At 39.9% G+C, this 111,010-nt stretch overlaps 11 protein-coding genes and 2 long non-coding RNA genes across 14 annotated transcripts; 7 read left to right on the top strand and 6 right to left on the bottom strand.

The window, feature by feature from the left end:
* Nucleotides 1–11,644: 11,644 nt before the first annotated feature.
* LOC122781824 lies at nt 11,645–14,352 on the bottom strand. The gene is made up of 2 exons (XR_006361861.1): nt 14,101–14,352; nt 11,645–12,109 (listed from the first exon to the last, which is right to left on the bottom strand). It is a non-coding gene; the product is annotated as an uncharacterized LOC122781824 (long non-coding RNA).
* A 5,002-nt stretch (nt 14,353–19,354) lies between these two features.
* On the bottom strand, nt 19,355–26,338 carry cxcl12a (chemokine (C-X-C motif) ligand 12a (stromal cell-derived factor 1)). Its single transcript, XM_044045861.1, has 4 exons — nt 26,197–26,338; nt 24,782–24,899; nt 23,818–23,901; nt 19,355–21,601 (listed from the first exon to the last, which is right to left on the bottom strand). The coding sequence occupies exons 1-4, from the start codon at nt 26,261–26,263 to the stop codon at nt 21,574–21,576; spliced, it is 297 nt and encodes a 98-aa protein (XP_043901796.1). The 5' UTR covers nt 26,264–26,338; the 3' UTR covers nt 19,355–21,573.
* A 7,652-nt stretch (nt 26,339–33,990) lies between these two features.
* On the top strand, nt 33,991–55,127 carry tmem72 (transmembrane protein 72). 2 transcript variants are annotated; one of them, XM_044045858.1, is made up of 5 exons: nt 33,991–34,368; nt 52,936–53,002; nt 53,756–53,827; nt 54,118–54,257; nt 54,386–55,127. In XM_044045858.1, the coding sequence occupies exons 1-5, from the start codon at nt 34,233–34,235 to the stop codon at nt 54,817–54,819; spliced, it is 849 nt and encodes a 282-aa protein (XP_043901793.1). In that variant the 5' UTR covers nt 33,991–34,232; the 3' UTR covers nt 54,820–55,127. The 2 variants fall into 2 exon arrangements, with proteins under 2 accessions (XP_043901793.1, XP_043901794.1); XM_044045859.1 differs by lacking the exon at nt 33,991–34,368 and adding an exon at nt 49,974–50,349.
* Nucleotides 55,128–57,035: 1,908 nt separating this feature from the next.
* rassf4a (Ras association domain family member 4a) lies at nt 57,036–76,159 on the top strand. Its single transcript, XM_044045856.1, has 10 exons — nt 57,036–57,214; nt 62,839–62,907; nt 63,047–63,122; nt 69,831–69,937; nt 70,661–70,725; nt 71,534–71,712; nt 72,839–72,992; nt 73,090–73,211; nt 74,081–74,178; nt 74,619–76,159. Exons 2-10 carry the CDS (start codon nt 62,855–62,857, stop codon nt 74,686–74,688), a joined length of 924 nt encoding a protein of 307 aa, XP_043901791.1. The 5' UTR covers nt 57,036–57,214; nt 62,839–62,854; the 3' UTR covers nt 74,689–76,159.
* On the bottom strand, nt 60,245–61,746 carry LOC122781821 (C-X-C motif chemokine 9-like). The gene is made up of 4 exons (XM_044045860.1): nt 61,636–61,746; nt 61,336–61,465; nt 61,146–61,226; nt 60,245–60,814 (listed from the first exon to the last, which is right to left on the bottom strand). The coding sequence occupies exons 1-4, from the start codon at nt 61,700–61,702 to the stop codon at nt 60,682–60,684; spliced, it is 411 nt and encodes a 136-aa protein (XP_043901795.1). The 5' UTR covers nt 61,703–61,746; the 3' UTR covers nt 60,245–60,681.
* On the bottom strand, nt 69,346–71,535 carry LOC122781823. The gene is made up of 2 exons (XR_006361860.1): nt 71,478–71,535; nt 69,346–70,473 (listed from the first exon to the last, which is right to left on the bottom strand). It is a non-coding gene; the product is annotated as an uncharacterized LOC122781823 (long non-coding RNA).
* Nucleotides 76,160–76,571: 412 nt separating the features above from the next.
* Nucleotides 76,572–80,626, top strand: LOC122782093 (peroxisomal N(1)-acetyl-spermine/spermidine oxidase-like). Its single transcript, XM_044046295.1, has 8 exons — nt 76,572–76,577; nt 77,184–77,365; nt 78,143–78,324; nt 78,429–78,598; nt 79,343–79,428; nt 79,551–79,663; nt 79,808–79,962; nt 80,270–80,626. The coding sequence occupies exons 1-8, from the start codon at nt 76,572–76,574 to the stop codon at nt 80,411–80,413; spliced, it is 1,038 nt and encodes a 345-aa protein (XP_043902230.1). The 3' UTR covers nt 80,414–80,626.
* Nucleotides 80,627–81,360: 734 nt separating this feature from the next.
* On the top strand, nt 81,361–86,746 carry LOC122781818 (peroxisomal N(1)-acetyl-spermine/spermidine oxidase-like). The gene is made up of 10 exons (XM_044045855.1): nt 81,361–81,611; nt 82,287–82,463; nt 83,282–83,412; nt 83,675–83,862; nt 84,120–84,301; nt 84,460–84,629; nt 84,872–84,957; nt 85,072–85,184; nt 85,646–85,800; nt 85,877–86,746. The coding sequence occupies exons 1-10, from the start codon at nt 81,455–81,457 to the stop codon at nt 86,027–86,029; spliced, it is 1,512 nt and encodes a 503-aa protein (XP_043901790.1). The 5' UTR covers nt 81,361–81,454; the 3' UTR covers nt 86,030–86,746.
* A 320-nt stretch (nt 86,747–87,066) lies between these two features.
* mtg1 (mitochondrial ribosome-associated GTPase 1) lies at nt 87,067–90,550 on the top strand. The gene is made up of 11 exons (XM_044046145.1): nt 87,067–87,308; nt 87,385–87,449; nt 88,333–88,437; nt 88,518–88,604; nt 88,701–88,757; nt 88,988–89,078; nt 89,156–89,217; nt 89,314–89,410; nt 89,643–89,724; nt 89,823–89,935; nt 90,280–90,550. Exons 1-11 carry the CDS (start codon nt 87,206–87,208, stop codon nt 90,375–90,377), a joined length of 960 nt encoding a protein of 319 aa, XP_043902080.1. The 5' UTR covers nt 87,067–87,205; the 3' UTR covers nt 90,378–90,550.
* A 72-nt stretch (nt 90,551–90,622) lies between these two features.
* Nucleotides 90,623–93,966, bottom strand: sprn (shadow of prion protein). Its single transcript, XM_044046147.1, has 2 exons — nt 93,915–93,966; nt 90,623–92,055 (listed from the first exon to the last, which is right to left on the bottom strand). The coding sequence occupies exon 2, from the start codon at nt 92,036–92,038 to the stop codon at nt 91,571–91,573; it is 468 nt and encodes a 155-aa protein (XP_043902082.1). The 5' UTR covers nt 92,039–92,055; nt 93,915–93,966; the 3' UTR covers nt 90,623–91,570.
* A 22-nt stretch (nt 93,967–93,988) lies between these two features.
* echs1 (enoyl CoA hydratase, short chain, 1, mitochondrial) lies at nt 93,989–97,913 on the top strand. Its single transcript, XM_044046146.1, has 8 exons — nt 93,989–94,160; nt 95,284–95,481; nt 95,584–95,711; nt 95,916–96,015; nt 96,135–96,239; nt 96,406–96,525; nt 96,616–96,683; nt 97,469–97,913. Exons 1-8 carry the CDS (start codon nt 94,067–94,069, stop codon nt 97,532–97,534), a joined length of 879 nt encoding a protein of 292 aa, XP_043902081.1. The 5' UTR covers nt 93,989–94,066; the 3' UTR covers nt 97,535–97,913.
* Nucleotides 97,914–101,877: 3,964 nt separating this feature from the next.
* On the top strand, nt 101,878–105,081 carry fuom (fucose mutarotase). The gene is made up of 6 exons (XM_044045045.1): nt 101,878–102,003; nt 102,172–102,240; nt 103,315–103,385; nt 103,481–103,579; nt 103,688–103,761; nt 104,814–105,081. Exons 1-6 carry the CDS (start codon nt 101,919–101,921, stop codon nt 104,878–104,880), a joined length of 465 nt encoding a protein of 154 aa, XP_043900980.1. The 5' UTR covers nt 101,878–101,918; the 3' UTR covers nt 104,881–105,081.
* Nucleotides 105,082–105,568: 487 nt separating this feature from the next.
* Nucleotides 105,569–107,287, bottom strand: si:ch211-217g15.3 (uncharacterized protein LOC368914 homolog). The gene is made up of 4 exons (XM_044045044.1): nt 106,990–107,287; nt 106,826–106,880; nt 106,642–106,673; nt 105,569–106,561 (listed from the first exon to the last, which is right to left on the bottom strand). Exons 1-4 carry the CDS (start codon nt 106,995–106,997, stop codon nt 105,865–105,867), a joined length of 792 nt encoding a protein of 263 aa, XP_043900979.1. The 5' UTR covers nt 106,998–107,287; the 3' UTR covers nt 105,569–105,864.
* Between the last annotated feature and the right edge of the window lie 3,723 nt (nt 107,288–111,010).

The raw sequence follows: 111,010 nt of genomic DNA, 5'->3' as shown, positions 1-111,010 counted from the left end.
CTGTCTCGATTAGTTCATGTCTGTGTCTGATAGTAATTACAGAGGTGGGCAGGGCTCTCGTCCGGGTGCATCAGACCGCTGCCATGTTACAGTAGATGTCTAATGCATCTGCGTGTGGTTCCACTCAGCGGCAGGTGTGTGATTATGTGCGCACATAACCACAGAGCAACTACACACTACTGTGCCCCAATAAACCTCTTAATGGAAATTAGTTTCGGAGGGGGAACTGTCCAAAAGTGTTAAAGGAGTTTTAATCTCTCTCTCCCTACAAAAAAAGTTTTACGGCGATCCCACGAATGCAAAGGAAACCACCTGCATGTGAAGTGGTTCTGACCAGGACGGCACATATATTAACATGCTGTATGTCGACCTCTTCTGGGTCAATACACCGCACCGTGAGTTCACATAGAACTGTGTACTAAGCAGACCTCAAACACAGCTGGAGCAAACCTCACCGGGAAAAAACCAGGGCAGGGTTTGTGTGGTACAAGAGAGATCACATGAAACAGCCAGGACCACAACGTGAGCTCAGTTAACAGTATGTCTACGTGCATGTTTACGTATGTGTGGGTGTGGGTGTTTCAGTGTGTGAGGCCTAACTCGGGGTGTGCATTGCTCTGCAGTGATAAATGCAGCCCTTTTTTTGGATGTGGCTCCGAGGACGCCAGCCTGCGATAGCTGAACCCCACAACAATAGTGTCTGGACTGTTTTGGCGATACACAGTGGCAGCCGTGCCCTGACTCAGAGCCTGGGCTGAAACACAAACTGACACAAGCGGAGAGAACACAGTGAAATAGCCAGACTGGTGATTAAACATACCACACCTCATTTTTCATGGGGCCCGTTCTTACAAATTATAAAAACATACATATCCAGTTGCCAAACAAAAGAAGAGGATCTCTGCAGTCTTGAAGACAGAGCGACGACAAGGAGGTTTTATAGGAGAGAAGATACATTATTATCTAGTAAATATAACAATCAGGAAATCTTTCAGATTTAAGCTGTTGTGACTCTACTTTGTCTTGGTAATATCAGCTTTTGTTTCTATTTGTATTGTTTAAAATGGACCCCAGACACTCCCCCCGTTCCGTGTGAATGGATTTGCATTTGTGTGTATATACATAATTCACTCAGCCACCTCCTGACAGACATTTGCAAACACAACAAAGTACCATAAAGTGAACCTCACCCACCTCCCTCTCTCTGTGATGTCTTAATTCATCCATTCATCTTCTACCGCTTTATCCTGCACATGAAGGTCGCGGGGGGCGCTGGTGCCAATCCCAGCTGACATAGTGCGAAAGGCGGGGCAGTTTGCCAGTCCATCACAGGGCCACATAGAGACAAACAACCATTCACTCTCACACTCAGACGGTCATTGTAGATCAGAAGACATCTGATTTGTGATGTCTTCGTTCTTTTTGTAAATTGTAACAGCGCCGGTGGGGTCTTTCTTAAACCACACATGAATCAAGACACACGGTAAATTAATTCTGACACTTTCCATCACTTGTGGTGTAGCGCTAAATCTTCTCTGACTGATTTGACTGTGGGCGGTGATTTTTCATGCCTTTCAAAACTAGCAGTCTGTCAAATTCTTCCACATTTCTCTGTGCCGCTGCCATGTGGTGCCGGATAGGTCTGATGCTATTTTGCCCACATGGGATACAGCAGTAGTGAATATTCGAATGGCTACATTGCTTGTTGTGTATTTGTTCCCTCCGTCTAATCAGAAACACGTGTAGCATCGTCAGAAATGTGTGCTGAACACACTGAACTTTAACAGGCAGACCACTGCACACCAGGGATGTCGCCCACCGGGTAATTAGCTTCTTGGGCATAAAAAACAGATTTGCAGTAAACTCAAGTGGTGATGATGTGCGGAACCAAGTAGTACACTGCTGAAGTAATCATACTGAGGTGCATTGTGGGACAAATAATAATGAGCAGGCGTGAGGGGGATGAAGTTGTTATTTAAAATTCTGCTGTGTCCAACTTCAGGGAAATGGATAAAAAGATTATGATTTATTGTCTATCAACATGGAATCAAAGTTGGGACAAGAGAGCCAAGGTCGAAAGGATCATCGAGTGAGAAACAAAGGTCATGTCACGCTCCAAGTTCAAGACTCTCTCTTCCTGTCAGCATATTAAGATACTCTGGATGTTCTGGGAACAGGAAACTACTTTTTTTGTCAACGTTACACTTTCATTGTGTGTGGTAGATTAAGTTTAATGACAGGGATTTGCTATTTAACTATTAATATCCTGTAAGAAATCCTCTACTAAATATGTTCTTTATTATAGTTAGGAAACTTTTGCATTGTTCAATTACAGATGGTATTAATTATTCATGTTGCATAAAATAAAAATATAAAAACCCAGTGATACATGTTTTGGGAATCACAAAGGCAGGTCATCAGTTTTTTTTTGTTGTTGTCCAAAAACAAATATCATGCACACAATAACAACAGAACTGTATATGTTTATTTGGCAGACAAATTAAAGGTACAGTGTGTAACATTTAGCAACATTCATTGGTGAAGTTGCAGCAGAACATCCCTTGCTCCCTTCCGAGATAGCATTTAAAATCTGATGACCTGAAAGGCTTATTCTGAGGTAATGAAAAACAACAACAATTCATACAATCAGCTGATTTATTGTATCTCCAATTTCTTCCTAATGAAAACATTGGTTGTTTATTACTCAAAGACAACTTGACATTCTGTGAGAACAAGAGGATTTTGTGGACAAACAATCCACTATTCCAATACAAATATCTGTTTTTGTAGGTGTAAGCTCAGCGAGAAGAGTAGCAGATGGTTATTAGACATCAATAATCTCAGGGAGTCCAACAGAAAGTGGAATTTTAATCTGTGGACTCCTGTGTCAGCCAGCGTGACTTTTGTTAAAAAAAATTAAACAAAAACCAGAGACAGAGCGCTCTGCGTCTCCGACGACCATGGCCTCAAGGGAGCCCTTTACACATCACTCCCTTATTTACGCCAGGACTATAAAGTGTAGCAGACACGATAGGCAGCCTGGGCAGCTCTCGGTCTGTCAGGGTTTTGAGTGGTTGATTTACTCCAGGGTAAGATCACAAGGTGTTGAGCCCAAGGAGCTGGGACCAGCCCCCCGTCATAAATTAGGCCGAAAGCTTTGTTAGATGCTTTCTTCTCATTCTTACCCCTCCGCCACACTTGCCCTTTATCGTCACCCGATTTGGCCTCTGTCCTCACTTTGCATGATTAGAGGTACACCCGACACTGTGGAGCCCGGAGCAAACAGAGGCGCAGGGAATGTCGCAGTACGGTAAGAGGGAGGCCTAAATGAGTAACTGCATCCATTTTTACACTCGTGGCATGCTGCCTGTTCTGATTTGCAAACAGAGATTTATTCAGAGTTTAATAATACATTTCAGCTACTTTTTTTTTTACATATATAAATCTCTTACACATATGTAATGACCTTTTTTTCTGTGATTTTATGATCTGAAAAACTGACAGGGGAAACAAAATGCACACGGGTTATCTTTTTCTTTAGTGGACCAAAGCAAAGATGCTGACGTCTTCTGAGGCTCAAATTTAAACCACAGACTTAGAAGCATTTCCAGCTGCACAAAGACATCATGGGAGGCAAGGAGCATTCTTAAAAAAAATCATCAGAGGGATATATGAAGTGTTGCACCAAATTACTTTTAAAGATATTGATCAAATTACCTGTCACTTTCTTATTAAGCCCCATTTCTTCCAGAATGTTCTGGTTTCACGATTCCGCTGACCACCAGGCTTTGATTAGAAATGTTTTTTGTTTCCATCAATGGATAAAACATATCTTGAATTAAGTGAGTTAGCACATTTAGTATCAAGTGAAACTGAGGTTTTGACCATCATGTGACCCTTCTACTACTACATATCTCTTGCCAGCAGATTTCTATCTGTTCACGATAGACACACACAGACAAATGAGGAGTATCACTGAGAAAGTGAAAAGTCTGCCCTGGAGCAGATAAAATGCCATGTCTGAGAGCCAAGAGTGTATTAACTGCTATGCAACCAAATTTGATATCAGCTCTGGGCCAGAGAATCAGCAAAGGAGTCATGTCGGTGAGGGAAAAAATGCTTTCTCTGCTTCTATAGGTCAGAAGGGAGCATTCAGACCAGGAGAGAAAGGGAATGAACAAATATAGAAATCGTAAAATGCCTGCTTTTCATCTCCATCTTATTGTCTTTGTGCATCCTCGTTCCTCCATCACATCCTTTGTATTGCTAATTCACACTTTTGTACAAGGGAGGCAACCATGGAAAACACATGTCCCCTTCCTCTCTTTACCCAAATGTCATTACCTTCCTCCTCCTCACTCAGCGCTGGCTTCCTGTATCAAAGGACAGTTAATACATGATGGGAGGACCTCCTCTGGTTACAGTGAAGGTGGAATTTGCAATTCACAGTTGTCAGCCACATTGTGGAATATGTTAATCTGAAAAATTTAATTGTCCTTAATATCCTTCCTAAAATAATGGCCTACGTCATTTTTTGACAATGTGTATTTTGCCTCAAAAGACAACGTGAATTAGGCAATTTTTCACAAGCTTTCCAAAATGGAAGCTGCTTCAAAAAGAACTAAATTCTACACAGACACTGGAGTTATTTCCATTTTTCAGGGCTCGTCCCCTATTTGTAAGTGATGAGGTTTACTATAATATAGGTTAGGCTATACATATTGCTACTACTACTTTTATTTCTTTGTTATTTCCGTACTATACTATTTTGTCCATACACACAGTTCAATACTTTTATACCATGGCATTAGCAGTTGTAACACACTGTTTATTTATTCAGTATATACCACTTATCCTTGGAGGGTTGTAGAGGAAACAGGAGCCAATCCCATAGGTGACATTGGGCAAAAGGTGGAATATACCCTCGACAAGTCACCAGTGCATCACAGGGCCAACATACAGAGGGAAAAACAACCACAAACATGGTTACAATCACACCTACAGTCAATTTAGAGTCTCATTTAACCTGACCTTTGGACTGTGGATGGAACCTGGCGTTACCAGAGAGAACTCCACAAAGAAAGGCACTTGGTAAGACTGGTGACCTTGCTGTGCAACGACAATACTAACCACCACTCCACTGTTTATATATCATGATAATTCATAAAAAAACATATGTTTTATGTTATTATGTACTTTTTTCATTAGCATTAAATCACAAATGTGGATGAACGACAATAAAAGTTGACTTGGCCATAGGAAGTCCCAGGTCTGCTGTTTTTATTGTTGCGTAAGAATTATTGGTCCTCAGTTCAAAAATGTTGATGTTTTCAGCTTCTTTTGGCCGTCTTGTTTATCTTTTCAATTTCAGTTTTGCGAGCACTGAACTTTTGCATTTTAGACCTTATGACTCTATTCACAATCTGCTTACAGTCTAAGATTAGCAGCCAGTTTTTTTGAAGGCTGTGCCTTTTTATTGTCACCTCTCAGTACAGGCATTTGAGCTTCCTGTGTCAGGGAGGAATTCTTTATTGTCCAAGTTTTTCCCCGCTATTAAATATCCTGAAGGGAGCCATGACACTGGTTAACGGGGGGTCTTGTTATCTTGCCACATGTTTGCGATGACCCAGGGTCTGTTCAGAGTGGACATGAGGGGAAAGTCCACTCTTAGAACTGTGATACATGGTGTACGGGAAAAACAGGAAAACTGGGAGCAACTGAACGCATCACCTCTTCACAGCGTGTAAACAAGGAGATTCTCAGGGAAATATGGCTGCATATAAAAATAGGTCTATGTAATTATATTTATTTTGTATTATTTTGTTCAGATTTTGGTAGAAACATATGCAACTACTTTGGAGATGTTACATTGACAGAGTGTCAGAGGGGTTTTGGCGATGTTTGACGAGACCATACAGTGTATTGTGTTATAATGGCTCGTGTTTTACTGTGACTAATATTTCTGTCATCATAGATACAAACATATAGTATAAAGAGTATATGCCACGTGGATGATCTATAGTGTGTTTATTTATAACAGTATGCTACAGCTGCTGCAGTTTAAGTGCAATCATGCGGGTGACACTGACGAGAGGAAACTTTCCGGGCATTTCCATTCAGCAAGGTCAGCACATTTCATCACAAATACATGTTCTGATGTCATCCGACTCTTCCCTTGGCATTGCAGCATGATCAGATGGTTCAAAATGAGAGGTTTCCACAGAAGGAAACAGAGGAACAAGTTCATTCAGAGAGTTGCCTATAGTTTTAGAGATGAAATACAAATGAACACTTATATTAATAATTTGGCTGTTATTCTTAAATAACAGCAATCAAAATTTGACATTCGTCAGTAATAATTAATATAATCTATATGTAATGTATATAATAATCTACTGGTTTAATGTGGGTATTCTGGCATGGGATGCAAATCGCAAACATTTCTTGGATGAATTCAACATATCTTATACTTTTAAAATAGGAAGAGTTAAAGGGGCTGCCCAACAAAGGTTTATGACTCCAGACAAATCTACAGTCATCATCTTCATCGTTCAGATTGCTTCAGAGAGGATGACACAGTGTAATTGTGGTTTCCAGGTCTTTGTTTATGCGTCAAAGCTTTCACATGAACTGTGAGCAAGCATGAAAAATTAAAAGGCAATCCATCCCATGAAAGTCTGTGCTCACACAGAAATCTGTAACTTCATTTATTGTTGCTGCGAAACATTTGCACTACATTAACACCACTGTGGGAGGTCTCACCTGCTCGCTCTGATGCTCTGTTTCACATGGAAATGCCTTTGACTGACAATTACCAGTAAAAAAAGCAGCTGATTTAACACTTGTAGCATCTGTTGTTTGGATGCAAAATATTTTTACAAAACTAACAATGTCCTGGCTCTCGGAGAAATGAAACACAGATGTTTCTTTTTATGTCCCTGTCCAGCGTGATCTAATGCATCCCTCGCAATGTGTTTATCATGCAGAGAGTTGAAGCAGTTCTCTATGAATGTTGGCATCATCATATTCTCATTGTCTCCTGACGTTGACGCAAAATGGGCATGATGGCATCCAAGTCTCTGTGAGCTTTTGTTGATTACCTCCCTCCCTCCAGGGTAGTACTTTCAATCTGGCTGCTCTATGCCAATGGAAAAAAAATACATGACGCACTGATGGCGATTCAGTGGCAGATCAAATATAGCGGACATTTGCCACATGAGCTGCAGCAACTGCAGATGAGAGAATAGGCTAAACATTCTTAATTGAGAACATTTTTCAGTGAAACTTATCTTGAATAGAACTGAAACAAACATTCAAAATGGTTCTAGGGCACAGATATTTACAGATATGATAAGAAGACTGAGGCTACAGCGAGCTGTTTATGACTGGATACATCTGGTTAGAAACCCTAGTAGCACTTCTAAATCTTAAAACAGACAACTTTTTAGCACATTTTATGCAAATTAAACACACAAGTCCTTTGACCTAGATCATAATTTGGGGTAGAAACTACAGCACATAAAAATTACACAATTGTTCGCTCATCAATAGCTATTTTACATGCAAATATATGTCAAATTAGAAGCTCATACAACACCTAAAGTGTCAGTGTTATCTGTGATAAGAAGGAATTTTCTAATTTGAGACTCAACAACCTCTGCTTACTCATCTCCCGTGGATTCTGATTTCCCGTGGTAATGTTGTTGATTCAGCTGGGTTCAGTCGAGTGCTATGGTTAGGAAGGACCTCTCATTTGTCCTGCTGTTATTCACCATCAGCTCCTAAACCCTCTTAAGCCCTTCTTTATTATCCTTAACACTTACCAAAGGCCACACTCTGCCTTCCTGTCCCACTCTCTCCATCTCCATCTCCACCTCCATGCCCACTCCCTCTGGCTCCCACTGCCTCTCCTTCTCAGCTTGCCTCCGTCTCTTTTTCTCTGTTTTAATGTATTCAAGTATATGTTGAAAAGAGTGAGTGTCCATGTTTTCAGAGCCCCTTTGAGAGTTTTTGAGGTCAGTGGGGTTTCAGGGTCCTGCATTGCCAGGTTCCCCTGAAGGGTTTGGGATTCCTGAGACTAAACATCCAAACATCCTCTCAAATGCCAAGCAGCTTGGATCAGCCTCAAGGTCCAAGTGTTTGCTGTGTTTGTGTACATTTCTAACAAGTCTCCTCCAGCATCATGCCGCCAAAAGTGCAAGGCTATCACTGACAACACTCAAGCCAAATATCCAACACATGTGGCAGGAGGTTACTAAAATACCATACCATGCAGATACTAAATCCAACGTTTCCCTTTTCTTTGACATGATGAGCTGTCATCGCTGCAGACAAATGTAATAAGTGGACGTGACGTGAATCTTTCACAGTTTCCTTTAGAAGGATGTTGATGTTTGTTGTCACATTTGCAGAATGAACAAACTAATTCTTAAGAAACCAATTTGGCCAAATGTTATTGTTGACTGTGACTAGCCGCCATCTACATGACAATGTTTTATTGGATTATGGTGAAAGTTGGTGGCAAAAAAAAAAAAAAGCTGCTGGTGATTCCTCCGGACTTAAACTTAAACTGACTGATAACAGCTTTTGTCAGTAAGAAAGACAAATAAACATCCACACCCCCCCCGCAGCACATCTGAAAACAGATCCTCTCTCCCTCCTGGAGCTAAGATAACAAACTCAATATCTGTTTTAACAGACACCGTGCTTCCCCAGAGAGCTCATCCTGGTGAGCGCTGCTCCTGTGTTCCCCGCCGCCGTGAGTGACTGCAAATATCATAGACTACACAAGGAGCTGGCACAATACAGCACATATGGTCATGTGGCTTGTAATGTTGCTTTGAACAGGTGACAGACAGCATGCTACACTTTGAAGTTATACAGGTTCATTTGCTAAACATTAGTGTGAATGTTTCGCCAACATGTCAGAGCTCATTAAGGTACATGATTGGATTTGTTTTGACTGTTAGTGTCAGGTTTTAACTTGCAGCTGGAACATTATATGCAGTGTTATATTATAATAGTGAGTAACGTACACATTATTCATTGTCTTTGGATCCAGATCACTAAAAACAGTGATTTGATATATGCAGTTGACAAAATATAATGTTTTGCCAACAATATACATTTCACATAATAATGATACAGATATGTACTGATAATCTATACAAACAATGTCATTTACTGAAAATAAAAAAAACTTTTTTGGATGTAAGAACATTTTCCCAGAATATGGGAAACCTGAGTTCTTATCCTTTTCTTTGGAGGTCAGCCTCTGCTTTTTGCTTGCTTGTGTTTTCCCCGCTGTGGCTTATTACTCACTGCTTGTGGTGGCAGGTTTGAATAGAGGCGGGTGCATCATTGTGAAGCATCTTTGCAAGACCAAACAGTGAAGTGTTTCCAGATCTCAGGGTCTGTGGTCGTCTGTCGAGAGAGAGGCTGATCAGTGCTCTCTCTCTTTTTCTCTCTCTGCTTTCTGTTTTGGGTATTTCCAGAAAAGAACAAAACAAGAACAATGTGGATCAATTTGCCAACTTTGTATTCCTTACAAGTTTCACAATATTATTTTAATTTAGTGTCATTCTGAAACCATTCTCTTGTTCAAGACTGAGAGAGACTTGCAATATTTTGCAATCGAATCATCACAAGCAGAAGACGAGGAGTGAGAGTGATAAAGAAATTTTCCAGAGAACAAATTAAGCCATGTGTGTTTGCGTAAACAGATCCGATTATGTGCTACAGTAGTGCACTGTGATGAAACACTTTCAATTCTCATTTCCTTTGCTTATTCATACATGTTCCTTTTGTTTGGTAGAATCCTAATATTTATCCTTGAATGATGAACTGAGGGGACTTTTCGTCATGTCTCCATGGTGATGTTGTTGTGTAGTAGAGGGATTGTCATGAAAGGTTCATGCTGCATGACAAGTGATCCAGTGATTTTTCATCTATTGTGCTACCACGAGGGTGACGCGTGGCTTTAAGTAAAACCCCTTTAAGATGGATCATAACAACCTTAAGTCAAATTTGAATCCTTTTATAGAACCTAGATTTTGACAAAACTAATACAATTCAAATTGATTTATTCTGGCATATAATCATCCTAGCACAGAATGTGGTTTGTATAGAAACCATGACAACAAACCTGCCTTAAAATGATGTTCACACATATCTAAACTGCATTCTCACCCCAAATCATTTACACTTAAGACTTTTTAATGTTTAAAACTAACTGTGCCACAAATATGGAAAAAAGGGTGATGATAACATTTACCTATTTATTAATGGGTGTTTTTCTACTGTCAGTATCCTCTCCATTAAACATCAGCTTAAAAAAAACCCACAGTGGCTATCCTCATACCAGTGACGGTAGCATTGTTTGTTCTCACACTGGAACCAAATTTTGGTGTGCTGCCTGCTTGACGTCCTTCCTCTTGCTCACTTAATGCCACCACAGAGGCCTTCATCTCCTGCTGAGAATTAGGTCAGATACATTTGTCAAAAACAAAAAAACATTTATTACCAAAACTTATTTGAAAATGCAGCTTGGTTGTCTGACTGTTGTTAGTATGTATCATGCTGAAGTTAGTTAAAAGTTAGAACATCTTGCATCTGCACAGAGCAGCTGGAGTAGAATCGAGTTCAAACTTCAACATGCTAATTATTGTGCATTTTTATCATTGGATCAACAGCAAGCACTTCTCAAGAGGAGCCTGAGAACGCTGATGACTTTCTCTGAACTGTGGGAGATGTCATGCTTTACTGGACACAGTGCTGGGAAAATCCACAACAGTTTCATTTGGACAACAAATTCCACCCTGGATTTCGCATGAGTGTATTGAAATGCATTTTTTCATAACTAAAATGATTTATGGGGAAAAAGAATCTGGAGATGGTCCATCTTACCGGAGGAATCGTATAAAATTGGCTCGGCTGTTTAATGTTTCTGCTGTTTATGCATCATTTAGATTCTGTTTCACATTCAAAAGAACTATATAAACCAAGTCCCAAAGTAATGAGTTTGTAGGAAATAGCAAAGAGGGCAATTTTCAGGTGCTTCCCAGGGGCAAGACAGCTATGATAACATGGATGTAACTTTAAGCATTTTCTGGACCGCAGTGTAATTACTAAACAGGACTGCAATAACCGCCTCAATCTCTGGAGTGAAATTAACAGGCCGGAGAAGGTGTGAGATGCTCTTTCACCTCAGAGGAAATTATACACAATGCAGCCACTCATCTCTCTCTTGCACACGTGCACTCGGGCGCACAAATACACACCTTTCATTGTTTTTCATATAACAGGAAGGGATTTTTCTTCCTCTCTGTAAGTATCTCTAAGTGTTTGGTTTGCATTGGTTTATTCTGTCTTTTCATATCTGCTGAAAAGAAGAACAGATGCCCATCGTCCTCCTCACATTTGTCTTCCTTACGTCACGTAATTGTTGCCAAAAGTCATCTGTTTTTATCACCAACAATGATGTAGTTTGCCATTGTGTTTCGGACCAAAAATTCAATCCTCTGTTATATTAGTCAAATCTGTTGGAAGCGATCATCGTGACTTGCCCCGCTCAACGCTGTCAGACGTCTCGTCTTTTCTGAACCTTTAACTGTGATAATGATGATGACAAAGATATGCAATAAAATCAGGCAGATCATTTGTTAAGGACATAAAAACCTTTCCGACAGTTGTGTTTCTTTTGTTCTGACAAATGTTAACCACAGCTTTCAGTTGCGTGTCACTTTTATTGTGTCTGAAATTTCATTCAAGAAATATTGACAACAGTCATTTCCATATTAATTCCTGATGGTTGGATGCGAGTGATGAAAAAAAAAACCCGCCAGTGGGGAGTCGGCGGCTGGAATGAACAAATGTGTGTCGAGCTCGCCATCAAAAGGCAAGTGTAGGAATCAATGTCACAGCAGCCTGGTGAGACTCAGGCCGCTGAGTGAGAAGAACAGACAGATTTGTCTGCAACTGTGAAAATTAGAGATGGGAGGGGTCCTCTATGGGAGGGGTCGCCTTTGTCAATGAAGAAGGCCGACTCTGTTTGCATAAGTAGCTTTAAAAAGCAGGGAATGCAGTGCATGGCGGGCTGCTTGGTGGTTGTCTGAAAGGGACACAAAAGAAGACCAGTTCATCACACGGGAGTACATCTCTACACTACTCTGTTTTCATTTAAAGTACATAAGTACATAATACAAATTCTGCTCCAGAACCACCTGCACCACCTGCAGTCTACACCACCCCAGTGTTTTAATCGATGCACAATGTGAAACTGTGAACACATACTTTTACTCGCAGTTGCACCACGTCATGATAAATCACCATAGCTGTTTTTGGTTCGAAGCACTGTCTGAAACTAATTCGAGAATCAAATTGGTTCCAAATGTATGCACAGGTCATTACATCGGTCATGTGATATACATTTTAGCCATGTTTGCATGGATGTAGATAACTTCTGATATTCCAACTGGCTTAGTAATGTCAATCTTCCACCTCAGCCACAGGCTATTGTGTCAAAATGTTCCTTTAAATGACAATCACGAATGCCGTTGGCGCTGTGTGATCAGCACAGTCTTGTGGTGCTGTCGTTACGTTTACTCCAGACGAGCTTTGCTCAGGTTCAAAGACCTCAAATTAGGTCCTCTAATCAGTGAAGTCCACTAAAGAAAGGACAACGTAGCTCAATTTAAATCCATATGACAGTTGAGGTTTAGGATGAAATCATTGAGCCACATGCTGCAGGTGGGGAGACGTCTTCAGTGAGTGAGTGTGTTTACGTTTTCATCAAAGGAAAATGAAGGGTGTGTGTGTTTGTGTGTGTATATACTGCATGTGATGAGGAGGATTCTGCAGCATGAACAATGCAGCGATATTTGAACTCAGCATTTAAATAGTTTCTAGGTCATCTTCAATCTGCACCTTCTCACTACTTTGGGTATACATTTTCTTTTTCCGTGATGGTGCTGTCACACAGATAATCCTCAGAAAGTGTTTTTTTGTGCTCAAATGTGTCCAAACTAATTTGCTTGGTTAGATCTGTTGTGTGCTTTACTATCTGGAGCAGTGACACTAATCTAGACAACATGTGAGATAAGAACGTGAACCACAAAGCAACCTACAGACAAGTATAAAAGACTATTTTAAATGTAAAGAAGCTACGACAGCGTTATTTCTGTTAGTATCTGAATTATAGCACTGGTCATATCAGCATAATTAGTCTCGTAACTGATCATCCTCCAGGGTCAAGGCTCTATAGGTCTGAATGTGTCATGTATGTGTACCTTGTTAACGTTCCAGCTGCAGAATGTTAAATGTCACAGTTTCTGAAAAATGTTTCATGGATTTTTTTCTTCGCATTTAGGGTTTCGTTTGGTGTCCGTGCCAATTCACACATACTTTAAACATGGAGAAGAAATGGAAATATTTATTTTTGAGGGTTGAGTGTTATACTGTGTGCATTATAAGATCAACGCCTTATAAAATGTGAAAAACTGCTTCCTGATTTGTGAACTTCCACAAAGAGGCCAGGGGAAGGAAAAACACTCCCCTGCAGCTTCTCCCAGACAAAAGTCATGCCAGATCTGTCTCTGTCGCGTCCAACTTTTTTTCTGTTATATCTGGCTTGCACAGCAGTGTTTTAATACTAAAGTTCAACGCTTATACTCTTAACTCAGCTTAAATACCACTAAAATACACATGCTCCAAAAACATCTAGTGATGGGATAAATTTAGGATTTGATGGTTATAAAAAAAAGTACAGTATTTTATTCCTTTAAATACCTCCTGATATTAGCTGGCAGTAGCTTAACACTCTGCACTTTGGAAATTAATAAACAGCCAACGTACAATACTTCTTCTGTGTACAATTCATTCCAGATTGATATGGAATTCCTTTCAGTCTGGGTATTAGTAGAAAGCCTTTGTTCTCACGTCTTTTGATGTGTTTTATATAAACTGCAGCAGACAACTGGTTGTGTTTTCCTTTAACAATAGACGTGATTCCAGGAAAACCTTGTTAAGCCGGACAGATGTCGTAGACAGGTGGATTTTTTTTTTTTGGATAATATACTTCTATGCATCTCATGGAACCACTACCTTCACTTCCATGGTGTGGATACGTTTCCCAGGAGCCGATTGTACGAAACCAGCGAGACATCGTGGGACATCAGAGAGAAGCAGCTGGAATCTGTGTGGCATGAGATCATGTTTAGTTTGGATGCTGCACTTCTGGTCCTTCAGTCAGACAGAGAGGGAAATAAGGATTCCCCTTATGAATAATGATTCCTGGTGGAGGCTACACTGTGTAACACTCACAAACAAATTCAGAAATTTGTTCAAGAAATTAGAGCCATTCTTTTCTGATCAGTATTTAAAATTGGATTAACTGCCTTCTCATAGCAACCATATATTATATAAGCACTGCCTTTATCTCATTTCTAATTGCTTAGAGATAAAAACAATTGTGCTTTGGGCTGTACAGTTGTGATTTGAACTAAATGATCGTATCAGCACACTCACAATTACTTTGTTTCACATATTAGTGCTGACTTATTGTGAGTGAACACTAAGAAGAGCTGAGACTTGTGAAAATCAGTTGAGTATCTTATCAGTCAGGGTGTTGGAGGACATAAATGATGACCTGATTTAATGTATAATTCACAGGATCATCAAAGTCATTCATTGCAGTTTATGAGATACTTAAAACACAACAACAAATCTAGTATAGCTTTTGTCTGGGCCAGAGGAGAGGACTCACTATTTGCCATGATTTACCTAATCAAATGATGTTATACATGAATGAACAATTACACTTGTCATATTCACTTATATATATGATAAACATCACAAAAAAGATTGTATCACATAAATCTAGGTTTAATTCAAACTTGACTGAGTCTTATTAGAGGACACTTTATTTTATTAAATTAGAATTACATTACATTGTTTCATTTATGCTAAATGTACTTCTGATGTGGCTAAGTTCTCTAATATCATATCATCTTTTAAACTTGAAGACTGTTCAAAGCAACACAACAATCTAACAAATGAAATAAGACAATCCCAAGTTTTTCTTTTGGCTTATTACGTAGTTCTAAATACTATTCAGATGTACTGTCATTTTGAGAAAATGTAATTGCTTGAGGATGAACAATATTAGTGGATGGCATTAGGCATCAGACCTCCCTGACTGTTGCATCTGGACAGCGTGCTGCGACACTGAGTCACATTGCAGCACAACCAGGGCTCTCTTGATGCACTTCATGAAAAAAATAACTTATTTTGTGGTGATAGAGATGAGTGGAGTACAGTATGTCAATTTCAACTCCAGATAATTGTTTCTTTCTTCTGGTGAGTCACATCCGCCATGGGTTTTTTTCACATGTCTCCATATGGGAACACATTTAACAGACCTTTTCATGACGCCATCATAGACAGATCAACCATGGGTTGTGGGTGATAATCCTGAAAGGAATGGAGATGAAGAGCAACTATAGTGTGTGATATGAAGGTAAATTGTAACGGTAGGGTATTATGGGTTCTCTAGGCCCCCACAGACCTCCTACTGTCCCCAGTGTGGGTGAAACTCCTTTGTGTTTCATCCATACCTAACATCCAGGGATCGCTGTGGTTCCCCTGGACTTGAAAACAGAATCACACTGAAGGAATGTGTTATTGTGTGGAGGGAAGGCCCCTTGTCCTGTGCAGCATGTGTGCTTGCCTCTCATTCAAAAATCTGTGCAAAGATGGATGGTATTGGGACTCATAACCTCTACAATATTAGCACATGAAAGGTAGCGAGACTGCAGGAGGGCTATTTTAACTGCTCATATGGGCCCCTCTATTAGCCTCCCATTCATTCTCACACAGACACACACAGGCCCCTGTTATTACACACTGCAAGTTGGTCACTCTCAACGCCCGTCAGAGCAACAAACTCTTTTGGAGACATTCAACTGAGTCATTTTGTCATAATGGTGATTAATGTTCTGGCGGGTCACTGGTAATGTTAGAGTAATTAACAGCACACAGCGCTTACACAATCAACAAGTCATTTACAAATCATTACATGGAACTTTCTGGAGCATGAGTGTGCACTGGCGAAAATGTACTGCAGGTCATCTGATACCAGAGCAAGCTATGAGTCTGCTAATGTTTCCCTTGAGGAGTGTGATTTTTGGTGCACCCGATGCCCCAGGGCAGTGGTGAGTAAATAACAACAGAAGTGGGAATAAGGAGGGGAATGTGGTTGGGAAGGAGCGGGTACTGTGGATACACACTTTCCAGATGCACATTAACGTCTCCGCGCTGTAGAAGGTTTCTTTGTAAGACATGATGTCTATAAGCGAGGTTTTCATCAATGTATTTAGTAAATTATTACCAAATTGTATTGTCCGATACCGATTTCACAAACTCAAGTATCTACCGATATTAGACCAACACGGTCATTTTAGACCATTTTATGAACTATGAAGCTGTTAACAAGACATTTGTGCTACGTCATTTCAAAGACATAATTCTCCAACTGTTTACATACAATTTTACATACAATGCTTCACTAGGCACATACTGTAAAAATGTAAATGAAGGTATAGGATAAATACATATATGATTTTTGGATTATGTCAGATTCTACATTTTTATCTGCCTGAAATCCGATCCAGTGATTTTGATCAGCATCGGACCGATACCGATACGATACTGACAGATAGTGATTCCCTTCTCTAAGTGAAATGCAGAAGCTGGAATGACACTTAAAACATGTGATTTCTAGGCATCATCCTTTGTTTGCTGAATTAGTTTGCATCACATTCATTTGTGTTCCCCTTTTATGGACTTTTTCACTCTCTGTTCCTATTTCCTTTTTTTCACGTGCAATCAAAAATGTGCATTAGAACAGATTGATGGAAACCTATCTGTAATATTTAGTTTATCTCCTTTGTCTTAGAGGATGGGTCTGCATATGTGCTCAGATTAGAAATGAGAGAAAGTTACAGTATGTGTCTGAGAAAAGAAAGAGGACTGCAGATAACTTCGTAAGCCAGGTAACAAAATACATAATGAACTACATCTGATATGCAAGTTCATCATCTACAGTACATGTTTTGCTTGAAGCTTCATATAAATCATCCCCTTATCTCTAACAGATCCAATGCTGACAGTGAGTTAGAGGAAGCTGCACCGTGGACAGGTCGTCAGTCCGTCACATGAAGACTGAGTGAAACGACCATTCACACTCACATTCACACCTTTGGGCAAAAATGAATCTTAACACCCATGTGCATGTCTTTGGACTGTGGGAAGAAGCAGAGGAAACCTGGTGAAAACAAAGTTGTATGCAAACTCCACACAGAAATAGGAAAGCAATATATATTTAAACCATGCAATCTTTCACATGAAGGTGTCTACTGGTTACAGCCTTCGGATTTTAAATGACGCAACTTAATGTTTTTTTTGTCTTGTCTGTGTTGAGTTTTAAAGATAACCTTTAAAACTGGAAGAATAACTCAAGAATCAATCAATCCCACATGATGGCCCAGTGTCTGCCCTGCAGACGTTGACCCTGTGCTCAGAGCTAATTGTTGTAGGGGTAAACAGCAAATGTCAATTTCCCCTTTGGGAGATCAAATGTTTTTTTTTCTATGATCTGTTATTAATCGGCTGAATAAATACCACAGAAACACACAGAGGATTCCAAATGCCCATTGGTGATGATGATTTTTATCATGTGTAATACAAGTGAGTGTGATTCAAATGGCGTGAAAACCAGAAAACATTTTACAGAGCAACAGGCCTGGTAGTTTTCATTTATCTTGAACAGATTAGTGTTGTGTTGTGCAACTTAACTCTTCTACGACTGACCAACCTACGACACTCTGCAGGTCATTTTCACGATCCCTTGATATTGAACCATTTAAGGGCCCTCACGTTGCTTTGTGCAGCTGTACGAATGGCTGCAGTTGAGCTAAAGCAAAGTTAATGGTCTTGGAGTAGAGATAGTAAGTGATATTGCACATGCACACGTACACATACTCACTGATCCACACATACAGACGCACACAAATATTAAAACTGACCCCAGCTCAACGTTGCCGACCTCCTTGTAGATTTTATTAAAAAACCCTTCTTGAAGTGGCTTTCTTTGACCCCTGTTGCCCTCTCATGCACACATGCACACAAATACACACACATATTAAAACTTGATTTTTTTTCATGATGAACAACCACTAAGTGGAGTTTCACTGGTTGCACATCTGGGAGCCCTTACACGTACAAAGACGGAGGGAACATGCACTGTAAGTTAAATGAGCACACTCACTCCGCCCTTCCCTTACTTCTCTGTCATTCACTGCTTTTCAGACGACAAATCCTTATTCATCTGTCAAGGTGTCAGTTTTTTTGTCTGACATTGTGGTTGAACTCTAAACCCCAGCAGAGTTTTGAAGGCACTGCTGAATATGAATATCATATGTCTCCTTATGTCTTGGTACATTCCTCTACTTTCAGGAAACCAGCGCAGCGCCGGCTGTTTGGATCACACCAAGGCATTGAGTGGCCTTCTGGTTTCATTCTTTTCCATACTAGTTTCACACCATTTCATAGTATTATTTAAAAACAAGTCTTGAATTTACTTCTAATCGTTGACAGATTTTAAAATGAGCTCTTTGTAAGATTTTATTTATCTCAAAACTGACAACTCATTATATGTGTGTACTCTTTTTGTTTCAGGTACAGCATGTGCAAAACTCACTGGGGTGAAAAGGTGCGGGACAAGTTTATGTAGGCTTGGCGCCCAGTTTGCCTCAAGTACCAACAAGACCAACAAGGAAGATCAGTTGCGTAAATCTGCCGATAATTTGTTTAATCATGTTTGTTCCACCTCAATAAACATGATGTGCAGATGCAGTATAGTGCTTTTCATCTAAAACAACATCTAACTTTCACCCTAAAGAGATAATACAGAAACTTTTTGTATGTTTACTTGTAACTTGTTTTTTCTCCCCCCAGGTTTTATATGAATGACCAAGCATTACTGGTTTTTCACAAAAAAAAATTTCCTCTTTTGCATTGGCAGGAAGATTTAATGTGCACATAAAATATCAAGTAAAACTTTTTACATCCCCTTTTTATTGCACATCAGTCTACATAGGTCCGGTCACGCCACCTGCATTACATAGTGGGTGTTGGCAGTGATCCCACTGACACAAAGACTTATGTACTATTATGTGCAATTACATACTGATTTACTTTAGTTTATGTTCCTGTGCACATGGACGTCTGTGATAACTATGCCTGTGGTAACATTAAATTATTGCTATTATATATGATAAAAGGCAAATGACGTGTAATCTCTGGTCTTATAAAGTTTAATTGAAATATTTTCAGTGATCACATTTTTAAATGCTTTACAATAGTACAAATAAACACTAAAAGATATGAAGCTCCATCCTCTCAGTCTTAACATGAGTAGAGAGGAAGGAACGTGTTGCTTGCTGCAGATCTCTGCAGTGATACTCACATTTAATACAGTTAAAAACAATCAGGGCAAACAGTGATTATACAGAATATGATTAATTTCCATTACAAAGTGGGGACACCGAAAGCTAAATCAATGACTTTATCTCCCACCGGCCTGTTCCAGAATCTACATTTTATCACACGTTAACTGGGCTTCAGAGGTGATCAGTCAACTGTGCAGTGGAGCCTCTTTTTTTTTTATCTCTCCATGATGTTTCAATCAGTGGACCACTCTCATCACATATACTACCGCGCTCCACCTCACATAATGCCCTCAGAGCAATGTTAAAAGTTCATCCCTTTTAGCACTAATGTTTTCCTAATGGCCGCTTGTTGAGTTAATAGTTAAATAACAGGCAGGATCATTGTCCTTGCCTTTCATTTGCCCTCGTGAGTAAAGCTAAACACATGTTCTCACATCAAAGCATCAAATTTAGCCTCTGACCCACGAGTGCAGCGATTAGCCCAGCTGTGAGGAGCTGGCTTTACACTTGATGTAAAGATGTTAGGAGTCTATTAACCAAATAAAAACATCCATTTGTGTTCATATCTATGATAAGGACTCATACTATATATATTATAAAGAGTAATCATAAGAAATCTTCCCTTACATACAATAAAACAATAACTAGATGGCTCAATTGTGTGAGTACAGTTCCTTCATTTAATGTTTGCACTGACTATATAAATGCATTAAAGTGTACAAAAATAAAACATTTTTTTGTATCATTAATAATTTTACATGTGACAAGAGGATTCAGATGAGTACATGGACATATTTTCCCACAAATGCAGCTGCACAATCATTGATCAAAAAGAACAGAAGAGGACAGAAGAGGACGAGCAAGACAGACGTGAAACAAACAAAAAAAAGACAAGACAGGATTTAATGATCAGACTTAGTGAGCGATAGTAAAAAAAAAAAGTGATGTTAAAATATCAATACATCAGCTATAAAGTGCATTGCTATTTGCATGACAGTTGTAGGTAGTTATATATATGTACATCTATTAGTTGTCAGTAACTGAACTATACTTTCTCACCCATAGCACTCGGAAGATGTCGCCCTTCTTTAAAGTGGATATCCACAGAGGTTATTTGAACTGAAATCCATCTTTTAACATTGGCTAATCTCTTCTTTATGCTGATTTAGTGATAAATGTCAACTCGGTAACATGGGATCACATTATGTGAGAGTGTGAGTGGATGGTTGTTTGTCTCTATGTGGCCCTGTGATGGACTGGCGATCTGTCCAGGGTTTACCCCGCCTATCGCCCTATGTTAGCTGAGATTGTAGAGGATAAAGCATTAGAAGATGGATGGATGGATCACATTATAATCATAGCCACAGAATAGCTCCGGAAATGCTCGAGCTCCTTTGGCATGTTAATTTCCATCACAAAAACATTGTAATTGCCATTTTTACTAGGGTCTTGTATACGTTTTAACGGTATATACATTCTGGGGGATTGCTGGCACTGCAGAAAATTCCACTAATTAGAGTGAAACATGGTATACAACTTGGCAAAGCCTGCAGCTGAGCCCATTCCTCAGTTTGTAGATGACAAACCAAACGCTTTGCTTTTTAGATAAATTGTGAGATTTTACATAACAGACGTTTGGGTTAGGATAAGTTTTAATGAATCTATTTTCTCCTGGCTCAGAAGGCTAAATGAGTCTTTTGCAAACTGACTTGTATATTTTGTGGAGAAAAAAAGACCCGATGAACTTAAACCCGACCTGTGGTCAGTTCTTTTTCCTAAATGAAGGGATGAGAAAGTCTCCAAAAATAGCTCTTTACATTATAGTGAGGAGAAAAAACATACACTCACAGATATAATTGCACTTCACACTGATAACATCTGTGACCTCTATAAGTAGTAAGAGTTGTGACCATGAAGACAGTGGCAGGGCTTCATTGTGTTGTAGATTCAATCCATGCAAAATGCCGCTGCAGCGTGGCAGCCTGGGTAAGTGCTGTACAACATACCAGATGATCATGTACAATGGTACAAATCCTCGGTGATGACTAATGAGGATCTCTGCAGGCTTTTAAATGTTCTGCTTGTTTTTCTTCATCCTGGAAGGAAAAAGGGAAATTTGTTTTGAGTTACAATGTAAGGAGCATGAATGAAACAGACGTGGCGACAGCAACATCAAAACCATATTTTGACTTTTCACATGGTTCTTTTCTAAGTGGAGAAGATGAGGAGAATAACTTTGTGGCAGAGAGACAAAATGAAAATCCGCATCATGCCCACTGGGAAAACCACTTGCAGTGAGCTTGTAACTAATAAACACCATACTGAAAATGTATTTCTATGGCCAAATACTACCTAGTTTACAAAGGGAAAGTGCCAAGAATGTGAAATAAAAGCAGCTGCTTAAGAGGGAAAATATTTTGATCTGTAAATATGGACATAAAATTGCTTATTTTGATCAATTCTGTTCTGCATTCCAATTCAATATGTCTCTTTGTTTAGGGTCCATACACACGGGAACAAGTTTAGGAGAATCTGCAAAAGTTTTGTGTCATATCGGCTTTTTATCAAATTGGAATTTTGGGAAACAAGTCCCAGAGAAGAACCACAGTTGTCAAACCAATACGCTCTAAGGGAAACCAATAACGTCATAGCTCAATTTTCTCTTGCTCTTCCATTGATTGTCACCATCTTCTTCTTCTTGTGTTTTAAGTTTGTTCACAGTGCGCAAGCTTAACGCACACACTGTTTTGGTGTGTTTCTGTGGCAGCGTTACAAACAGGCCTGACACATATATACTAGGCTTATAGAGTCAGGTTTTTTACAGGGAAAGTTCTGTTTCCGTGTGGATAAATAAGGCCTTGTTCACCCTCATCCACACTTAACAGTGGGTGAACAATTTTAAGGCGCCAATAAAATGACGGCCAGAGGTTTAGTAGTGTGCAGGAAATGACGCTGAAATTTGCTGCCAAAAATGAAGCAGGAATAGAAGAAATAAGCACGGTTTTGAAATTGGGGTTTAAGTTGAGTATTACTATGTTTAGTCCAGTGGTTACTATCAGGTTGTTTTTTTTTCTTCCAGGAGATTGTAATTTAGCAGAGTATTGCACGTTGCATGAGGTAAGTGTATAAATACTCCTCATCATGGGTGGGCAGTTTAAATACTGACCTTGGTTTAAATGTCAAGTCCCCATTTCACCTGGTTGTTTACCAGGCTTATGGGCTGGCATTGTGACCGTGTGCATCTTTACACATTGTAAATAAGTTTGTCACTAATTGGAGACCCATAAGGAGTGATCCATTGTAAATGACCACCATCGACTCTCTACACGAGCTGCTTTGTTATGCAGAGGATCGTTGACACCTTGAGAAGTCAAGGCTCTGCAATCATCCTTGAGACAGACAGACAGTCTGGCTGTGGCTCTGAAGGCGTGTCAAGTCTGTGGGCACATTATGTCAGAAGCCAGGGGCTTGAGTGATTGGAGGACACTCTGCATTCAGTTAGTTTTCTTCATACAGCAAATCCACTTGTCTTTATTCCAAAACGACTTTGCGCTTCCAAAACAAAGAGCATCATTTGTTTCTTCAGGATTCTGTGGGAGTGCTCCGGGCTGTGACACACTGTGATGCACAGATTTCAGGGTGGCAACTTGATCCCTTCAGTAAACTGTTATATAAATGGTGCCAAGTGTTTCTCAGAAAAGTGTCTCTGTCCTTAGGGCAGAAAGGAGATGTATGGCATTGGCTTTGACACTTTTGTCAAAGCCAATGCCGTTTAGCTGCTTAGCTGTTTAGCTGCTTTAATGTTACACTACATGACCAAGAGAGAGAGATAATACTATGAAGTTGCATGTTAATCAACTTTGCACCCTATATATTAAAAATGTGAAATCATTATATGTTCTACTAAAATGCATTTGCAGACCTGGGTCTTGCATTAGTGGCGATGATTTTATTATAATAATAATAATAATAATAATACTTCATATTTTATAACAGCATTTTATTATAAACGGACTCCAGTGTGGTGTTGTACCACATCAAACACAATGTTTGTGTGTGAAAGTGGAATCAGTCTCTATCCCCCTCTTGGTCATGTAGCAGCATGTTTCGAGTCTGAGCTTCTATATAAGTTGGACTCTCACAATGGTCCATTGACTGATGTCCAAATGCGCATTTCTTGCACTGGTTACTTTAAATTCGTATGGAGAGGAAGTGATTTCACGAAGAGGCCGGCAAATGACTAAAGACAACAGAGGCGTGTATCCAACGCAGCAAACGTTCAATCCACACAGTCTGATTCATGCACACTCACTTGTTGATAGCGTTCTTCAGGTACTGCTGCAGCCACCGGATCTCTGGGTTCACACACACCTCTTTGTTTGACTTCAGCTTGGCACTGTTGAGATAAAAAAAATACAAAATAAATAAGAGTTGAGTGTAAAACCCCATAATAAATCAGCTGAAGATTAAAGGGTAAAGTATCTTGACACATTATCAGGGAGACTGAATTCACACCACTGTGCCAATTTGACACATGTGGAGAGTGCTTTCACAAGAGTGTATTAAGTTTGATAATGACCGATGACCTTTGCCTATCCGTTTGTGAAGCTGTTGCATATATTCATCCATGTGCATTCAGAGATCAACCCTTGATTTGAGTAAACCTAATTAATATGCAAAGGAAATTTGACGACCCGCAACATATGGCTGCAGGCGACTCTAAATTCAGCATTCAGAGTGCTTATTTATAGAATGTATCATATGTCCTCGTGTTGAAGGCCCGTTTCACACTTAACCTTTTTGTGTTTATTGTTAATACTTTCTAGTTTTATTCTAGGAACATTTTCACTGTGCTGCTGCAAACTTTGATCTGTAAATTCACTCCACACAGGCCAAAGAAAATTGTAAATACACAGCGTATGAAATGAAAAATCCCAGTAAGAAAACCCACAATTGTTGCTTTTCTGATGAAAACAAAACTGTACCCAATTTCCACGTCCCTTTCACAGTCACTCAAGCTCAAACGGAGCACTTCCTGTGCATGGGACAGTTGGCATGTGGTAAAAATGTCTTGATTTCTGAGGACGAGTGACAGAGGGGCGTGCGTGGACACATGCATTCACAACTCCTTTCTCTGACCTGTCACCTCTTTGAGATTGATGGTGAGAAATGTCCAGCAAGGAGGAACCCCGTCTGATTTTTAAGTGCCAGGATGAAATAAACATGCGTTTGTGTGAGCGCCACACACTGAAGTCAGTCATAACAACAACACTCACATCACTTGGAAAGGGCAGTTTGGCGTGTGGATGAACCTAAGCTCTCGGATGTAGGACCGAGGGAGGCTGTTGACGCTGGAGCGGCAGTAGCATCTCTCCACCAGGCTGATGGGCTTTGCTAAGGAAAGCAGAGAAGCACATGGAATCAGTTAAATCACACTGTATTTACTGAAAGGCATGTTTTAGAGAATATGGATTACATGAAGGAGAGAATATAATATGGCAACAGGGAGATGTCTTAATGGCTTTTGTTGGAAGTGAGATTAAACATTGTTATTATTATTACAACAACCACAGCGGTTGAAAATGAAATGATGGAGCAAGTTAAAGCACACATGCAGAGCCACTACAAACACAGACATGATTTTACATATCATTTATATCTGGTTATCTATTTTGAGGTTCATTCTAAACTGTACGTTATTTTTTTCTCTTCTTTTCTGGCACATTTCAGAATCATAAACATTAAAGTTATTTCAGTCCTTCATGTGGTGATGATGGTGTAAAGTTTCCACTGTAACCTCTCAACTTTCACGTTTGCGCACAGAAATGTTCACAGTTGACTGATGTTGAAAAATGAATAGGACAACGTTTCCGTAATTTAAAAATCCTAATATTTACGCATGCATTTGGTGCCTAAGTGATGTTTTTTGAATAAACAGAGGACAAAAATGCTGATTTAAAGCGAAACTGATAAATCACAGTGGGTCACAAAAACCAGATGGTCACACAAGCACCGCCGTAGATTAAACCCTATGTTAATTTGTTTTACACCTGGTTTAAGTGCATTAGCACAATAAAAGCAGCGACACCTATAAGTTGTGAGAGTGATGTCGCCGTGAAGACTATTTGGTGCTTGGTCTTATTGCGGCCTCATTTGCGCGTAAAGAAAACAAAGAGCACAACAAATACACACATCGATGGTCGAAGGAACTTGTTACAACAAGACCAAAAAAAACACACGTTGACTTTATTTTTACACTATATACATTAATAAACTAACACAAATTGTTGTTATACTTATGTTAAAATGTACGTGATGATGAACATCATTACACGAGTTTAAATCAAATGTAATTTGAGTCAAATGTTGTTATAATGTAAATTGATATCAAATTACTGAATAAAATCAATCTGTGAATAACGCAGGGTTAGTTGCAAAATGTTTTATACGGTTTTACATTGAGAGAGCAAAATCTGGAGATATCAACATTTGACTCAACTTTACTTGTTTTTCCTGCACAACTAATATCCACGTGTTTATTTCCTAAACCAAAATCAGCCTTATAGCATAACCTGAACACCAATATAATAAACAATAAAAAACAATATAACATTGCATAACCCAGGGCTGCAAAAATGGCCTAAATAACCAAATTCAACAAGCAATAATAATAAGCAGAATATTGTCTTACCTTGTGATGGAGGCGCATATGTCACCACCGTGAGCGCAACGACCAGTGCCAGCAGTTTCACATCCATTCTGCGTTAATGCCACCGAGATTTGATCCTGCTGCGAGTTAAGTCCAGAGGAGATGTGACTGATGGGATCATCGTGGAGTGTTAAATTACGATCCAGAGTGTCAAGCTGCGCAGGAAAGCAGATACTGCTCGTGGACGTGCGCGACAAAATAAAAGCACCAAAAGCTACGACGCGCGCTTGGCTGAAGCGCGCGTCGTACGTATCCCAGTGATGATGAGAATGTGTTCATTTGCAAACAAACACAACAGATACGATTTGCATTTAAAAAAAAGTACAATTTATGCACTAAAGCGCGTGGTCGGTGACTTTGTTTTCACGCTGCTGGAGTTGTATGCTTTTACTTTGTGAAACGATGTCCCAGTTTCCTGTTTCACTGAAGCCACATTACGCACGGCGCTGAAAAGAAAGCGCGAGCACACACACACACACGAACACATTAGACAGTCGAATCAAAGTCGTATCCCTCACATTAACCATTAACCAGTTTAACCACAATTTAAATTTTAGCCATAAACGTAACTACTTCATCAGAAATGAGGTTCTGCCTTATTAAGACCAGGTTTTGGTCTCGATGAGGACAGAAAAAGGTCTAAACATACACACACACACACACTCACAACTATTGGCTGTATGCACTGGATTTTTGTTTTCATTGTTCAGCAAACTTCACTGGGACCTAATTTGATTTCATTTTATTTATTTGCTTTAAAAAAAACAAAAAAAACAAACCTAATCTAATTAGAAACACAATTTGCCCACCAGGCTCCTCAGCTCTACATGCTCCCTGTGGCTGTTTCTAAGGCTATGAAAAGAAACAAGAGACATTTTAGTGTGTGTGTGTTTATTTTTAGTCATGGTTTTGTCTTCTCATGGGGCTTCAATAACCTAAATTAATTAAAAGCCCAAAAAATGTAAGTCGAGATGACTCACATTCATTGACATTGATGGACCAACATTTGGACACAACAACACACACACACATTCACCTTGCAGCTTTTACTGGAAAGGATTAAAACTGTTTTCAGTTAAAAGTGAATCCCTGAACAGTTTCTTGTAGAACGCGCTGAACATGTCCAATCTGGTGCATACGCATGTGTGTGTGTGTGTGTGTGTGTTGGTGAGTGTGTGTGTACACGCATCCTTGTGTTTGGGGGTATTATTAGTGGATTTAACAGGATGCAGATGTGAAGTCAGTTTCCAGACATTTGGCTTTTCATGTTCCAGAGAAAACACCCCAGTGTACACGAGTGTGAGTGCTATGTGAGTAAATGTGTCGCTTTGTGCCGTGTGTGCATACATATCAACATGTTGTCCTTTCAGAACTTGGAAGAAAACCTAAATGGGCCGTGTTTGTTGCTTTAATACTTCTGAACATACATTAATGCAGTAACACAATGCAAATCTATCGGGAAGCCCCTTTTACTACAGATAATAAACGCTTGAAACTATGCAGAGTCAGAAAGTGCTTCGCTTGCCCAGAGTAATATTAATGACATGCATGAGTGCATGGTTCTGTATTTTCTGTTCTTTTCTTTATTGATTGGAGACACATTCTCTCATCACATAGCTGTGGGAAAACAAACCACCTGCTGACAGCACACTTTATCATGAGAATGGGTGAAAAATAGAAAAGGATATTTCAAAGAGAACAACAGAGATTTATTGCATGAAGGAACTTTTATATGTAAAAAAAAGTGGCCAAGATAGTCAAATGCATAATATGTCTCAGGAGGAGCGAGCATAAATATCCATTACGGAGTGCTTTCACAAGAGCACCAAGAACTGTGTGACGTGTGTTTATCATTTTGTGCCTGATGTTTTGCTCCAAATTGTGCAGACAGTTTCGGAGCCTTTTGGATCTCACTTGTTATAAATGATTCCATGGAGACCAGACAGACCAGAGGAGAGTCGTCTGACAGCTCAATGGACACATATTGACTTCTCTCACAGACCACAAAGGCTAACTTCAACAAGTGTGTGTATGTGAGAGAAGGAGATAGACTGAATGCAGAACAAGCAAAGATGTAAAGAGCGGAGCATAAAAGCCTGAGTATTTGAGTAAGGTTCTCTCAGCTGGGAGTGAAAGGCGACTTCAGAGGATTCACAACTGCTCCTCGACCCGCTCGCTCTCACACAGGATGCCTGCCGTGTCATCACAATACACACTTAACACTCACTTCTCCATCCTCTTTCCCCAACCTGTGTGAGTCTGCACAAACGACAAACGTGTGCAGCACGGTTTGCGCAAGCACCAACACAAATGGAAATAATTTATCTCGCACACACACACACACACACACACACACAGTGTGCGTAAGTGTGTAGGATGTAAATGAGGGCCATCCTGTGACATGACATCGGAGAGAAAGTCGGAGCACTTCCAAGTATTTCGACATTTCTGCCACAGTCAGTGGGATTTGCTCTGCTCTGAGGTGAGCGGACTGTTTGGTTGCATAAGCAGGTTTGGCAGCACATCATCTTGCCAAATTGTTTCATTCCTTCCGCCATTAAAAACTTCATGAGCCGCATCCTCCTACAGTAAAACACCCTCTTTTCCAGGAACTGATCTTTGAGTGTTTTATGCTTTTAATAATTATCTGTGTTTCCACAACGTTTTTGTTGATGCTGAGGAAAGTGATCTGAGCATGTTGCACACACACTGAACACACAGTGTACTGTATATATGCTACCTGTTGGCTCACACCTGTCCATTTTCTAGTATATTTGAGTTGTGGTGCAGTGTTCTGTAGCCCATCTGTCTGTTTGGGAGGTCTCGCTCCAGGGGTCCATCTCCTGCTCTGTGCGTGCGTAATTCCTGACTGTAGTCTCAGAGAACACGGTTAAGAGCTATTTGACTGCGATTGTAAATCACGTGTCGCGTTTTTCTCTGAAGCTCTGAAGGCAAAGCAGGTTTCTTCCACGCTTCCTTAGGACTTGGAAAACCTTGATAGTAATGTTTAAGAATGCCAGAGTTGATCAGCTCTCCTTTGTCTGATTTGATCTGTTTGTCTTGAAATGCTGTTTCAATTTGCTCTATTGGAATCGCATGTAAATACATTAGCGATGCTACGGTTTGAAGGCCAAAGAAAACAGTAGGTTCAAAACAGAGTCTCAACACAAAGTAAATAAAGTATGAACAAACTGATGCTGGGGTGTCTAAAACACATCGGTTTCATATCTACACACACATCAAATGTCATCATATTAATTCTTTTATAAAGCAGTTTTAAATCATGTACCAATCTGGATATTTTTTGTGTCATGTTATTTGATTTGACAGTGTGCAGTATGAACAAATAAAAAGCAGATTGAATTGCACTGGAAACGGTGATTTGCCATCCTAGTGGGGACTTTGTTTTGTTGGCTCTTGGTATTGTGTGTCCCGTGGTTGTACTTGTGAAAGTATCACCATCGACCTGCATAGAGACTACAGATGGATTGCAATCTGTGAAATTTACACATAAACGTCCATTCAGTCCCTAATTTTCAGAATACAATAAAAACAAAATTAAATACAACAGAATCTCTCCAGTCCAGACAAACCACAAAATTGTTGCATGCTAATTGATATGTTAAACATTCCTTAACTACTATTCACCGTAAAGAGAGACCACATGACCGAGGGGGGCAGCAGTATGGATGGTTGAACTTATTATGGTGGAGTGGCCATTTTCCACTGATCAGACTTTGGTTTGAGAAGGTACAGGCAACTGGTCCCAGTGGGGGATCTGCCACTGCTCCATTGAGGGCCTGTGAGTCTCGACTCTGCTAACTGAGCCTTTGTCTGGTTTCTCCTACATCCTCAAGAGAATCACGGGCCCCGTGCCTTCACACCCGCCATATGGACCACCTCAATGACCTGTCAACAAAGTCTTTAGCCATAGATGTTGAATCAAAAGAGAAACAATGCTTTGGACAATAGCCTTGCACTCATTCGTAGGTTTCAAGATCCTCTAAAATTCAGCAGCTGAAAAGAAATGTCCTGCCCTGTTTTATGTGTTCTCATTAAACTTCCAGGTCAAATGTTTCCTGGAAATGCTTTTTTTTTTTATTTTTCTTTCTCACGAACAGTGCTGTCTCCATATTTCTCTATTTAATTATGCCAAGTTTAGATCCTCTCTTTCCCTCCTACCATCACAGCCACATCATTTATACCAGTAAGTGGTTTTATAGTTGTGGGAGTTTTTTTACCTAGCAAATCCATGAAAATCCCTTATTGATAATTCAGACTAAATTCTTTTAAAACAGGACATTTACAGATGAGGCTAAATTTATAGTTAGGGCAAAGTGTTGTAAATATGTTGTTTATATCATTTTTGGCAAGAATCCATACCTAACTCGGGATCCTTTTTTGTACTTGCCGTGCCCTTTGTTGATAAAAAGGCTCTTTTCCCATGTTCCGTCTAAAAGATCCAGACACTTTTAAGTATAAAACTGAATTTAAACCAAATGCCAGTTGCGTTGGTTTTATGGTTTCAGCTGTGATTTTATGCCAGAGTGGGCCACATGAGCCACAGCTGGTGTGGAAGCTGCCGGTAGGGATGGCGGAAGATCCGTAGAGTTTGACACCTGGTGTCGCCCGGGCCACGGGAACAAAAACCTCTCAGCTGCTTCTGTGATGCTGCTCAGGAGGAGCCGAGAAACTGCCCACAGCCCCGCGAAGTAACACAAGTCATGGTTAGCACTGCTGATTTGTCTTTTTGAGGGGAGCACCGCTGATATACTGTTGTCAAGTTATCGCAAATGGAAGGAATGCTGCGGTAGTATATTATCATGAACACAATTTGAAGGCGGAACTGATGTTTGCTGCAAAGCTGTGCAGAAAATGATCCTGATCTGTGGCACATTTAACTTCACGTTTTCTATTTCAGTTTCTCAACCCTGCACACGCAGTGAACCGTAACCTCGTATGTACAGACGCGTTTATACACGTGGTTGTTACTGTGTTGCAACTGTTTACATGAACACACACTAAATACAAGGACAAATACATGTAATGCAAACACACTTTTTCTCCCAAGCAAGGACCTACTGTTGTTTATTTTGTCACTGAAACTACAAAACCACAACAGAAACACAATGCTCGCCCCTGCGCTTTTTCGTCTCGACCACATGTTTGATCACAGACAAAGACACTAACATTCTCTTTTTCCATTTATGCCCCCTTTTCTGCTTTCTCACTTTTTTCCTCCGCTTATTTTGAGCTTGCATTATTCAGAGCACAGCTACACATTTTACTTTTGTAAAAGACACATGGAGCCTATTAATATTTAATCATTCAGTCATTCCTCTGTGTCAAGTATCATCAGCTGCATTGATCCTGCTTGACATCAGGCTCTAATGTGGCCACATAATGTTCCTAGGCGCAGTGCGAGACACTGAAATGGGATTAGGAAGTGCCAGAGCATAAATCGCCACCTTGTGTTTCTCAGTTTTGTTTGAAATATGTACAAAATTTATCCAGAATATTTTTTGAGAAACTGCCCTTCAGTGTCAGCACTGTAGTAATAAGAGAATGTAAAAGATGCCGTCTGGAGCTGTTACATTTGTTCTGAGTTTTTACACCTGATAACAATATCATTTTATGACCGTATGAACAGTTGAAAGGGAATCCATAAGGCATCAGTTCTCCAAACACCTGTTTCTGGCCGTTCAGTGTAGCAGACCAGGGCAGCACTAAATATTCAATAATATAATGATAACAACACATGAACAATATTAGGTCTTTAAAAACATCCAGCTGTTTCAATTTAGATGCACTTTTACTTTACTGTGACAAGAACGTATTAGGCAATCTACATTTACATAATCATAGCCAGGCTTTTAGATAGATGCATTGATATTTTTGGAATTTGTATTATAAATCAATCAAAGTCTAATGAGAAGTCTAATAAATGTGACTTTAGCTGGAATAAGACAAAAAAAAGAAAAGATGGTTCTGCTTATGGGAACTGAAAATCCAGCCAAACCCACACACTGTCCAGATTGAGAATAATTACACTGAAAGGCTAATGTGCGAGCAAATATTATCCACTCTCTGGTGGTGCATGGATGTGCCAAGAGCAAAGAACATATCAGGTTCCCAAGACTAATCAGTTGTCAAGGAATTATGATTTTAGAGAAAGTAATTTCTCCCAATTTAGCTACATTGCTTTCCCTTCGCCACAACCCTCTAAGGAAAAACCCCCCAGGACTTTCTATTCTCAGTCGTCCGCTGAGCCGTTCCACCACAGCTGCTGTCTCTTTACTGCTGCTCAATGCTCAGGTCACTACATAAAACACTTAAAGAGCATTTAAACAGAGTTGGAGCTACAGCTGTCAATGGAGCAGCTCAAATGTGACTGTCACTTTTATCTGCCCTCTTTGAAAAAGTTGCAGGCTACAAGTCATGCAGCTCTTTGGTCACAGGTCCGAAGCCGCAATCAAAGGCCTATTAATCAGTGTGAGGAAACGGTACCTGCAGAGAAGTGAAGACAGAGTATCTTGTCCCTGTCTCACATGGACAAATACGAGATATTGTTACATGTGATTCACCCTGTGTGGCGCCTTTTGAAGTCATTTCCCTGCTGGGACACGAGAGGGTGAATTTTCATGAAGCAATAAATGAACATGAAGGGGACTATATACTGACACACAGTCACATACACGTGAATGCAAACACAAAGACACACGGACAAACAAGTGTGCATGTAAAAGCTGATTTCATGAGGAAGAACTGGGTTCAAGTTACTTGGGAAACAGGTGGAGGTGAGCTTTTACAATTACACAAATAACATAGTTTTATTTACTTAAACGGGATTAACAGGCTGAAAACAAATGTGAATGTCGGTGGTTATGAGCACTTCATCACTACAAGTGTAAAAAAAAAAAACAAGTTTAAATACAGGCCTAGAGGCTACTGTTATTTATTAAAAAGTGGTAAACTGCTACCTTGCCACATTCAAGAGGCTGCCATCACACTCTATCATCATGGACTTCAGGCCTGTCACTACAGCTTTTGTAAAAGTATTAAGTATGTATATTTTTTCAACTATATTGGCACAATTATTACTTTTGCAAAGGAGTTGTTCTGTTTTTTTGGCCATGCAGATTTTTAGGAAATCTTCTGGGATTGTTGGGAAAGAAATGATTTCTGTGGTGACAGGAAACTTTGGCGGAGGTTTGCACTGTATTAGTAGTTTCTCTAGCTATGTTATGTGTTATTTATTGCAGCACATTTATTATTATTATTACTTGTCGTGCACTATACTTGTTATTATAATTGTGGGCTGTTGTGCGTGCATCATTTTTTTGAATGAAGTAATAATGATAGTGGCCTGATATTGGATTTAGCAGTCGATAAATGACAGATTATAATTCTAGTGCTAAAGAAGAATCATGTGTCTGAATAGCAACATCCATGTGATTTGTCTGTTTGAAAATGCTTTAACTCTGCCCAGATACACCTACAGTACTATTCAAACTACGCTGGTAACAGACAGAAGTGGACTAAATACACAACCTTGATGGCGTAGTTACCTGCATTCACTCCCTGATTGGTTCTTTCCTCTGAGTCATGCTGTGAATTAAAAAGCGCAGTTAACTCTTACTTTCAGATTCACAATAAATGCCTTGTTCGTATTTATATAGTTGTAGTGCTTTCTGAAACCATGCTGCAGAGGACAAACCATGCTCAGTGTACCAGATTACTTTTGATACGGAGCTGAAACACTGGTGTTGAAGCAAATCATTTAATCTAAAAATGGCTTTATACTTGCAGCATGGTCGTATTGCTGTAGCTTGCTACACAGAGCTGAGGTAAGAGTGTTCCCTGTGTGTGTGTGTGTTGACATGGTGGCTGGTTGACCTGCAGTTATTTGGCTCTGCTCCTCTGCTGTTCTTAATGAGCTGTGTGATCCTTGAGGCTGCCTCTCGGCTTTCTGTCAGCAACATTCAAACGTCACAGATGTTCCCCGGAGAGCAGAAGGGATGACAAATGAACATGGGGCGCAAAGGAAAAGACTGGCAGAGGGGAGAGGAAAAACAGGAAGCGGAGTCAACGACAGGTACAGACAGAGAAGAGGAGAGGAACAGATGATGTCGAGGAAAGACAAAGTAACAAGAGGTGAGCAAGAGAAATGAGTGGCCTGGCGAAAGGTCTGTTTCCAGAGCTGGCTTTGATTAGCGACTGTAACCGAGCTCTGTTCCTCATTAACTCACCACACAGTGGAGGTGAGGGAGAGAGGGAGAGAGCTGACTTTCTTTTTCGGAGGTTAGGCTATACAGATTGAGTTCATCCCTGTCCTGCTCTACATTCATCCTCTGCATGTCACCGCTGCCCCAGTCCCTTCAAACTAAGGTTACCATAATTCAGCAAGCTCTTCTGATCTCACTGGCTTTTCCACTGAGGGATTCACGCCCTTTACTGGAGTAAAATGTGTGTTAGGCTAAAGCAATCTTCACTGGGATGCACTCCACCTCACTCTCTTCAAAATGTGTCTTCATTAATGATTCTGTAAGCTGCAGTGTGGGAACTTGTCTGTTTGGTCCACTGCAAAGACATAAATCCATGTTTTATTTGTCGTTCCCCACACGTTTCTAATGTAAAATGAGTCACTAGTCTTTAGTGCATTATTAGTATAATGTGATCCACTACTATGAAGCAGCCGAGCTGATCGACACACACAAGCAATCAGTGTCCTCACAGACACAAATGAGAGCTCATTTGTTCCTGTCACTGCAGGAATAGAAGCAGGATTAAGTGCATACTTTGAGGATCGTACACCGCCCTTGAATGGAAACAGAAATAAATAGTGGTGAAATAAGAACGATTCATCTTTCACTTCAGAGGACAAAGTTACAGCAGAAGAATAGAGAGATTTTTTGATTGTGACTTCCCAAACCAACAGTGGACTGATTCCAAAAAAGCTCTGATGTTTTTCATGTTCTGCTTGTGCTTTGCCAAAGTGCAGACACGGGCTGTTTTTCATGGCAGCAAGAGCGTGGGTGAACGTAGAGAGGATTATCACCTCAACGACAAGTTTTCCTCCTCTCCTCCGGACTTCACACACCTGTCGTATCCCTCTGAACACACAGAAATTAGGAATGGTTGCTCCTTGTTTTACAAAAATCCCCATCTTTAAAAGATTAATGTCTTGTGCGTGTGTATTTTCTGTCATGTTGAGGGGTCACATGAGTTTGAAAATGAAACTGAGAAAGCCCAAGTCATTCTTATATAATTCAGAGTAAATGTACGGGTTTAGAGTTCATGTTGAAATTAGGATTTGTTATACAAACTGTATAGCATTAATCAAGCCATTTTGGCCTCAGTGTGGTATTCCAAAAGTTAGTGCATGTGCTATAAAGCTTTACCCTGGCAGAGTTTGTCACAAAGTCAAATCCACTCAACTGTGGACCTCACCATTTGTTTGTGATAATGCTCCATCTCTGCATTTCCCAACCACTAATTAAAAGAAGAGGGAGCAGATAGCTCCAGCATTTCTCACATGTATTGGGTGTCTATGCATGGCAAATATTTAGAAAATTAAATCTGACAAGGCTACTGCGCATAAAAAAAAAAAAGCTAGACCACATTACTGGCCTGAAGTTTGACAACTGATGAGGGGCAGAGCTGAGTTCATGGAGGTGAATGTAGCCAAAAGCATTTTATTATTATGTTATTATTATATTAGACGTTAGAGTAAATAGCACAATCATGCCAATTAGAAAAAGTCAACCATCACATACAGACAGGAGTGGTAATTTGTCTGTGGATTTAAGCCTGATCAAGCATAATTCAGCCTGAATAATACAATTATACAATTAAGTTATTCTCATTACAGCATACAGGATAACAAAATCTATTTTAGATTATAAAGATTAAGAATAGTGTGCGTGTGAGTGAAGACACAGAGTCTCCCTCCGGTGTCCTCGTCTCTGGACCCTAACAGGTCTCTGTTAACCCCAGACTCTTCGGACAAAGACATCTTTGTGTCTGTAGAGCTGTATGTGCAGTGAAAAGGTTTCGGAGGTGAATGTGAAATAAGGTTCTCCCTTTTCTTCTTTTGCAACCATGTCTTTCACTTCCTCTCTTTACAAATGTATGGCTGCCATTAACGGGGGAATCAAGACCATTCAATGGGTGTATAATGGTGAAGAAGCTGTGATAATCTGCTTTTCAGATGTTGGCTGGCCACTGAAATCTGACCTGGATTTTGACTCAAATCTGACAGTCTGTGTGTGTCAGCTACTCAGCTACAAAGACTTCACCATTAAAGAGGAGACTAAATAAAAGTACAGAGACGTCTGTCTTTGCTTTTGGTCATATCTCTCAATCACAATACAATAATGAGCCAAAGCTATTCTGCATTTATTATGTGACAGTGGTAGAGAATTACAAAGCATCCTGTATCTGACTCACACTCAGATACAGGATGTACAGCGCTGAGTTACATGCACGTCACTCTAACAGTGTTTCTGTGGAATCCTTAACTGCACAGTTAAAAGTGTGGGTCAGAGACAATGTTGAGTTTACTACAACAAACCCTGGTGAGAACGTACTGGATAATCCACAACTGGACAAGTTGTGGATTATGTTGAAAGCCTGCACTTGCATCATTAACACCTTGTAATTTATGAGACTGAAGACTAGAATTTGCTACCCAGATAAACTATCTGTGTTAATCTGTCTCTTTGATGTAACTCTTCCTCTCCACATTCTACTGTTCCCTGCAGTTCCTTTTTACAGTCCCTCGCCCTCTCTCTCTTCCTCTGCTTATTGTGCATCACTGTTATCAGGTGAGGCTGCTTAGCAGGTCTGTGTCGCGCTGTGATTTTGATAAGAGACGTCTTGTTCCCAGGCCGACACAGGGCGATGCCCGGTGACCCTGTGTTGGCCGCCTGCTGTCGGAGCAGACATCAGGAACTACGGGAGGCTTCTGAGAAGTGTCTGAGCTTCAGTGCACTATCTCGAGCCTTGTAAAGCCTGATAACAGGAGGGAAAGGGCAGAGGAAGAGGGGGCATGAAACCGCTTTCATTTTAACACGTATAGTAGCTGTAAAACGGTTAAATGGAGATAAAAGGAATTGACTTTGCAGTGTGTAAAAGACTTAATCAGTGACCTTCTGTAATGAGAGGACACACACGGGAACCACGGCTGATGGCTGAATGGTTTGTTGGCTGTGCTGTGTGTTTTTTGTTTTGAATTATCTGCTGTTTGCTGGAGTCTGTCATGATTAACCAGACTCAATCAAATTGCTCAATTAAATATGAGCAGTGGATGACTTTTGATGATGTTGGTTGTTATTAATGTTATTATTCTTTATCTGTTCAGTGTTAGTGAACCGAAACATCCATCTTCGACCGCTTTATCCTCCACATGAGGTAAGCAGGGGGCGCTGGTGCCCATCCCAGTTGACATTGGGCGAAAGAACCCCAGGTCTCCAATCCATCACAGAGCCACATAGAGACAAACAGGCATCCACTCTCACACTCCAATTTGCCTAATCCATCCATCTTTTACCGCTTCATCCGCTGTTTTTGGACAATGTAATATTATTTGCATGCTGCGTCCTTCATCTGAAAACTGGCTTTGTCAAGCAAAACTATCAGCCCTAAGTGAGGGTGTGTTTATGTGTTTATATAAGAGGGTTTGTGCAGTAGAATTCACTTCTGAAACATCTCGTGGGTACTCGAGACCTGTTTGCAGTCGTCTCACTGTACTAGCACAATCCTCCATCTGTCTTGACACAAAACAAGTCACTTCCTGTGTGGAGTTCTGCCACTATAGTGAGTAATACAGAGAGTCATGTGGAGCTGATAGACTTCATCAGCATAGTGTTGTTTTCATTTAAAAGTGACTCACTACAGCTTTAAGAAATATGCTTATTCTCATTATTGCAAGGTGATAAGTGAAGATGAAGTTTAAGACTATCCTCATATTTGTAGCCTGACTATGAAGCAATGCCCAATGGTTAAAAAATACACATATTCAACGCGGTGTAAAATGAGCTCAGAGGGCAATACTTCTTTGCTTTATCAGTTGCTTTTCTTTAATTTATTCAGCTAAGCAGCTGAACTGCTGACTGTACCTATTATTTTTATCAGTCAGACATATTTAACAATCCATCTCTGTGGAAGTTTATTTAATGAAGCATCAAAATCGTTGATTTCCACTCAGGGATTTTCAATAAAGAAATACCACTCAGAGTGTTGAAGACACAAAAGCCTCATTGCCAGTTTTTACATCTCAGTTATCTCAGTCCAAAAACATCTCATCCCTCTGGAAAACATTAGCGAGCCTCCCTCCTACTGGTTGATGTATCTTCTATTGTTCTGATAAATTAAGTAACCCCCACCTACGTATTTTATTTCCAAGGGCTGAACTCTATCTTCCGCCGCTTGTCTGTCATAGGCCTCTTGTATAAAATGAAAGTTTATACTCCCGGTGGGTAAATCAATCATATTTGCACAGCTGGTCAAGGCGGCATGGAAAGACTCCGAAGTATTTGGACAACTAAACAACGTTAATTTGAAACCTATTAACATTCTGCTTTGCTCTGGGTTGTGAAATATAGTTTTCATGCTTAACAGGCAAAGAGAGCGGCAGCATTTGTTTTCTGTTGAGCAGACTTGCTTTACATTTTCATCCATGAAATCACCGTCACCATTCTGGACCCTTCATGGCTTTCAAGAGGAAAATTGGAATGAAAAACAGTCATTGAACTCCGGTTTGTTCTCTAGCGCTTAAATATTTGCCCACATGTCAAGCTGCGAGTGGTTAAGTGTAAGTGTGTGAGACAGTATTGCATTTTTGCTGCATTATGTTACTGTGGCACCGATAATTATTTCTACCTGTAATTACATCTATCTGTGGCTTAATGGTCTGATCCAGATGGATTAGGCTGGTTTCTTGTCAACCCCTGCCCCCGAAACTACACATACTCTGGTAAGCACTTCATTCAAGCAGTTATGACTTGTAAAGACAGCTGGAGGCCACTTTATCCAACCATAATCCAACTTGTCCTCTAAAACAAACACCGTCAGATGCAGCTTCCACACACGGGCAGCAGTTTGGGGGTTTCTGGGATCACACTCCGACCTCACGATCACAGCTTAAGGCAGGATGGAGATTAAATGGGCTTTTCCTGCTGTGTTGAAGCTGAATCCCCTAATGTATGATTGATATTGAGCTTCCTGCACGAAACCTAAGAGTCTCCTCAACTATGCAGTGCCACCTCGATTTCTTGGATACAACACTTTTGGAAATGAAATCCAAACAGCTTAAGAATGCAGATAACGTATATAATAGTATCATGATCAATGTATTATTCATCTTCATACACTTGAGATTTCAGTTAAACGAAATTAGTCAAAATGTTCAAAGTTTATGGCGAAAACCTTGGTTTTTACAAAACATTTGATCTTTTTTTTTCTTCAGTTTATTAATCCATGAGTTTCGTATACCAATGATCAGATGTGACTGGGTTTACTTTATCTGCCTGGCATTTGTTTAGACTTTGGTCAGGCTTGTTCCATGGCGTCTCCAGGGAAACAGCGCAAGCACAGATTCAATTTGTGAAATGTTTTACCTAAAAGAGAATTTGTTTTCTTTTGTTGTGTTTAGTCTTTGTCCAACTCAAGTTAGCATCAAGCCTTCAGGATTATAAAGGATTATAAAGACATCGTGGCTGCAAACTGTTGCCCAGTACATGAATCAATAAAGACTGAAATCCAATAAGCGACTCATACGACACAATAGAGCTCATTATCTGACAAATTATCTTTAACTTATCAGTCAGAAGTGACTTTCCAAAGACCAGTTAACTGTGCGCAACTATGACGTCTATTCATGAGAACATAAACATCCATTTTACCGTGAGATATTATATAAATTATGAGCCAATTTTTTAATTTGTTAGACAGAAAACGTAAACAGAAGCACAAATGAAGCCTGTTCACTAGTTCTCTGTCAAGCTTGCGTCATTTGTTTGTGTTTTGATAACTCCGATAACCTAAAGGTTTAAGTCAGAAACATTAACTATATAAAACCCTTCATATACAAACACTTACATGTGACAAATGGAAGAACACATACACTCATTAGCACACGTGTTTTTACAGGCAGAGCCATGACCTCTGCATCAGTTAGCACAGGTTCAGCACATATGGGCAAAATGTTAGTATAATGATACAGTGTGAAATCTGTTTTATTTCACTTTCATTTTCTTTTTATTTCTCCAATTATCATGAATTCCGAGTGTCGTGACTGTTTTACTTACTGCTCATGTGACGGTAGTTATGGAGTATGTGAGTGTAGATATATTTTGTGACGTTTGTGGTGCAATTTGAGGTATTTCTCTTGTACGGATACTCTGACGAGTGACGGCACTGAAGATGTGAAAGCTTGTGATGACTGTCAACAGGGAACCTCCCGCACTAATCTCCCCCCTTCATGTTCGGATCACCCATTCACAGGTTGTGTGTGGTTGCCAGAGGCCACAGAGTTAAAGGTCAGGGCTGTAAGGATATATCATAGTGCGACCTCCATCAAACAAAGTGTCCGTGAAATTTGGACAAGGTGCAGTGTCAGGCATCATTGGTCAGCTAATCCACAGGGTTTGTTTTTTTTTCTTTCTACGAATGCGGTATGCAGGGATTGAATTAAGCCAGCCTGGATTTTCCAAATGTTATTGGAAGTATGGCAAAGAAATGTTTGACATTTTGATTTAAGAGTTTGATTTGATCGTCATGCAGATCATTTTCTGTCCCGCATGCAGAGCTGGAAGAGGTATTCAAATCATTTACTTCTAAATGTATAGACTTTCAGGGAATCGATCAACTGAAATTGAAAACATCACCAACGACAGTTGAGTTTTCACTGCCTAAGTGTTAGTTATATCGTGGAGGCTTCATGGAACTTTGGTAGATGCCAAGAAATCTTAAATACTAACAATTGACACCATTCAAATACTAAAGTAAAAGTCTTGCAATGTTTTTTTTTAAAAAAAGGGCAACTACACTCAAAAACTATATAATATATAATTAACAAGTTTTATGAGTAAAACATCTGACAAAAAAAAAAGAAATAAAAAAACAGATTTAATCCAACTCTGTAATAGAATGTGAATTAAATAAAAACAGTAGCATCGTAATTGTTTTAGGTTTACTCTTCATTGACCAAGTGGGGAACAAAAATGGGTGAAACAGCCCTTTAAGTATCACACAGTATTTACAAATTAAGAATATAAAGATTAAGTAAAACTATTGCCTGGACTTACAAAAGCATATGGTCTTACTACTGTGAGAGGTATTTTAGCTATTTCCTTTCTTTGTTCAGGGTTGAGTTAATAATGCAGTAACTGCAACGACTGTTGTGACAGTAGAGATGATTTTGTGAAACTACTCAATCGTTTATCACTGAACTTCAGGAGGCAACAGCAGCATATTGGCATGTATAGGCCTTTTTATTTCTCTTGGCTTTTAAACAAACTGAAATGATCTGAAAAGCAAAAGCATACACACAGCTTTTCTGAAGTTTTTTTTCGTTTTGCTCATCACAGGTGGATTCTAGAGATAAGGAAAGTTCAAATTACAACAATGCTTTTACAAAACAAAGCATTACTTCTTTGTCTGGATCAGAACCAGAGCTGCTCTAACCAGAAACTGACATTTCAGACTTTAACTCTGAACAAATAATCATAGTTTCACTTTTGTCTGCAACTGAAACCACTTTTACTTTCAAGTAATGTCATCAGCCCCAGTGAACAACACTGCAAGTTCAATTCCCTACAAGGACCAAGTGAAACAATTACAGTCATTACTCTTGATGTTGTTTCTGTAACAGAATCATGGTCTGTCATATTTATGTAACCACATGTTAAATTCTTGTGTTTTGTCGCTGTGTTATGTTTAAAGCCCACATTTCATGCTTGACTTACTACAGTGCAACATGTCTCCATTCAGACAAATGACCCCGGCTGCAAAGAGACTCCAGGGAACTCGCACCTCATAGTCGCCACTTTAAACGAGCGCTGCCTTTTCATACTCAAGCACTTGGCTTTATGAAATTGTATTGACTTTGCCGTTTAACCCTTCCCCAATCATTAAAATGGATCCCTTCCTCTTCCACTTTTCCGTCTTCGATTTTTTAGCTTCGCATCATGCAATCTGCATATTTATTTCCCCGCAATACTCCAATAATTTGACCATTTAAACCGTTGCCCTCTGCCATGAACTTTAGCTTCCAATACCCATGATGTCAGAGTCACCGGGAGAATGTTGAGTCTTAGAACTCTCAAGCTGGAGCGGGAGAGAGGGTTAAAATGCGGCCATGACCCTGCTGATGGAGCGCTTCTGTGTGGTCAAACAGGGTCACAGGTTCACGCAGGAGCAGAGGTGAGGTCAGGAAGGAGTGACAGGAAACCTTCATACAGGCAAAACAATCCAAATTATTTTCATTTTACTGCGTTCACACACAGTTTCGGCTCGGTGGGTGCATCAAAACGCATGAAATGTCATTTTTGTGACGCTGAATCATTGAAAGGAAAAACAAAACAATTGACAGACTGTAGATTTGAAAGGTTTCACTATATCTCCACCTCTTTTTAGGTCATAAATCATAATGTTTTTCACTTCCATGGTTCATCTGTTGTCACTCATAGCTTGTTAGTGCATCCAGCTATGGACACACAAAGTAATTGGGGAGCATTCTTCCTGTGTGTCCTCCCTTACGTCTGACATGATTTATGTATGTGACAGGTGTTCACACACACACACGTATATGTATATGTATATGTATATATATATATATGTATATATATATATATATACATACATACATATATACATATATGTACACACACACACACACACACACATTCATGACATGCTAAAGCCATAAGTCAATGTCATGTTCTTAGCATGGCAAACGTTTGCATAAGTCTGTGGATGCCAGAATGAGCCACTTCTGTATTTCCAACGATCAAATCTCTCAGTTCTTCCATTGGATAATTTAATTTCATATTTTGGGAATTAAAGTGTTGACCTACGTTTACAGTGCCCTGAGTGGATTTGTTTGAAGCTACAGCCCATTGGATGCATGATGGATGCTTTACACGTGGTTATGGTGTTTGACTCCACTCGTTCTGCCTCAGAAATTGAACAAAAACATTTATGTTTGCTCCCTGGACGCTAATTGCGTTCCATAAAAACAAATGCATCCATTTGCACGCATGCATGAAGCATGTGCCGGCAAACCTGCAAATCGGACAGAGCAATCTTCTTGGCAGGCTGTCCTTGATCGAGACCTCATCCTCTTATTTGGGCAAACAGCTGCAGTTAGCAAGATTTGCCAGCATGGAAGCATTTACCCAGGCTGAAGAATGGCCCTCAGCCTGACCAACACTCATAAAACACAGCCATATGTTAAGGATTGCAGGGACGAATACTTCTCTTTTGATATTTAGTACGAGGGCAGTAGGTTTGACTAATGACATGGTGTTTATAATGTGGCATATAACAAGACATGATTCCACTCTCTTAACCCGGATCCTGAACTTAATCATCCAATTTATTAGCCGTCATTGGACTGAGCTGGCATTTATAAAAGTCGGGTCTGAGGATTAGGGATTGTGTTTTTGGAGGAGACAGTCCACGGGGCCCCAAGGATGTTTTCTAACTGCCTGAAGGACAAAGACCACAATTAAACACAGTCAATTTCTCCAGTTTCTAATCAAAGTCATTTTGTCTTCTGGAATACATTAGATTCCCAAACCATGCCTCCATCCAACTCCACGATGACCAGTGAAACGGGAGCGGCGTTTGCTCTGGTCTGGTTTTCCAGTGGCACAGAAATGTGAAACACAAAGCTGATCACCATCTGTTCGAGCCTCTGAGGCTGTTAAATTCATCCTTGGTTTGTGGCCTTGACACACACCAGAAAGACAAACTTACACAAATTCCTCATTATAAAATAACAGTCAGTGTGTTGGATGCCAGCTGGTTCTCATCGGTGTAAGTGATCTACACCCAGTCTATCCACTAATGACAATCTCCCCTCTTGGTCTTATCTTACACAATTTTCAAGACTGGTTTTATGATTCTTTTCGCGTTTTATTTCATTTAATTCGTCTTTCAATCAGTAGACCTGAGTCTTTGACATATGGCGGTGGTATTCTTACTGTATGTAGCACTGAACAGATATGACACTTAATGTTTAAATCCATACAGAATACAGAAAACAAATAGGGATTGTGTCTTACTCCCTCCCTGTGTATTGTAACTCCGAAATTTTACTTCAGCGAAGGTAAAATACAGTGGGGCCACTTTACATTTTAGTGTTATGTACCTAACCTCTGTCTTTAAATTGACCTTTTTTGGTAATACATAGAGTATGTGACCCTTTATACTGTGTTTTACTACTCCCAGATGGAGAATACAATAACGATATGACAATATCATTTACTCACTCTAATTCCAAACAGACCCTCAGTGCATTCTGGGTGAGCCACAATCCTGAAGGTAAACGCTGTCCATCATCGTTCATATACACACACACCACGCTATGATTAACTGTACAACAGTGTTTCCTGATGTGTAATGAAAAGTCAGTGATACTGTTGTGCTCTGACAGTCCATCGCCCTCAGTCGTGTACTTAAGCTTTAGCTTCTTTCCTCCCATGTTCTTTTAAGTAGGACTTGTGTCTCTAAAGGAATCTCCTCTGCCAGGCCGCATTACCGTGAAAGCTTTCCTTTCACTCCTGAGTTGGAACAAGGAAGAAATGAAGAGCAGATTTTTTATGACTACGGTTTGGATGCCTTTAAAAGAATGGATGGACTATATTTTGGAAAAAGGTTTTTCTGTTTACAATGAACCATCTCAGATACGATCGCGGGGAGATGACGCCGCGCAGCTAGGTTGGAGGTTCTTTCTGAATGTTTTATTCATGTGTATAAATCACTTTTCGATGCACGACCTTCTTTCTTGATGTAAATCGCGGCAGAAGGCATGTGTAGCAAAGCCAAAATGGGCCAACCAGACCATGAGAGACTCAGCCGTGACTCCAGAGGGAACGGTGGGGTCTGGGTTTGTGCTGCAACCTCTTAGTTACAGGGCAAATATTCCATCTTTAAGAACTTTGCACTCTAACCGCAGAATTGCTACTCATGAAACAGAAATGCCATTACATACAGAAATAAAATGAAGGAAAAATATCACAACCTCTCAGTTCCAAGGCCAGACTGTGATTGTTTGCAGGTGTCTTCTGTGTTTTATATCAGAGTGTGTGTACGTGTGTGAGTCTAATTGTGTGTTCACATGTGTGTGTTTATGTGAGCGATCGAGATTCTCGGAGACACATAAGGCTGATGCAACACTGTTCATGCTCAAGATAAAGACGTGGCATAACAAAACATGACAGTAGTTGAACAGGAGGCCTTCTGTCATCTCTCATTCGCTAAAAAGAAATTATTCACTCATCCGGACAGATCATTTGTAAAGTTAAGTAAAGCTGATTCTGTAAATGAGGCTTGTCCTTGTCTGTCGGCTGGCCAGAGCATGACAGATGAAAGACTACAGACTTCAGAGCTGTGTATGAAGGAGGAAACAGGTTATGATGCACAGAACGATACAAATTAGATTAAAACACCGCCTTGGCTCAGCGTAATACGCTGTCATTCACAGTGAAAGGACAGACAGAGAGTGATCTGTAAATGCTTAAACAGTCTGTGACCTCAGGACTACAGTACGACATGTGGGTGCAGATCAAAGTCGCGTTCTCTTACTGCAGAGGATGTCAACTTCCCCACTCTGCCAAAATCAAAACCTCCACAGGAGAGACGTGACAGCTTCAACATCAGCTTCGCAGGAGAGACTGAAGATAATTGTTTATTTGACAACGCATTAGTGAAGCATGGCCTCAGAGGTCAGAGGTTAACGCTCACAGTAGTACATGCACATATAGGCTCTATAGGGCATGTCGGTATGTGAGACTGCGTCTTGATAAATACAAAAAACGGACGTCTCCATGTTGTCGTAAGCCAAACTCATTTGCATCCTGTGTGAAAGGAAATCAAGACTTCTCACACCTCTGAGCCAAGTCACGCTCTGCCACTCAAAATTAAGCTCATGTGGTAAAACCGATTCCATTCTCATCTGTGTGTGCGCAGCCATTATGTTTGTATTGTTTAAAACAGCTAGACGCTATATTCTTAAGATTGGAGAAACCACATAGGGCTTTTGTAGAATAGAGTAGAATAGGATCCAGTATCTCTGATTCTCGGCCTTACTGCTACGTGTGTCAGGTGTACTGTATCCTTACATATGCAGCGAGGAAGAATATTTTATTGCAGAGGGATTAGTGATAAAGAGCCAAATGTTAAAGTTGACGTTAAGTGCTGTTTGGCTTTGTGTCTTTTGGAATACTTGACTTATATATCGCATTCAAAGTCAAATCAATTTCATAAAGTTTGGGAACCATACTTGAATTATGTGGATCCCAGTCTATTTTCCATTTAGGTACAGGGTTTCCCTGAAAGGTCATAAGCAGAGGCATATCACTGTAAACCTGTTTGTTTAGTATTTGTTGTTATTTGTATTCGCTTTGTAACAGGGCGGTTGTTAGGGACAGCGGTCGCGCTGTGGAGAGTTGGATGTCCGGGCAACGGGATGCCGCGGCGTTCGGGGTCGCCAACTGAACGTCGGGAGTGACTTTCGGTCTGAGAGAGGATTCGTGTGGGCCGATCGAACAAAAAAAACTCACCGGCGTGTAGCGTTGGTTCCGGGCCCCTGGCAAACGACCCGACGCAGAGCGTGACGAACTTTTAAAGGCGGGGCGCTGTGCGTCACAAAGAAGAGCAAGCCAAATGAAAAGGGCTGGAGGGGTGTTTGGGGAATGATGTCAGAATATAAAATAGTTATTGATGTTATTTTCGGTATTAAAGAGTAAAGAGTAGAATAGAATAAAATAGAATGCTGTGGTCAGGGGATATAAAAAAAATGCTATAAAACAATATGGAAAAAAAAATGTGAGACAACAATGGACAACAGGCACATGAACAGAGTGTGTTTCCACAGACTAAATTTATGCTCAATAACTAAATAAATAAATAAATATCAAAACAGTAAATCTACTTTTTGTCTATGCATTGCACAAGTGAGCGTTTGGTTTATCACTCATTGTTTTGGTTTTCTGACCTCTAGCTCAACTTTCACTGACAAAAAAAAAAAAAATCGGATTAAAGCACAACACATTCAAAGTGATTGGAGCATTCAGCAGCTGACGAGACCAATGTTTTTTCTTCTTCGTTTGGGGCCCGCGTGAACACCTCACCACCTTCTGTAATGATGTATATAATCTGCACTGACTGCTGGACACTAAGCAGACAGATGTTAAACATCTTTTCTATCTGCCCAAAAAACATATCGCCATGATTCATATCTATCTCACCACCACATACTTTTCCTGATAATTCCCACGTCTGCTCTCTGTCTCTCGGGTGATTCCTCTGACCTTTATTTTTATATATACACACACACATATATACATATATGTAAATGGCATTAGAAAAATAAATAAATATCGAAACTGATTCATACCGTATCACAAATTAAAGCAATTTATGACCATGAGGTCACTTCAGGGCTGCAGTGTACCAACACCTCTGAACCACTAGATGGCTCCCTGCAATTTAATAATAAAGCCCTGCTGTGAAGAGGGACCAGGTGACAGAAAAAGCACATACAAGAAACGGTGCACAAGTCACAGTGTGTCCAATGAGGCTTTTATCTTAATGTTGTAAGAAATATTAATGTATTCTGCCGAACATAATCAAGCACTGAGGGATCTTTCACAGCCCTCCTCCTGTTTTCTGATGAAATAGCCTGTAGGAGGTGATTATGGAGAGGTTGCAGTGGAGCAGGGTAATAAAGCTGCTGCTGTAATTACAATTAGAGCTGTTTTTACTGGTTCTGACAGGCACCAGACACCCACACTGGACTGAGAGGCTGCATAAGGAGGAGGGAGGGAGGAGGAGAACGCAAGAAAGACACGGGCTAATCTATAGTCCAATGCTCATGGGCACAGAGGAGTGAAAGGAGGGGTGTGAACGCTGTTAAAGCCGTGGTGATGATGATGATAGAGGTGAGGAGGCGTTAGCACAGACGATTACTTGGCAAGGGAAAGTGTGAGCAGGCGAGTGAAAGTTTGGGAGGACAGAGAGAGAGAGGTCAGATGGTCAGCTGAGTGTTGAGAGGAGATTCAGACATTTATAACGATACAGGTCGTGTCTCTGCACAAAGACCAAATGAAAACAGGAGGCTTTATTTATACTGTAACAGTAGATTTGCAGTCTTACAGTCTCACTGCGTGGTAATCAGTCAAAAAGTACTTCAGCCATTCAACCCTCTGGCATTCGTTGACAGTAGCCATAAAACTCAAAATGTACAGTTACTGTAAGCAATGATCACAATACTGTGACTCATTATTATGACATATTTTCATTAAAGCTTGTTCTCCTGTCATAATAGTTTGGTTTACGTGCAATGGTGTATTACATGTACGTGACTTCATTAAGAATTTGGACAATCTAAATTGTGAGTGTGAGAGTGGGTGGTTGTTTGTCTCTCTATGTGGTCCTGTGATGGACTGGTGATCTGTCCAGGGTGTGACCCCCTGCCTGTGCCAGCTGAGATTGGCACAGCGCCCCCCCCCCACGCCCCTCATGTGGAGGATAAAGCAGTAGAAGATGGATGGATGGATAGATGGACGGGTGTCGGTTGTTGTGTTTGTTCATGGCATTTATTTAACAGCATGTGATTCTGCTGTACAGATACATACAGAGCAAACTCTCAACTGACTGACATATAATAGCAATAGTTGTTGTGCAACCACTTATATAAACTCTATACCATAAATGCTCAAAATAATATGAACACTAATCCGTAAACAAGTGGAACGAGTTCAAAAACACAAGTGTCTTTGTTAGAGATTTAAGGAGATTTGCCCGGCTTACTTTGGCCCTTAGCAGGAGTCACTGAGTGTGTGTGTGTGTGTGTGTGTGTGCAAGTGTGCAAGTACTGTGACTCTGACTGCTCGCTCCAGTAAGTCTCTGCTGTGCCTGAACAAGATTACACCTCAGCCAAACTTAGGTCCACCCATGATGTGGGCTTGCGTTTAAGCACGTGTGTGTCAAAGCATCACTGTTTGTACTTGCATGGTTTTTGAGATGGCCTATTTCCTCTTGTTCACGACAACACTCAAATGCAACATCTGCATTGTATTGTACGGACACTGGACACTTAAGTCTCACGTCCACTGCATATTGTTAAACTGCTCTTTGTTCACTGACGCAGGCCACAGCTTAATTTGTCAGCACTCGCTCCAGTTGAAACAGGCTTCGTAGAAGTGAATTCAACACTGGAAGCATGTGTGGCCTGAAAATAACATGTTCAATCATTGGATTACACTAAATCAGCAAAATCCACACAGCAATGTGAAATCACACGGAGGAAAACAAGATAAAGTGAAGGGGGTTCTTTCTTTTAATCACGGCAACTGATCTCAGCTCGACAGCTCAAGGTTATCTACAAAGCACCAGTAATTTTGGAATTTATGTGTTTATACGCTTGTGCAAGTGCAATGTGTGTGTGTTAGGTTTGTGTAATTTTTAACCCGCCCTAATGACCAATGGGATATCAAGACTGACCCTGAGTTGAGCCATTTCACCTTGACGAGCACGGTGGAATGCTAAAGGAGCGGAGCTGAAAACGTGTATGTGTTTGTGTGCGTGCGTGTGTGCGCGTGTGATTAGCAGTTATTGGTGCAACAGGGGCACAAACATTTCTGTGGTAAACTCGTCCTGGACACGAGGCTCCACATCATGGATAACCTGACTTTAGCTTTTTTTTTTTACCACCAACCATTCATCCAGCTGACCATCAGCTATGAGTCTTAAGTACTATTTTACTGTTGCAGACGGTGAATGAAAAGTGTTGCATTCTTAAACACTGATGAGGCAAGGTATTTGAGGTCATGGGGAACTTGGAGAGTGTGTGGTGGATTGTAGTGGAGTGCGCCTGCCGGATCCTTGGTGTTTCAACAGCAACAGGTATGGTTTAAATACAAACACGAGAAATAGAATACGACAAAAGTTACGGTTTATACGTTTATACATCAATTTCCACCGCAAAAGATGGACTATAGGTGGAACAGACTCCAAATCACTTGCAGCTGGTCAGTCAGAGATGTTGTAAAACTATAAATAAGGACTTAAAAGTTGCAGAGGTAGAAATGTATTTCATTTACTAGATGGGGTGCTGCCACAGGATGGTAAAAACCTGATATCTGAGTCCCTCATATTTTTTCCCCCTGCAGTCTCCGACTCTCACCAGTCTCCAAAGTGTCATATTTTTCAGAAACATTGCAAGCTCTCCTGCGGGGGGAGGTTACATTTCATGAACCTGAAACATTACAGTGTCAGAATCCTGACTTCAGAGAAAACGAACCCATCTTTTGGCTCATATATAAAACGTAAAAGAACACACATGATCACACACAACCTTGTGATCATTGTCCCTTCTTCTCATGCACGCTGGGACAGATTGCATCCTGCTTTTTCTTTTTAGACACATTAAATGATAATCGGGGGAAATAACTCTCTGGTTGCTGCATCCTTTAAAAAAAATGTAGGACCCCCCTCCTCCGCTACTTAAAGCTAAACAGATGCAGCAACTGAGCATTTACTGAAACATGTGCCTCCCGTCGCACCAACACAATCTCTGTATCAAGCCGAGCTACATGCATTCACAACAACATGGATATTCTGTGCATTATTCTGTGTGTTTATGTGTGTTTATTGTTGCCAGTCTGCTCCTGTGTGTGTTCCATAATATAGCTTTATGGCCAGCATGTGCATATTCAGCTAATTATGCGCACTTGATATATATGGCTAAGTCTTCTCACACTCTATAAACTACCAGAAGCCATTTAGCTACTTTCCCTTGATTTCCCTCTGGTGCAGATTCTATCTCTGAATTTCTGGTAAGCAGGCCAGAGAAATTGCTTCCATGTGTTCAGTGGCGATCACCACTTAACCACGCTTACCTCTTACCTCATACCTTGCTACAAAAAAATAGGCTTTTATTTATAGTCTTTAATACGTTATTGTTATCTAATTTCAAGTCATTCCGTGTGTGCGTGTTCTACTTCTAGCAGCTGAGATTTCACAATAAAGGAATAGTATAGCGTTCTGGGTTTCATGCCGATTTAACTAGAGTTTGGATAACAGTCTTGATATCTGTTTGTCAAATAAACATCCATCGACTGCTTATCTTGGCCGAACATGAAGACTGCTAGCAGAGGGAAACAGTTAGAGGCTGCGTTTGTGCAAAGTTCAAACAGCCTTGCTCGGATGTTACAGACGCTACATCCACTTTAATGCATTTTGTTTTAAGATGCATAATTTCAGCTGTGTATATGTTTAGTTTTTCTTCTTAAACAGAACATTTTGGAAAGGCTACAGGCCACATAGAATTCTGTGGTTGTCATATTGTCTAGACAAACCTGTTAATACGATAATGCAGTCATCCACATTTGCTTCCTGATCGTTCCTGGTTCATATCAGACAGGACTCAACTACTTTGAATTTAGGAGTCCATTTACAATGGTCCAAGAAAATAAATCTCTGGTCTTTATTTTCACCGCTGTTCACATAGACAATCTGCTTGAATGATACAGAGATTCAGACAATGCTTTGTAGTATGGGTGTCCCATATAACCTGCAAAAAAAAAAAAAAAAGTAAATTAGTGAGTTTTACAGCAGGCAGATTTAGTTATTTTTGGACTTATTTTTCATCAACAAAGATATTTCTCAAAGTGCCAGACTCCTTCTTTAAAATATCAGTTATCAAATGAGGCAAAACCAGATCAATTCAGTAAACCCATTCCATTTTCTTAGATTCACCCACAGTTGTAAGGGTCAGAAGGTAAATACAGCTTTTGCAACACCGAAGCCAGGCCAACATAAACTGGAAACGTCCAACTGCAGCCGAGCAGAAGTGTGCTTTCAATTACATAGAGTGAGTTAAGGTAGACGAATAAAAGGAAAGGTGCTCAGTATCATTTATGTTCATCAAGCAAAAAAACAGCTATCAACATACACACATGACATTTAGTGGAAACTTCTCAGAATGTAATGATTGTGGTTCAGTGGCCGAAAGAGATGTGCAAAATGTCCACTCGGTGAAAATGAGCTCACCTGCAGACTTTAATACCATGATTGCAAACATGAGTAAGCTATTAGTAAAAAATGATTTGACCATGACAGAAACAATTGCTGCAATTACTAAAATAATGTGCTCTCAAATAATAACACGCCATCCTTTCAGTATGACCTGCTGGAGTATAAACCATAACTTGGGTCGGCTCAGTTCAGTCCACCTTTAGTTGATGGGGGGGGGTAAAAATGGCTTGCAACGCGTACTCACACACAATCAGCTCAAACAAAACAGCTTGGGAAAATGAAAGAAAAACTAACAAAGGAGCAACACAAGTGTCAGTAATAGAAAAGAAGCATCATGGAGAAATGTTAACAGTATTATAATAACTGCAGCCTGCCACCAAGGAGAAAATCATGAAGTTAGTCTGACATCTGGTGGACAAAATCTAAAAACAACTGCACCTGTTTCTATTCCAGTGTTGTGTGCCGTGGGAGTGGAGACCCTTCAACGGGGAGAATTCAACAGCCTCGGCATATACCTCCTGTAAGTTTTCTTATCTACCTCGTAAAATCAAAATCTATTCTAAGCCATTCCCGACTCTGACCTACTTGAGGCTGAACTGGCGGCACAAATAAGCCATCTGGATCTCAATATGGCAAAGAATGTGTGGCCTGTGGGCTTTGAGAAAACAGTGACAATATTATATTACCTCCATAATTGACCATATAGTGCTTCTACACAAACAAGACTTGCAAGGAAATGTCAGGGAAAGACTCAGAGGGATGAAGCCAGGTTGCAGAGTGCAAAGATGAGCACAGTCCTTCTGTACGGATTTGTATTATCTCTGCGGCTCAAAGCCAAACTCCCACAGAGGCACAGGAAAACATCTCCCATAGGAGACCAGGGATGCTCAATTGTTTATTGTCTTTACAAATTCAGATAAATGCTGCACACAGAGAGACGTGGAAACACAATAGAGCAAAAGTTATTCAAAAAAGATGTACAGTGATGTGAGGTGTGTATTTTCCTGCTTCACTTCATGGTTATTAGATTGTTACTAAGTTAGAGGGGAATTCACAGGTAGACACAGCTCTTAAATGCCAAAACACCTGCACACATTATATATGCTATCTCTTAGTAATGTTAGTTTGTCACAGGGCATGTGAAGTCTTGCCCAGTAAATTTTTGTAAAGCAATCTTCAGTGACACATTATAAGATCCATTTCACATATTTCTGAAGACGTGTTCCTGATTTTATCATGGAGACTGTATCACGTTCATTTGGCTTTCCTGCAGAGTGTCAGCGGTTGCCATCATGATCTTTGAGATGGCCTATTTTCTGGACGCTCTCCTGTTCATGTGTCTGCCGTGAGTACACAACACTCAAACGCAACACATTGTATGGATACTGTAACTTGAATGCAAATGAGGGGCCACATCATTTTGTCAGGTCATTGTTTTTTAGGTCACAGTGTCTTCCATATTACCATTATTATATTACCACCATACTATTCAGCTGATTGTTTGCCAGAAACATCTTTTTTTTTTAGAAATTGTATGAATTTTAATCCTAGCATAGAGATATTGTTTCTGCCTAGCTGTGTCCATGACAAAAGGACCTTCCTGCTTCCTCCCCTTCTTCCTCTTTATCTCTGTAGCTGTCCTCCAGACTGGCAGCTATTTGTGTTGTGGGGGAAGATGGCTCGCATTGGAGGCTTCCACAAGTTCCTCTATTACTCCATCATGTCAGTGGTCTGCTTCTTGCACCCTGTGTTAGTGTGGCATGCGGTTATCCCAGGTAACAAAGGAGGGATCACTGTAGTTTCCTTTAGTGATACAACCTCCATGAAACAAGGACCCTGAAAAATAATTTGGGATACTTATAAAAAGAGCCTATAAAAATGTAAATATATGTTCGACTTCCAGGTATAATGCTTCTGGTGACAGCTGTTTTCAACTTCATACTTAGCAAGAAAACAAAGAACAAGACACAGAAAAGGCCACAGGAGCGCTACAGCGAGCAAGGCCTGACCACTGTGTGTGTGCCGGAGACTGCAGGAGCAGACAGCAGCGCCTCCTCCCCAGGAAACAGAGTGGGACAAGTGGCCCTCACAAGTAGAGACAGATGCCTCAGCTTAGGCGAGAGAGGAGAGAGCGTCCAGGCCATGCTGCAGTTGGAGCAGACAGCATTGCCCAAAGACATAGACAGGGAGAGGAAGAGGAGGAGGTGGAAAGAGAGGAGGCTGATAAGCCTCAGAGGTAGGGAGGAGCCTGTGGAGCGGGAGATGGAGGAGATGGACAGCTACTGTGAGGCTGAGCCAGACACCACCTCAGACACGGCACCTATGATTACTGACTGAACGTCCCCCCGAGCTCAGACTAAGCTCTTTGCTGATATGACATGATGGAAAGCTTGAGTTGTGCTGACTGGGTGCAAATAGCAGGTGCTACATATTTAACTGGAAATACCCCCAATAAAATATCTGACCAGCCAAAATAAGACATAAACATAACATATAAAATTTTAAATGTAAAAATGACATTTTTATGTATTCTCTAAGGCTCTGTACAAATAAAAAAGTGTAATTGTTGTTTCTCTCATCTGTATATGCTTCATTTCAATTTCTATATTGAAGTATTTTTAATGAAAATAAATGAAGTAATTTGATTCCTCATTACATGTGGGTGGCTTTATGTCTGAAAGCTCGTTTGGGAGCAGACGTTTAAATGTGGAGCAATCCAATCCAGTTAGTGTCGCATACATTATTCATAAGCAAAATAAATTAGATCAACTGTTTCCCTTAATTCAGCTTCAGTGGAAAACGTTTGCAAATGTGACCAAGAGCAGACATTAGCGCTTGTGCAGGTGCACGTGTCAGTTGCACTCAAGTCTCCTCATTGTGTGTTTGTCTTGTGTGTTTGGTGGCCATGGAGACGGGGGCTCTCTGGGAGGAGTGAGGGTGTGATTATGGTGATGAGTGCTACAACATTTAATCCACAGGAGCACCGTGTTTCACCAAAACGTGCCACCATATACCAAACATAATCAGTGTATTTTATACATGAACAAAATGTCATAGCATGTGCATGGACGTGAAATTAACAAGGTGTCTGATCAGACACAAGCCCTATAAATACCCCTGAAATGATCAGATTTGTGATAGAACACAAGTGTGAAAAATCTGTATTTTTCAGGTCACAAATCAGTGCAGACACACACTCTCACACTCACACTCACTCACGCATGCACACATGCACAGCACACACACAGTTTCTCCTCCGTCCTTTGTATCTTTAACTGTAGGTACAGTGCTGCGTATGTCTCCTAAAGAGGCAATCTCTTTGCGGCATCAAAGCTAAGGAGAAAATCAATACAAGCAGAAAACCTCATTCATCACAAAACACCTCATCGAGAGATCTGCAGGGCTCAGACAGCAGACTTGTAAACACAGAAAAGGCCTGTGGGTGAAACAACTGGGTTAAAAACCCCGCAGCTACATGGTGTCATTCATTCTTCAAATCTCTTGAGAGTGTTTTTTTTTTCCACACATCATCAAAGCATGTGAGCAGTCAGCAGGGAGGAGGATGTTCTGGTGTTTTAACCGAGAACAGAGAGTCTTTGAGTTTGGTGAGGCCGCTCGCTGGGTCAGTATCACGGCTGCATTGTACCGCTTCACAAAGATATCTGGTCAATTAGCTAGAGTGACCCAGTGAGAAGCAGAGGGGAAGGAAATCATGTCAGTGTTTCCATAAATGCAACACCAACTTTGTGATTATGTGCATCCTGTAAAATGAGCTGTTCTCAGTGAGGAAGTTGTTGAACCACTGGAACAACTTACTTCCTCTGATGCATGTTCAATCATAAATCTTATTCAGACAGAAAGAGAGAGAGAGAGAGAGAGAGAGGGAGAGGCTGACTGACTTCCTACAGCCTTTGTTCCCACCCTATAGTTTCCTAGATGGCAGATCCAGGCACAAAAACAGGATGGGTGAACTAAATCATTGTGGGGACGTTTCCTTTACTGCTCAGCTAAAGAAAGAAAAATGAGGGGATGTGTGGCTTTGCAAGAGGGGATTTGACTTTATTACCACAGTATATATGATCAGAAAATCAAGGTACACTTGTTGTTGTTCCTTTTCAGTCCAAATTTCTGAAGTGATTTCAGTCTTATCATCATTTAAGTCTATTTTTACTTGACTGGGAAAGTCCCATGAGAGAAAAAAAACTCTTTTTTTTGAGGGATGACCTGCAAAAAAAAAGGCAGCAGCACAAACAAAACACCAAGCTGCAGACATGATCTTCAACAAAAATAATGCGAACTTAAACTTAAAGCCCTAATTTAAACAGTCTTAATATACTGTAAACTATTGTATCACAATATCAAAATTATATTCATCTCAAATATTGGTATGTTATTAAAAACAAAAATAATAATAATAAAATGACCACGATCATGTCTACAAAATGTTTCAAAGACCATCATTTCATTCACTGCTGTGGATGATGAGACTAAGTGAAGCATCTAAACGCACCTTGATCAGGAGGAGAGACGTGTGAAAGCCTGACTCCAGCAGCCCTCTGTCGATGCTGATTGGCTGAGTGGAGCCAGCGCGCGCTTTCCATTGGATGACCGTGTTGTCAGTTTTCTGCTCCGGCTCTGAATGCCGCACAGCCGGGGAGGCATGAAGATAACGAGTGATTAGCGGGATACGACGCTGGTACACGGAGGAAGACGAGGAACACACTCTGCTATGGTAAGACACCAACTCATTGTAAATCGTTCAGCGGGATATGTGTCTACAATGAGAGGAGAGAGGAAAACTTTACTTCACAAAGATGTGGTTTAACCCTTAAAACAAGACCATGCCCCGATGAGTAGAGGTGTTGAATCTGGATGCAGGTCACAAACCGTAACAGTTGCTTTGGATTTGTGATGGTTTTAAATAACCTTGTCTCTCAAGGTGTAGTCGGTTTATTATTTGTTGATGTTTATCACTGTTGTGGCTGCAGTAAAAAAAAAAAATCAGTCTCTCACCACCAAGTGATTGTTATTGTCGGTATTGCGCGACGCGCGTTATTTGGAGCTCTCCCGGATATTTTTACGCACAGGGATGGATCGTCTTTGGGCGCAGCTGGCAGCGAGTGAAGGTGCTATAATTGGATACGAATCTCGCGATGATGTAACCAATTAGCAGTCCTGCGATGATAGTTCTTTGTCCACCTATGGGAGCGCGTATAAACACAAAAGAAAAGAGAAGAGAAGAGGCTCCCTCTGCATCAACCCCCCATTTATGACACATATTTTCTTTGCACACTTCCAAGCAAGTGCTTGTGCAGCAACGTGGAGTTGATCCATAATTCATAATAATGGTGACAGTCTGGAATCCTTTATGTTATGGAATATTTATCCACCCATCCTTGGGTATAAATATGCATGAGGTTCTGTATAGACTGACCATTCCATTAAGCACCTGCTCTGTCAGCAGTTTCCTTGGATAGAAGTGGAGGTGAGAGCAGAGGTCATCAAAGAGGGTGCTGGTGGATGTAGCTACAGCACACTTTAGTTATCGATTTAATCATGTTAGATGTGTTTGGATTTACATGGATAAGAATGAGAGTAACAGAGGGACAACAGGGATTACACTTGCCTCCATATTTCATGCTCAGCGTTGAATGTTTTTGCTAAATGTGGGCATCAGTTCCCAGACATGACTTCCCAGTCAAACAGCTGTGTGCTCATTTCTGCAGTCTTGTTTCCTGGTTTTTGTGGTGACTACTGCTGCTCATGCAAGCACTTTTTTTGTCTCAAGTACGAGAAATTCAATTTTTTAATCATGTACTCAACCAGGAGCTCTACTATTAGCGTCTTGGAGTAAACAGAGCTGTCCAGTGTCCAGCAGTTCCTGTGAGCTACTTAAGAAAGTCAATCCAGTTTCTGCTACACTGGATTAAACAGTCAGTGAAGTTTGGTGTACATCAGGACCAGAGACTGGATCAGGATCCACAGATGGAGAATTTCTTTGGTTTCCAAAAAATTCCATTTACTTGAAATGTACTAAATAGTGCACACATAACATTAAGTTGCTATTCAAACATATAATGTATTAGACCACCACCCAGGCTTATGCCACAGCTGCTCTAAATTAACAGCATTAGTAATTATCAAAATCATTGTTTATGTTTCTGTAATGATTAATACACCAGTATGTAGAAGCTCTTTAACATTTTAAATGCTAAAATGTAATTATTTGTGCATGCATGAATTGTACCATTTTACAAAATAGTTATTTTCTTTCTATTCCTGAACAGAAAAATGTTTTAGTGGTTGTGCTTTTATGAATCATTTCTGACTTTTCAGAGAAGCCCAGCGAAATGTGGGTATACAAGACTCGTCAATTCAGTTTGTTATTTGCCTGCTAAATAACAAACTGAACATTTTTAGTTTTAAACAAGTTTTCTTGTTTTTATGACAGGTGGTCTAATACATTTTGTTAAGCACTGTATACATTGGCATTGACTGGTTTAACAATTTCAATATAATATTAGGTGTTTTCAGGAATGACATTAAAAATACAGTATACTAACTATATTTAGAAATATAAACTTTTGCTCAAATCTGTGAACTGAGTCCCAATTTGCTGCCCATATTGTGTTTGGGAACGCTGTCACACTTTGGGCACTAGATGGCACTATTGTCACACCACTGTTGTGGTTAAATTGCTCAAGTGATAAGGATTTTAGTATTTGGTTGTCAGCCTAAAATCCTTAGTATGGCCCTATACGTTTACACTGCATGTAGGCTGTGTTATAGTATGTTGTAGTTGGGCACAGTGTAAAGTTATACTGGATATAACAGGGAATGAATTTTAACAAGACATTGCAAGACTCACTATATAGTCCTTAGATTCAAGTCACATGATAAAATCTTAATAAACCTTGCATTACTAGTTAATACAATTACACCTCATTCACTAACCCACTACTAAAATGCCTCAATCATCCGTGGGCTTAATCCAGTGGGATTTTAAGGGGAGGTGTTGTTTGTGGTATGTTATTCTGCCATTAAACTGTTATCTCGGCAGCTGCCGACAGATCTTCTCTGTTTGAATTAGCAATGTGTCATGCTTGACTTGTGTTACCTGGCTCTGACCCTGACAAAGGCTGCCTTTGTGCCAGTTTACTTTCACTTTTTATTCTGTGTCCTCAGGAATTGAGTAATCACTCGTTTTACAACACATGTTGTCACAGGCCTTGTTGTTTGCTTTCAAATACCCATATTAATTGACCGGTGTATGTGTGTGTGTGTGTGCGTCACATGTTTTACATGAAATCTCAGCAGTGGTGTGAAGCACGACATAAGTGTAGGAGTCGCCATAAACACTCACTTTCAGCAGCCCACACCCTGATCACCTAGATACCTCCTGTGTCTTCCGTCTATTGCACAATACCAGACCATAGTTAATAATCAACAACCTGAGATAAACACAACAGTGACCCTGTGTTTAACAAAAAAGTGGTCACCTCCATAGTTTGTTTTACAGTAATTCACCTCCCAAGTAACTCCTGCTGAAACTGTGAAATGTTTGTGCAGATGTTTTGAGTGAGATGTGTTTTCTTTCTTTCTTTCTTTGTGCCTGCCACTGCTGACTCACATCCTGTCGTTTATTAACCAAAGCTGAGACTGTGGCTTAAGTGACCTCTCATATCCTGCCACAGTACGGGATCATCTTTCCCATCTTTCACTCCTAAAACTGTCACAAGCTAAACAGCACGCAAGGCCACACTTGAGTTCAAGTCGTTGTTTTAATCGTACAAATTATACAAATATTTCTTGTAAAAAAAAAAGTAATATAAAAATAAATAACCAACATATAGGGTTCAGTTATCTTTTCCAGCTGCCTACACAGAACTACATATAAACAATATATTTGCCATTTGATAGTGTTATAAAGACATTATTAGCATTTATGACAAGCCTCCAGGGCTTAGTTTTTAACATCACATCAGTCATTTGCACAGAAAAGCCCCCCTGCTGCTGGACTAGAAGAGGGGTTCAGTTTACAGCCCAGGCAGCAGTTCAGGGGAGCCTGATGTCTGAGCTGTGTGGAAGGAGAAATAGTGGTTCTTTTACTGCTGGTCTACAATTAAGGGTCCACTGATTGGCAACAATTGGCATGTGCACACTTCTCTCCATGCAGTGGATTGGTTTCAGGTTGGTTGACTACTGGGAATTTGAAGATGAGGTTTTCTTATTGTGGCCCCGGCTCCGCTGTCGAGAGCGCAGCCGCTTGCCTCCTCTCCCTCTCCTCCTCCTCCTCAGACACAGTTTCACATCACGACCCAATTTATGAGCTCTGAAAAAAAAACATGCACACAAGTTCAAACTATGGCTCAGTATTATTAGATTCTTTTAATATAGACTGGATAAGAGTGAAAATGCATTCATGTTTCCTCTGCTGTATTAGTAGCTGATATTATCAGAAAAGCAAACAGAAGTCACAAAAAGATACAAACATTAGCATCAGAGGCAAAACTAGGTGCTTTGTTACAACAAGAACTGGCTTGGCAGACGTGATGGCTGTGATTTATGGGAAACAGGAAGACTGATGGGAACATTACATATACATATACATCCAGCTAAAACCATAAATACAGTTGTTTTTATCGTAATTGTATCATTCTCACCTATTCCAGCAACGAACTAGCTGTTTACCCAGCGGTGCGTCTGGATTCAGACACACTTGGTTGTTATTCATCAGTGTCACTCTGAAAAAACAACAACACACCAATCCACACATTTAGTCACACTTATTTTTGGACATGTGTGTGCATGTTTCTTTTTTTTTTTTTATGTGATCTGGTGCAGTGTACTCACATGACTGTGACTTTACTGCAGCGGGGGCTTTTGTGGTAGACAGTGAGATCTTTCAGTTGCCCCCTGACACCTGGTTGCATCTGTTGACACATACATCTCCCCGGGACGAACGTGCTGTCTGACACTCTCACTGTGCACAACGGTAACAGGATTACAGGTTAATTCCATACAGGGTAGCATGGGCACAGAGGAAGTTGCTGCAGCTTCATATATTCAGACAATTGTGGCAAAAAAACAAAACAAATACACACTGTTTCAAGATTGAATCAAAAGAAAAGACAGATTTGCATGGATTCTTACCTGTGATGAGAACACAGCAGAGGCTCAGGAAGACGAGATGACAGACTGAGTCACAGTGAAGCTTCATGTTGGTAACCTGAGCGTTGACACTGAGCTCCTGAGCCACATGTTGCTGTTTTATACTTGTGCTCCTCCCCCGCACTCTCAGCGCTGGGCTTTCCAAACCAATTCCCTATGGAAATTCCCTAAGGCACTTTCTCTCCAAAGTATCAGGACACAGGAATCAGGATACAGGGATCAGGGACACGGCTGCTCCAGATTTGCCAGAGAAGACTTGACATTGTAAGCGGACACAGAGATTAATGTTTCCCCCGTGGAGTGCATTGAGCACACAGAAAGACAGACAGCCGTGATGCAGACTGGTTGTTTCTGTGGTCACTAAATAAAGTGACTAATAAACTGTGCACGGTTACATAGTTGTAAGAAGCTGTGCACAGGAGCAGACGTTGTCCTTGAATGAGACATGAAGACACAGAGTTGGTTTCCAGGCATTGTTAAGCTGTGCCAAAGCAATGCTAATTCTGTCAGTGTGTTTGTGGCTCTGTGTCAAAAAAAAGAAGAAAACACGTGATTTCTCCTCATTCCCTGTCTCTGCTTTCAACCCAGGGACAATTATTATATAACAGTTAGTAAGTGTCAGACAAAAAACTAACTTAAAATGATGCACAGTAGCACATTGGATATTTTATATTCACCTTAATTTGGGGATAAAATGTATTTGAATATTTATCATATTCAAATTTATCAGCATTGGTAATTATCAAAAATCACTTTTTATGTTTCTGTAATGGTTAAATACACTAGTATTAACCAAAATGATTATTTTTAGTGCAGCTTTTCCAAACCAACATTTATTATTGTTATTCATGAATTTTACACACAAAAAAATCGTAAAGCACGGTATTATTTCTTGATTAAGACGTCAAATTCTAGTTATTTACTTGTATTCCTGAATAGAAAAATGAAGTGACTGAATGTTATGCTTGATTATTTCTCAAAGAAGTTCATGGAGCCGGCTCAAATTTGGGTATAAAAAGGTGAATTCAGTTTTTTGTTTCAATTCAAGTTTTTGAAAGATTTCTAAAAATCTGATTTTTATGACAGGTGGCCTAATAAATGTATCCTTGTACATTTAGTGTTAATGAGATAATAGAGTCTGAATCTGTCATGTTTATGATTTCCTGTGTCATCTTTCTTCTGCAGCTTCACTCCTGACAGGATGGGTGAGCACCAGATCTTTGTGAAGCTCAGTGACGAGAAACATATTCCAAAGTAAGTCCCTTCAGTGCCATCACTGCACACTAATCTCATGCAATCAAGTAATAAATCCCAGTGGCTGCATACATGAAATTCAGTCTTTGCTCCCTTGTATTCAGCGAAAGCTAATCTTTTCTTTGTGGTTTAAATTCAGGGCTGACATCTTGTCTCTACTGAGGACCTACAACTGCTACCACGAAGGGAAAAACTTCCAGCTGCGGATGCGTGAGGTGAGAAAAGCTGAGCCGCAGACAGATCACCTGACAGGATGATGGTGCTGCCACCAAAACAAGACAAAAGGGGAGGGTTATTGAAAATACTGCACGTGTGTGTGGGTGTTAACGCTCATAATACAACTGGAACTCATTTAATTCTCATGCAGAAATTGGGAATATAAAATGCTGCAGTTATGTGTTCAGTTTAAATGTGCAACCCCTGACTTCTTTTCCAACAGACCGTGTGGCTGGCAACCCACAAGATCCCCCTTTCCCTCAATAAGACAAATGAAAATTGAAGGAGGGGGAGGGAGTTACATATTTCAGTCAAATGCACTCACTTGCTTGGCGAAGCATTTCCACAGTAAACGGCTGCTCTTGTGGTTTCTGAAGCTGTTTGTAAGAGTGTGGTTATTTGTTTGATAATTATTTCTTTTTTTATGATCTGGACTTCCCCTTTGTGTTCTCTACTGGGTTTTTGAGGAAGGGACATTGTATGTGTGTGTGTGTGTGTGTGTGTGTATTCATATAGTTGTTAGGTCCAAAAAAATGTAAAAACCTATCTTTGTGGAGACATTTTGTCTGGGTCCCACAACTTTAAGGGGCTTTTTTTTGGTTATAGGTTAAGGGTAAGGGTTAGGCATATAGATGTGGTGGTTAAGGTTAGGGTAAGGGGCTAGAGAATGCCTTAAAGGCATTCTTGAGTAAAAATATCTTACCAGAAAATGACTTTGGTAGAAGTTAACGTCACTATTCATAATATTACTTAAGTAAAAAGGACGTTTACTTTAAATTAAAAAAAGAAGAAGTAATTTTCTGATATAAAATGTACTTAAGTTTCAGAAGTAAAAGTTAGGATGGTAGCTCAGTGGTAGGGTGAGTTGTCTTTCAACTGGAAGGTTGTGGTTTCAATTACTGGCTCTGCTTGTGTCTTTGAGCAAGACAGTTAACCCCATGTTGAAGTGTGTGAATGGGTGAATAGCAAAACTATAGTGTAAAGCAGCTCATCAAGACTAGAAAAGCACTTCATAAATACAGACCATAATACCAGCTTTTCTTCTTCTGATTTTATTTGGTAGTTACAAGTAACAAAGATAGTTAGGGGAAATGTAGCATGAGTAAATGCTGCTAGAAATACAAATAATGTACAGAAAGTAATGTACATATTTGTGAATTTTGTACTTTGGTACAGTATCAAAGTATTTGTACTTAGTTACGTTGCAACACTGGGAATGCAATATGTCAATGATGTGTCCTCACTAAGATACAAACAAGTGTGTGTGTGTGTGCGTGTGTGTGTGTGTGTGTGTGTGTGTGGGTGGGTTGTGCAGACCAGGGTGGTCATGAGCCGTCCCTGTTTTCTGTCCCCCCAGCCACACTCACTATGTCGTCTCATTCTGGGAAAATCCCCCACAGTCACAGACCATGGTGTGAGTTCACACAGTACATATACATGTATATGTATATATATATATATCTAGTATGGTATGATATAGATGAATCAGACATATTATAATGCTGACTTAATATTGGCCAAAAACAAGGAAACAATATCTTGAATCTCAATAAATGATTAATTTAAGGATCAGATATTAGACAAAACATTTTTTGTATGCCATATTATAAAGAGTAAATCAACACATTGCTTTAGAGCACGGCTTTGTACTGTTTGTCATTTTTCAAGTTTGGTTAAAAAAAAAAACAAAGTTGTTATGTTGCTTCCTGTGTTATTGTTTAGACTGCAAGGTTCCAGTTTGGAGAGAAATGTAGAAAGCAAAGAAATGAGGAGCCAGAACAGACTCAATCAAATAAACCCACTGTATATGACATACAGCATATAGCAAAAACAATAAAAGGCACATGGCAGTGTCATAGCTGTGTTTTTGACATACATAATAGACAAAGCAGATGTGGGCAGTCTAAAATGCTGCTCTTGTCGGCAAAAAGAAATGTACGATGTACACATTCTATTTGTTGTATTGTTCAGAGTGTGCTGGAAATGTGTGCACACTATAAAACAAAGTGTACAAGCAGCACATGACTTGCTTACTCGTTTGTGGTATACAAGTAATAAGCGGCGCTAAAGGATATCATTAAATTATTGGCTGTTCGTCACCTCAAAGTTTATTCAGTAGTTGTTGCGGGTTCAGTAGATGAAAATGTATTGTTGTCTAATTACTAAGTATGAAAAACTCATGAAACTCATCAAAATCAGATTTGTGGAGGAGAAAATGGTATTTCCCCAAACTGGACCATTGTAGTATGTTGACAACTACCTTATTATGTAGTCTTTCCCTAGCATAGCTTATACATGACTTAACCTCTGGAAGCAGATGAAGCGACACCGACAGTTAGTCAGTCATGACTCAGTAGATATTTTGAGGTCAGCAGAGGCATTTCATACTTGGAGACTGGCCAATGGACAACTTTTGGAAACTTATCCATGTGAATTCCCACAATCTGATGGGATGATTATTCCAAAAACAAAGCTTTACAGAGATCACCTGATGACGTGTCTTGTTTCTTTTTCATTAATGTGTTTGAAGAAGTGGTGGGAAAAAGACAGTTGGAAATGTATGATTTCTTTTGAGGATTGTTTCCTAAATGACATCACGGTCACACTTTGCAGGTGAAGTCAGGTGGAGTGTGTGTGTTAGTCATGTCATGGGAGGACATGTCAGGTGGTTCAGCACCATAAGAACAAGCTCGAACACGCGCCCACTGAGAGTTCAGCTGCTGTATCTGTAATACTGAAGATTATTGTGATTGCTGGAGGCCTTTGATCCGTTCACTGCTCGCACAGCTGAGCCAGTATGGTCAGTCTTTCTTGAGAGCATGTCATTGTGATGGACTTGCGCTGAAAGCACTGTGAACTTTTGTTCTTCTTTCATTTTGTCCATGACATTAATGTGACTGTCAAAACAAGTCAGTCAAACATAGGAGTGACTCCATGTGTTTGCCTGGACTTGCCTGCTGTGGTTATTAATCATTCATTCAGTCAGATTTGCCTGCAGCTCGCCCTGGTGGCTTTATTAGGGACTTCACGGTGCACCTCTGCAGTGCCATCATCACCACTAGATGTCAGTATCGTGTTTTATTTTTCTCACTGTCTAAAAAATACTGCTATGGTTGCTGTGAATTGTTAGATTAAGTAGCAAATCAACACCAAATTACGTCAAAAGCTAATGCCACTGACACTTTATTTATATAATGATCATTAAATGTTGATCGGTGTGTTTACCAAACCTGGAAATGATGATGAAGAATGTCATTTTGTTGTTTTGTCCACAAACCAAAATAATTGAGTTTTTATGATTTCTTTGTTATATGGAGCAAAGAAACCAGAAAATGTTCACATTTAAGGAGCTGAAAAATCACACAGCTTATTTTAATTATTGAAAAAAACACTCAAGCCAATTAATAGTTGACGTCCAGTGTCTTCAAACTCTGGGACCCACTGTTTGTACTATATATAATCATTATAATAATAATGACATTGTTGTTATTTTATTCACTGTCATTATTTTTTTAATTATTACATTACATTAATTAGACATTACAGTATCATGATGGTTATTATTAATACCATTAGTATTACTGTTATGCGGTAAGTCATATTTACTATACACTGCTGGTGTTTTGTTGGTGTTTACAAGTATTGCATCAAACATTGGTATGAATATAGCAGCGGAGGTTAAATTATTGAATTCAGGTTTATTTCTATAAACTGTATATATGGATTGAATGAGGTTGTCACTGTCATTTGGACAGCTGAAACCAGACTTTACTTTATTAATCATTTGAAGGTTTATTGACATATGAAATGATCTTCAGCTCTATTGTGGTGTAATTGTAGACACAGCAAATCATTTGTAGACACAGCAACATTTCCATATTTAATTTAATATTTTATTACAAACAGTACACAAATATAAAATAGTAAACAAATATAAAACATGAAACCAATGTAAACATGTAGACCTGACTTCCTCAGTGCATAAAAATAAAAAAAACATTTTTATTATTCAAGCGCCTCTGTGATTTTGTCCTTGTTCAGCTGTAATAATAAGTCCCATAATACATTTAATCTCCATGAACAAATCAGGAGCATCCAGCGTGGCTCAATTATGAGTCCTACAGGACTTAAGACGACAGCAAGGTCTCAAGTCTTCAAGTCCTTATCTGTCCAAACAGCCAGTCCATGGGGTCTTTGCCTTTACTGTCCCGCTCCCTTCCCATTTTGAGAGAAAAGTCCTCCGTGGTGTTTAGACTCAGACCGGAAGATCTAGAAGTCCTTAGTGTGCGGGGAGACCCGCGAGGAAGTGAGGCAGAGACAGAGAGCTTCATCTGAGGCTTTGAGAACTGCCTGAGCCTGGGGGACCGCTGGAGTCTGACAGGACCACAGCTCGGGGCTTCAGTAGAGCAGGCAAGAGCCTGGATGCTGGTCATATAATCCTCAAGAGACTGAGAGCTCTGGGTACACTGGGAGGATGAGGGGTGCACACAAGTGTCTTCCAGCATCTCAGTAATGGTGGGCAGGTGAGGCAGGGAAAGCAACAACAGCCTGCGTTTCATGCTAGAATGGAAGAAGAAGAAAAAATGTCATACTGTGGCTCTTTGTCTATAAATAATGAAGAACAAACCATGATTTTAATCTGCCAGCTTTTTAGGAAACTACCATTTATGCCACTCTTCTATATTCTATTATTTGTGTGAATTACACTTAAAAGCTTGTGTCACTAAATGACAGAAATGTATGTAACAAAAACACATCTTAAGTTGCTACAATTTCTTAACAAATATTCCATTGTAATAAAGAAGAACTGATAATGTAAAAAAAGAAAAGCAGTCTCACCTTTGGTGCTTGAGTCTTTATGTTTGAGTCGAGGGAAACAGAGTGGTGTCTAGTCCGCTTTGTTGAGTCTGACTGGAGCAGAGTGTGTGTCCAGGCTTTATAGAGGCGCGCTGAAGCGGCGCAATGAACCGTTATGTCCAAAAATAGCCCTGCTGACCCGACTGCATTAGTGTGTGTGTGAGGGTGTGTTCATGCCTGTTCAGGAAGCTCAGTAGTGGCAGATTAGCAAAGTTCAGTGGTGCAGCTGCCTTGTATGTTTATATTCCAGAAACAATGGAGCCTTGGGAACAATTTGACACACCTCCAAAAATCTACTTTCTACTTCTCCTCTTTTTCCTCTGACATTTTACATGCATTTAGTCACACATGAAAATGACTGTTATCATCCAAGTGCTAGTAAATCTTGATTGATATTTCTTTTGTCACAAAAAGCCTTATTTTCATCCCACTGCATATGTGACACAAGAAAAATATGTGAGTTAATTAGTTTATGTGGCCGTTCAAATTAAGCCATTAACCATGAAAACTATACTTTCATTGGCTGAGACAGCATGAAGAATGTGTTCAACTCTATAAAAGCCATGTTACAGCAGAGTATTGTTGTTGTTTGAGCAGTGTTGTACAGTAACAATGTACAAATATTTGTTACTGTACAAAATTCCTTTACTTTGTTATTTGTATTTCTAGAAACTTTTACTCATTTCCTCTAACTGTCTTTGTTAGAAAAATGACTTTTGATACTTAAGTACAGTAAATCCCATATACTTTAAGACTTTTACTTAAGTGATATTTAAGTAAGTGACTTCAGCTTCTACCAAAGTAATTTTCTGGTACGATACTAATTCAAGTATCCCTTCAATGTACTTTATACAAGACTGTGTTCGAATATGTCCTCTGAAACCTTTTTGAGTTTTTTCAGTACTTTTCCTCAATTAATAAATATTTCTGTTGTTTTTTTCCATATTAATTATTCTCTAACATGCATTCATGCAAGAAAACATATCACGTGTACATGTGTATATTTATCCCCTAAAAAAAGTGTATAAATACTATGTAGTCTCTTTAAAATGATCATGACTTCCACTTTTTTTAACAACTGTGACTTGTATTTCTAAGTATTCCCATGTTGCCTCAGGTTTAAGCGGGGCTGCAGGGTGAACCACAGACTTGGATCTAGATGTGTATCAGATGATCAGACTGACTTTTTAGAATCACTCCACTCTGTATCACATTTGGTATTTAAAATCCTTGTGTCTGATTGATTCATCGGCATGTGAAAAGACCTGCATGTGATATCCAGTTAGACATAGTGATGATATAACGAGCTATCAAAACAAAGGAGCTGACTGATACAGTGAAAATCAATGATCACAGTAAATACAGTTGTGGTGCATGTGTCGGATTTATTGCCAGCTCATGTTATGATACATGCACATAAAACTTTAACCTTTTGTCTGACCTCATGCTGACGACATTTTTTAGTTATGGTTTTACATTTAATCTCAAACAGGGGAAAGGTCTGTGTTCTGATCTCACAGAACACAGTGGTGACACCATCATTTTTCTAATTTTAGAGTTTCAGTTTTATGAAAACGAAATAGTTCTCGCTTGTGTACGTGACCCAAAGCATACTTGGCTCTGTTGCTGACTCCTCAGACGTGACTTCATCCTTGTACTGTGTAAAGAAGGGAGGAACAAACCTTACAGGTTTTGTCCAAGATGAGAGGGGTCACCGTGCAGCTGTGAGCGACCGCTCCTGCACGTACACCTGATACTGAGCCGTTATGGCGGGTGGCCAGCAGGATATCCCCTCTGACTGTACCCACTGGTGATTGTTGTTACATGTGTGTGTTTCTGTGTGTGTCTAGGATAATGGAGGGCTTGTCCTCGAGGGGCTGCTGAACATCCATTGGGGTCTACGTCGACCAATCAGACTTCAGATGTACGACGGCAATGAAAGACTCCGTTTCAACCGGTAAAACAGCCTGATCTACTTTGACACACAGATGCCTTTATGTGCTGAACAAATAATCATGGAAATAGAAGACACTCCTTTTGCCTGAGGGTCACATGATGTCACTTGACCAAAGATTTGGTGTTAAAAAAGGTTGTGAATAAATTCTCAAACTATTAAAAACAAACATTGCCCAAAAACTCAATGGGCAGTGTGTCTTATATATAATATATTGAGATATTGTGTGCAGTTTTATATCCTGATAATATCAAGATATAAAACTGCACACAGATTGTTTCTTGACAACAATGACAATGACAAAATGAATATAAACTATATGTAATATATGTAAATAATAATACTCTTTCTTGGCTCAGAAATAAATTACAGGTTCATGAAGATGGAACCTTAATTTAATTTCATGCCTGCAAGTTAGGACATCGGTGATCCACATTTGTTTGACTGTTATATTACATTTTATGGCCAAAACAATACCTTAAACTTGGAGCCAAAGGTCTGACATCAGTTTCCCATAAGTGATCTCAGGCTTCTGGAACCTAACAAAATGACAAAATGACAAAATAAAAAAAGCAGACATTAGTGTAAAGTGTACTGTGTAACTACAGGCTTGGACTAGGTTTAAAAGTGTCAGGGGACTATGGAGAGATTTGAGTCATCCTTCTTCCTTATGTTTTATTATACGTTTTTCATTCAGAGAATATACTTCGTCCATCTTTTTTACAGAAATGATACTGTGGCATCTGCAGAGTGGAACAATAATTCACTGGGCAGAGAAAGTGGACCAGGAAGTGAGTTACAAACAGCACATATGCATTCTTTATATCTCGCACACATACACGCTATGGTTTGCTCAGCTATTCTTAGTACAACACTGCATTAAATTCCATTCTTTTGGACAGCTTAAATGACGCATGATTCCTAATCGGTTGATGCCTAACCCTTACCTTAACCTTACCATAATTCACACACACACACACACACTGGTTTCCATGACTTCAGAGGACATTGCATTGACTTACATTAATTTTCTAGAGACTTAATCTAACCTTAACCATGATAACTACTGGCCTAACCCTAAACTAAACCCAATAAAACCAGGTCTTAACCCTGAAAAGCCCTTTAAAAATGTGAGGACCAGACACAATGTCAGTATGTCACAAATAAAAGAACAAACACACACCTGCTTGATTCACGTAGATTATACACATACATGCTGAAATAGATAAGAGGCCCACAAAATTGCTGTGTTCAGCATTTCCATTAGAAAATGTTTAATCACAGAATTGTCTAAAAAATTATAGCTTTTTTTTTTTTTTTCTTGCTTTGGATTGGAGAGTACAGAAATTGGAGAGTACAGAAATGCTTTAGAAGAAAACATTGTTTTTTATTTAACATTAAAATTAAAAAGAAACTTCCATATGACTAGTTTTTCAACGATACAGTGTGTGATAATCAAATTGAATAAAACAAAATGATGAAAGCCTAAAGAAAAAATGTTGATTTGACTTGAAATGAAACTGTTACAAAGTGTCTGACTCACATGTAGATGATGCATGTGATCAGAGGAGTGTGTCTTTGTTGGCTTGATTCCCTGAGGTGGTGACATGGGTTGTCAGGAGGAAGAGGAGGAGGAGGATTCTCCTCAGCTGCTGAGGACCAGGAGTGATGCGTCTTTCATGCGGGTTCAGAGGAGGTCAAAGACACACACTGCCAGAGACCTGCAGCGCTTGCGCACACACAGGTTCTCAATCAACGGCCACTTCTACAATCACAAGGTGCCATAAAACAGAACGTTTCGTGCACACATTACAGTAATGTATCCTTTTGTTAGCACATCACCAGGTGCAGAGGGGATGGGGTTTCCTGTGTGGGTGTTCCTGTGCTTGTACTTCATTTCACAATAGCCTCCTGTGGGTTCATTTCACAGAATACAAGGTTACACTGAGTTCCTTCATGAACACATTGTGTGTGTATGTGTGTGTGTGTTACCGCTTTAGGACCTTTTCTGGTTTAACACAGACATTGTCAGGACCAATAGTCCTCATTCAGGGCCTAATGGGCCTAATGATGCAGAAACTCATTTCTAAACTTAGCTAGATCAACAAGTCTTTCATTAGGCTGTACAAATATTATGGAAGTCAAGTCGAGCACCAAAAATCGTATAATCCATACAGATTGAGTACATTTACCTTTGATCAATATTGACATGCTGCATACCCACAAAAAGCTCAGCTTAAAGCTCATAAAAACTATTCCTATGTTCACCAAAACACAGATACCAAGTAATCTAACCAACACAAGCCGAAAACAACATGTCTGCTAGATAGTAGAGACTCCGCAGATTTGTTTTTTTTTTCACTCAAAACAAGTTAAACATTTATTTTAAAATGCAATATTTCTTTGGGTGCATTTCAAAGAGGGTCAGGGAAGGGCGTTTTTTGAAGTTAAGACCTGGCTTTAGGGTTAGGGTTAGAATTAGGTTAAGCCTAGGGTTAGGATATGTGTCTCAGGTCCAGTAGTCCTCATGGAGACTGAAACCTGGTCCTAATGAGACGGAACCTCATTTCAAGTTTAGGGCTAAGATTTGAATTGTGGTTTGGTTAAGGTTAGATATAACTTTGTTTAGGCTGTCCAAATTAAATCAATACACTGTCCTCAGAAGAATAGCTGCACAAAAGTGTGGGTGTGTGTGTGTGTGTGCGTGTGTGTGTGTATTATTCCAGCTGCAAAGTGAGTGATTTCCTGCTCTTTTTTTTCTTAGATTTCCTGTTACAAAATGTCCAGAAATCACCGCTCGGTTCAAGAAGTTAACCTAGTGTGAATGCAGTTTATCGTTTTTTAACACTTTGTGTCCTTTCTTATATGTGTGTGAATATTTTATGTTTGTCTCTTGAACTTCAGACGTCTGTATTTACTCCGGCCTATGGTTCGGTCACCAACGTACGAGTAAACAGCACCATGACGACTGAACAGATCCTGAACCTGCTGCTGCACAAGTTCAGGGTGGAGAATAAATCTGAAGAGTTTGTCCTTTATATGGTGCATGAGTCTGGTGGTAAGTTACACACGTGTGTATTTGTGTGTTCTAGTGTGTGTTTACCTTCACGTTTGTGGTCAGTTGTTGCTTTTTGTTTTCTTCTGGGCTCTTGCAGAGAGGACCTGTCTGAGGGAGGGTGATTACCCTCTGGTGGCTCGGGTGCTTTATGGACCCTGTGAGAAAATCTCCAAGATCTTCATCATGGAGGCTGACCTGGGAGAGGAAGTGACATATGATGTGAGTCTCCTGATAAGTGACCCTTTTTCTTTTTCCCTATTTTTTCTTTTTTTTTTAAGAATACAATGGTAATAGACATTTGGGTTAAATTTAGAAGGCTGGATAAAGATATCCTGTTTTGGGACTGGTATAACAATAGGCTAAGATGAAAACTGTGCAATGAGTGCAAACCATGTTCTGATATGCTGGAGTGTCTATTTTTATCAACTCTATCAAATCTCTAACACATATTCAAGAGTCGGAATATTCAGAAACTGACTTACTTCTCATGGTATCTAACTGCACACAACCCTGTGTGTGATATGTAATATTCGCCTCAAAGTGGAGCTGGCTCCACAATTATGTTTGTGTTGCTTAAAATAATAAAATATGACATAAAATACCACATGTTTCCTTATGGAAACAGACTCTAGGTTATTTTGAATGGACAAGCTTTAGCCAGTTTTAACAGGGCTCCTCACACAGACAATATAGCCTTTACATAGTCTATTATGTCATGGGGTTTTTTGCAGAATAACAGGGAAGATATTTCTGAAAAGTGTTCTAATCTGTTGAGTTTTTCACATTTAAATTTGTAATATAATCTAAGACCCAACTGTTCCTCTAAACATAATACAAAATGGCCCTTTAGTTTCTTTGTTCTGGTTGTGTTATTGTGTCACCGACAGTCAATTAGTCCAAACCATTAGTATTTTATCTTTTTATTGTTTTGATTTGATTTTAGACATATTACTTATCATCATATCAACATGCGTCTATGTGTCTTTTATTTCCTGATGTTTATAATGCATAAATTATTACACATTTTTTAAAGGATAATCTTGTTTAGCTCGCTAAAACTTGTATTTTTCAAACTTTCTCTTCCCCAGGTTGCCCAGTACATTAAGTTTGAGATCCCTGTCTTAGACAGTTTTGTAGAGAAGCTTAAAGAGGAAGAGGAGCGTGAGATAAACAAACTGACCAAAAAGTAAGTCAACGTCTCTCAGAGTTGCAAAAGTTGCTTCAGTCAAAACAAAGCCCTCATTGTTTAATGGTGCATCTGTTTCATTACATAAAGCCAATGACTCACAGCAGGATTAGGTAATCAAAACAAGTCTGCTGCTCTTCAATGAGGCCACTGTTCCTGTTAATCATTCATCACTAGTCACTCACCGTTTACATCTGTGTAAAATAAAGAATGTGATCTCAGCCCTGTATTCATAAAATGATATGGTATTACTATATATATTATTATTATTATTGGTATTGTTATTATTATTGTTATTATCATTATTATTATTATTGTTATTATTATTATTATTATTATTATCATTATTATCAAGACTATACTACTATGCTCTGAATGTGAATTTATAAGTGGCAGTGTGTTAATTGTGTTGTGATTTGTGTTTTTCCCCACTTCTGCAGGTACAGAGCTCTGAAATCTGTAATTCTACATCAGCTTGAAGACAGAGCTCATACCAGTGACAGAGCATAGTGTGTGTGCGTGGACGTATGCGTGTGCGTGTGGGTGTGCATCAGGGATGCTTCAGGATTGTTGATGTACAATGGGAACATTTACTGTTGTGAATGTATAAAAGGGTAAAGGTTAAGGTTCAACAGAACCACAAACACCAATGTGCTACTACTTTTTCGAATGACATAAATACATATCTCTTTGTTAATGCTATTAATAGTAACGTTTCACTGTTTGATAAATCTGCCTTGTTAACGTATTCACATTTTGTATAAGATCTCCTTTAGAAATATGAATATTTATACATATTTTTTTGGTAATGTTTTTTGCTGACTTAAACCTTTTTATGTAATAAATCAGTTGTAATGTGGCCTTCTGCTGCTGTATCTCTGCTGACACCAAACATAAAACCCAGCTCAGTCTTCCCACAAGTAATCTTTATTATTTCCTGAACTTCCACAGTGGCTGGAGCTCAGATTAGCATTGTTCTTGTGACCCTCTGTGCCAGCCTGTTCCCATGAGCTGTGCGTGCAGCCTGTGCGTGCATGTGTGTGGCTGATTTAAACTGTGTTGAACTTGCCCTGGTGTGAGCCTCTTAAACAAGCCACCAGACTGTAAACAAGCAATGTGTGACGGGGTGCTAAGCTGTCTAATGCAGGCACAAGCACAGAGGATCACAATTAGGCTGAACTAATGACATCTACAACAAGAGATGGTGTTGTTATGGCATTAGAAATATGGCAAAGGCTTGTAAAGATTATCTTTGACCATATCTACAGTACATGCCAAAATGTAATTTGCAGATTAGCTTGCCTCAGTTTGAAATGAGTGTTTCCTGATACAGAGAGCACTGGTACACTGTCTGTTGGGATATGTTCCTGTTATGGGGAAACACATGTCAGGAACAGAAACTGCAAACACCAGCTACTGTTTGATCCACACATGTTACAGTATATTCACTGGACATATCCAATTCCAACTGAATTAAAGTTTTTATAAAAGGTTGAAACTCCCTAACGTTTTATAGACTTGGTCTGCAATATACAAACACATCATCGGTCCAGGACGACACATTTTGGAATCCAGCTACATGATGAGAAGACAGCACAATGTTTAACAGCAAGCAGCATGCATTTACACTTAAGATAGAAGAAGAGCAAGTTTCAAATACTAATGAAAGGGTGGTCGACATCCTTCATCACTCGTCACACCTCGTTTGGACAACTGTTGGAATGAAACAAATATAATTAAGAGTTGTTCCGACCCCAGTGTCAGGGCTGCTTTTTCCCTGTGTGTATGTGAATGTGTGATGGGTTATAAGTGTGTTTGTGTGATTGAATGATGTGTGTGTGTGTGTGTGTCTATAGGTGCATCCTGGGAGCTGACAGGAGGTTCCAGTAGGCTTGATCAGCCTAGCTGCAGTGGAGTTCTGTTGAACCACTCACAGCCGACATGTATTACTTGTTTTGTTTTCAATAAACCTTTAAATTGGTTTGTTTTGTGTGTTGCTGGTAGTTTCTTGGAGTTGGGGAGAGAGAGTCTCCACATCATTGTGTGTCCTTTTTTGTTTGTTGTGACACATACATTGATTCTCTGCTCTTTCAAAACACACTGACCGAAAAACTGTGAATCTTTTTAAATCTTGACATTCTTGAATTTTAAGATTTATCAAAAAATAAATGACGCTGTGATATAGTGACTTCACCGGAAGACATTTCTGTGTTGTTAACATCTTTTTCCCACTGAACCACGATGCATACGTTTCATGACTGAGGAATGTGATCAGTCCCTAATAAATTTAAGGAGACAATACAGTCAAGGAGTGCTGGTGGAAAAATAAGGTCAGTGGGCAACCAGAAAGTGTGCGTGTGTCTGTGCGTGTGTGAACATATCAACATTACACAATGGCGGTATCCTGAGAGAGGAGGGCTCTTCCTTTTTCCCACAGTTTCACAAACAGCAAAGCTGTTGTGGTATTAAGTGAGCTAACCTTGGACTTGAGCACTGACCTGCAGTCAGGTGACCGTTTTATTATTCAATTAATGAAACAATAATAGCAAATGAAAACAGTAAGAGAGTGCAAACCAAGGCCGCTCAGTTTCCCATGATGTCAGTCCACTCAAATCTGGACACAGATCCTCGTCACAACCTACATTTCATCAGAATTTACAGATATGTTGCTCACATTAAAATGTAGCCTAAGTGTGGTCATGTGTACACAAATCTGAGCCTTTGTAGCGACGACAACTGGACACAGCAGTCAGAGGCGCACAACAGGTCAGGCATTCCAGGCAAAATTAATGTTTGGGGCCCCGAAGAAAAGCTTGTTTGATGTGTCTAAGTGTGTATAATTTGATAGTTTGATAAGCATTTATTGCATTTTTATGAGGGCTTAGGGAGTACATGTGATGAGGGTGGGGAGGGATGGTGAAAGGCCCCAATTAGCTTCCTTGCCTGGGGCCCTCCAGAGTCGAGGATTGTTAAAACACTGTCTGAGTGTTTGGTATTTTGTGCAGGCACTTCGGCGAGCAGGTGAGAGGTGGAAGGATAAAACCACCAGGGAGCTGCTGCTGTGTGCCATCAGTACATTGTTGAAGAAAGAGTGCTGTGAACAAGGGACTCATACCATGGATGATGTAGACCTGGCAGGATTTACTATGTTCAAGTATCTACCTGGACTTGACTGCACATTGCCAAGGTTCGGTTCCAACATCTGAGACATGTTTATATACAAAGTGAAGGGTGCTTTTACATGTGCGCCTACTAACAATCTCCTCTGGCGACGCTCGTCTATGAGAAATTGGGCTGTTGACACAAAAGGCTAAGCAATAACTAAGCTGTGAAAAACAATATTTGTCTTAGCTTAGGTTAAATCTGCCTACTGGCATCAGTGATAACAATGGTGCCAGAAGGTAAATTCACTCATCTTCTACCGCTTTATCCTTCGCATGAGGGTTTACAGATGACATAGGGTGAAAGGCGGGGTACGCCCTGGACAGGCCGCTAGTCCATCACAGGGACACAGAGAGACAAAAGACCATTATCTCTCACACTCACTGGTCTGTGGGAGGAAATGCAAGAGGCAGAAAAAGGCAAGAGTGCTAACCAACTAACCAAATAACTGGCCCCTGAAGCTTAATAAGAAGTAAAATTGCTAGTCTTCTTCATCTATTTTGTAAATTATGTTCCCATTTAGAGGAAAATGTAGAATAAAGCATGACACATTATGCATAAACACAAGAGTGATTTGCATCTGGTATCATCCTATTGGAGCCTGGTGACACCTCTGAACTTCCAGTTGCAAAACAAGTTGCCAGAAAAAGCTGACTACCTGAATATAATGAATGACCAAATTATTCCATCAATGCATTTTTTTCTTTTTTTGGGTTTGGGGTTTTAAGGTATCATGTTTTTAATCAGATGATAATTCTGCTGTGCCTCTGCTCTTACTACTATGAATCTGTTTTGGGGGCAGTGGTTTTGAAGGCCTCATCGAGAACTTGATGTCTGAGCTCCCCAGTGGCGTTGTGTCTTACAATCGTCCTGTGACCTGTGTCCACTGGAACAACATGAGCAGCGAAGCAAACACAGTGACGGTCGAGTGTGACGATGGGGAAATGATAGCCGCTGATCATGTTATCGTCACCGTACCCCTAGGTATCTTTTCGTTCACACACTGAACTGTACATTTAAGTGTATGAAAACAAAAACTGTAGATAAGATATAATGAGTTCTGTCAAAGATTACTTATTATTTTTCAGGATACCTTAAGAGACACCATTCAACCCTGTTCTCTCCTCCTCTGCCGCCTCACAAGCTGAAGTCCATCGGGAAAGTAGGATTTGGAACATGCAACAAAATTTATGTGGAATTTGAATCACCGTGGTGGGATAGTCACTGTGAGGTCATCTACCTGCTGTGGAAAGATGAGGTGTGTATTTTTAAACTACATTTTGTTTAATGCTGTCTCAGTTTTCTCCTGGTTGCTCTTGGTGTTTTATGGCAGCTGGTTTGGCAGCTTTTAGTTTGTCAGAACCTACAGATTGTCTTCTTTTTGGCTTCGCTCTTTAGGGGGCCCCCCCAATAGCAGATTGAATGCCTCCATCTTGCCATATCCCGTGTCCTCTTCTGTTACACCAACTGTCCTCATGTTCTCCTTCACAACATCCATGAAGCTTCTCTGTGGTCTTCCTCTTTTCCTCCTGCCAGAAGCTCCATCTTCAACATCCTTTGTCCAATATCATCACTATCCCTCCTCTGCATGTGATCAAACCATCATAACATTTCCAGACAGTTCAACCAGAGCTGTCTCCTGTCCATTCTGGCCATCCCCACACAAAAATCTTAGCATCTTCAGCTCTGTCTCCTGTCCTGCCACTGTCTCTGGGCCATACATCATATCTGGTCTCACTACCATCTTCTAAACCTTCCTTTTCACTTTTGCTGCTATTCTTCTCTCACATATGAAAATTAAATGATATTTATCGTCATTGTACAACCGAAATTGCACAATGCAATTCCGGGGTCAGATGGAGGGTTGATCAGAGCCGCTGTGACTGAGCATGTTTTGATAACACTCGTCCTCACCCACTCTGCCTGCACCCTCTCCTTCACCTCGCTTGTGTACTGTCCATTGCTTTGGATGGTTGACCCCAAGTACTCTTTGTATGTTCAGTGGGATCTTTCGGTCCAGAGGTCTGATATCAGCAAATCATGGATGCGAAAGATCGGCGGGTTCATCGTGCTCCCACCCTCTGAAAGGTTAGTGACATAATTAACACCTGGACAAGAACAGTGTTTCCCATTTGTTGCACAATAATTCACAGATTCAGAGAGCAATACAGTCAAGTGACTCCCTTCTATAAAGTTTGTTAAACTCTCAGGAATAGTCACATTCTCTGTGGCTGGATTGCTGGGCATGAGGCAGAGTATATGGAGACACTGACTGAGCGGGAGGTGAGACGTTCCATCACTGAGCTTGTCTGTACATTCACAGGTGAGTTCAAGTCGTTTTTCCAAACAAATCTGTGAATGATGATCACATAATAAGAAAAAAGATTAAAAGAGTTATACACTACAATTAGTATGAGAATTATTTTTGGATAAGCCATTACATGTCAGTGTATCTGTGTGTGTTTAGGAAACCCTGCTATCTCACCGAAGAGAATCTTGCGTACCCAGTGGTTTCATCAGCCATGGACGTGTGGGTCTTACAGTTATCCAAAAATAGGATGTTCAACACAGGACAGGGAGAACATAATGGAGCCCCTGCCAGGGAAGGGATCACAGTCACAGGTACGTAAATAAACACATTTGACATTTGATGTAGTAACCCTACAGTTGGTGACGTCAACAATTTGCTAAACTAAAAAGTGGAAAATCCATCGTGGTTGATTTTATTGCTTTTTCAAAACTCATATTTGTTGTATATTAAAGATACTATCCATTTTCTAGTACATGTATTGGATGTTACAGTGCACATTATATAATGTAAAAGGTTTACTAAAAAAGTCTTATTTTATGTTTAAAAAAAACATGTTTTAAATTAATTTGCTAACATATACAGTATTTTGAAAGCAAAACATTTCTATTCTATTCTCAGCCCCTGCAGGTGTTGTTTGCTGGAGAAGCGACTCATCCCTCCTACTATGGCACTGTCCATGGAGCTGTCTTCAGTGGGTGGAGAGAAGCTGATCGGCTCATCTCTCACTACTCCCCCATTGCTCAAACAAATCAAAACACGTAAAGATGGTCCTACTGCTAGGTGCTTAAAACATGGTGTATTTAAAAGACCTGGAGGTACTTTTTAAAATATGGGTTTTTTTTATCCATCCATCTTCTACCTCTTTATCCTCCACATGAGGGAGGTGCTGCGTGAATCTCAGCTGACTTAGGGTGAAAGGTGGTGTACACCCTGGTTGTCAGTCCATCACAGGGACACTTATAGAGACAAACAAACATCCACTCTCACATTCACTCATGGTGTCCAATTTGCCTAATCCCCAAATCTGCATGTTTTTGGACTGTGGGAGGACACAATTCATCAATACAAAGCCATAGAATTCCATGTTCATAGAGTTGACAAAGATCTCTGAATTTGTGTCTTTATATTCTAAATCTGTGGAATAAATTTCTGTACACATAACAAGAAATGTATCACTTTATTATTAATTATTAAATTAATTAAAGATTATACTTAAAACAAAACAGTAATAATGTTCCAATTATGAAGCAAAGCAACACTGAGTCATTTGATGAGGTTTATGCACAGCAGGTCATAGCAATTCACTGTTGGAAGGAACTTGAATAAAACATTTAAAGATTTTTTTTCCTCATTTCCTGACTAACTTGCCCAACAATAACTCTGACAATCAAATGTTAAATGTTCTTCATATAGATAAAAAAGGCTCATCCTGGGCTCATGAAAAACAACAATTCATACACTCAGGTCATTAAAAGTTATTCAGTTTCTGTCAAATGAAAATAATTTCCCATACACTGTAGCCTACATACAGGATTTTTAGGTGAGTATTTCCAACTGCTCTTTTCCTGTTTGTATTTTCCATTGTTTACATTTTCGGGACAATTTGAATTTTTCTGCAAATGTTCTCTCTGCGGAAATAAATTGATCGGGCAGATCAAAGACAAAGCTAGACAAACCTTATTTTGAAAGTCCCTAACCGGACACGACACGTTAATCTTTGCTCTACAGAAAACGGTCGTGCGGTGACTACGGTGAGTGCTGGGGAGCGTTACAAAGGGTTTGTTTCTGACTCAGCACTTGACAATGAGCGTGAAATATAAAAACACTACAGTAGTTATAGTGGGATGCGGGATTTCAGGCATAGCGGCGGCTCACCGGCTCATTAACGCTGGATTCCATAATGTGCGGATACTTGAAGCGACGGCGAGAAGCGGAGGGAGAATTAAGACGTCGCGACTGGGTGAGTACGGAAGCTCAAGGAGTCCAAAAGCGAGAGGAAACAGCAATTAACGGTACCTGTATTGTAACATAATTATGCATTATGCATGAAAACAGAAGTAAGGTTATTGATTATAATATTACAAAAACGATATCACGATAATCCATTCTGATATCACAATAGAAATACCTGTAATGATCGAAATGTCACAGAATAAAAGTGTCTATGTTGATATGGAACGATATAGAGTTCACAATAACAATGTACTGATGATTCTGAATGTATCTATTACTAAAGAACTTACAGAAATAACTCAATTACAACTTGATAGTAGCAGGCTGCGAGTTTGCGGCGTCATTGGTGTGATTATAGATGTATAATAACCACACAATAAAGATCTGCACAGAGCAACTAATAATTTACAGGATTTGACATTTATTAAGTGACAGATACTGACTTTTATTAATTATTAATCTGAAGATTGCGTGCAGTGTTGTTTAACTGTAAAAGTTCTTCTTTGGACAGGAACACAAATATGATTTCAGAAATTGATTTAAGTTTATTGTACAGGCTTTCACTACTTTGTTGTGATGCAGTTGAACTTTTTGATATAAGTTCAACTGCATGCGTTAACTAGGACCAGGATCAGCTGTGTGACATTTCTGCAGCATATATGACTATATTTTTTAACTGCAGGTGACAGTGTTGTTGAGATTGGGGCAAACTGGATCCATGGACCATGCAAGGAGAACCCAGTGTTTTGTCTGGCCCAAAAGTACGGGCTCCTGGATCCAGAGGCCCTCACCCCAGAAAACCAAGCCATAGATGTTGGAGGACATCCTCCCGGGCTTCCCAACATCTTCAGCAGTTCAGGTTATAAAAATGAAAAATATGAAACTACCATAGACTTTAAGTTACCATTTATACACTTTTAGTCTTTATATGTATATATACATACATATTTATTTGTTGTTTGTATGTGTGTTTGGTCTTTCCTTTCTCTGCGTTCTTTCTGTGACCTTATCCTGTGATAAATGTAATAGTTGCTTGTGGCTTGGTGGTCATACTAATTTGTTGTCTGCACCAGATTACACTTGATTAAAGTACAAAGGAGAAGGAGATGTTATTTGCCAAGTTGTCATACTGTACGGTCATTTTATTGTGATTGTCACCCAGTAGACAAAGAGCTTTATTGATTTAAAATCAGACTTTGCACTGGTTTTATAACAGACAGTCAACAAGGAAAATGAAGCACAGCTTCATGGCGTCTAGTTGTGATTAACTGACTTCACTGTGAATAAAGTGATATGACCTTGTGACCCTGATAATAATTTTAAGCTACAGTGCGTAACTTTTAGACATAAATATGTCTGTTTCACTCAAACTATTGTGTCAGCTGAGTTGATACGATGTTAATTTAGTCTAATTTATGTAGATGTATAAACAGTATAGTTGTGTCTAGATCTTTAGAAGTGGGTTCTACTGCTAACAAACCCTGATGTTTAGTATGTTGAGGTCGATAAACACGTCTTACAACTGGGTAGTGGGTGGGTGGGGGTGACCTAGGTATATGTCATGAAGAGACGCCAGTAGTGTTTTCGTAATTATTTAAAATTTCTGTTTGGGATGACAGAAGTTATGCACTACAGTTTTAATAATACATTTTAAAATCCATGTTGTAATGTTTGCAGGCCGTAAGCTGAATGCTGAGGACATCTATCCCGCTCAAAAGATGTTTTCTGAGCTGCTTGGTGAAAGTGAAGGATTCCAGAGTCAAGGGGGAGAAACCTGTCCCAGTTTGGGAGATTTCATACGGTCAGAGGTACATTACAGCCATGTGCACCAAGTGGAACAGTTCGGTGTTGTGCGTATTTTTTTATGTTTGGTACCCTTCCTTTGGGGTACCAGAGTAATGGTATGGTACGGGTGAAGTTAGATGTCTCGTAGAGACAAACAGCCACAAACCAAACAGGAAAAGAACGTTTGATCCTGCATAGTAGTAATACTGAAAATGTGTTTGTCAGCGGCTGGCCAGGATTGGCTACATATTCTCAGTTTGTTTTGTCGCTTGTTGCCTGATGCAGGTGCGACAACGAGCAGCAGATGAATGGAAACATTTAGATGCAAACACCAGATCACTACAGCTGTGTGCGATCAGCAGCATGTTGAAGTTGGAGTGCTGCACTAATGGGGCTCACAGCTTGGATGAGGTGGCCCTGGGGGCCAATGGCCTTTACAAGACTCTACCTGGACTGGACTGTACATTTCCAGGGTTTGTACTCCAACACTGCATGCCTATTTAAGAATTAATCCAAATTTCATCATTATTTCATGAGTAGCTCTATAGTTAAGACAATGTAGTTGCTTATTTGGCCAGCAACTTAAAAAAAATCACCAACTCATTAGAAGATTATGTTAGATGTAGAAGGCCAACTGAAAGTTTGTCTGTTAACTGATTGGTCCTGTACAAATCTATGCATCACACTGGCCTAAATTTCATTTCTAAATAGCATTTTCTGTCTCATGCAGAGGCTACGAGGGTCTAATCAAAAGCTTGATGTCGGAGCTCCCCAGTGGTTTAGTGACGTACAGTCGGCCTGTACGCTGTGTCCACTGGAGCAACTCAGAGAAGACACGAACCCCGGTGATAGTCGAGTGTAATGATGGGGAGAAGATCACTGCTGATCATGTTATTGTCACAGTACCTCTAGGTAAAATCATGTGCACCATGTTTTTCACCATGGTGCCACCAAACTAATACAAAATAAGGAGGATAAAAGTGTGTCACAGCCAGTCTTCCTAAGGACATGTGCTTGTAAATAAATGAATTAACAAAGAAAAATGTATTACATTTTTCCCTTTCTTTCAGGATACCTAAAGCAACACCATTCAACTCTGTTCCATCCTCCTCTGCCTCCACACAAGATGCACTCTGTCCAGAGACAAGGTTTTGGAACAAACAACAAAATATTTGTGGAGTTTGATTCCCCGTGGTGGGACGCTGACTGTGAGGTCATCTACCTTGTGTGGGACGATGAGGTGAATGAAGGAAACACGCTTACTCTACACAACACTTCCTGTTTCAAACACTTGAATTTCTCAGAAAGAGAAGGACCCTCAAAGTAACCCTAACCCTATGTTCTTTGTGATTCTCTTTTAACTTAACCCCCCCAAAAAAAACAATAAACATTTGCTCACAGATGAGCTGCTTCTTAGATTTGAATAGCCAAAGGTTAATTTCATGGTGTCCTCACAAAGCCTCTTGTTTTGTCATCATTCAGGATGCCATTGTGGATCAGGTGCCGGATGTACAAAGATCCTGGATAAAGAAGTTGTGTGGCTTCACTGTGCTCAAACCCACAGAAAGGTCAGCATCCGTGAGGCTCAGCCTGCTCGTTTATGTTGGTTTTGCTCAATAATAAGCGGCATCTTTGACGTTTATTTGAATGCAGTGTTGTGCTGTTTGTGGTTAAACCTTCAGGTATGGCCATGTCCTCTGTGGCTGGATAGCCGGCCATGAGTCAGAGTACATGGAGACACTGTCTGAACAGGAGGTCACACACGCCGTAGCACAGCTATTTCGTAGGTTCACAGGTGAGTGTGAAGTATTCGAAATGCTCCTCAATTGAGATCAAAATACTTTGTCTTTATATTTTCAAAGAATTCTCTGTCAGCATCATAGACTGTATGTAAAAATCAATGTAGTCTTCCAACTTGAAAAGTGAAGCCTATAAGTCAGATGGAATTTGGAATTTTAATCACTAGAGGGTGAATCCACATCACTGTTGCAAAAAGAATAGTTTGAATGGAAATCTATGGGAAAAATAGTCTCTAACACTAGTTGCACATCTTCTTTAAATTCTGTAAATTTACTCCACTGCAGGACAATTAAAGGACTATCTTATCTTCAGTAGCACATGATGTCAGTTTTATGAATTATGTTCCCATTTAAAAGAAAATAAACAAAAGTATGGCACAAAAGAAGCCAGCACCAGTGTGAATAACATCTTTCAAAAACTGTCATAACAGCATCCATAAAACAACTGTGTGTTTAGGGAACCCAACCGTCACCCTAAGGAGAGTTCTGCGCTCCCAGTGGTTTCATGATCCATGGACATGTGGGTCATACAGTCATCCTGGAATCGGCTGCTCAGAGCAGGACTTGGAAAACTTAATGGAGCCCCTGCCTGTGAAGGGATCTCAGTCACAAGTACTGAGATGGTTATATTCAGACATAAATGTGTACAATGAGTACTATAGTTTGTCTAATACGTGCTGTGTTTCAGCCCTTGCAGGTGTTGTTTGCTGGAGAGGCAACTCATCCCTGCTACTTCTCAACTGTTCACGGAGCCCTACTCAGTGGGTGGAGAGAAGCTGATCGTCTCATCTCTCACTATACCACCACTGGTGAATCTGAGCCGACCAAGTCAAAACTGTAAAAGAACTGCACTGCTGACAGGAAGTGATCAGTCAGATTTTCATCCAAAATGTTCACATTCTTCAAACAATTACATTAATTGATTTGATGGTTTGTTTTAGGGCTTTTCTTTATTTAAACTGGTCGAAGAAAAATTTCCTTAGTGAGGTGAATTAATGAATAAGTGAACTCACACACTTAGAAATCTGGTAATGAAACTGCTGTTGGAGAATTAGCAGTAATTTTGTTTTTTGTAAGAATGAATCAAAGCAACATTTCATAATCCCTTTGAAGCTGCAATGACACTCATAAAGAAATGGTTGTTCATTTTCACTCACTGGCCTTAATGTCTGTTCCTGCACTATGTGACTGTAACAAGCACATATGCTCATGATAAACTTTGTAATGCTGAACTGTTGGAAGTAATTAAGCACTGGAGTTTTGTGTGTTTTGTTGCAGTGATAGAATTTCCAGTTCCTGAGGATGATGATCATAGTCACCATTCAGCTGTTTCAATTACGTGTGGGCCCACACTGTCTGAGCTTTATCATATTACCGTTTTTGTTTTTTGACTGAGAGCCCAAAGTCATGAATGCCTTTTGTGCCTGAAGAGGGCACTGCTGTTAAAGAAAATTGATGTGTGTGTTTGTGGTTTAAGATTTCAACTTTTTCCTTTGATAATCCAGTCATGGGTTGATTGTAATTATACAAGGATATTCTTAATAAAATATTTTGACTACTCTGTTCTATTTTTGTTCAGTCAGAGAAGCTGTAAGACTCTGGATGTGTAAAAACACAATGGAAAGCTAGACATTTGTGGCTGTTAAGAAACAATGAATAATGATACCACATAAACAGCCTGTAGGAATTAAACACTGGAGAAACAGTGTTTTAAGAAACACATTAAAAGTGAAACACTGGGCCTTAAAATCTTAATTTTCAATATCGTACAAACAGTGGTGACCAGAGTAGTTCAGTTTCTCTCCTAAGGAGGGCAAACACGTGTCCTTTCGCATTTAAATGAAAGAGCGAAGAAGTCATCAAGCGGAACAAAGTAATTTCGCCGGTAGATTCCAGTCGGCGTGTAAACAGTGTGGCGCATCAGCATGTTCTCAGTATTGATGCTTAAATTGTAGGTGTAGAGGTTATTTTGAATGGACACAGATTTAAAATCAGGCATAGTTGTATTTATGTAACCATGAAACTGCACCAGGTTCTGCGAAATGTCGAAAAGTTCAGAACCGTTTTCGACTTCGGTGGACGGGATGTGGCTCACTGGTTCCCTGGACACATGGCTAAAGGTGACAGCTTTACCTGCAGGGTCATGTCAAATGTACATGTATGTAAATGTCTGTGTTTTCCTCTCACTGTCTGTAGGATTGAAGCAGATGAGAGCCAGCCTCAAGAGTGTGGACTGCACTTTAGAAATCCACGATGCAAGAATATCCTTTTTTTTAAGCTGAATGTACAAGTGTCAGAAGTATGGGTAGTTTAATGTTAGTAAACTTGCTCTTAATGTGTTTAAAAAAATAATATTAAAAAAAAAATCTGTCGATACATCCCTCAAATGTTCAGATTTGTCCATAATCCAAAAATATTTTTTACTGTCATAGCTATGAAGATTAAATCACAAGACTTGTTTGGTTAATAATCATTTTATCATTTAACAGCCACTCAGGAACAGACTTCAGGGAAGTAATACGTGCTGGACAAATTGAAGGACAAAATAGGGCAGCTCAGTTTTTACAAGTGAATCTGCAGGAGCTTATTGATGCATTTTATCATATGACATGATATACACTGGAGGGGGAACCAGACTTACTTCCCCAGGACATGACAACACAGCTTGTGTTGTCATAACCAGGAGAAAAACTGTAATATAGTTATAGCATGTTGTACTGTCCTATTACAACAAACTGTCTTTGCACAACTGTGTCACTCCAGAAACACAAGGTATTACAGTTATATTTTCTTCAATTCAATTATAAGCAGAAGTTTGAGCAAGCCGACAACTGGAGAGAAATCCTTCTTAAATTCAGTAAATGCAGTATGCATATGACTTATTATTGGTCTGACCTTAGCGGATACAAAACACACTTTAATACTGTATGAACCTTTTCATTCATGCTTGGATTACAGGTCTAGTCAACTAAGCCATTTATAGAGAAAGAAATCGACAGATTAAACTTTAATTAATCAATTAGTTGTTCGGTGCATAAAATGCAAATAACAGGCGCACACATTGCACAGTGTTTGAGGATAATATCTTAGGAGTATTGTCAGGTTAGTCTGAACACTTTGACAATTCTCTTTAACATTAAGCACATGCCATTTTCTGGAAGAAACCCCATGTTTCAGGAGACTCTGGATGCCAAGCCACATGTGCTAATCCTCAACAAGATGGACCTTGCTGATCTGAGCAGCCAGCAGGTTAAGTCTGTTACAGTTTTAGCAGCGTTACAGCACAAAGTCAACAGCAATTTAATTTCATCTGTACATTTACCACTTAGAGAATCCTTAAGAAGCTGGAAAAAGATGGGGTCAGGAATGTTCTTTTCACAGACTGTTTGAAGCAGAGAGATGAAAATATCAAAAAGGTAGAGGTCACTTTTGTTTGGTCTACTTCAGTTAATATGGAGGAAAAGGTCTGAGCATGACTTTGCAAATTATTACTGTTTTCTTTATTTCTATAGTTGGTGCCAATGGTGATGGACATTATTGGAAACACACCACGTTTTAACAGAGATGAGGTCTGCTCACTACAAACAATATCATAATATATTTAAGCTTTGAGAATCATTCAAAATTATAAGGCCGCTGAAAGATGCAGCCGTCAGCGCATCATCTAGCTTAAATTTATGAATCTCTAAACTTATTTCAAATGGCATTTAACTTATTACATATTGAAGATGGCGGAGGTTACATCTTAATGTGTTGTCCAGTTACCTTAATTTTTCTTTTTGTCATGATAAACTTGCAGAATACAAACTATTGCCTGATGGTGATCGGAGTGCCTAATGTGGGGAAGTCATCTCTAATTAACTCATTAAGAAGAACAAACTTAAAGAAAGGTATGGGTAATAAAACATTTGAGAGGCGCTGGACATTGATTCAATATCATATTTTAATTGTTGGAATGATACACCAGGTCGTGCATCTCGAGTAGGTGGGGAGCCTGGTATAACTAAAGCGGTCCTTACTAGAATCCAGGTAAGTGTCAAAGACACGGTTTATCTTTTTGTATATGAGTGTGTGTTAATTGCTTTTTGCATCTGTGAAGTACTTGTTACCTGCATTTGTCTTCAGGTGAGTGAGCGACCTATAATATACTTGTTGGACACACCGGGAGTCCTGCCTCCCAAGATTGAGAGTGTTGAAACTGGCATGAAGCTGGCTTTATGTGGTGAGTGGAACATTGATTATAAATTGGTTAGCATTCTTGCCCTGTTAGCATGTTCTCCCTGTGTGTGTGTGGGGGTTTTCCCATGACTCATGTGCAGTAGTAGTGGAAGAACTGTAGATGAATGACTGTTATTTAGGAATCACCTTGGTTGTGGTATATTTAGCGTCAGAGCTCTTATGTGTGTTTTTTAATGTGTTAAACTAATATTTTCATTAATTTTTTTATCCTCCAGGAACTATACTGGACCATTTAGTTGGGGAGGATATTATCGCTGACTACTTACTGTATTCCCTAAACAGGCTGGGGAAGTTCAGGTGTGATTTATTCATTTATTTTTGTATTTATTTTCTGTCATAATGTATTGATCATGAAGTCCCTTTGATTCACAATAGCATGGTTGTTTCATGTGTAGTTACGTGGAAAAATACGACCTGCAGGAGCCCAGTGATGACATCCAACATGTCCTCAAACACATTGCTGTGAAACTTAAAAAGACCCAGAGGGTCACAGCCATCACTGGAGTGGGTAAGAAAACACTAACTCCATTGATAACTTCTGTTTTTATATAGAATTAGATTAGTAATAAGAGGAATAACTAGAGGTTTTACGCTGAATTGTATATATTAAACAAACAAAGTACAACATTGTGTCTCAAAGGCCACCATAGTTCCCTGATGTGTAGATACAGAACACAAACCACAGGACTCTTTTGAAGTGGTAGGCAGCACATGACGTGTTTAGTTTCACTGCCACTAAAAAAATATTGATTCTGTCCAAGAGATGTATGTAATTTGTCTTCAGTTTGATGGCACGATCAACAGCCTATTAACAAATGGCCTTGCATTGACATTGTTCTTTATCTCCATCAGGGAACATTACTGTGACTATCCCAAACTACACAGCAGCAGCTTATGACTTCATTAGAGCTTTCAGGAAAGGGGAGCTGGGACAAGTGATGCTGGACTGACCGTTTGAATCCAGATACACAGACTTTTGAGGTGCTTTTCCAAGTTTCTCTTTAACCCGGAAGAAGGATTTATTTTTAACCACAACATACAGTATGTCTGGTGGGAAACATCGTCTGACATTTTGGGGACATGATAAATTCTGTTTTGTAAATTAAAAACTCCACAAACACTGTGTCCTTTGTAAATAAAACTGTTGAACTTAATTCAGGTGCAATGTTTGGTATTCGAAAACATGAGGCACATGTATCTGACAACTATTTATTATCATAAAGACAGTGATAACAAACATGTTAGTATTAACATACTGTGTACATAGTGTGAGTGCACTTAGATAGATATGGAACAGTCGGTTGCTCCTGAGTTTCTACAGCAGGTAAAAAGTTCTTCTTGGACAATGGACTGGCAACAGTGAGAGCAGCAATTAAGTCTTAAGAAGTGAGTTGAGAACATTTTAGCAAAATTACAGTATAAAAAGGATGTAAATTGCACAATAAATTCTTATGATAGAGGACATACTGCTCTTAGTCTGCTAACAAAAATCAGTCATATAACTGAGCTGAGATTTTGTAGAAAGGAATAAAACAATTTAAAATTTGAATTTTTTGAAAAGCAAAATGTTAAAATTACACGCATCAGTTTAAATGCTGGTTCTTTCACTCAGTTCACCAGAGAATACTGCAGTTAAACTGCAATGAGTCCAGGTTTATTTTTAGAATCAAAATGACAAATAAAAACTTTCTTTTAGTCGGTCAGAGTAGTGATGGCACTCACACTGTTTCGATGGCCAGCAGTTAGGCCATTGCTTCTGTTTGTTTGCTTTTCATCAAAAATATATTAATTAGATGGAGGAATCAAGATTTAGTGAAGGAAACAAATCTGATTACTCTTAGAGTTTGGCCCCAGTATAACACAGAAGTGTTAGTTATAAAGTGCACTCTTCAAAAGGTGAAACAATGTCACAATGACTGGTAATGTGCTGGTTATGCATGTTTGTATAGAGGATTAGATGTGTAAAAACAGTACAGTACAGTGATGTTTTTTTTGTTTTCCTGTCACTTCACCACTGGGCTGCACCTCTAGCTGGTCCCCCCCATGCAGATGCCAGTCAGTCCTGCTGCACATCATAGTCAGATCCAGAGAAGCTCAGGCCTAAACTGAATCAGAAATGTATCATAAATAATTTAAAAGAAATCTACAGTGTACAGTCCAAGAAGAGCTCATATATGGGTGAAAATGTTGCAAAGATGATGGCAACCAGCTGAGACAGAGAAGATCCCATATGGGCTGAACCCGACATCAGTGCATCAAAGTAATTGGTCCTGTTGTAATAATCCAGTCCGTCCTCTGAGCTGTCGGCATTGCTGCGGCGGTAGGCAGACGCGTACCATTTATCCGCAGTTAGCGCCACTGCTGCCCCTGCTGCTGCAGCACTTGCCACCTTCACCGGGGATGTTCGCCCCGCTGACCTGAAGCGAGAGCGCGTTCCACCATAGGCACCTCCTCCTCGGTAACTCCCCCCCGTGGGGCTGCGCGAGTGGGAGCCTCGAGAGGAGCCCCGGGAACCTCCACGACCGCCCTTGGCCAGCGTGGGCTCACACAGGAAAGCAGAGAGCAGAAGGCAAGTCCAGCATGTTGCAACCAGCTGGTTTATTCCCAACATCTGTGCAGGGAGAAGATCTAATGCAGCAAAGAAGCACATTTTAGGCCTATGTGGGGTGGACGCACAGTATCACTGCACAAAGTCTGAAATGGAGAAGTTATGCCTTATCTTTTAGTCAATAATTTGATTATGGGAACATTGTATAATGTGTTAAGTTGTAGCCTCATCATCAGTCATGCAGGGAGTACTGAACAAATATTTTTAATTAACTGATTCTACTGATTAATTACACCGAAAACAACTGCTTTGGTCATCACTCGTTTGTGTCACGTACAAAAGTCGTGCAGGTGCGGTATGATGACCCCGCCCCCGTTGAGGAGGTACTATGGTAAAGGAAAGCGACCAAAAGCTCGTAGAGTCTGGCCGTGCCGTGCTACAACTGTATAGTGAAGAAGCACCATTTGAGTCACTGCTCTTCTCGTTCCTTGCAAGCAGTGGATACTGACGATAGCAGTGATGGCGACCTACATAATGCAAGGCCCTTGTCTATGCACATATAAAATGCTTATTCTAAGGCTATGAAAATCAAACAATTTTTTTATCTTGGAAGCATTCATTTACTTCATATTTTTGGGTAGTATACTCAATTTATGCCTGGAAACCCTCCTAAAATGTTACACACTGAACCTTTAAATCATGATTTTGAGCTATGATCTATGTGTTGATCAATTCTAGAGTATATTAATATATACAGGATATACATTGTGGATTATTATTATTATTATGAATAAAAGGCACAGGCTGGCATGTCTGTAGGTGATGCAGGCCACCGTAGATGCTCCATTCATATCTAGCAGGTAACTAAGCCATCAAGTAAAAAAAATACATATTTTGTATTAGTAATATTGTTGCACGTTTGCGTTTTATCTGTTTTGGATTATGTTAATCTAATGTATAAACACTGCAAATGTATGATGTTTATCTGACTGCATCCTCAGCGTCGCTTGAATGAATCCCACCATTATAAAAGACACACACACGTGAATAATTCAGTGGATCCAAAAGCTTAATTGGTCCTTACCTGATTCCCCGTGTGTTTTATTTTTTAAATCCCAGTTTGCCTTTTTGGCGATCGCAGGAGAGACAAGAGGCTATTGTCGTGCGCGATGCATGAAGGCTCGCTCATGCGGCTGACTGCGAGAACGCGCGGCGCGCTCAAGACGTCCATTTATGGTATTGTATTTAGGTATTATTTTATTATTTTGGATTATATACATGTTTTTTTCATCTTATTCATTCAGTGCGAAATGTCTAATTAATTTATGTATCCACCTACTTCAAATCGTGTGATACATAATATCTAATCACTGAGTATTTATGGAATCTGTAAATAGTTTTCCTACATTATACAGAAGAATCATATTTTTCAACAAAAACATTGAAATAAAATTGGGGGACGAGGGGAATACTGAAAAAGGTTTGCCCTATTCTTTGAAAACTATTAAAAAAATAATAATTTTTCCACAAGAAAAATGTGAAGAGGATTCTACCCTACATTGAAGTGACTTGGTCACGTGACATAAAAGCTTTTGAAAAAGTGCACTTACTTATTGACACATTTGCAATAACCACAGTTGTGAGATTTATTTTGTGTAATGTTCTCATGTATCTGTCATTTGTAGAATATTTTTTTGGATAGTGTGCGCAGAAAACTGTAATTTTTTTGACGGTCCCTAAATAAAGCCGTTGTTGTCAGTGGGCAGCAGTAAGCTAATGTTCTAACCACCCGCCACGCGAACGTGCAGCAAACGCCGGGTGAAACTGATGAACGAGCCGCTGTTGGAGTTGGGGTGAAGGTCTGTTAAATATCCAACTTTTGATTAATGTCACTGCAGTAGAATAAACATATTAAATCCGATATGTTCGCTGCCCTCACCGGTTGGTAGCGGTAATGCGCCATTGCTTTGTTTTCACCGAGAAGAACAGGAAGAAGGACAAGAAGAAGTCACAGGAGGCGGAAGTTGCATCCAGAGCATCGAGGAGAACTGGTGGAGCGACGTAACTGACAACAGTAAACGGAAAGAAGTCATGTCGTTCCTCTGCAGAAGAGCCGCGTTGCTCTTGAAGCCACGCAGCACGTTAGCGCCGGCTGCATTGTCCGCCGCCCGCTTCTGCAGCTCCGGTGAGCGTTTCAAACTCAGCTCAGGGTCACTCACTCTGCTCCAGCCACAATGTCATGAAACATATGACGTGTTGATGTGTGTACTGCAGGCAGCCTTGTGTAAAGTAGATAAAAAGGATACTTGAGTAAAAGTAAAACTATCTTACCAGAAAATGACTTTGGTTGAAGTCACTTTGTATAATATTACTTAAGTAAAAGTCTATGGAGTTTCCTGTACTTCGGTAGTATCAAAAGTCATTTTCTGATATAAAATGTATTTAAGTTTTTAGAAATAAATGTATTAAAAAAAGTAAGGCATTGTGATTGAGTCATGATAGCTCAGTGGTAGAGCAAGTTGTCTTTCAACTGGATGGTTGTGGGTTCAGTTTCTGCTAGTCTATATGTCCTTGAGCAAGACACTTAACCCCATGTCGTAGCGTGTTAATGGGTATGAAAGATGGGTGAATCCTAAAAATGTAGTGTAAAGCAGCTCATCAAGACTAGACTGAGACTCTTCACCTTTACCCCACAAGATGAGTCCATGTCTATGTAAGACCTTGACAGTGCTGATCTTCATGAATGATTAACCAAAGCTTTGCCTTTCCTTGTGTTTCTGTCACAATTAGTCAGACCACTCTGGTGACCCATCACCTGCCCCCAGGTAGAAGGTGACACAACTGCTACAAGCAGTAAACGCTGAACATGCAGCTCTTTACAAACCTTGGTTTTAGTTTTCTCAAATACGTTTTAAGGGTATAGAAGAGCAAAATCCTTAATTGTTCTTCTGTCTTGCTATAAGTAAAATGAGTATTGTTGTGATTTAGAATGGGACAATTAGGGGTGTGCTGAAAATATTGGCATCATGCCGATGCCTCTGTCAATTCAGATTACAAAATCGACATGGTAGCAAATACAGTAAATGTCACTTAAGCTGCAGGGCCAAAATAAAGCCAGTGAAATGTTAAATGGTATGTTATTATTATTCAAAATAAAAGTATGTCTTGTAAAGTGGCCTCTATATGTTTCACGAAAGGAAATACCAAGGCCTAGATATTAAACAATATCACTTCACCTCGAGTTGTTCTGGAAAATATCAGCTATATTTGATGCAGTAAACTATATTGTTTATTACTCCTTCATGCAGGTGGTCAATATGAGTATATTTTGGTGGAAAAGCGAGGTGAGAAGAAGGATGTCGGTCTCATCCAGCTGAACCGACCTAAGGCTCTTAACGCTCTGTGTGGCGGGCTTATGAAGGAGGTCGGACTGGCGCTAGATTCATTTGAAGCCGACAGCGACATTGGAGCTGTTGTTATCACCGGCAGTGAGCGAGCCTTTGCTGGTGAGTGAAACTGGTCTTTTTTTCTTTTTTTATTGAGATTTGTATCCACATCTTATCTTTCATCTGGTTGCGACAATAAATCCATTTATTATGTTTTTTTAGCGGGAGCCGACATTAAAGAGATGCAGAATCTAACCTTCCAAGAGTGTTTTAGTGGAAACTTCCTGGCTCATTGGAACAGGGTATCCACAGTAAAGAAACCTATAATTGCAGCTGTCAATGGATTTGCTGTGAGTGGCCTTTTCAATTTATGCCATTTATATTATAAGCTGAGAGAAAGTACCATGTATGACAGATGAGTCAGTCAACATAGGTCCACCATGTTGTTCATGGGGAGGCAACAGAATGCTTGTCAATATTTCCTGAAATCTGAAACAATGAATAGAAATCTCATTTGATTCTTTCACGCTTGACTCTGCAATCTAATCTCTCAGCTGGGTGGAGGCTGTGAGCTCGCCATGATGTGCGACATTATCTACGCAGGAGAGAAAGCACAGTTTGGTCAACCTGAGATCCTGTTGGGGACCATTCCAGGTAAAGACTCACTCGTATCTCCTTTCTTTCTCTGTTCAGACTTCATTCACTTCCTGATACTCAGGTCACCAGAGTCTCGTTTTTGAGGCAGCTTTTTAACCACATGTGTCTTCCTGCAGGAGTGGGTGGCACCCAACGCCTGACTCGTGCGGTGGGCAAGTCCCTGGCTATGGAAATGGTTCTAACAGGAGACAGAATTAATGCTCAAGAAGCAAAACAGTCAGGTAACTGCATTGTAAGAAAGTAAATATAATCAATCACTGTACATGAGTTGAATTTGTGAGACACTTATTGTACTTTACGCTCCATTAAATAAACATTCATTTCATGTACATACTGTACATATATATATATATATACATTTGGAGCTGTACTCTTCTTGTCCCTCAGGTTTAGTGAGTAAAATCTATCCCGTGGACCAGCTCGTGGCTGAAGCTGTGAAATGTGGAGAAAAAGTGGCCGCCAACTCCAAACTGGTCTCTGCTATGGCTAAAGAGGCTGTAAATGCAGGTGTGTAACTTTGGTTTAAAAGGCTGTATATCTTAAAACATTGAGTCGGTTTCAGTTTTGTGTGACTTTTTTCTCTTTGTGTGATTTTAGCTTTTGAGCTGACTTTGGCTGAGGGCAATCGTATGGAAAAGCGCTTGTTCCACGCTACCTTTGCTACGGTGAGTAGAACAGCCAGTGTGTCCTCTGCTACACTAGGTGGCGGTATACTCATTATAACTTGTCAGTAGTAGGCGATAGAGTGTCTTATATTCTTTTTTTTAAGCACAAACTACAGGCAATTTTCCTTCATTCCCACCAACTATATAAACACCTACTAAAAACATTTTAAATTTATTTTAATTTGTGGAAATGCGTCACAGTTTAAAGTTCACTTGGCTTGTTTTTATGAACAGACCAAAATAAAGGAAGAAACGTAACGTTTATGATTTCTGCACAATTATTACTAATTGTAGCCAGATTCTATTAGGAGAAGCAGAAGGGGCTCAACTGTCACATTTCTGGGTTGCACATTTGCAGCCTTGACTATTGAGACACAGCAAGTATGTTGCAGACTAAAACACGTAAGCAGCCGCATTTTGTGTCTTTCTGCTGTCCTTTAACCTCAAAATATTTCATTCACTGAGCTAACAGAGCAGAAATTTGGTTTTCTCGTCAGCCGTTAAACGCACTAGTCTGGCTTTCGTCTTCTTCTCTGCAACAGCTTCTTTTATTATTTTTGGCTCCAAGCCCGGGGGCAGGACCTGTGGAACATGAGTAGAGCACTAGGCCGGTTTGGATCCAGTTAAACATTATTTGATTGCCAACTGCATTAACTAGGTGTGTTAGTCTAAGTTTGAGAAATTCAATTGTGTAACATTTTAGCTGGACTTACACAATAATCGATTTTTAGAGAGACTTAAATGATTTTCTGACAGTCGAGTCATGATGTACATTTGTGTTTCAGGAGGATCGCAAAGAAGGCATGTCGGCGTTTGTGGAGAAGAGAAAGGCAAACTTCCAGGACAAATAGGAAAGTCCCCCGATCTAGAGCTCAGCCAGCAAGACACAGTTCCTGAGACCGATGGATTATTTCCTTATCCACATTAATACGAGTGACACAAATAAAACCCCGATTGTTGTTGAACATGTAAGCTGTTCAAAAAAGATTCTGGCAGTGAGTGACTTGTCATTGTGAGTGCATCTCTGCCTGCTCAGGCTCAGTATGTGGATCATATCAGTGTGCCAGTGTGGGTACACTATAACTGTGTTGTAGCAGGTGTGTAATTTGGACTGTCGAATGTTTGTCTACATTTTGTAGGCAGCTTGATTTATCTGTGTAACTTTACAATTAAAGCTCTGGTTTAACATGGATTCACACATTTACTTCAATAAACCAACTATTGACACTATTTTGAAATCGAAATCGTCTTAATTGTCATTATACAACCGAAACTGCACAACGAAATTTCGAGGTCAGATCAGAGCCGCTGCGACTGAGCGCGCCGCCACAAGGGACCAACCTGACCTTATGGTGGGAGGAAGCCTATGCAAACACGGGGAGAACAACAGTGCTCACCACCTTTGATGAGATACAGTATTTGTCTCATTTGCTGGAATATTGCTGTCCATGTAAATACACCGTAGTCAGACCTTGGAGTGTTTCGTACACATTTATAGTTGATTTGATAAATTATGATTGCACACATTAACTCACATTTGCCTCTTAGAACACGGAGCCTTTTTCCATTTCTATGTTAAAACACATATACAGAGGCTTTAAGAATGTGCAGTACAGAGTGTCTTCTATCCTTTATTTCAGTACAACCTATAAGCAATTTGATGAAATTATTGTTTTCCATTTTCACCAAGTATATAAACACATCTGAGCAAAAATTCCTCAAAATGTTTAAAATTGGATTGAATTTGTGAAATTTGGAAATATGTCACAGTTCAAAGTTCACTTGGCTTGTTTTAAAAAAAATAATAGAAAATAATGTGTTCATATAAGGAGTTGTGTTTTCTTCCCATGGCAATTTACCAAGGGTGCACATAAGGGTTAATTATTATTCAGGTTTTAGAGCCTGGTTTATAATTGCATCTTTGAAACACATGAGAGATTCAGATAGTTATGTCGCTAAAATCCAAAAATAAGTGTCTACTTCTCGCCACTAGATGGGGTGCTTGTGTTTCTAAACACAGGAAAGGCTGTTGAGCGGAAAACCACTGGGTTGAATGCAGATGAAGTAAAACTCACTGGGTGCAACTGGGAGTACAGTTTCACCTTTAGTGTCAAGCCTTTAAATTATGTTAGAAAAAACAGAGTCGGCAGAAAAACATTGTGCTTTAGTAATTCATTAATTAACGCATCGGTCTATTAAAATAAAATTAAAAGTTTGTGTAGTATTACTGTAGATGGACATAAAGAAGAATAACCATCCAAGTTCATCGGTATTATCAGATTAATCTATTCAGCGACATAAAATTATAATTTTGATTTCAAAGAAAAACACCAGAACAAATTTGGTTAGTGTGTGCTTTCATCTGCCGCTCCAATCATCGCACAGCACCTTTTTTTACTGTCTGATCTTCACACGGCGGCGCCCCATATCCTCACAAGGCCATGGCCTAATTGATTTTTATTTTCATTCAATATTCCCCCGGAGTTTGCTTTCTTGTCGGCTCCCTGGCACCAAACTTAAAAGGGGAAGGAGAAGAAAAAAACGTGTCTCCTCAGTCCGCGGGGAAGCACAAAAGTTTGCAGAGAGGCTCAGAAAAGAAGTTCCTTTCTGAGGCTACCGAAAGGTCAAAACAATAAATGTAGACTCAATTGAGGCTCTCCGCGCTGACAAAAGGGGCAAAACGTTACATTTTGGCAGCGCAGACCCTCATAGCGTGATAAACTCATTTAAAGAAGCCGAGATAAAGAGAAAGCAGCATGGGTCCAGGAGAGGGAGAAAGGGGGCTTTCACTTCAGCAGACAGGCTTGGCTCCTGCAAGGGCCTTTTCTCCTGCTTCTACCCAGCAGCCTCCCATGTTCCCTCACTCATATTCCTACACTGCACAACAAGCTTTTACATTCAGGAATTCATTTCCACTTGTTCCCTATATGGCAAAGGGTTCCTGTGAGTGATTACTGTAATTCAGCACTGTTAATCAGCAGAAAACTAAATATAGTGCGACACAAACCCCACAACAACGACTAAAAGGACAGTAATAAACTAAATTGCAAATGTCTCTTGACTTTTGTCAAAGCCTTCTTTATGTCCACATGTCCTCTTCCTTTACACCATTGTGATCTCTGGTCATAGTCAGGATTCCTCAAGCATTTTTTCATTCACCTTTCAGCTGAGGGTTTTCTGTGGCTCACATGAAACAGGTTGGGTGGAGGGCTTTTCGTGATCTGACAAATATTTTCATTATCTCACATTCTTGGCACCAACGGGGACCACAGAAACATTCAAACTGTGCGTCTGCTTTGAATTATGCCCACCCAAGGGTGTCAGAAATAACACAGACTGACGTCGAACAGACTGTGCAGCCTGTTGTACAATGACACGATGTTTTATAGCTTCTATAGACGACAGGCAACCAGGGGCGTTTTAAAAGACTCGGCAGCCCCAGGCAACAGGGGGCATGGGGGGCCTTCATGGAACCAAAACAAAAAAAGCTAGTGGCATAGGAAGCTTCCAACCACAATATTGAAGACTGGGCTGTAATATTAGGGCTGTAAAAAATAACGCGTTAACACAAGATGATTAATTTGTGGAATTGCGCAGAGTGGGCATCACAGACACACACACACACATACTCAGCTGCTGCAGAGACAGCAGCTCAGAGGGAACGTCAGTGAAAACTATTTACACACACGTTCCACCGAAACTCTGTTACAACCTCCGTCCACATATCTTCAGTTTTTTCTTGTTTAAGAAAATTAATGGGGTTTTGGGAAACAAGCGATTCACTCGGCAGATGACCACTCGTTGTCAACAACACTCGTTCTGATTGGTTCATGGTGAATTCGTCGGAAAAGGAAGCTCGGGAAAATCGACCACAATCCAAAAAAATAGAAGTTGGCTGATGTGAATGCTGCATTGAGTGGACACATGTTCGAAAACTATTTCAAACGTGCAAATTATTCACACGACAAATACGTGTCTGGTGTGCAAAGGCCTTTATGCTCAGAAAATGTAAAATGTTAGTCAGTTAATTTGCCTCAGCAACACATTTACGTGTGTGCAAGTGTAGTTGAAGAAAAAGGCTTCATTGCATGATGCATCCCTCCTATATTTGCTACTAAAATAGCAATATCCAAATTGTTTAGAGTGAAGGCTATTTACTATAAAGATTTTCTTTTAGATTGATTTAAAAATGATTCTGATTGTGAATAACACATCCTTTAATTGCCCAGAGGCATAGGAGGAAGCCAAATTAAGTTTTTGTGTGGTATGATTACGTTGATATGTTATTTTTATATTTTAATAATGCCATAATTTGTATTTGTCATAGATAAAAAAAAAAAATGGTTAAGCAGACATATCTGCCTACCTGCTCCAACAACATGAATGAATGTTTCTGTCATATTTAGGAATGTGGATTAATCATAATGAATCCACAGCTACGCATGAATAATCGTATTCAAATGTTTAGCCCTAATATTATATATATGTATATATGTATATATATATATATATATATATATGTATGTATATATATATATATATATATTTATATATATATATATGTACATACACAGTGGGAGAGAGAGCGAGAGAGAGAGAGTTTTGTGGAAACATAATACAGTACTAAACAAAACATGTAATATTAATCCCACCCGTTATTTATTCTGTCTTTAAATATTTATAATTTAGTTTGCTTGTTTTTAGAGAGCAGACTTTACACACACTTACTCAATCTAACCAAACAAATGTGTCTCACTGATCACATGATACATCTCCAAAGATGATTTAGTTATAGCAAGATAGTGAAGAAGTCAGGAAAAACATCTGTCTGACAGAGACTGAAACAAACAAAGGATGTCAACATAATAAATGCATGCGAGACACAGTTTTTTTTTACAGCATTTTTACTTTTACCGTTTTTATAAATTTAGACAATATTCTGTTTGCTACTTTTTTCTTTTTTGTCTGCGCTCAAATTGATGTGTAATATGTAAACCCTGTCATGTTGTTATTAAGCCTTTCTGGAGACATTTTTATTAAATTGAACAGTTTATCAATTCATTTTATTTATATGAAAAACCCTGCCCCATTTTAATCACAGTGACTTTTTCCTGATGCCAGACCCGAGCCTGCATTTGTGGCGAAGCTAAACAAAGGGGGAAGTAGGGAGGAGTGACTGCTCTCACTCCACTTCAACACTCTCTGGTCGTGTTTCTCTGTTTGACAGCGAACAACATGGTGGTGTTGAAAGGAATCCCGTCCGTGTTGTCACCTGAGCTGCTGTATACTCTCGCTAAAATGGGCCACGGTGATGAGCTGGGTATGGCATTTGTTTGTAGACGTATATGTGATCTTTCTTCTACACAGTGGAAGCCTGTGAATGTTTGTGCACTCACTGTATAAATGATTATAGGCTGATGCTAAGGCAACACCTGAGCAAAGAGTGACTCACTGAGCCAGGATCCTCTCTCTTCTTTCTTTCTTTCAGTTCTTGCCGATGCAAATTTTCCAACATCCTCCATTTGTGCTTGTGGCCCACAAGAGATCAGAGCTGATGGTATGAACATGGTATATATCTTTAAATATAAGTCCATGTCAGTGAGGCCGAATTCAAATACAGTTTTAAAAGTTAAAGGGATAGTTCGTTGGATGGTGGATATACAGGATATACACTTTCTACTGTACAATTCATAACACATCGTGCCAAGAGTAAGTGTGTGTGTGCTTTCCTGACTACACTTAAGTAAAACTGTTCAACTGCTTGTTAATGCCAATATTTAATCAGCCAACCACACTGCAGCCCCTCTATGCATTTAGGCATGGAGCCAAGTTGACTTAAATGACTTTTGTGGTATGGTTGTTAGTTCCAGTATTTCAGGAACTGCTCATCTACTGTACTTTTTATGCACGACTATGTTTAGGGTTCACAGAGACAGCTTCAAAAAAGAGAAAATATCCAGCGAGCTGCAGTTTGCAGTCTGGGCAAAAATGCCTGGTTGATGCCAGAGGTCTGAAGTGAAGGGCAACAGTAACTCAGTTAAAGACTCCTTACAATCGCCTCGAAGACCACATCAGGTGTCACTCCTCGCCACATTGTCATTTGTACCTTAAAATATGAGTTTTATGAATTGATTTGGTGACCCAAAAGAATATCTACTGTGTCTCTGAGAATGGCTGTTGTAATATATTGACATAAGTAGGGGGCTGTCATTTAAAACATGGCTGCCAGCCAGGACACACAAAGAAAAACAAGATTTAAGCCACTTCATAAAATCCATGTCTACTTAATTCTAAGTAGACATGGATGGAGGTCCCTCATCAAACTCATTCCCTGCTCACTGTGTGTCCCTCATAATAATAATAATAATAATAATAAGTATTTTGGCATTTTGTAGATACACTTCCTATATGTTCCCAGATTAAAATTAAAACATTATTATTAAATGTACCTGGACGTCATCTGATAGGTACAGATATTTACACATAAAAGCAGTTTGCTCTAACTAGCCTCAGTGTATTTATCCTGCAATTCCAAACTATATACTGTATAAAAACAGAGGCTTTAAGTGCTTTTCGGGTGAGGGAACTTTATTTTAAGTGGATGTTCCAACTGTGTCTCATTTTAATGCAGGCTTGGATATACCACAACTTTTGGAAGCCATTTTGAAGCTGCTGCCCCTGGACACCTACGTCCCCTCTCCGGTACAAACCCCATAATAAGCTAAAGTCAACAAAGTGATTTCATCCTGCTAAATTGTCTTTCTTAAAAATAAATCTTCACTAACATGTTTTAACAGGCTGCTGTTATGGACCTGGTAGACATGGACAAACAAAGACATTTACCTGTCCCTGTGTGGGACATCTACACTAATTACTTGTCTCAGGCTGGGTCTCAGGTAAAACAGCGTGTCCATCAGAGTATTTAACAAAAACAAACTCAAAGTACTACAACCTAAACTGTGTGAATTTGGACTCTTTATGCATTGATTTCTTGTTTTACCCAGGCTCCTCTTGAGATGGTGGAAAGGTTCACGTTCTATGAACGCGCCAAGAAAGCGTTTGCTGTCGTAGCCACAGGGTGTGTATTTCCTCTGCCTTCACTTAAATATTATAGCTGAGGGGTTCGGACACTGTGTGTGAAAAAGGGAAACAAAAAAATTTGGAAAAATATTTTCACTATGATAAAGTTCAGGGGGGCACACGTTTGGTGTAGTGGTTAGCACTCTTGCCTTTGTGGCAAGAAGACCCGGGTTCAAGATCCGGTTGGAACAAGGGCCTTTCTGCATGAAGTTTGCATGTTCTCCGTGTGTGTGCATGGGTTTTCTCCGGGTTCTCCGGCTTCCTCCAACAGTCCAAAAACATGCAATATGGGGATTAGGTAAATTGGACACTCTAAATTGTCCATAGATGTGAGAGTGGATGGTTGTTTGTCTTTATGTGGCCCTGTGATGGACTGGCAATCTGTCCAGAGTGTACCCTGCCTTTCGCCCTAGGTCAGCTGAGACCCTCATGTGATGGATAAAGTAGTAGAAGATGGATGGATAGAGATTCTGTGCTGGGGGAAACCTTTCTTAAGATCTTTTAGTCAGTTGTCAGGTTTGTTTCTTTTAATCAGAAAAATTGTTAGTCATAAAATGGCTACATGTTATCAGTCCCTAGATTTTTGGGCACAGTTCTTGTACTACTAGACTTGTCCCAATCGATTTATTAAATTAAATGTGTCCACCTTTGCGAGTCCTACTACTGTCCATAAACTTATATTCAATTCTTTAAGCTGAAAGTTTCTCGCTGTTGTTTTCCTTCTCTCTGTACAAGCTTCTTTTGGAATTCCCGGGTTTAAGCCAGAGGGTGTGAACTGTGGCACATGTCTGACTTAAGATATTATAGTTGCAGCTTGTCTCCCTATCTAATTATCTGGGCGTGTTAGTCCTGCTTAGATAAATTCAAATTTCTACAATTGCCTGTGTTTTAAATGTCAGTCAAACTGACTGTGAAGGCACTGTCATTCAACTTGATTACCAGTTAGTATCACAACTGGTAATCAAGTTGAATTGGTAGGAAAGGTTTTCCAACATGTCTTTAAATGTGCAGCTGATTAATTGTAATCTTTTCTCTGCTCTGTCTCCATAGGGAAAAAGCTCTTTATGGTAATTTGATACTGAAGAAGGGGGTCATTCCTGCTCAACTGCTGCAGTGATACACCAGCGTTCAAAGTAATAATGTCCTAACGCCTTAATCATCAACATGAGGTGTCATATCAAACTAATCATTCCAGAAGTTCAGAGTGTAAATACACTTATACCTAAAATATGATGTGATTCACTTCTATTAAACCTGTAGTTTTTGTGAATAAAGTCTTTGTTGTACCTGCAATTCAATAAACCTAACACACATTTGATGTTGTGATTAAAGCATCACAATTGTGCTTTCCATGAAGACATAGTGTGCTAAGGTACTAGTTATTCTATAATGAATTAAGTTTCAATACTCATCAATATAGCAACCTTAATACCACAAATAATATTATGCCAGAATAAAATTAGCCGACTGGTCAGTTTCTGGCTATTATCAGTTAATTTAAAAATATTCTATTCTATAAGATGTTAGAGAATAAAGTCTTTAGGAAAACTGCTGAAATTCTGTGCTGAGGAAAACTATTCTCAAGATGTTTTATGTCAATTGTCTTGCTTTTAAATCAGCACGATGGCTACCTGTTATCTGGGATACTAACTGATAATCAAGTGGAAGTGGTAGTTTAAGTTTTCCAATATGCCTTTCAAAGGGCAGCTCATAAACTTTAACATCTCCCTCTGCAGGGAAAAAGCTCTTCTTGGTAATTTGATCCTGAAAAAGCGATTCATTCTCTCAGAGGATTAATGACCCGGTGACTGTTTCAGGCACAACTTTAATGTCTCAAATGATAATAAAAAGCAGATTTTCTTTTTTGTTCTGCTCTCAACATAAGAGGCAAATCAATATCAATCATCCCCAAAACAATTTCCAGTTTACTTGAGACTGATATGATTTCATATTGTGTTTGTGCTGTACATAATTAAATGGCACACAGTCATGCATGCGCTTAACATCTTGGAATTAGTAGTAGTAGAAGTACTTATACCACAAAGTGAATGATCTTTGTCTGATTTGACATGAGGGTTGACCTCTGTGTCTGTTGGAGGCATCAGTGGTGGTAGATTTCATCCAGATCTTCCTCTGGTTCACTGTACTTCCTCTGAAAAGGCAAATCAGCAGCAGCTTCAGCAACATATTGGTAAGAAATGGGCTGCGGTGGGTCTCTGTGGTACAGGTCGTCCATGTCTTCCTCTGGCTGAAGGTGAACTCTGACCTCAGTTTTATCCTGGACCTCACGTAGCAGCAGCTCCATCTGCACAGGTGCAGGCTGGTTGTCATGATGATACAGGCCATCCTCATCCTGCTCTGGTTCAGAGTATCCCACAGGGACTTGTTCAGCAGCTCTGTATTCAACTGCTAGCGGGGCCAGATGTTCACCCTGCTCCTCCACTACTCTGTGGTAGACATCATCCCAGTCCTGCTCAGGTTCACTTGGGGCCAATTCACCAAAATCAGGGTGGTCGATGTCATCCTTGTCCTCCTCTGGTCGCTCATTGTACTTCATAATATCATCTTCCTGCACAGGCTCTTCCTGGATGTCAGCAGCAGGGACAAAATTCTGGGCTTTGAGAAGATCAGCCATCGAAGGATGGTACAGTTCATCCAAATCTGCTTCGGCCTTCTCGTGCTGTTTATCCATCTTGCTCCAAATCATCATTTTAGGGTCAATGTCATAGTCAGTCTCATCCATGTCCTCCGGGGGTTCCACCTCAACTCCCCGAGGGATCCGTCCTCTGTCCTCCGACCTGAAACAAATACCATGAAAAATCAGTCTACTTTTCCTGCGACAAAAAGAGGTTTAACCACAAAGGAAATCTCTACTTACATCACAGTATCCTGTAATCCTGCATCTGAAGACTGAGAATGAAGACAAATGTTACATAACTGCTGCTCAAATACAAGCTAGTGACCATACAAACACATTCTCCATTTTAAACTCATTAGGAATAGTTAAGTGATGTGACACGAAACATAAGAGTTGTGGTCAACGAGGGTTAATCTGTACATACCCAGGGTTTTGCTGTGACACCAAATATTAAGGAAACACAGGCGAGAAGACAGATCCTGTGAATTAATGTTCAGATTTCAAAGCCAAAACTGAGCACTGTCTAGTCAAAAAGACAAACAATACACCAAATAAGCAATAGAGGTGAATGTGTTATGATTTTCTTACCTGAGCATGGTGTCTCTTTTTGCTCGCAGTTCGATGTTTTATGTCCTAATACAAAGAAACGCAGCGCACTTGAAGCAGAGGACCAAAGTTCCACCTATAAACCAGATACACATTCCTGACCTTTGTATCCTCCGAGCACAGCAACACCTGCTGTAATTATGTTTTCCTTATCTCACTGGTGATGTGGTCACCACATTCTAAACTCTTTTCTTATTTGTGTCTGTCAGTAGTACTTTCAGAAAAGGGGCAGGCAAACAATGCATTTGTTGCATTCTCAGAAGAATCTTCGGTGTCCAGACACTGTGGAATCTACCAACGTGCTCTCAGATTCATGATTAGTTTAAATTAGAGCTCACCGAGGGGCCGCCCACACGGAGACGGCGTTTTAGGGGACCTGAAATGGCCGGCCTTGCGTTTCCATGTAGACAGCAAACAGGCTACTTTAGGAAAACAATGACGTCACATTCCCAGCTCTCTCTTGCACTGTCATTCATTGTCTTGTGTTAAGAGCTTTTAACAACTACTGTCAATGAAAAGTAACGACGAAAGTAAGACGCTAGATATCACTAGAACACGTCCTGTCTTTTCACACACATGGGGGGTGAAAAAATTGTACAATAAAGAGAAGAGAAAACAAAAAACAGATCAGTGTTTGTTCCACACACAATCTGCTGCATTTAATTATTAATGAAATTAGTTTTGTCTCTTATGCAACCGAGAAAGAAAAAGGTTGAGATACACAGAGGATGTAAACTAAGATGATTAATCTAACAAAAACATATATCATAAAGTTTATAATGGTGTCTCACAGCACCACACACACACACAACAGTAGAAGAGCAGACAGACACATCACACACCTCCTGTCCTGTACGAGGGACGGCTCCACTCTGTCTACTTGCTTATCTGCCCTCTGTATCAAACCCATATGTACAATTCCAATGGTGCCCCAGTCCAGGTCACGGGGTGAATGCCAGGCATCTTAATGCTCTGTGAAATATTGACAAGCAAACAAAAACTGTTTGGTTTAGTTAGTCCTGTTGTATTCAGTTAACACATCAATGGGATATTTTGGAATAATTCGAGCAAAGAATTACAGGTGAGAAGATCAAAACCATTCTGGAATTTATATCCTAAATATGAAGGCACCACGTGACTGAAAGCAGCCCAGATCTATACCTAAAAACTCCTCTCAATTCCTTGGATATCTTTTTATACTTTTCCTGTTTCTCGTGCAGATCCTTTGATAGTTATTTTGCTTTCCCCAAGGCTTGGAATCCAGCAGTCAGTGCAGTACTGGATTAAACATGCAGAGGTCTGTCAGGAGCCCAGAAACTCACTGACGTTTTATACACACACGCTGATTACAAGCAAACAGATCACAGGTGAGGATGGTTACGTTTAGTAGCCATTTAAACGCGTGTGTCAGGCCCAAACCACCAGGGTATGTCAACTTTTGATCAGGACAGTTTCTGTTGTCAGTATGTTTTTAAAAAAGAGCAAACACAATTGTTTGATGATAAATGGCTTCACCCCAACCACAAACCATTTTTTGTATTATCATTTATATTCTCTATGTATATAACCACACTGTGTAGCTCTGTTAACCTTGCTTTACTGCACAGTAACCTGTCACTTGTAGAACATAACTGAACCAGGCCCAACAGGACATTATATAGAACATTTTTAGACATAGAAGTAATGGTATACTGGTCTAACTTTATAAAGCAAATCTTTAAAATAAGATAAGCTGCCAGGTTAATAATGGTGACAAACTGGCTGGTGAGTCACTACAGAAAAGCCCAGTCTTTCGGACACCACAATCCCATCCTACAGCTCCAAGCCTTGAAAGTGAGGTTTGATGGATAAAGTGTGCTTCTACCAGTTCACCCACTGCGTCTTGCTCACGTCAAGAAAAACAGCTCTCGTGGGAAGCCCAAAGGCCCAGGCGGTGACCAGCACAGACTGACCACATGGTCCATCCGTGGACTTACAGGAAGACGGGTTCCTCTCTGGTTTCACCTAAATCTGCTTGACAAAAGTGTTGTGGCACAGCAACTGAGTCTTTTGTGACGTGGACTTGACTCCACTACAGTGATGAGGTGTCAAAGCAGTGGGAAAAGTGAAGGGAATAAGAAATAATGTACCCTCTGTAAAACATTACTGTGACTCATAAATCATATTAGATACTAAGTGGTAGATGTGTTTTTAAAAACATGTATTTTTACTGCTCCTCACAAATTGAAAAAAAACATCTGCAGTGTTATTTTAATGTATCTCATTAGGATGATGTATGGGCTATTCATGTTGTATCTGGTGGTGACGTTTATGTAGTGTAATTACGCCATTATCCTGGAAGCAAAACAAGCATAAAACATAATGTTAAACGATGAGTTTCTCTTCTGTCAAACAGGCTCCAGGTAATGTGAGGATAATTGAATCTTTTTATGTGGTGCGATGCACCGGTTGCGCTCCAGAAGTCATCAGAAGATTGGTTTGATCTGGCAAAGGCAAAAATATTCTCTTCTTCCCGTCACGCTGCATACTTCTGTCGGTTACACTGTGCTGTAGGTGCTTGTGCTGGTGAGTGTCAATGTGCACGTATCACGAGAATGATGAGCTCTTTATAAAAATGGCAATAAAGAGCACAACGAAAGGGAGTTGTCAGCAAGTGATGATTGAATGAACACACTCACACACCTTATTGCACAAACTGTGGACAGTGAGCCAAGAATAAATTGCCTGTCTGTAATTATTTAAATGTAGCAGTAAGTCATGATTTATGACAGAAAACGTGATCCAAATTTTTGCAGCTTGCAGCAATTTATGGGGGGAAACCACCAAAATGAATATTTGACTAAAGTCCCATTTTCAAAATGAACAATCTTGGATTAATTGTGCTTAATATTTCTGTTAAACAGTTGTTGCGTGTAGGTGTATATGTGTGTGTATATATGCATAAATGCATGCGTGCACAGTTTGCAGGAGCACAACACGAAATCAGATACAGTTGATAAATACGCCAGTGCCACTGATGACAGATCTGTTGTCCTGGCTCCATCCCAAAACCAATAAAAGCTTATAACTGCTTAGGGTGAGAAGAATGCAGCCTTCATGTCCCTGCCTGACTGAAAGTGGGACCTTCATTAAGATTTCACTACGGGTAAGAAAACAAATAATAAAAGAAGACGCAATATTCAACAGACAATCAGTCGGAGACATCAGACTCCACGGTAAACCTCAACAAATACTATATCACTGTTTGATCATGAGTGTTATATAGCCTATTTGTAGGAAAACAGATGAGTTACTCCTTCGCACTAAAACAGTCATCAGCATTAAAGCCTTATCATCACCATTGTTACTATCAGTAAATCCCCATCAGGGTCGTCCGGGAGCACAGGGCTGCTCTTGAGGCTAACCGACCCCCCCGTCTCTACACACAGTCTTCCATCACATATCCCACGCTAACAACATTTAGGAAAGCCGTGGTTTTCTAAATAACTGAAATTAACGCAATGATCTACAATTAACTTAATTGAGGCTTCACCAACGCTCATTACACACACATTAGAACATCTCATGGTGGAGTGCAGCCGCACAAATTACAGGGCTGAGGGAAGGACCTCCATGAAAGAGCGGAGGTGAAGCATAAAATGTTGTGACGACAGTCTGGTCGACGGGGAGCTGTCACACTTAGGAAGAGGCTGCCGAGAGAATTAGGGAAGCCTTCTGCAAATGCAGCCGTTCACATGCTAAATGTTTCATTAAATGCCTCCTCCAGTAACAGGTGGGGTTAGTTGGAGCTGGGAGCGTTAAATGAGGACAGTGATGAGCCAGTCAGTCTGGTGCCTGGAGCCACCTGACAATCCGGCTCCACAGGTAATATCTGAAAGAGTTTTCCTGCAATAATAGCGTTGATGACAGCTGAGGCAGATGAGGGGAGACAGAGCAGGAGACAGACAGAAAGTGCAACTTTCCCCTTTTCTCCTTGTTGTAAGTGATGACAGAAGAGTGGAAA

The sequence above is a fragment of the Solea senegalensis genome, linkage group LG15 (assembly GCF_019176455.1).
Source record: "Solea senegalensis isolate Sse05_10M linkage group LG15, IFAPA_SoseM_1, whole genome shotgun sequence".
In the NCBI taxonomy this organism is placed as follows: domain Eukaryota; kingdom Metazoa; phylum Chordata; class Actinopteri; order Pleuronectiformes; family Soleidae; genus Solea; species Solea senegalensis.
This window is presented reverse-complemented; position numbering and strand designations above follow the sequence as displayed.

Coding starts and splice junctions, on each gene's coding strand:
- cxcl12a (XM_044045861.1), bottom strand. CDS start 26,263: ATGGATGTGAAACTGCTGGCACTGGTCGTTGCGCTCACGGTGGTGACA. Junction 23,902..24,781: donor AACTGCCCTTTCCAAGTGAT/GTGAGTGTTGTT, acceptor TTATCTCAACAG/TGCCAAGCTGAAGTCAAACA. Junction 21,602..23,817: donor CTGAAGAACGCTATCAACAA/GTGAGTGTGCAT, acceptor TTTTCCTTCCAG/GATGAAGAAAAACAAGCAGA.
- tmem72 (XM_044045858.1), top strand. CDS start 34,233: ATGACAAATGAACATGGGGCGCAAAGGAAAAGACTGGCAGAGGGGAGA. Junction 53,003..53,755: donor AGCCTCGGCATATACCTCCT/GTAAGTTTTCTT, acceptor GCTTTCCTGCAG/AGTGTCAGCGGTTGCCATCA. Junction 54,258..54,385: donor GTGGCATGCGGTTATCCCAG/GTAACAAAGGAG, acceptor TTCGACTTCCAG/GTATAATGCTTCTGGTGACA.
- LOC122781821 (XM_044045860.1), bottom strand. CDS start 61,702: ATGAAGCTTCACTGTGACTCAGTCTGTCATCTCGTCTTCCTGAGCCTC. Junction 61,466..61,635: donor CTGCTGTGTTCTCATCACAG/GTAAGAATCCAT, acceptor CGTTGTGCACAG/TGAGAGTGTCAGACAGCACG. Junction 61,227..61,335: donor TGCAGTAAAGTCACAGTCAT/GTGAGTACACTG, acceptor TTGTTTTTTCAG/AGTGACACTGATGAATAACA.
- rassf4a (XM_044045856.1), top strand. CDS start 62,855: ATGGGTGAGCACCAGATCTTTGTGAAGCTCAGTGACGAGAAACATATT. Junction 62,908..63,046: donor GACGAGAAACATATTCCAAA/GTAAGTCCCTTC, acceptor GTTTAAATTCAG/GGCTGACATCTTGTCTCTAC. Junction 69,938..70,660: donor GAAAGACTCCGTTTCAACCG/GTAAAACAGCCT, acceptor TCTTTTTTACAG/AAATGATACTGTGGCATCTG.
- LOC122782093 (XM_044046295.1), top strand. Junction 77,366..78,142: donor CTTGACTGCACATTGCCAAG/GTTCGGTTCCAA, acceptor TTTTGGGGGCAG/TGGTTTTGAAGGCCTCATCG. Junction 78,599..79,342: donor ACCTGCTGTGGAAAGATGAG/GTGTGTATTTTT, acceptor TTGTATGTTCAG/TGGGATCTTTCGGTCCAGAG.
- LOC122781818 (XM_044045855.1), top strand. CDS start 81,455: ATGAGCGTGAAATATAAAAACACTACAGTAGTTATAGTGGGATGCGGG. Junction 81,612..82,286: donor AATTAAGACGTCGCGACTGG/GTGAGTACGGAA, acceptor TTTTAACTGCAG/GTGACAGTGTTGTTGAGATT. Junction 85,801..85,876: donor TGAAGGGATCTCAGTCACAA/GTACTGAGATGG, acceptor GCTGTGTTTCAG/CCCTTGCAGGTGTTGTTTGC.
- mtg1 (XM_044046145.1), top strand. CDS start 87,206: ATGAAACTGCACCAGGTTCTGCGAAATGTCGAAAAGTTCAGAACCGTT. Junction 89,079..89,155: donor AAGAACAAACTTAAAGAAAG/GTATGGGTAATA, acceptor ATGATACACCAG/GTCGTGCATCTCGAGTAGGT. Junction 89,725..89,822: donor AACAGGCTGGGGAAGTTCAG/GTGTGATTTATT, acceptor TTTCATGTGTAG/TTACGTGGAAAAATACGACC.
- sprn (XM_044046147.1), bottom strand. CDS start 92,038: ATGTTGGGAATAAACCAGCTGGTTGCAACATGCTGGACTTGCCTTCTG.
- echs1 (XM_044046146.1), top strand. CDS start 94,067: ATGTCGTTCCTCTGCAGAAGAGCCGCGTTGCTCTTGAAGCCACGCAGC. Junction 96,526..96,615: donor TAAAGAGGCTGTAAATGCAG/GTGTGTAACTTT, acceptor GTGTGATTTTAG/CTTTTGAGCTGACTTTGGCT. Junction 96,684..97,468: donor TCCACGCTACCTTTGCTACG/GTGAGTAGAACA, acceptor TTTGTGTTTCAG/GAGGATCGCAAAGAAGGCAT.
- fuom (XM_044045045.1), top strand. CDS start 101,919: ATGGTGGTGTTGAAAGGAATCCCGTCCGTGTTGTCACCTGAGCTGCTG. Junction 102,004..102,171: donor GGGCCACGGTGATGAGCTGG/GTATGGCATTTG, acceptor TCTTTCTTTCAG/TTCTTGCCGATGCAAATTTT. Junction 103,580..103,687: donor TGTCTCAGGCTGGGTCTCAG/GTAAAACAGCGT, acceptor TGTTTTACCCAG/GCTCCTCTTGAGATGGTGGA.
- si:ch211-217g15.3 (XM_044045044.1), bottom strand. Junction 106,674..106,825: donor GTGTCACAGCAAAACCCTGG/GTATGTACAGAT, acceptor CTTCATTCTCAG/TCTTCAGATGCAGGATTACA. Junction 106,562..106,641: donor GGATTACAGGATACTGTGAT/GTAAGTAGAGAT, acceptor TATTTGTTTCAG/GTCGGAGGACAGAGGACGGA.